General features: G+C 40.7%; 3 protein-coding genes across 10 annotated transcripts; 1 reads left to right on the plus strand and 2 right to left on the minus strand.

Annotated features, from left to right (window-relative positions):
• Positions 1 to 6,002: 6,002 nt before the first annotated feature.
• tubgcp3 (tubulin gamma complex component 3) lies at positions 6,003 to 22,361 on the minus strand. 2 transcript variants are annotated; one of them, XM_004573615.6, is made up of 23 exons: positions 22,165 to 22,361; positions 20,998 to 21,105; positions 20,097 to 20,164; positions 19,438 to 19,515; positions 18,810 to 19,018; positions 16,929 to 17,107; positions 16,262 to 16,374; positions 14,984 to 15,109; positions 14,785 to 14,853; positions 14,565 to 14,697; positions 14,303 to 14,469; positions 12,296 to 12,406; positions 12,071 to 12,179; positions 11,135 to 11,324; positions 10,915 to 11,050; positions 10,754 to 10,822; positions 10,516 to 10,651; positions 10,249 to 10,337; positions 10,022 to 10,153; positions 9,783 to 9,923; positions 9,566 to 9,682; positions 9,359 to 9,453; positions 6,003 to 8,114 (listed from the first exon to the last, which is right to left on the minus strand). In XM_004573615.6, the coding sequence occupies exons 1-23, from the start codon at positions 22,238 to 22,240 to the stop codon at positions 8,048 to 8,050; spliced, it is 2,718 nt and encodes a 905-aa protein (XP_004573672.1). In that variant the 5' UTR covers positions 22,241 to 22,361; the 3' UTR covers positions 6,003 to 8,047. The 2 variants fall into 2 exon arrangements, with proteins under 2 accessions (XP_004573672.1, XP_014267678.1); XM_014412192.4 differs by having other exon boundaries at positions 6,003 to 9,453.
• A 1,071-nt stretch (positions 22,362 to 23,432) lies between these two features.
• atp11a (ATPase phospholipid transporting 11A) lies at positions 23,433 to 76,106 on the plus strand. Of its 7 annotated transcripts, XM_014412195.4 has the most exons (33): positions 23,433 to 23,860; positions 49,044 to 49,166; positions 53,196 to 53,285; positions 53,910 to 53,990; positions 54,103 to 54,210; positions 54,682 to 54,810; positions 55,093 to 55,196; positions 55,346 to 55,393; positions 56,174 to 56,238; positions 56,363 to 56,444; positions 57,662 to 57,812; positions 57,895 to 58,092; positions 58,204 to 58,317; positions 59,462 to 59,521; positions 59,600 to 59,766; positions 59,911 to 59,982; positions 60,137 to 60,210; positions 60,323 to 60,426; positions 61,551 to 61,732; positions 62,305 to 62,556; positions 62,640 to 62,817; positions 62,903 to 63,005; positions 63,289 to 63,434; positions 63,691 to 63,750; positions 63,830 to 63,957; positions 64,608 to 64,743; positions 65,999 to 66,022; positions 67,408 to 67,473; positions 67,559 to 67,662; positions 67,787 to 67,952; positions 70,833 to 70,951; positions 71,707 to 71,785; positions 73,790 to 76,106. In XM_014412195.4, exons 1-32 carry the CDS (start codon positions 23,816 to 23,818, stop codon positions 71,756 to 71,758), a joined length of 3,531 nt encoding a protein of 1,176 aa, XP_014267681.1. In that variant the 5' UTR covers positions 23,433 to 23,815; the 3' UTR covers positions 71,759 to 71,785; positions 73,790 to 76,106. The 7 variants fall into 7 exon arrangements, with proteins under 7 accessions (XP_014267681.1, XP_024654441.1, XP_014267682.1 ...); XM_024798673.2 differs by having other exon boundaries at positions 71,707 to 76,106; XM_014412196.4 differs by lacking the exons at positions 71,707 to 71,785; positions 73,790 to 76,106 and adding an exon at positions 69,465 to 69,554 and having other exon boundaries at positions 70,833 to 70,910.
• Positions 76,107 to 135,570: 59,464 nt separating this feature from the next.
• On the minus strand, positions 135,571 to 137,837 carry sox1b (SRY-box transcription factor 1b). Its single transcript, XM_004573625.4, has one exon. It carries the CDS (start codon positions 137,494 to 137,496, stop codon positions 136,438 to 136,440), a length of 1,059 nt encoding a protein of 352 aa, XP_004573682.1. The 5' UTR covers positions 137,497 to 137,837; the 3' UTR covers positions 135,571 to 136,437.
• Between the last annotated feature and the right edge of the window lie 6,342 nt (positions 137,838 to 144,179).

The raw sequence follows: 144,179 nt of genomic DNA on the forward strand, positions 1-144,179 counted from the left end.
ATGACATTCACAGAGGAAATAATGAGGAGCACGGAGGGAAAAGAACGGCTGGCAGACTATTCTTCAGATCGCATTCATGCACTTGCAGCGAGCCTTGTGCATGATGGGACACGACAATATGCTTTGTTTCCGCAGGTCAAACTGAGTTTAATTCCTCTGCGGAAATGGAAGGGGCGTTACATGCTGTCCTCGTGTATCCGTTATTTAGTGAAAACTGGACCCCAGATTGAACTAACTGTCCCACTATTATCTATCAACTTTGAAGTTGTAGGTTGATGTTAAACAGAAACTGGAGCAAATATCTAAACACAACATTATAATTAGTAGAAATGTATCAGTCAGATCAAATAAGAAGAATGAAAAGCAACTTTCACTTTCAACTGCTTTCCAATACTATCTGTGCATGGCAGGCAATGCAAACTATCCATCCATAGAGCTGGAGCCTATCCCAGCTCTAACAGAGTGAAAGGTGAGGCACACACTGCTGATATTCTCCATGTGTATAATTCATTATACCAGCCATGTGCTTTACAAAGTCTCTGACATTTTTCCATGTAGACACAGGTTGACCTTGCACCATCATGTGCTCAGCTGTGATGCTACTCTCCTACACCTGCTGCAGACAGTGCTGAGAGCACTGTAAACATTAGTAACAATCCAGCTATGTTTTTTTTAACACACAATACAGCATCAATTCAAGTTGTTCATCAGTTTCAGCTGCTTTGGTGTTAATGAAGCTAAAAGCAGGTGCACTAGAAGGGAAAACCCCTACCCCTAGAACCCCTAGAACCCCTAAAACAGCAATGATTTTTACATCTGGAAGCTACTAAAATGTTTTCTCTCCTCATCTTTTCTGACTGTTTTTTTTTCAGTAGTTTTGCATTTGGCTAGTATCAGTGTCACTACTGGTAACCACCTACAGAGGTTGCACAGGTAGTCCAACTGGGATGGTGGATCAATATGTGCCATTGCCTGAAAGTTTGCTGTGTCTCCATGGAAGGGCTGTATAAGACCCTTAACCCATCAGCTGACTGGTATCTGCTTCTTTGTGCAAGGAGGAACATGATGAGAACTGCTAGAGCTACAAAATGACCTCCAGCAGGACGTGGATGTCTCTGACCAAACAATCAGTAGCAGACTTCATGAGGGTGGACTGAGGGCCTCTAGTTGTCCCTACGCTCACTGCCTGGCACTGTGGAGCCCGACTGGGATTCATCATAGAATACCAGAATTGGCAGGACCACCAGTGAAAATGGACTAGCCTGCTGCATGTTTTCACTCTGTTTTTCAGTGTGTTTTGATTCAGCCCTCTGTAGGTTGATCATTTTCATTTCTATCAAACAATGTGGCATCCTTTCATTCCCAGTTTATATCAGAATAGATATTCAGCATGACTTTTTTCCCACTGAGATGTTTCAAAGCGTTCCTTTATTTTATTTTATGTTATTTTCTGAGCAGTGTATTTGTGATAAAACAATGAAGTAGCAGCATGTCCAATATTTCAGTCAGGCCTAACCAGCATTGAAGAACATCATCATCATCAACAATGAAATTCAATCAGCCTTTAAAAGGCTGTTAAAAATGTGAAAGGAGAGATTCTACTAAACACACGACTTCAGTGCATCCGTGGAAGATCTGACCATCACGTCTGAGTGACTGTGAGCCCTGCGGCTGCTTAAAGTACAGACGTGACTGTTGGGCCAGCTGGATCTATGTGACAGGTATTAGAGAAGGTTCACTGCACATAGACAGATGTGAGGATACACAGGTTTGAAAAACACAGCATGCAAATAAACTCACAAATACAATTGTGAATTGGTCCTGTATTAGGTACCAACACTGAACAGTTTTTCTAAAACTGTGAAAGTGAAAATGTATTTGCTTTAAAAACACCAGTGCACAAAGAATGAACCAAAACCAGGCCAGTTTTTCAGGGAGGGCTTTCTCAATAAAAAGGTCAGCAATGAAAAGCTTTCTTTTCTGAGGAAAAAATGACATGAGGGGCCTTGGGAATACTGGGAGAAATGTTTGGAATGATCAGAAACCATTTCGATGTCATAGACCGGGGCTGACAAACACATCTGTGGGCTTAGTTATAACCAATACAGACATGTAGAGAGGAAGGAGCACAGAAAAGGAAAGAAGAGAAGAAAAAAAGAATGCAGATCTGTCTGTTCCAGCTCAGCAGTCAAGCCTCTCTGCCTCTCTGTGCTCCCGCTTCCCAAATTGACAATTTCTTCAAAGTGTTATCTGCAAATATGAGAGGCTGTTTTTATAAAGGGCTGACGAGAGAGCGCTCTGGACAAGAAAACAGGTATTGACACACAAGTATACAGAGCATTCCAGCAACTGTCTGAGCAAGTGACTCGTGGAAAGAATTGGTTTTTCAGAAGAAGAAAAAAAGGAAAGCAGACAAATAGAAAGAGGCCACATGGACACTGTGTGTAACAGGATCTCGGGAAGAGGGATCTTTTTTTTTTTTTTCAATCTGTCCCACAGAAAAGGTAGGACATTTAATTTCTTAATAAAGAGCAGCTGAAGTAATCAGATCTCGCACACGGGCACGCTCAGAGAAACTGAAGCCACACAGAGCTGGAAAAGAGAAGCTGTTCCTCCCTCTAGTGGTTCAGCTTTTGCATAGTTTGTTCTAAAACATAAAGTGAGCTTATTACATGGGTGAGACAACGAAAACCACTTCATTGTCCTTTTGGACTAAATTTCATCTGCAGGTAAAAGTCTCTTAGCTGTTCACAAATTTAGAACTAAACCTAATGGGGGAGCTCAGAGTTGCTGCCTCTGAAACATGCTGCCTGCTGAACTAAAAGCCATCTCAACTGAGGCCCTTTTCAAACACAAACCGCATTTGAATATATATATATATATATATATATATTAGGGGTGCAACGATACACAAAATTCACGGTTCGGTTCGGTTCGATACTTTGGTGTCACGGTTCGATATTTTTTCGATACAAAAAAAATGTTCATGCCTTTTTAATTTGTCATTTATTAAAATTATAAATATATATTTTAACTCAAAAGTACAGTTTTTAAATTTAACCCTAACCCTTGTGCGTGTTTTTTATTTTGACAGCGAATGCGCACCTGCGGACCACTTATGTGCAGCCCTGGTTATTTAGCTCGTCATTTTGCAGCCACAGAAATTCTTTTGTCCATAAAACCATAAAGCTGCACTTTCTTTTTGCCTTATAGTCTGATTTGTCATAACTTCTCCGTTTTGTGGTAAGCTTTTCTTTGGCTGTCACTTCTTCACCCTGACCTGTCTTATTTGGCTCAGCAGAACTAAAATATATATCTGTCTGTGAAGGTTCTCAGTCATCCAGGTCATCGTAGTCAAATATATATCCTGCTGCTTTTACACGCGCACTCACATAAGCTCAGCGATTCTCTGCGCGATCAACCTCTCACATGTGTAAGCTGCGGGAGATTTCACTTGTCATGTTTGCATAGTGAGCTAACAATTAATAAGACGATGTCAGAGGAATTGGTGCACAAATTATCATCACTCACAGATCAGTGCTGTCGCTCTCTATACACAGTTCACAGGATTGCAAAGTGAAAGCAAAAAAACAAGCGCAAATTCAAACACGACTTCAATATGTCACATATTGACAGTGGCTCACCGATGCCAATGACATAATTACCCAGCTACATTTCTGAAAGAATGCAAAAGCATTGACATATATTTTTCCTACAATAGCCCGACGGGCAGGGAAGAGATAGATTTTGGTAGCCCGACTGAAAAGATCGCTAGCCCCGGGACGTCGGGCTAGCGATATTGCGAGCCCTGTATCTGATTGAGGAATCACTCATCTTTGGAAAAGAGAGTTTATTACAGAGAAATGGCTCTTTCCAAAATAAAAGCTATACTATCCGCTTCTTCTGGGTTATATTCTCAGCAGCATATTAAACACATAAGGAGAATCATGTGCTAACAGCTGTCTAAATGACTCGGCTAAAGTTAGTAGCATGCTTGCTTGTTTTTTTTCTGCTTCCACTTGTCTTTGCACTAGGATGATGTCTGCATAAATGTGGAGTCATATTCGTTGTGTTCCCACTAGTGCTTTCAGGTTAATCTCGTTGAAATGACCTTAACGCCACAACACGGCAAATCTCCATTAACGAGCTACCGCCGATTGCCCCGTGCATGGGGCTAGATGGCCAACATGTTAACGAGCTAACTGCGCTAACACACTAGCTCCCACCCATGTAATTGAGCATTGCATGGCAAACATACTGTTTTACTTTAGTCCATGACTCGCTTACCTTCAGGGTCATACGTCACATGAAAACCAAAATAATTCCAAACGCCAGATCTGAATGAGGGTGGGGAGGTCCACTTCTGTCTCGCTAGCTTGCCCTGCGCTCTTCCTTCTGACCATGCTGTCTGTGTTGAGCGCTCAGTGAATCTGCGTTCGACTACTCCGCCTAGGCTGCACTGTCGAGCCTAGGCGGAGTAGTCGAACGCAGATTCACTGAGCGCTCAACACAGACAGCATCGTCAGAAGGAAAGTTGATAAAATAAATTAAAAATTTTGTATTGTTCGATACATATGCGTACCGAACCGAAAGCACTGTATCGAACGGTTCAATATCGATACGAATATCGTTGCACCCCTAATATATATATCTATACATATATATATATATACATAGATATATTCACAGATGGTGATTTCTGCAAGTGTTCCTGAGCCCATGCAGGGATTTCTGTGATAATGCTGCCTGAGGGCCTGAAGATCACAGTAACTGATACTGATCTTTGGCCTTGTTCCTTGCACACAGAGATTTCTCCAAGTCTTTGGACTCTTTGATATTATGCACTGTAGTTGATGAGATATTCAAAGCCTTCACTCTACACTGAGGATCATTATTCGGAATTCTTCTTTAATAAAGCATACGAGTTTATTTACATTCTAATAAACTGAATAAAAATTGCAGTTCTTATTTTTATTATTCGAGAAGTCTGAAAAAGGTCATGCTCAGTGGAGCTTTTACTGGAGTGCACTTTTCTCGCTGCGTCTCACTCCTTAAGACATCTTCTATTTATGGGCTTCTTTATCCAATATTGAAGATACTACAAGACCTCAGTGTGCTCCCTTATCCCACAGAATAAGAATAGAAACGGGTAGAAAAATAAAGCTGACGGTAATCGTTGCGACTTGGGGACTATACTTTTGGTTAGCAGGTTGCTTATTCTTTGTTCTCTTTGGCTTCAAGCTTAATCCAGGAGGCTTCTCGGTCTCCTGCATGAATTATCTGCAATGACAGTTCCATAACACACTTCTGGGTCATTTTAATAAACGTGTTGTTCCACTGTTTATATAGCAAGACTGTGTCGCTGTCCTTGGTACTGAACTTAAACACACTCGTGACAGAAACTCTTTGATGCCTGTGATTGGGCAATACCGTCACCTCTCGTCCTCCGATTGGTGGAAACGTTAACTGTGCTTACTATATGTGGAAACAAAAACCTTTATGTTTTAGTCAGTTATGTAAGCACTTTTTTATGCACACCTGTTGTCAGTAGCTATAATAGGTAAAACTATGGTTAGCCACTTTATTAGTTATACACCTGAGAAAAATGGCAATGCATCACAACACAATCACATAAACCCAAAATTAATTTTAAAAAAAAAATCAAAGGGTTTTTAGGGCTGGTCATGTCTTATTTGATGAAACAGAGCTCTGCAGTGATTTGGCTTCAAAGAGAAAAGCTGGTCTGGTGTTAGTACAACATGGCCTTTAAAATATTATTTTCTATACTTTAGAGAAGATTTTCCCAGGTAAAATGAAGGCGAGGCCTAGAGTAAGTAAGAAGGATGCCTAATCAGGCGAAGCATATTCTTCTGGAATGTTTACCTAGACAAGGTCGATCCTTTTTGACTCATCCCCAGAAGGTGGCAGCAAGTTCAAACAAATCCAGCCCAGACGCAAAGCTGCATAGCACCACGTCCACCAAAGTAGAAAGCCACCACACATTGATATAAAAGCAAATTTATTAAAGAAAAAGCGGGACAGTTTGTATCCCTTTTTTGTTTTTTTTTTTAACTATACATTATGTGCTATACAACATAGACAGAAACATACAGCCCATAACCGCTGACCAGGTTCAGCTTTAGAGTGATACTTCATCTTTTTATGTCTATTTGAAGGAATTCATTGTCCCAAAGCATTTAAGTGGTCTTCAGACCATAAGCAGCACCCATGTGTTTCACTGAAAATAAAAAAAAACAAACAAACCACACATCGAAAATCAAACTTGACTATCGCACACGTTCACACAGAGGGGCCAGAGCTTCTCAGAGGCTGTCACAAATACTGACAGTTTACCAAAATTGGAGTATAAATCAGCAGAAGTACATATTTTCCCTGTGAAATATTTTTCAGTCAGCAACACTGCTTCAAAACACAACTTAATATAAAAAAAACAAACAAACAACACAACCAAAAAACCCACTACTAACAGATGTTAAAGTACTTATTATTTGAATGTATAATTAAACGCTAATGAGGGCGGGGCTAATAAGGGATTTGACAGTGACTGTAATTTGGGCCGTTAGTGAGCCTTTATCTGCAAATGTCAAAACTTTCACCTCACTGCACAAATCTGACTGATAATTCACCGCTTTGGACTTAAATGTTTTTTCAAAGCTTTTCCTCCTTATTAACAAAAACTCAAAGGTTATGAACACGAGGAGGACTTTCTGAGATTTGAAAACTAATAACTGACACATTTCCAGCCTGAATCAATGCTACAATACTTTTTCTCATATGAGGCACACCTCACTTTAATAGACTATTAAACAGAACTCTTATCTTTATAAAATCAGAAAAGCCTCAGAAAATAAAACAGACCAAGCTGACATTTATAAACAAATTATTATTTACACTCTCTTCTTAAAGAAACTCAGAAATCAGAGCGTTTTATATTTCCTGTGGTTTTCTCAGTGAGGAGGAGTGAGGTTGTTGTGGTTGCTGCGAAGATTGTGTTCCTTAAGATGATGCATCTCTTTCGTACGGACACAAAAACACAAAACTAAGGAGAGAAATAAAGTGAAACCCACACTTGCATATGATCTAAATCAACCCTTAACAGTCTTTCCATCGGCTGATACTCAGGTAATCTGATTATTTACAGAAGAAACCGGGTAAAATGAAACTAATGTTGATCCTTAATAAATAAAGTAGTCTGTATGAACACATTCTGCCTGCAAGTGCAACAGTCTGTGTGTGATGTGTGGTCAAGCTGACACTTTAAAAAAACAAAACAAAAAAGAAACACCCTGCACTGTAAGTAGGAGAGATTGGAACACTAGGGTTAGGCCGATAAACGGGTGTGCCAACTCTGATCACACTTCTTTAATATTCGATTCGCCTGTCAGTTTTAATGCTCCGACGCCTGCAGAAACACTCTTGTTGAGAAGCAAAGAGCACAAAACTGACAGTGTTATGAATATCGGCTGTATCGGCTGAACCGTAGTGAGAGCTCGGAGAGCAACAGGTGTCGCTGTGTACAGATGCAGAAACAGGTACAGACATTTTTGCATAAACACTATGTACATACATTATGTGTGTTGGGACTAGATTTGGGAACCCTGCCAAGAGGAACAAAGGTTTGTTGTTGTTTTCTCATGAGTAAGGCATGCCATGGAAGGTGGCCCGCTGTGACCCGGTGTGGTGGGGAGCTCAGTCGGACAGCAGCGTTCGTTACCTCCTCCTCCAGTTTTCCCAAAGTTCATTTTAGAATTTGAAGAATTCTCACTGGAATTCGAGCGCTGGACTTGCTTCCTTTTTTGATCCCGCTCAGCTGATTTCATTGAAGCCGTCTGCTTTGATGTCATTACTTGGCAACTGCCGCTGGTCCAGCAATCCCAGAATGCTTTTTGCGTTTCCTGGATCGCTCCTCCAAGGCATGACATCATCACCTCGACATGAAGCGCCTGAAGTCAGCTGTTCAGCCCGTGTCAGTGATGTCATACCCTGCACTCCAATGTGGGAAGCATCCAATGCTGCTGTTGCAGGATCAGATATTTGACAGTCGTCGCCCTCTGGTGGCACCAATTGAGGCGCGCAGCCTTGGCTCTCTGGCCCTGAAGAGGAAAGGAGTTGATTACACACACACACACACACACACACACACACACACACACACACACACACACACACACACACACACACACAAAACCCCCCAGATGATCTAATATTTTCTCTGTAAACTATAGATATGTTAGCAGTGATATCATGAAAGAAACCATTTCCCTTAGCAAATAAATAAATCACTGTTAGAAAAAAAGAAATATAAAATGACCATCAATTGCACTCTTAAGCTCCACGCAAGATCTCGCCTCCTGAACTGAGGGTGATCATGAGAAAGGTGGTGGATCAAGCATAAACTACATGACAGGAGCCTGTTAGTGATCTGAAGGCAGGTGAGCCAACACTCAGCAAGAACACCACTGGTAACCCACCATGTGGTAATTTCAATGGAACGCTCAAGGTCCTCCCTGATCATAAAGGCACATGCACAGGCCCGTCTTAAGTTTGCCAGTGAACATCCAAAGGATTCAGAAAAGGTTTGAGAGAAAATTCTGTGGTCAGATGACACCAAAATAGACCTCTGATGCATGAACTCGACCGACTGTGTTTGGAGGAAGAGAAATGCTGAGTGTAACCCAAAGAACACCATCCCCACAGTCAACCACGGAGGTGGAAATATTATGCTGTGGGGCTGTTTTTCTGCTAAGGGTAAGAAGAACCCAATGAACCTCTGTACCAACTACACTGGTAGTTGACATTCAAATCAATGTATAACTTTAATGTAATGTGAGTAATGCCTCTACATTAAAATGAAACTACCATAAAAAGTAGAGATTGTTCACATCTTTGAAAAAAGATTATTATTATTGTTATTTCCAGATTATTTCCCCCACTGGCTACATACTGTGGATGCAGCCTCAGACGCATTAGGCCGATTAGGTCATATCCTGACATGCGATTCATATCCACTGAGACCTGGCTACTGTAAGTCACATCAGTTATTTCCATTTAGAGTCCATCTGCACACTCAAAATGCTAAAGCCTCGAACAAATTAACCACTTCTCGGAAAATGCAGGAGTCATCAAATATTTGCAACATCACATGATGCATGATTTTCTGCATTTTTATGCAAGAACAATGCGCATAATTTTAGATTACAGTCACAGATTTAAGTAAAATTTATAAATGGACCTACTAAGTATTAGAACGGTAATAATTACAGTTTCAAAGGACACCAACTTAATGGAATAAACTTTGATATAGGTCATTTTGGTTTTGGAGTCTTTAAAGTCAAACCTGTAGTGCTCATTGAAGTCCAGTCTGAAGCTGAGGAAGCGCAGGCTCTCATCGGAACTGGTCATCAGCAACACCAGGAACTGTTGGACGATGCTCTGAGAGGGAGAGATGAAGGGAAGGAAAAAAGTGAAATGAATTGCAATGGCTGATTCCACTGAATACAGTTCATGACGAGCAGCAGCTTTAGGTGGTGGCTCGAGCTGGTACCTGATAGAAGTGTGTTAGGATCCGGAGCTGTGAGCGCATCTTTGGTATGGTTTCCTGGAACTCTTGAATCCTCTTCTTTTCCTCTGCTTCCTGCTCGGCCGTCACTCCCCACTGACCCTGAAAGACGACGCAAGAAACAGATGACATAGCATCACTCACTATGCATCCATCTCCAGCCAAAACAACAAATATACCTCTCTTCCCTTTCATTACTTACCTCCTCCTCTCTCTGCCGCCTCTTCTCCTCATACTGCAACCTGAGGCTGAGTTCCTCCAGCGCTGAGCGGTAGAGGGAGTCCTGGGCGCTTTGAAATTCAATGATTTGGTCAAATATGGCCCTCAGCTGGTTCAAAAGAGACTGGAGATACAATAACAGAGTTTCATTAGGGGTATGCAAAACAGGGAAACAGAGGAATGACTAACAGAACACAGAAATCTTGTGTGTTTGTGTGTTACCCTGCTGTTATTGTCCAGCAGGCATCTTGAAATAATGGTGTCTAGGAAGACGTCGTGGGCAGCGATTATGTGGTCGAGGTCCTGAGCCTGACGCACTTTGCTCCACAGCTCGTCCCAGGAGCACTCCAACACCTGCGCACACATCACAGTTTACTACTGTAACTGATACGGTTTACTGAGGTTTTACAGCCTGCGATAGTAACAGCGCTGCTGCTAATGGACCTGACCTCAAAGGTGATGTAGTACTGCATTTGGTGGATGAAGTGGACCATCTCGGAGGCCAGGATGTGACACTGATGCAGCACGCCGGACAACTCTGCAGGGTAAAGAGCACAAGGGCGGGTCATGTTATACAACAGGAAGTAGGCATGCTATCAAAATATAAATATATTTTGCCATAATGCTGCAAAAGATTACGTACAAAAAACCTGAAAGAAGGATGAGAGTTAATTTCAAGTGAGTTCTCCACTAAGTATGTGTGTGCGTTTAAGTACCAGGCATGGTTTTTAGTAACTTGGCGTTACACATCTGTCCCTTCCAGATGTCAGTCAGCGTGTACTCCATCCTCTTGGCCCTCCACAGGAAATTGAACACCCGCAGGTAGTGGCCCATGCACTCCCTCGTAAACACCTGACAATATACACACAGACAAATGGTAATACTCACATCTTCAAGCTTCCACATGCAAAAAAATAAAATAAACAGAACATGTAGGAGGCTGTGTGTAGTCACCGTTGAAATCGGTCCATCAACATGGTAGTCCAGACTGAAAACATCCCAACCTGTATCACCAGGAGACACCTGGAGGCCACACAAGATGAGCCATAGTGAGAAAAAGGATCATTCTTCATTATTAATTCAATTACTTCCTAACAAGCAGGTGATGATGCTACCTCTAGCAGGCGTACGTCCAGCCTCTTGAGGATCTCAGCGTTATCATACTGAGCGTTGGTGGCCCTGACTGCCGTCTCCAAGATACCAGTCAGATTGTGTTGGTATAAAGTGGTGGCAGGACGGGCCAGCTCTGGTCTGAGATTAAAACATGTAGCATATGAGAAAATTAGGACTTGCAGCTTGATCATCAGTGTTATAGATCAGGAAGGAAAACCATACTTCAGTAGGTCCATAAGGTGTCTGATGAAGTCTCCCTGGCCCAGCAGCAGGTATCTCCTCATGGCCTGCAGGTGCTCCAGCAACAGGTAGTTACGGTTGAGGACATCCAGCAGGTACTTGCTGGTGTCGAAGTAGGCCGCGTCGATCTTCTCCTGGAACGCTCCCTCCAGGTCAGACAGCAGCTCTGCGGCTACGTGAGCAAGAAGGTATCAAATGGAGTTTCTCTGCTGGCTACATTTTACACATTAATGAATGGCGGTCTTTTATATAAGATGAAAAAAATTTATGAAACATTTTTAAAAGAATTTTTTTATATTAGAGTTCAAAACTGCTGATTCATGGACAAATATTAATATGGATTAAAAAAATGTACCTTATTTATCAAATTATTACAATTATTTATTCCTAAGCGTTTAGATTTTTGCTGTAATTTTGGACTAACCCTCCTATTTTCCTTTGGATTCAGGGTCAACCAAGTCTTTGAACTGTTCTACTAGACAATAAGAGAGAAAGAGAACGTCCTTCAGCTCATATTCTAAAAGCCACAGATCAAACTGGTTAGATGAAGTCCTACAGACAGAATCAATAGACTACAGCTGAGTATACCCAGTTCTTCTCTCCAGTCAAAAGGAGAGAAGGACAAGGCCCAAGAGCATCGACCAGTGTTCACTAAAAACAACAAACGTCAATACAGTGTAATGAAATCAATACGATGAAGACAGAACACACATATACACAAAAGGAGGCTCCAAGTTGGTTATGAGCGTATTTCATGAAAACACTAAAATTAAACCAACACAGCACTCTGAAAAAGCCAGCAAACCTCTATTCACAACTTCACCATACTGGTTTTTCTTCTTAATGTCCCATTATGGGCTGTCAGAAACAAAACAAATGGAAGTATTATCTATGAATTTGCTTTCCTGAGACGCTTACCATCTTTTGGAGTGTCTGCAGATTTCGACGCTGCCGTGATTTTGCCTGGCGGCGTTCTATCGTGGCAAACCTGATGCAGGAAGTTGATGGATTTGCCGATCAGCAGAACCTAAAGGGATAAGAGAAAGGGAGGAGATAGCAGCTCCTTTTCAGTCATTTCACAGTCTCGTCTACAAAAGCATGCTCTCTGGCATCCAGTGAAGACATCTGTGATGGCACGCGTACCTTGCGTGCCTGGTCCATGGTGATGAACGAAGGGATCATCGACTTCCTGAGGGAGTACTTGTCGTGCCACAGACGATCGGTCTTCACGTTGGGATCTGATGCTACAAAGAACTATGAACACACACATAGAAAAACACACACTTAACAGTTTTATTTTGCCTGCTGGGTTTAATATCCGGTGTAACAATCAGATAGGCGCTGGTACGCATGTTGACTTTGAAGGTATATTGACATACGCTACCCCACATTCCCAGTGATATTGATATAGCCTGAGGTTGCGTTACATAATCGTTTCTTTTAATTTCTCTATAGCCAGCACAGTGGTTGCATTTGACATTTTTTCCCATTACAACTAGCCCTCACTGTCCTCCATCAGCAAACAAGCCCTTTCCCATTCCCTCAGAAGTTCTACTAGATGTTGCCGACTTAGTCACCTAATATTGAGACACCTTCATCCACAAAACAAGCAACTTTTTAGACAAACTTCAGCTGCTTTTAGTTGAAGACCAGTACAGCCATATGAGCACAGTTTTCCCTGCATCTACTCCTTTCACTGAGTAGCAGCAGCACACTTAGCTGACTGCATGGCAGCTGATATGCACATGAACGACCAGTGGATGTGAACTAACTGTACTTATCCAGACAGGAAGAGGCGCTTGGCTGAACAGAGTCTAATGTAACATTTGTCACTGAACAAGTAAGTCTATAGTCAGTGTCCAGACCGTTGCAGAGGTTTCCATCCTTTGTCACATTCACTTAAATTATCCATTTACTTCAGTGTCAGTACAGCAGCCTCAACTGGCCGTCTAATGAGGGCGCTGAAGGCTGTGTACAAGGATACATTTTAAAAACTGATATCAACTGTCAGGCTCACTTTAAATTCATCGTTATGAAGCTGTGTGTGGCTGAAATAAGACTTTCACAAGCAGTGTCACTATGAAAACCACAAGGATGACATTTAAATGCCTGATCTACACGCAGAAGCAAACAGCCTTTTTGAATTCTAAAGCCTTAAGTTGGATTAAGTGTTTTTTAAGTAATTATTAAGTTATGAAGGTTTAAAAATGCTGCAAAAAATTGTATTAAAAAAAAGTGCCAAATTTTGATCTACCTGTTTGTGTGCATGCATTGGTAAGCTATGTGATGCTAATGATGTGTAGCTCCATGTCAGCTACACCAACTACACATTTACTTCATACCATGCTTGGTTAGTTAAGTTGATTCTTGATCGTTTGTTGTTTAATGACTCGTACTTGCCTGAAATAATGAAAAATGTCCTACTACGCTCCAACTTCAAAGTGACAAGTTTTCAGTGGTAATAAAAATGATATGTATTGTTCTGAAAACACAATGTGGCTGATGCAATAAAGTTGGGCCTAATTCTAGTTTGATTATTAATAACTGCACACTGTCAAATGTGCGCAGTTAAAAGGAGAAAACAGTGCGAATAAGCATTTACTGGCTCATTGCCTGAGAGTTCTGCAATGTTACAACCTACAGTGCCTTATTTATTTAAGCCTTTCAGCCATAATTACAGCTGTTGTTTAGAGTGCGTTTTCACAGGCTGTGTGAGATCTCCTGGGTAATTTCACTCCTGAAAGCTCCAGTAATTTCTAACTCTGTGTTCTTAAACACAGCACTTAAAACCAAAAGTCCAAGCGCTCGGTAATGGTCCGCGCTGGACACATAAATACTGTGTGCGCGAGAGCAATAGAAAGAGAGAAAGGGCGGGGAGAAATAAAGGAGACACATTCATCACTGTGGTCTCCATTACACTCCTCTCATCAGTTCTCATTTAAGGGGCCGTCCTGGCTCTCCTCTCTCTGTAATGTTCCCTCTCATTGGGGTCAAACATCAGAGCAGTCAGAGAGAACATGCGCTGTAATTCTCAGATTCTCTGTAAAGACATTCATCTTTCTCATTGAATTTTGATGCACTGCTCTGCATTTATTTTGATTACAAGAGGTTTTTATTACTGCGCAGAAAAGATCAGAGAGGCATGTGTACCTCGTGGTAGGTGTCTTCTAATTCCCCGTCGTATATCCACCTGTAGAGGAAGTTGAGAATGGGGTGTGACACCAGGCTGAGGATGTGTTGAACAAGCGCTCTCATCTGTGGGTCTCCCGTTTTCCCGTAGGCATGAACTGCTGAAGCCAGCTCGCCACCCTTACGACCTAATGACACACAATGCGGGGACACTTAGAATGCTATATTCAGTTTAGCATGTTCACCCACCTACATTAAAACCAACAAGCACACGTCCACACACCCTGGCAGAAGTCGACGAGGGCGGCGAGCGTTTTGAGCCTGACTTTAGGGTCGTACATCCAGACCAGCAGCCTCCTGAGGGTCAGACTGCTCTCTGTGCACACGGTCACACCCTGGTCATCCTCCACCTGCAGCTACAGCACAGAGAAATTACCTTAGATCAAGCGTCTGCTGATTTTTCCATTACACATTTCCTCATTGTCAGCACTAATTTTGTTTACCTGCGAGTGGAGGACAGAGAGCAGCCTGTAGTACTCCTTAAGCTCCTGGTGGAGTGAGGCACAGAAGCTCTGAGTGGAGAGGAGAGGTCGTGGGTGGAGAAACACAGAAACAGAAAGGTAAGCATTAGTTGAGGACTGTGTGATAAAACTGACGTGAACAATTAATTCACATGGCAAATGTGCACACGCACTCACATACCTGTCCAACCAATCCAAAGGCCCGGTCGAGGCTTCTGGCATCAGTGTACTTCCTGACTTTGTTGTGGAGCCAGCCAAGTTCAGCCAGTCTGCTGCTGGTGTCCCTGAGGGACTTGCACAGCACCACCTAGTGAGTCAGAGCACACATTACAACACATATAACAACATCTGCTTGTTTATTCTTCCACCAAGACCAGAGCGGAGGCAAAGCTATGTCCGTTTGCTAATTTATCAGCAGGACTTGGCAAAAACTCACGAGCTGTATTTCATTAAACTTGGTAGAAAAGTGGGCAAAAGTAGAACCCATTAAATTTTAGTGCAAATTCTGAGATGCAGCACTGGCTTTGGAAGACGACTGCATTATCATATTGTTCTTCTAGTTAAGCGTATGACAAAAAGGGCCAGCGTGATTTTTAATGCCATGTAGTAACTATTATGCATGCCATGATTTGACCCTGACAGTGATCCAAATACTGGAATATTTACTCTCAGCTTATTTTTAAACTATAGTATTAGTTTAATATTAGGCCTATGGAAAGGAATCTCTAGCACAGAGTTTATAGACATAATCAAGGTATAATTAAAATCTTAATCAGCCACTTTCATTAAATCGCTCACTATAATTTACGCAACACATCTATGACTAACAAGGCCGTCTTGCAGCAGACGACCTTGTTTCCGGGCTGAAAAGTTCGCATTAAATTTTCATCTGCTTAACAAAAACCTTTTATCACTGGAGCCTTACAGAGAGCTTAAGTGGCCAAAGCAGCCTCCAAAATATCTCCATCCTTGACTAATATATCTGTGCTCTCAGTGGCTCCGTCTCCATCAGGTGGACGGTGTCGGCAGATCGAACACAAGTCTAAGTTTAGCGTCACGGAGTGAGAATATGGGACAAGTTCCATCTATGGCCTTCCCATCGATAATGTGGCAAAAAGGGGAGGAGAGGGGGAATTAAATAAACTGACAGGACAGACAAAAAAAAAAAAATAGGAAAGAGAAAGTGGGAGAAGATCGATGTGACTCAGAGCCAAAAAGCTTTATATTGATCTGTTGAATCTTGGTTCTAAAGTTCAGTCAACAAAAACAGTCTTGATTTCATATCATCTATTATGCCTAATAAAGAAAAGTGATCTTTGAGCAGCTGGAGCTCCAGGACTTGGATCCGCTGCAAGTCACTGTGGGATGGTGATGATTATTACTCTATGAAATGTGTGTACCCTGCTGAGCTGATTGGTCTATTAAGAGCTTTTACAAAGCTAGACGCCAGTTTGGGTACCTTGCTGTCTATTTTGTAGCAGTTATCCTGCGCGCTCATCTTGATGAACTTGCCGTCAATTCCCTGGAAGACGTAAAGGATGTCCCGCACCAGCGCCGCCTCGTTCACCTCACCTGCGCACGCAGAATGTGGAGGATTATATTGTGTTAGAGGGGAAGTGAGAAATGAAAATGAAACTTTAAGATCTCATGGTACATGGATTTCTCAGATAAACTCAAATGTACAACAGGACAGACTGAATGAATAATGCAACACATGACACAACAATGGGAGACACAAGGGGACGTCTGGCTATGAGTGATAAATTGAGAGAGATCTGCTCAGAGCCTGCTCCAGGATACTTCCTCTGAATGCAACATGTTATGTATTTAGAATGTATGGAGGTCAAAAAGAGTTAACTTTTGTTATTAAATGGTAAATGGCCTGTATTTGTATAGCGCTTTTACTAGTCCCCCATAGGGACCCCAAAGCGCTTTACACACCCAGTCATCCACCCATTCACGCACACATTCACACACTGGTGGAGGCAAGCTACAGTTGTAGCCACAGCTGCCCTGGGGCAGACTGACATTCAGTGCATAGTAAATGCACTGAATGTCATGGAGGGTTTTATTTTTTTGGCATGGTCGTGCAGACCTGAAACCCACACTGTATACATGTCACTCACCGGCTGGGTCACCATCTCGGCGAGGACGCACTACTCTGGCAGCGGGGACCGGAGGCCCGAGGGGTGGCCGAGCGGCGGGCGGAACCATAGCGGAGCTGGGCGAGGAGCTTACAGGCAAAGTCCAGGCTAACCGTGAACCCAGAGGCTGACCGCCTCCAGCTGCAGGCTGAGGTGGCTGGCTGAAACACAACAGCACATTTACTTTAGTTATGGCTGAGCCGTTCTGGATTTTTGTATATACATTTACTATGCACTGAATGTCATAATAATTAGGGATGACGCCATGTTCATGTTTACAAAAGACTGATACTCTTTTCAATGAAACAGTTATACTGTTCTGATCGAGTGGCGCCTTCTAGGGCTGAAAAACTAAACCAGCATGGGCCACTGTAGTTCCTTTAGTGGCCACTTAAGGCTCACATTTGCCAAACTATTCCTCAAAGCCTCGTTAAACATGTTAAAACAACCAACTTAACAGCATCAAAACCCTTCTTCCAAAAACATTTTCAGTCTAACCAGTCATTAAGAAGGGTGTGGTTAGCTTAAAGTCTAGGGCGTTTCATCTGTTTTTGCTGACAGTTTTGGAACCACAGCCAGCTGTAAGCAGCTGCTGTCTGCTGGACCTCACCTTAGATAAGTGGAGTGACTGAACTGAAGCTCTTAACTGTGCTGTTGGTGCCTTTTAAAGAATTTTAAATGCAATTAACTGACCAAAATGTTTGTGCTTCAGTTTTGATGAGTGAAATTAAATTATTAGTCCATTACTAATTAGCAGGTCCTTGTGTCTATACGCTGGTTACAGCTCCCTAACTAAGCTTCCTAGTGTTAGCTATTAAATTACACTGATTCTAAAAAACACAACGTGGCAACAGCCAGGATGCAAATATTGACAAAATAAGAGGTCATGCGAGTGAATACAGGATTGCCTTAGATGGATGTACTGTGTTGAAGTGGTTAGCACTGCAGAGTAAGAAGGTCTTGGGTTCAAATCCACTGTAGGTGGGTGAACATGCTAAACTGAATATAGCATCCTCTGTGCAACCTCAAGCTGGTGTCGCCGCAACCGCAGCACGTGTGTGCAATCGGTCAGTTTTTTATGCAATCGTAATCTGCCAGACTCACAGATTATATAAAGGGAGATGTTGAAACGTTATAAACAGTATAAAGTGCGTATAAATGGTATGGAGCTCACTGTTTGCATAACGCATAAATGGGACCTCAGCCCTGCAATATACTGGTGACATGTCTAGGCTGTACTCTGCCTCTCATCCAATCACAACCGGGACAGTGTCCCACCTTCCCCAAGACCCTGAATTGGATGTGGAAGAAAATGGATGATGTGGCTGACAATCACAGCAAAGAACAGAAATCTCACAATCAAGATTTGAGTTCAAATTTGGAATTTCTTTGGGAATTCAGCAGTTACTTTTTGATCCCTTGGAAAGTACTGGAACAGTCATTAAATAAAGCAATCCCAGCACACATCTTTGTACTGTTACTTAATTATCACTGTGTGTTGTCCAGAGCCATGGGAAAACTTGATGTTTTCAAGAGGATAAATTGCCTTTTAAAGACGCAAAGGTGAACCCAGACAGCCCAATGATCATTGTTTACTAAAGGCCCACTGCATTATTAATAAGAAAAAAAATGGGACTAAATGGCCATTAAACTGTGTTATAAGGGGTCAAGCTGAGAGGAAAGAGGCAAGTTCACTTTCTGCTACTAAATGATACCTCTTGTATCTGACATAGGGCTTCTCACACAAACACATCAGAAAAACAACCCTTCACTGCAGAGCTTTTCGGGGCTGCCTAAAACCTCTGGTACGTGGCTTTGACATGGAAAGCTGAAGTTTTAACAAGCTGATATGAAGATGCTCACCCTGCAAGCAGTGGCTGTGGTGTTGGTGTAGGTCCGTTCAGTGTGTAAACTCCTAGACTTGAAATCCCACTGGTCCCGACACTAGCTGACAGGCCGGTGCTCCTCTCCCCATAGCTCAGGGCCAGGCTCTGCGGACGGGTGCAATAGAATGGGGTGGAGTGGGCGTCCCTGGGGAGGGCTTGGGCAAACAGTGCCCCGTAGTTTCCAACCTAGGAAGTACAATCAGACATTGAAGGTCTCCAGAATCAAGTATCAGTGCATATACACACGTAATCACTATGATCCAAAAGCTCGAGCTTTTAAACATTCAGTTTAATTTTCTTTCTACTCTTGGCTTTGTATGATATCACAGAGAGGGGATATCCTTATATATTCATCATGGCTCATAAGTTGCTATAAGCACTGAAGCTTCCACCATCTGCAGTTCAGATCATCTGTTTGTAAAGAGGTAGCCAGTCTGATGAAACCTCACCTGGGGTGTTGACCCAAGGCAAATGTAAGATATATAAGAATGACTTTTAACTCTGATTCATGTAAAGCTACTCTAATCTAAAAGATTTTGTGTTTGTGTGTGTGTGTGTGTGTGTGTGTGTGTGTGTGTGTGTGTGTGTGTGTGTGTGTTCCCCACCCTGCTGGATGGTTTGCGGGGGTCTTCAGAAAGGCTAAGCAACAAGTAGAGAACTGACCAGCGATGCTTTAGAACACCCTGCAAACAGGAAAACAACATTAAAAAAATACCACCTTCAAATCAGTTCAATTCGATCTCATTTACATAGCGCCCAATCACAACAACTGTCACCTCGAAGCGTTTTAAGGTAAAGACCCAAAATCAATACAGAGAAAACCCCAACATTAGACAACCCCTTATGGCCAAGCACTAGGTGAAAGTGGGAAGGAAAAACTCCCTTCTAACAGGAAGAAACCTCCAGCAGAACCAACCTCAGGGAGGGGCGACCATCTGCCATGATTGAGCAGGGGTGAGGAGAGTGAGACAGGACAAAAAGCACCCTTTGGAAGACTCTTTCATTTAATAAACAAAACAGTATTATTATCTGGAGGGGTGACTGTGGCGACTAGTGAGACTTATTAATAAACAAATAAATTAATATACAATTAATGACCAGTACTGTGTTATCAGCCCTTCAGAGGCTTACTCTGAACCAAATTAAACAGGTCTCTGTTTTATGCAAGCAGGCTGTATCATGCGTCAAGTGGGAAATTGTTCCATTAAAGCTTTAATACCTCTGTGGGTAATAATACCTTTCAGAGAGAAATCCAAATACCAACCTGTGTCTGAAGTTTCCTGTGCAGCTCCGAGAACAGAGCTGCATCCGCTTCTCTCCGCTGCTTCAGCACTGCAAGAGCATTAAGACCGACTGTGTTAGGTGGCGTTTCTCCTCCATGAATGGCTCATTTAACAGATGAACAAAGTTGGAAATGGTTCTGTGCCAAACAGGTTTTTAAATAACAAAAAGAAACTCTCCACAAATGGGATATTGTTAAAACTGCAGACCGAGACAAAGAAAAGTAGGAAATGTATTGTGGAGGTTCAAAGAGAAAGCCAGCAGACTGCAGCGCCCTTCTGAAAGCCCAAAGTTGCTCATCAAGATAAAGCATGCTGTGTTTGTATTTATAACTGCCCTCATATTGACAACCAACCCTCCAGCTCTGGTACACCCTGTCACTGCTGGCATTTAGAGCTGCAAGACAAATGCTATTTCTTTAGCAGTCACTGGAATACATTATTTCATATGCTCAAACTCACTCAAAATTAATTTCATTTAAATGTCTGACTGTTTCACATCATTAACCAATATAAAATATCCAGTTATCACTTTTGTGGCAATGTTGCAATTAAAATACACAAAGACTAAGCAAAAACTTCTCATAAGTCCACCTGGGATAAATAAATGCTGTACAGTAAGTGCTGTGCTATTTTGGTTTCACAGTCTGCAGCAAAGCTTGGATCAATGTTTTCCCACTAATGGTGTGACCTTGCTGCCATTTAATTCAAATAGGATTCTGTAGTATGGTGGAATAAAGATTTTCCAGCACATGTATTAAAGCTGGCATTCTGACATAAGGGGATCAGATGTCACAATGACTAAATGAAGTAATGTACAGTGGATTATAATGGATTTGCTTTCACAGAGGGAGGGAGGAAAGCATCAATCCAAATGCCACTCACGCTCTTTCTTTATCTTCTCTGACACCAGGAACTCGTCTCGTTCAATAGTAGGGGCATAGTTACTGCCAATGACTCGTACTGCGTACTGGAACTGGTGGGCAACTTCAGCTGAAAAAACAAAACAAAAAACAAATATCAAGACATGACTAACAGCTTGAAGGAATGTACAAATGACAGCGTGTTGACTGGGGGATTTTTTCCCCTGTTACATCATTACTTTACTTATTTTCCAAAAGCACAAACAGGATATAACAAAATGAACTTGCAGACCAGGAGAGTGCAGATTTGCCATTACTTTAATAAGGATAATGTATGATGGGACAGTGTTACTAACACTTTAGATACATATTTTAAAAGCTAATTCTCATTGCAGTTGCTAACTACAAAGGTTTTGGGCCTTTGATCAAAAGTGACTTAAAAAAACAAAAACAAAAAAAAACACTGCTTCTGCCTCTATCTACAACAGGGGCCTGCAGCTAGCCAGGCAACTGCATCCAATTTACCACACAGATTAGAAACAGAGCTAAGTGGCTAGCAATCTAAAAGATAACCGAGAAAGGCGAAGCACTTTATTTGAGCAAAAGTAACGGTGTAAGACAGCGACTCGTGGAAGTACCGTGAAGCTGTTCAGCTGGATGTGCAGCATCTGGCCAAGCCAATTGGCTGACAGATACGCGAACCGAGCCCCCGCTACGTCCCGTTTTTCCTCACAGCTAAAGCGATAGCCACATAAAAAGAAATCAATATATTTTCTTAATAATTTAAATGTGACATTGTAGTGACATGTTTACTCCCGAAGGCCTTAAGAAATTAATAAAATCCTATCTTCAATTCGGCAATTGTCCGAAAGACTGAGCAGCAGTTATTTAAGTAAAACTTCAACCGTTTTCTACAATATTCAGTCTGCAAAACAAACCTGGTGAGTCGGCGCCCGCTGCTTAAAACGTTTAATAAACAGAAAAATCAGAGCGGTCTAATGTGAAATATTAATGCCGAATTTGCCACTGGAAGTTAATCACTCACATACTGCTTCGTGTGAAGCATGTATGATTAATAACAGGACGCGAAACAACAAAAAATAGATTTTTTGAATGAGGTTAGGTTTGGCAGTTCCTGACTACTACAGTAGTGCAGTAGCGCGAAGCTTGCTAGCAGTAACGGATGTACCTTCGCTTTTCCCCGTGATTCTGCAGCAGAGGCTTTGGAGAAGGACGTTTGGCGATTTCTGATCCAGGGTTGCCATGCTCTCCGTGGCAAATGGGCAGTGTGTTCCCCAATAAATGAATAAATGTGAATGAATAATATGAACTAACTCAAATCCCCCACTACGAGCAACGCCATTTTGACAACTTCAGGCAAGCTAGGAAGAATTTGACAACGACCAGCGCCATTTGCCTTCAAAATAAAAGCATACATGTTCTTACCTATTTCTTTTAAAAACTTGCACAACACTAACGAAGGCTCAATAAATAATGTACACATTAAAACTAGAAGCACTGTTCCGCAAAAAAATAACAAGACGATAATACATACGACGCCAAGAAAGACGAGGAAGACAAGATAACCAGATAAATCAATATGTAAGGGGAACTTGTAATGTAAAAAAGAACCTTTTGACTGGTAAGACCAAAGGTGCAACATGTATGCCGGATGTTTAATTATCTACCAGTCCCATTAATAAATAAATAATGAACGGCAAAAATACCAAAACAACTAAAAGCCTATTTATGACATATCATTAATAAAGTTGTTACAGTTTAAACCAAAATCCATCACGTAGGTTTTATTTTGAAGGTTCAAACAAGAAACCGTGGTTATTATTTCTATTTTTACGGCGGACTTTCAACAGAACCCGCCGAAAAGCGTCTCCAGGAAACAGGGCGCGGACAAGTGGATGAAAATATTTCCCTCCTGAAACGTGGTGCCATGAATTATTTTGTTCTGACCCCGCTGACCTGCCTGTTACAAACCGATGCGTCACGACAGCAGTAATAACTTGTAATAATGAGTCTAAAATATTATGAAAATCTCTTCTCATTTTAAACCGAGCTTGAAAAAGTGGATGAGATTTGAGATGGAAAAGGAATATAAATTTTACCTTTCAAATTCCTTATTTGTTGTATCACAAAACTTTAGTTAACCTAAGTAATAAACAAACAAATGAATAAATAAATAAATGCGATTGTGTGTAAGTTATGTGTATTTCTGACATTTTCTGTAATGATTTCAGCACCATATCTATGGATAGCACCAGTCTGTTTTATTTTATTTTATTTTATTATTTTTTTAAGTTAAAAAAATACTAAATATCCCACAGTTAACTGAAACACCCAATCAATAATTACTCTTCACAAACACTAGAGCGCGCATGCGTTCACCCCCGGTGCCAGAGCCACCACCTGGCTCCACGTGACGTAGATGAAAGAAAATCTCTTTTGGCCGCGGCGCGAGACAAGAAGATTATTAGTACACGCGCAGAGGGGGGAGAGAGAGAGAAAGAGGGAGCGCGAGAGAGCTGGATATTAGTTTGGCTTCTAGTCTTTTAGGAGGAGCAGCTCGCTGCCCGTGTGAACTGTCTTCAAACTGTAGAAGACGCACAGACAGACACTCCCCCGTTTAAAGCCCGTTGCGGGGTCCGTAGGTGAGTTTGGAAGCGAGTCCTTTTTTTCCAATTCAGGAAGAAGAAGACGGGGGAGAAGAGAAAGTCATGGACAGAGGAGTAGAATTAAAAAGAAGCTAGCGCCCGCAGTAAAAATAACCTTTGGAGGAGAAAAAGACAGAGAGCAGAAGAAGTGTCCGGAGAGGGAAGAGGAACAGGATGGGGATGGATTTCAGCACTCTGCGTACTCTTATCAGCCGATATGTAAGTTTGTTTTTCCTTTTTTCTTTTTTTAAAAATTAAATACCCTTATGTTCACATTAACACATGCGACTAGTTGCCTACAAACCAAAGATATTTCCATTTTAAATCAAACCTGTGACCTTTTTTGTTATCACCGTTGGTTTAAAATTCCGACGAAGCGGCTCTCAGAGGATTAGGTTTCAATAAAGGGAGTGGAAAGCAACTCACTGAAGAGTGGTTGGGAAACTTCCCGACACTTAAAAATCGTGTGACTAATTAACCTTTATCAACTTATATATTTTTTAACTTTTTCCCCACGTCCCTTTATTTCAACTTCAACAATGACATTTCGGCAGTTTTAAGTTACTTTTTTAAAGTTCATTGCTCCACAAATGACACTAGATCCCCACTACTCTGATCTTGAAAGCACATGTAAAATGCATCTTTCACTGATATTCTTTAAATATATATCAGCTATTTATGTTGAAGCATGTGTTAAATAATAAGCTCCTCACATATCTGTTAGTGCTGAAAAACATTGTGTATCTATATATATATATATATATATATATATATATATATATATATATATATATATATATATATATGTCGAAATGTGAGAGAGATATTATTTGGTATGTACAAAATTGTTCCAAGTACTTTTGCAGATACTGTTCAGACATCTTTAAACAACAAACGCGGTGTGATTTGAATGAGTGAAAGGTTGAGTCACCTCACAGTATTGGTAAGTGGTGGGTGGGTGACTACCTATCTGCTCATGGCAGAACATGCCAAAAAATGCAGACAGGCAGCTATTATCATTCATGTCATCGTTGCCACTCAGTCTCATTTATTATGCTACCTCCCAGTAGAACAAAATGGAACATGAATTATGTAATCCACTTGTTTTCTCCCTGCTAGTCAAATCGATGGGCAGCATCTATATGGGTTACATTAGGCTCGGCAGTAATGTGCTTGACAATAATCCAGACAGTGCGAGCCCTGCTCACATGAGAGCCAGTGAGGTTTATACCCCAGCTCCGTACTCAGCTGAAGCTTAGGCACTGCTTCCCAACTGTTGCAACTAGCTGATTAAATACAATTCCCTGCTGTGTGGAGGGTGAAATGGAGCCATGTAGCTAGAAGCATGAAGAGAGAAGCCGGTGACTGGTGTAGGATGTGGGATGCTGATGAGGTCTGCTGCTGTAATTGGTCTGGATAAATGCTTTAGGTAAATGGGTTAGGGCTAAATTGATTGCATTGCTGCTGTGGTGGAAAGAGGCTGCTGAATACTTAAGATCAGGGTCAGGAACATCCATCTGTTTGTCAGATGAAGGATTCTCCCTGTGACCAAGTCTGTAAAGTGAAGCTAAATGTAAATTCAGGCTTTATACTATTTCTGCTATGATGTAAAGAGCCTGTGGTACGAACAGGCTGCTAAAAACATACTAATAACAAATGTTTGTAGAGTATTTAAATATGACAATTGGTTTAATTTTCAGGTGTTTATAATGACATGTAAACACAGTAATAATATGCCTAGTATCTTAGTCATGTTCTCATCTTCTGAGTTTTCTAAGTATTTCATGTATAGACTTGTTTGTGGCTGTAATTCAGAAACCAGTCTCCTTTGAGTCTCTGGGCTTTGGGCACGTTGAGATTTGTTTCACAAATAGACGTAACAACTGTGACAGATTTTACAGCCTGATAAAGGATCCCTGTGATTTCACAACAGCTCAACAATAAACTGAACTGAACTATGAGAGAATTTTCATCATTAAATGTTAGTGCGTGTTTCTGTTAACATGCCGACACGTGCAGTAAACATTTAAAAAGCAGCCAAAGATCAGAATTGAGGTTGTGTGAATTTGTTAATTATGATGCTTCACACAGAAACATTAAAAGGCCCGCTGTGCATGTACTGAAATTTTCGTTATTCACTCTATAAATACATCAATGTTTTCGTGCAAACAGAGTGCAACTGACAGTATTGGGTTACGTACAGTGCATCTTTGTTCTAAAAAAAGTAAATATTGTGTCAAGGCTCATTGTTTCTTTAAATGAGGTGGTGTGAGGAATGTTTAGAGTGGACGCATGATGAAAAATATATCTGTACTGTGGATAATCTACCGCCTTGTGTTTAAAAAGCTGTGCCATCCGTCTTGTGCGATGTCAGTAGAAGCCACAGTAAATTTTATTATTGCGATTGTGCCAAAACTTTCTCTGTTATGCTACAGGCTTGCAGAGGGAAAGTACAAATGAAATAAACAGGTTTAACTGGGGTTGCTTTGTACCTGTTTGTTACCTTTTGCTCTGCAACAGGGTGTGGATCGTGGTGGTGAAAGTCAGTCTCGTCAGTCGCTGCCGCCTCAAATTAGGTAAAAGCTAAATGATGTCATATAAGCCTACAGTATAGCTCTCTTTAAAAGTGTAACATGCAGAGTTGTTCATGTAGTGGCTGCCTGTCCTGTCTAGACCAGTTTAAAATCAAATGTGATGCTGGTAGCACCAAGAGCTCTGAGATACAGTGTAGTTATTCCAAAACAGGTGGCTCACCCTGTTTTGTTCTTTTCCTGAGTTAATTTTAGTCACTGAAATTCTTAGAAGTACTGTTTTATATATTTTCTAACCTGTCTTCAGTGCTCCTCCTCAAGTCTTTTTTTAGGAGATATCAGGAGAAGCACTGTTTAATTGGATTATATAACAGAATTATAAAAGAGTTAGGAAAAAGCACAACACTACGGTCAGCTTTCTGTCTCAGGAGTGGCACAAAATACAAAGTTAAGTTTTCTCCAGAATTAAATACTTAGATCCAGTGACTTTGTGTCTATCAACGCAAATCACCCATAATGCTGTATATTGGGTGTAACGTCCCAACAGCAGACACAGCTGCTGGTGCAAAGGGACAGAGACAGATATCAGCAGAGCAGCTGAACGTAAATGGTGTTAAGTTGTAATATTTGCCCTTTTTCTCCCCTTATAAATTTCTTGTGTTATAAAGAGTCAATGACAAGATAACGGTTGCAACAGTAGGTTAATAACACACATTAGTAATACACTGGAGCATATGCTGAAAATGTAATGGACAGGAGTTGCACAGCATCTCTTTACTTTCACTATCTGAAAATGATACCAAGCCAGCTGAAACTAGCTAATAACTGAACTTTAATGGTGGCAGAGAGTTCTCAGCTCCAACTGATTCATCCCACACAGCACGTTTGTATTGGTTTGACCTCTTGTGGACACAATACAAATATTATAATCATTTAACACTGTGCAGGTGATTTTCTTTCTTTTTCTTAAGGAACAATGAAATGTTATTTTGACAGCCTATGTTTGTTTGCTTAGCAAACAGAGTTCAGTGCATCTTAGCAGAACTGGACTGTTACTGTTACTGTTACAATGAAAAACAGCAGAGTTGCAAATACCAGGACACTGAAATGTAGAACTGGAGCAGAAATGAGATCTCACTAGTTTCCTGACAGTTGCCCACTAGCCACTTTATTGGTTCTTCTGAAGGATAAATACCTTGCTATATTTTAAAATAATATTAGTAGGCATTCAAAGCATTAACCATCCTTTTGAAGGTATTGTCCTAAATAATCAAACCATATAAGACTAGAAAAAAGACAAACTAAGATTATTTTGGCTTACAGGCTGAGTAAAGTCAGACGTCATATCGGGTTGACATCTTTGGAACTCGCAGTTTGGGAAAAGGGTTAAAAATCTTTTAAATGTGCTTTTCAGTGCTTTTAACAAAACCCATGCTTAGCCAAGTGATTTTTAGTGTAAAAGCATTGGGCTTGTGCAAAACCATACACTCACACATGGACCAATCCCATATGGAAAAGAAATAGTAAAAACTTATATGATTTACTCATGAAAGTGGCCACTTTCAAGTGAGTTTTCACACTTGTATGCTTTTCATACAAGTTTCACACAAGACAGATACAAACTTTATAATATTTATATATATCTTTTCCATATGGGATGGACCAAAATCAATATACAGCATTTGTATTATTTAGGACTACAATTATCATTTGGTCAGTTATTTTTTTGATTAAATAAGTAAGCTACTTTCAGCTGCCCTCTTGCCACAGGGGGTAACTCTGTGGGATTTGGTTTTACACTGGATGTCCTTACTGACACAACCTCAAAGGAGAGATCGGTGACTCCGGCTGGAATCTACGGTAACCAGTGATCTTTTTCCTTTCCAAGCAAATTATATCACCAGTTTTTATCATAATGTTAGAAAGTGGTTGTAAATCTTATTCAGAATAAATTTCATATTGCTACATTACACTACTACTAATACTACTTTGTAGACTGTAACTGTGAAAATCAAACAATATTGGACGAATCCAAAATGAAACAAACCGGAGATATCATGTTCGTGTATTAGGCGTGTTCAAGAAGCCACCCAGCATTCCTCTCCAGCTACCTAATGTGGCTCTCTGAAAGTCCCGCTGGTCTCTTTTTGGCTTCCTGCCTTCACATACTAGATTAAAGGGTTACTGCTGTTCACTATACCTTCACCCACTTAATCCAGTTTGCAGCTATACTTTCAGATCTAAGCTTATCACTAAACACCTTACTACTTATATTCAGCCTAGTTTTATTTTCTAATTAGCTCACTGATCAGCAGGCTGTATGTGAAGTATGCTAACTGATCCATGCATATGAGGCCATAATAAATGTTCACGTCAGTAGTGGCTGATGATCATGTTGCTGTCTCTATAGTGTCATTCATGCACATTAGTAAGAAGCAGGTAGATGGGATAGTTGTAGCCAGTTGACGCAGAGGGCATCAGATCATATGAACTCCTTGGCTCCAAATGCTTGTCAATAATTCATTAGTAGACTGGCTGACAATGAAGACTGATGTTTGTGTAACTTGTTTAGGAGTCTGCTCACTGTGGGGGCTCAGGGATGCCCCAGGTGGCTTGATGGGATTCCAGAGGGTCCCCATCTAACCACTGTGTTTTAATCACTGCAGGATATAATTTTACAACCGAGGTTTGGTGGAAACTGCAAAAAAGTCCTATGCTGGCTTTTCTAACTAATGCCCTCACAGAAGAGTAGAGATGGAAGACTTCATTGTGCAAATAAAGTCTAACTTGGCTTAACCATAAGGAAGTGCCTAAAGGTTAAACTAAGGTAATCAAGCCTGAAGAAAGGGTTACAGTCGTGAGTCCTACTTAATACTACTACTACTTAATAGTACACCAGTCCATTTAAGATAAGATAAGATAAGATAGAACTTTATTAATCCCTCGGGTGGGTTCCTCTGGGAAATTCGACTTCCAAAAAAAAAAGCACAGCAACGACCGAAGTTACAGTTACAGAATTGTTATATATATATATATATATATATATATATATATATATATATATATGCACACACACACACACACACACACACACACACATATAAATACAGAGACAATATAAATAAAATATACAAAGGGGATAAATAGAATAAATAGGAATAAAAAATAAAAATACAAGTGAATTCAAGTATTGAGTCTATTGCACTGTTGACTATTTACAAAAAGTATTGCACAAGGTATTGTACAGTGAGGTGAAGAGGCACTACAGCTTAGTTGTTCCCCCCTCCTTTGTCCTCCTGTTTCCTGTTTCCCCTCCCTCTCCCCTCCAGAGAGGAGTTAAACAGTTAAACATTTTTACGTGCTTGGGTTCAAACAGCAGAATTCACACTTCAGGAGTGCCACTGCTCTTCAGATTACAGCACTTGTGAATGAAACGACTTGTAATTTCCTTCTACATTGCATAGGCATGCCATGGTATGCCAGAAAAAGGCAATTTTTATGCTAAAGAAGAGTCAAGTTGTTGTGATGCTCAGTAGTGGCTTTTGAAGTTTACTCACGTGTAGCTCCTCCTGCATTGGCGGGTTTCCTCTTAGTGACCCCCATGCTAACAATTAAACAGCTGCTCAGCCATAATGTCGCAATCCACAAGGTTCACCTGGGTTAACCTCTTTAGGTGAAGGATTCACAGGCTCTCACTAAGCCATCTGGCCTCAAGATTTTGCTGCTTCACTAGTTGCTGCTTCTTTGTTTATCTGCATTAACTCCCAGGACTTACTAGAAAACCTAGGTGACAAGGAGTAGTTTGGAATTAAAAGTACTTTCTTAATATGTGTAGATTGCACAAATATGCCAGATTCAGAAGGCAGGGAAAATTTCCAATTTTATTTTAAACGGTTGATCATGTAAAACTATTATATGAGTCACATTATGTTTTTCAGTATTGAGCAGATAAACCTTCTGCAGCCATGTTGTATCTTTACAACAACATTCTACATGTACTTTAACAACATCTTTCTTTTCTATTGGATATGGCAACATTTCCTAAATTCCTTCATTTAAAATGAAGGAATTTCAGCTAGTAGTCCATCATCACCTGCTGCATATATCCATTGATATGTGACAAAGTGAAACAGAACATTACTTCTTTCCTTGTGCTATTTGGATACGTATTTGAAATCCATAGCCGTTCAGTTCTGAATTAATTCAAAGGAGTAAATAATTTTTGTTGCATTAATGTTTCTACACCAGCTTGTTAACATTTTTTCTTTATGTGCTGACACTTTTGAAAAACATTTTGGCTCCTCACGATACTGTCTAAGCAATACCTGCAGTGGAGTGCTATAGCTCCATTAAGAGCCTGTATCAGTGTCGTCGCAGTAACATTACCAGTATATTACAGCTCAATGAACAAGTAGACAGATGATAAATAGCCTTAGGTTAATGGTGCATAGAGACCTCTATCCAAAGAGAGAGACCGATAACAGATATGGAGGGCGAGAGATGTTGTTTGAACTTGGGTCATCATAATAACATTGCTCCAGGTTGCCAGTGAAAGTGCTGAGGGAGGCAGGTATGCACCTTAATGTTCCCCCTGTCTGAGGGAATGATAGCCGGTCGACTCTCTCCTGGAACACCATTCCCCACGGCCCGCGTGTCAGAGAGGAAGAGAAGTGAAGTGAGCCGCCTCCCCTCTTTCCAAAAAGCTGATGGTGCACTATAAATATCACCCCACCCCACTTCCATTTAACCATAATGCCTTACCCCCTTTCCCCACTTCTCCATTGCTTTGTTGGTTGGAGACATTAGCAGACAGTCATAAAAGGCTATTGATCATTTGGATTTTTGGCAGGTAGTACTTATCTATAAATGTGATGTCACAGGAAGTGAAGCAAAATTTTCTCTACTTCAAAAGTTTGGTTCCTTTTGTTGATGTTCTCCACTGGTCTAGGAATGAGCATCTATCTACAATGCAACGTTTAATAAAAGTCTAACTGAAACAATTAAATCTTAAAACTGTTACTTTACTTTTTTGTAACCTGTCCTTTGGGGCTGTACCAGAATATTTGATCTTTAAGCTTTAAATTGTTTGAAGGGGGCATGTATTTTTTCTAAACACTTTTTTACCTCATTGTTGCCAACTTAGTGACTTTGTTGCAATATTTATTGACTTTTCTATGACCTTTAGTAAGGGTTTATTATATATATATATATATATATATAAAAACACAAAAAAACAAAGAAAACTGCAAATTCGTCCTTGCTCATCCTGTGCAGCTCTCGCTGTCTCCTTTGTTTTATTCATTAAAGTCACAAAGCAGCAAACTGCAGCTCTCTGACCAAATTCTTCCATATGGCTCTACAAGTGGAGCCAGCTTAAATCACTGCATGGAACAACAATTAGAATATTTGCTGCTGACCACTGCTAAAAATATCATTTTTTTTGACGGCCTAATTCTGCTTTGAAATACACAAAGGGTATATCTCCAGCCTTCTACCACAGGTGCATGAAAACAGTAATTGTGGTATGATCTTTGGACAGTGATTAGGTATACATTTGCTGACATCCCAGCTAGTGCAGTAATGTTGTATTGGTACAGAATTGTAAGTATAATGATCAGTAGTTGAAGTCATCCTTGTTTGTATTCATCTTATCTTTCTTTTCATGAATAATAATAGTAATTATTGCATGGTACCAGCCTCCTGCACTTTCAGGGAAAGTTAAAAGCTTTTCAAAGACGTCTGAAGAGAGCACTCGTAAAGCTGTGTTTACAGTTCAAAGCCTTGCAGCATTCTTTTGTGCAACAACTTATCAAAGACACCAAAGCCCCCTCCTGAAGATGCATTTGTTGCTAGGCTACAAAATACAAACTAGCCAATATTACTATCTGGGAACCAGATGATACATACAAGTGAATCTCATGTTGGTGCTCAACATCAAGCTACAGCTACTGGTTTCTTAAGTGGTTTCCATAGTTGAGCAGCTGATGCACATTGAAACAACATGAATTATAATATTTTGAATGCACTTTAGCAGGAACCCATCAGTAGACGACTGTGATCTAACTGCTCAGACTGTCAGTCTGCCAGAAAACATTCAGCCCCAAGTGATATAATAGTTAGGACACACAAAGGACTGTGCAGATGTATTTTCAGTTTCCAGTGACGCCTTGATAATGCTTAATTATGAACTGTAATATATGTAGTGCTGCAAATGTCTTATATCTGACAGTGGAAAGGACTGGAAGAAGGATAGCACAGAATAACAATATAGATATAGCTCTGATTGCAGAATTACTGTGATAAAGTAAATCCCTGAAACACACCACATGCAGCATTTTAACATGAATAAATAATCACCACATGAATATTTGAGTACAAATACCACAAGCAAAAGAGGGCACCTATAAATCTGCAACCCAACAATATTTCTCATATTGTGGATCAAGATCAGGTATTAAATCTAAATATGCTTGATTGATTTGCAAGAATGGATAAAGTGCTGTTGTTCGATCAAGATTTGGAATTATAGTTAAGCAAAAACCGAAGACAAAACATATATTTAATAATAATATACAGGGCCTGTTGCTGGGTGTGTAATATCTCCATAGTACTGTTATTTTCAGCTGAATAATATATATTTAAGGAGGAGTAACTCTTATAGTTCACACAATGTATGTACAACTCAACTACAGCGGCATGATAAAAATAGCAGAGGCTACGCTGGCGGTGGAGTAGATGTGCTCCTGAGAGGACTGGGCTTGTTCCAGGATTTATGCATCAAACCAACACGATGTTCTTCCTACAGCAAAGGCGACGGTGCATTTTTTAATATTTTAACTGCTTTATGTTCAGGAAGTCATTCACTTTGTTTCATGGCTGGTTGGTTTGACCCGCAGCTGAAGCATCATCCTTCAGTGAACAGCCAGTAGAAAGGTGTTGAGAGCCACTTTATTCATATTATGTAATTGTGACTATGCATACAATATGAAAAGCTACTACACTGGGGCTCTTATTATCTGAAACCCACAGAGAATCCATGCAGAAGAAGCAGTTTAGGAATGTATTTCCACCATGCTGCTTGGCCGCTGTCAGGTGATTGATGTTATGGGAGCCACGTGATGTCATTAGCTTCCCTCCACCCACTGCCCTGCTATGCTGTGAATTTTTTGTTTGTTTGTTTTGGGGGGTGGGGTTGAGAAGCTGGGAATTGTTGCTAAAAAGTTTATAAAACATGTGTCGTCCTCTTTAATTGACCACAAAATTGACCCCACTGCTTTCAGTAGAAGACAGAAAAGAGGATTTTAGAGGATGGTGGATGACAGACAAAATGATGATTCAGACATTAAGATGCAGTAATAGAGTCAGTGGGTGCAGAGGATGAGAAACAGGAAGACGTAATCTCATGGTTGTCAAGGAGATGAAGAACAAACTGACCATATAGTAATTTTCTCCTTTATTCGGGTGCAGCTCACTCTCATCGAGTGTGTGTGTGTGTGAATTTGCCTTCTTAGGTGACATGGAAGGGCAGCAGGATTCATGGGGGTGCATGAGAGTGTAGCACCACGAGTAGCACAGAGCAATGAAGCTCAACTGAACTGAACAAAAGTGAAAAGAAATGTACCACATCAACACAAAGCATAGAACAAATACACAATACCCCTAAAGAGCAGAACAGCCATCTCCAAGGATTACCGAGACATCAGATGATGATCACAGTCCAGCAAAAGTTTGAAGAGTCTCAAGTTTTTGTGTCGCCCTGTTTTCGTTCACCGAACTGGAGCGAGCCACTCTTCTCTCAAAATGTAATTCAATGTAACAGACTATTAGATATCTGGACCTAAGAGAGCACCTCAGTGATTTAACACTGCACTGTCAGAATCACAACAGCTAGTTTAAAAATAAAATGCCTGAAGCGCTGGAGCAGAGGATGCTGCGTTTTCAGTTCCACTCATTCTTCTTACTTGTTTAACCAGGAAGACAAAGGAATGGAAGACAGGTGTCATTATTGTGGTAATTTACAGGATTTTACCGTATGGAAAAGGCTTTATGCAACTTTTTTGCACAAATTGTGATAATACTCCATAGCACATGCTCCACATGTTGCTGAAGGAAATTAGTGGGTTTCCACTTAAATGCGTAAGAATACTTATCAGGATATAACTTTGAACGATGTCCACTCAAACAGAAAAATTTATATTGTTAAAAGAGAACATGATTTCTGCATGATTTTAATTCAAAATCTTTAAATGTAAATACAGTAAAAACAGAAGACACAGCATTCATTCAGAAAAACTAATTTGACGATCTGTTAGGAAATACTGATACTTGTTTAACAGCTTTTCAAAAGTTTCATTAAACTTGAATGGAAACAAAAAGAGAGAGGCCTGGAGCAGGTTTTGACTCCAGTTTTTTATCAGTTGAACATCATGTGATCGATTTAAATTCCACTGAGCCTGGATCAGTTCAAACAACTGGAAAAATGGAGCAGTTAGAAATAAGTTCAACAGGGACACATACACACACTTACTCCTCATAGCACAACCTAAACTACAGCTTAGCTACAGTTTCTGTTTGCCAGAGAATGAGTGGAGTTTGAAGGCCAATAAGACTGAAGAGGATGATTCATGCTAGACTTTATTTCCCTGAATATGCTCCACTGTGGCACAGTTTTATTAAGACAGCAGTAACCCAGGGAGCTGATGACACGCTGTATGGGAAGCTCTCCTGAACCCAGATTTTGGAAAGTTTACAAAAATGCTGAAATATTTGAACAATGTTTTTTAAGTTGGGTTGAGTCACACCGTCAGCTTATTTAGCTTATGTTGCTGGGGAAGTAATGACGTGTTTAAAGATGTTGTAAGATGAGTCACTTTGTCTTTGTATAGACAGTGAAAACTGGAAATGATTTGTTTTGTTTTTTCTCAGTGATAATTCTGCAATTTTGAGGGTATTTTTAGTCGATAATATTAGTTTGTTTTTACTTCTTTTTATTTGGAGCAATTAAACACTTATTTCATAAAAGTGCTTTGGGCTGTCGGAGACCATAGTGGAAATTTTCACAGTTGTGCGATATTAATTAAGTTTAAAATAATGATCACTTGGAGCACTTATAATGGGATGTGAAGGTGCATTGGTAGACAGAGATTTCATATACTCCCTGTGTGTGCACGTGTGTGAGGATGATTGCTGCTAAGACAAACAGTATAATAAACACCATTAGGAAGAGGTGCCCCTAGGACAAACATTAGAGAAGGCTCCCATTAACGAAAGGGAAAGAGACGAGGAGAATGAAAAGTTGAGAAGTAAACATGTCGGAAGAAGAGATATAAAAGCATTTTGGTAGTTTTCTCTGATGTCCTCAGAGATTCGTAGAAGGTCTGATGTTACTGCAGGAAGTGAAACTGAGAGAGGTAAAATACGTGTACACTAATAGTGCTGTCAATTTTCTGCAATTTCTTTGCAGTTGGACGATTCACTCAGGATAATATAACACCTGTTTAAAAAAAACATGCAGTGGATGACACTTTTTTTTGTATATTTTGTTCAACCGAACTGCAGTCAGTCCTGGTGCTAAGTTAAGCTCATCTTCTAGATGTGGTTTCAATCATCTTATCTAACTCTTAGAGGAGAGAAAATGTTCATGATTCTCCCAGAAATGTGGATATATGGAGTACCTTTCTCCAGCTGGTTGATGCTTCATATTTAACCCTGTACCATACCATGAGCTCATGTGTTTACTCAGGCTGGGCTGCTGAGCCGTTATCCTGCTTACTGCACAAAGTATTCTGCATGTATTAACAAAATGCCAATGACGATACCCAGTGACACAAACATTTGTCAATGTATGCACTGCCAATTGTGTTTTTGAAGCTGTTGATTTCCATGCAGATATTTAAAGTGTATTATGTTAATTTATGAATTGTATTCTATGTTTTTATTTTGTCTCTATTCTAATAGCTTTTGCAAAATGATTCTTTTTTTCTAAGAGTTATGTTGGGCCTTGGTGCAGTCTCTCAGTTCACCATCTATCTGAAACAAGCTATTTTAACTCCGTCCTTCCTACATTTAGGTACACTTGACTCTGAGTTAGTAGCCGCTCACAAACAGAAGGTTTGATTGGAGGGTGAGTGTAGGTGACATAGTAGCGATATCTGTGACATCATACTCGGAAACAGTGCTAGGAGCATTTTGAAAAGCTTGAGCTCTCACATTTTTGTTCAGTATGAGCCTCCGTCATTGTAAGAGTGTATATTCATCCATTTTCTTAACTGCTTATCCAATTCAGGGTGGGCTGGAGTCTATCCCAACTGTCACTTGGTGAGGGGAGGAGTAAATCCTGGAAAGGTTGCCACTCACAAGTTCATTACAGAACACATGGAGACAGATGACAAACTCTCACATTTTCACATCTACCACTTATTTAAATACAGAGGTGTTTGTCTTTTTAGCTGGAGTGCTCAGAGAGAACACATGCCAGCATAGTGAAGCCCAGGAGCAACAGTTTCTTACCGCTATGGCGCCCATGCTGCCTGTGTGCGTAGGGCATAATATGTCCCCTTTAAAAGTCTGTTTTGACAAGATGTTTAGGCTTGATTGAGATATCCTTAAACCTCCTGCTAGCTTTAGTGCACCTCTTATTATAGCTCGCCCTTTTGCTCAGCGCTATCACTGCGAAAGCTGAGCAGCGCTACCAAGTCATAAGCACCCACTTCCTTTGAGTGAAAGTGCTGCAGTTATTTAAAGCCAACTGAATGTCCACAGATCAATGCAGGCACTTAGTGTGACCTGGGTACTCAACACAAACACAGACATGTTTAACTTGAGAGGAAGGAGATGGCAGATGTTGTGGTATAAATGCTTTTTCTTTTTGGTTTTAATGGTTCTCGCTGGATATATGAATTCACTGTTGTTGGTTGGATTCAGTGATATTTTGTGTTTCTGTTCTTGAACCTGTTGTGCCAAAAAAGGTTTCTGTATCGAGATTTGTTAACTGGTTTTGTTGATATTCATAGACTGCTTATCTATACAGTGATCTATACTGCATTCTTGTGTGAATAATATTGTATATTAGGATATTAGGCTTTATCAACCTCCTTTTAACCATTATAACATGTATTTATTCCCATGTCCTTTGATTTACAGCATTGGGTCAAGTCATGGGAGGGTCATGTGACACTTAGCAGTGCTTTCCTCCAGTCCCTTCCTTTCACACCCACACAGCAGACAATAAAGCAAGCTTGAGCACTGTGTATGTTTGCTCCCTTGCTATCCAAAGAATGACTGTGCTTATCTACAGGAAATCCACAACAATGGCCTTCTGTCCAGCTCTAAGGAGCAGCACAGTGGTTGGTCTATTAGCTCGTCTGCCTTCTGCCTTGTATCTCTCCCGCGTTATCCTCCATCCACTTCACTGAGGGCAATAACTGCCCAACAGCAGCAGCTATATATGTTGCCCCAGAGATTTCCCAAGTCTAACTCCAGGGGAAAGAAGGAATATTTGTAATTCTGGGTCATCAGAGGGGGTGAAAACAGAGACTGGAAGACAAGCGTACATTGTGGTAAAGCAGGTATATTATCTCAGTCCCCTACCGAGATGTGCTCTGTGAAAACCAGGCTAATGAATTTCTCTGTTTAGCTGCCAGAAGCTGGCTGAGGTTACCAGTTCTTCTCCTCTCTTCCTCTGCTGCTTTATCTTGTCCTTTTCCCACAGTCCTCAACAGTTTATCAAGGAGAGGAAATGATGATGGAGCAGGAAAGGTCGGCTACGTGGCAGTGGTTTGTGTGGCTGTAGAAAGAGAACATCTTCTACAGAATAATTTATTTTTTTTAATGTAATACATGAATGTAGATTTAATTAAGTTTGCTCAAGCTCATTTATGTGGATAAAATGATTATATAACACTTTTCACAAACCAAGTTACTCAGCTGTTTAAGCATTAACACCACCAAACAAACCATCACATAGCCTCTTTCTCACATCCACACACCCACCCACACAGCTGGTGAGTGGTCTTCTGACCTACATAAGGAATGGAGACAGGTGAATGTCTATTTCGGCTCATTTTATCTCAGTGATGGATGATCTCATGAGAGTTTTCAGCCCTGCTGTTTACGCTCACATACCTCCCCTTAGGATTCATTTATTAACACGAAACATAACATGTATTTTATTGAGAGTTTATTAAGCTGTAATTGATTTATAGTTCAATTTTAATTCTAGCTCAACCAATTATGTGTTATGTCTTAAGTCTTTTTATAAAAACAAGCTGTGGACTAAACGTGCACAAGACACTAAGACTTCTTTTTATATTATGCGTATTCATTAAAATCAGAAAACATTTAATTTTAGTGGATTTATAGGAGGTTTCAGTGAATATTGTCACCAGGAATCCAGTATAATTATGTTTTCCACTTAAATAGTAATAACTTCTTTTAGTTCAAGTATTTTTGTGGAGTGCTGTACTAAATCTAACTGAACCTCAGTCTTTTAAAAGTCATGCATTAAAGCCACACAGTATACTATACTGTTGTTCATCACTGCAGTAATACAAAATGTCAGATTTCATTACGTATCCAGACAATCAGTGAATGAATCAGACTAGATTTTGTACTGCAGAAATATGCATTGTGCCTCTTTATAAGCATTGCTTAATAATTTTGCATTGTGTTGATAAATAGTGCATGTCTTTGACAACTGACACTGTCTGTCACTTTGAGTGATGCGTTCAGTCAGTAATAGGCAAGAAGAGTTGAGTGAAGCCCTGGATGCTCAGTTTATTATTACTTTGTGGAGTTGCTGACTGAGACAGTTTACTGAAATTTTATTGCATGAATCTTGATGCGTAACCTGTAGATGCTGATAATAAATTTTGACTAAATAAGCATGCTGAAAGCGTTGGGATGAGAAGTAGTCCTTAGAACTGGTAACAAGAGCAGTTGTTGTTAAAAAAGAGGTGTTACTAAAAACACCTGGTCACAGCAGCCGTTGCAGTTAAACTATTAGTTGTAGCTTATGTAGCAGATTTAGAAACTGGGGCTACAACAAAATGATTATCTTCTGATTATTTATTTGGTCCATGCAAGATCAGAAGAATGATTTTTAGGCAAACATTACTTGACAACTTTTTTCTGGCAATTATTAAAACTTTGTATGTAGCTGTGTTAACAATTATGCAGCAAATGTGACAACTATAGTTACTGCAGTTGCATTAAAAATAGCAAGTAAGTAAGAAAAGCACTTAATATTTCCATTGTAGTGCAAAGGAGTTCATGCTGACCTGAAGAATACTGGAAACTGGCGCTCTTTGTCGCTACATCGTTCCTGTGTTTCCCTCCTTTTTGCTCCTGGTTTAACTCAGTTCTACAGATGCAAGAGTTTTTAAGGACATGCAGGTGCAGAGTTACTTTAAAAACAGTTCTCTCTCTCTCACACACACACACAAAGGTTGAACAACTGCTGAATTGTAAATTCCACTGACTCTGATTAATACAAGTAGTGCTCTCATGTGATCAGGCCATTGTGTGTGTGCGTTTGGTTGCGTGTGTGTGCATGTAGAAGGTTACAAAACACTGACGAGAGCAGTCAGATCACTAAATCCCCCGGAGACACACAGAGACACAGTTAGTTTGTGGGTAACTGATTATTTTTCTGTTGTCCGATCTCTATGATGCCATAGTGGCTTGGTATTTTACCTACACTCTCTCTCTCTCTCTCTCTCTCTCCCTCTCTCTCTCTCTCTCTCTCTCACACACACACACACACACACACACACAGTAGTGTTTTTTCAGAATTAAAGTGTTTCGCCATTATGCAGTTTTGCAAAGCTACAATGTTCCAGGTCTCTGGCAAAATTAATTCTTCTCTCACACCATAAAGCACTGCTGCTACAATGTTGACCTTTACTTTGTGAGTTCCCCTTGCCACCACAGCAGGGGGAGGCCAGAGCGATGTGTAATGCTGATGGACAAAATGAAATTGTGGAGACTGGGTGCAGATTGTGCTATAGATCAATTAATCAATTTTGTCACTGAGATGGAGCCACTTATACATTCCCTTTAACTTTTAAGAGCTCATTCTTAGAGCCTTTTTCTGGTCTCAAACATGGGAAAGAAATTTAGTGGTGGGTTACTTGATGGCAAGATCAGCTCTATCACACACTCTTAATTAACATAAAGTCCAAGCTGCTTTGTCATGTTTAAATGCATAAATTCCTATTATGGAAACAGTCAGCATTTTATTTCGAGTTTGTGTTAGGATAAAGTATTGTAATCTTAACTACAGGCTTCTGGATCACTTTTCCCAGACACTCAGCTCCAAATGCATGACTGCTAACTTCTCTCTGGGGTGAACACAGCATTCAATCACAGCGTTGATTGAAGGCATTTAAGGCTGGATGATGAGGATTTACCATTATCTCATTTGGCCTGGCCAGGGCGGCCTGGGTGAGGCTAGACAACATTGTGACAGATGGGGCGCACAGCTGGTCTTTAATCTGTAACTCAGGTAACACACATGCCAAGCTGATTGCACACACATATCTGTACCCTTATCAGAACATCACAAACACATAAAGATTAAACTACAGACAGCCGGGGTGAGTGAACCTCCATATCATCTGTGTGGTGTTTTATTTTATTTTTATTTTTCTGGACGTGCAACAGTCAATCGTTTTATTACCCTCCCCACGTAATTCTGAAACACATGATAGTACATGCTCACTGCTATTTCTGGCTTGCTCTTTTGCCTTTTCCTATCAAGTCCATTGAGAGAAGCCCCGCAGGGATGGTGTGAAAAATCTTCTTGTGTAGAAAATGGGAAAACATTCATGGGTTCAGAGTTAGTATGAGAATCTCCCCGCTTCTGCACGTTATCAGTTATTTACCTTTCTACTCATCTGACTCAAGTATATGAGTAATTGCTAATGCACACACACACTTTGCATTTATCGGCTAGTGATTTAGACAAGAAAGCTTGGTTTGCCTTATCGCTGTAGCGCAGTGGCAGCTGAGCGATAATAAACACTCATGACACACGTGAGGAATGTGTTTCCACATGCAAACATGATGTATAACACAGAACGTAGACCGGCTTTATAGCAGAAAGCTGTTGACTAATTTTTAGCGCTGCCTGTTGCAGTGGGAGATAAAACAATGTCGGGTTGGTCATCGGTGGAAACGATAAACTCAGCCTTTAAATCTGCAGAGGAACAATAGTTTGTGTGTTTTGTGGTGATTTCCTCTTTTGCTGCTCAGTGTCCTGTAAATGTTATCTTTACCTGCCAGGCTTCATACAGCACTGACTGAGTGCAGTGTGGAGGTTGGTTTCTGGATTGTGCAGTTAGTACAGTGAGTGAGTATGTGTTAATTTGACTACATTCAGCATGGTCATTATAAATTATTTCTTTTAAGTTGATTTTATTTATATAAACCAAAATCACAAACTGCGTTACACACCTTCTAGCCCTCTAACCTTACAACAATGGTTCAGATTAGGAAAATGAGTAAGAGAAGAGAGAAGTGGCTCCACTTCCTCATTTCTTGCGCAGCTCTTAATAAGCTCCAGGCTTTCTGGAACAGATATGTAGAGTGGATGTGCTCATTTTTCTCATGTGATCAAATGTGAAACACTCAGTCATGAGTTCAGTAGTGTGGAGATGGGTGGAAGTTTAACCAACTCACAGACACCAGAGTAACTGGTCAGTGCGCCCCAGGGTGGCTGTGGCTACAATGTAGCTTGCCATCACCAGTATGTGAATGTGTGTGAATGGGTGGATGACTGAATGTGTAAAGCGCTTTGGGGTCCTTAGGGACTAGTAAAGGGCTATACAAATACAGGCCATTTACCATTTTACTTAATCTAATGTAGTTGACACCAGATGAGGTTGTAGAGATTTAGTGGTTTTCCTACTGTAACAACCTTTGTGTCAGTCATTAAAGAGACCAAATTATGACCTTTGTTCACCTAAGGGTGCATTCGTCATAGATTTAATAAAGATTATAAGATAATTTTAACTGTCAGTTGAGTTACAGGTGACAATGTTGATGTGCGCTCTATTGTTGTCAATCTTAAAATCACGTCTCGGCCATGTGCTGCTGTGATTATGGATTTGTATGGATCTTTCTGTATTTACCAGCTGGGCACATACCAAAAGAGCCCGATAATGAAACAATCCACGTAATGAAAATCCTCTCAACAGGTACTCCAATGTCTCGTTGGAGAGCAAACACATAGGTATGTCTTATCTAATCAAAATAACATCTCTTTTGTTGGTATTGATGGAAGGAACCATATCAACTGTCTCTCTTCTCTGGGTCCTGCCTGTCGAGCATCGTCTCTCGTTCTCTTTCACACATGAATTTGTTGCTCCTCTGTGTCTTGGTTGGTGGGGTCAGGGGTGGGGTGTGTGTCTGCTGCAGGAAGCGTCTTGTGTGTGAGTGGGTGGGTCAATGTTTTCCTGTTTACAATATGGCCCTCTGTTACTTGTCACAGTGGGCCTTCAGTTTCTGCCTCTCAAATGCTGCGTTCAGTTCTCAAGGCATTTTAAAAGTGTGCGATTTATTAAAACTCTGACGTATTCACACATTTAAATGAGATCTAAGTCAGGATAATGTGAATAATGTGATGCACTGGATGACCTTTTCGTCTCCTTTTTTCACTTCATGTTTATCTTTTAACATTTTAAATCTAACAGAAATACAGATACGCAGGTACAGCTGATTAAAGGTATTATATGTATTCACTTTGTTTGTGATTATATTATGGTAATGTGGGTGCTCGTAGTCAGTGCCTGGAAACAATCCTGTTTTAATCAAGTAGTTTTTTTCACCCTTTTCTGCCTATATTTTGAGTATTCAGTCATATTTTCCATAGGGTGTAAGTGATTAACAGAAAATCAGAAGTTAACAGAAACAATGAAATGAATTTAATTTATTTACTTTTATATTACTTTATTTTTTTTTGCAATATCAAAAACCTTAAGTAATCATATCCAGAATACAGAACGAGAGCACAGAGGAATGGAACCTAGTATTATATTTGTTGCCCTTTACTAATAATAATATTACTAATACTAATAAAAACAATAGTGACAGCTGTGACGCTGTCACTTAAAAAGCTATAATACATAAAAGATAACATTCGAAGAGCTAATTTCACTTCCTAAAACTCTCAGAGACTTGTGCCGCTGATCTTTGCACCTGTGTGTACATTCAGGCGCTAAATCTAAATGTGAAATTCCTAAAATAAGCCCGGTGCCTGTTACGTTAATGTTGACACTGGGTGGGCTTACCTCATCATTCTTGTATTATGCAGACACACAGACACAGACACACAATGACAGCACAAGTTAGGCTTGTCTAAATATACCTTGTGTCTGCACAGGTAACGTTATATGCCATTGTTCATGTATGGCTTCTCAGTTGTCTTTTGATGTTGCAGGGATGTGTTAGTCCTCGTATGTGAGCCTGTCGCTTTCCACTAACATTCAGGAAAGTGAATATGGGTGCTGAGTGAGACAGACACGAACAAAGCCTCTGAGCTCTCTCCATCTTTCTCTCCTGACCACAAATGTTTCCCTTCCAACTATAAATACGCCCCTGAAACCTCCCACGTCCTGAAACGTGAACCTCTGCTAATAGTGATTATCAAGGTCCAGAATAGCCCGAAGTTTCCAGTTACATTCAAAGTCGAAAAGCCAGAGCTAATACGGCAGAGCTTTATTTTATAAGCCTCGCTTTTATTTTGTAAAGATGCTATTTTATTTGATTAAACGCAGACAGCCTTTGATGTAAAAAGCTCAAATCCGGATGAAAGCTAAACATAATCGATAGGAGAGAGAATGTGGACTTAGAGGCCGACCGGATTGTGGTGAGAGACAGAGAGGAAAGAGGTGAGAAAACCAATAAAGTTGCATTACCGGCAACATGGACAGCGAGAGAGAAGGCCCACTGATTCTTGTGGAGTGCCATCTGGTTAGACTAAAGAAAAACAACACTGATCAATACAGATTTCTGAAATGATCATAACATCCAAACAAATTCATTGTTCTGCGCAACTTTTCGCTCAGCTTTTAAACAATAGTCATGCAGCATTACTGCACTGGTAGTAATAGTGTATAGTTAGTATAGTTGTGCAGTTGCTGATCTGTATCACAGATAAGACGGCTGACTTTATCACTAAAAAAAAAGAACAATTATCCTGGGATTCATCCCTTTAATCCATTCAGTAGTTTGGATGAAACAAACTGAAGCAGCGCAGTAATTTAGTCTAATTAGACCAAACTCTTCTGGGACTCTTCTGGGGACTGTCTGAGGATAAGTACCCTCTGAGTAGGTCCCCTGGGAGCTATTTGCCGTCGAATCCTTATTTATTTTTAATTTTTGCTTGCATTTGCCCCACGAATAGAAACTCTGAAGTAACACAAAAGCTGGCCAGCAGCTAGTTTTCCAACATCGCCTCTTGTTTTGATCCCTTTTTTTCATTTATCCGTGTTTTTAATCCTGTTTCAGCTTCTTCAGTGTCGCTCTTTATTGCTTCTCCTTGTAGCAAGTTCAAGTGTATTGCTGGTAAATATTTTAATATTTAATAGGGTCAAAAAAGCCTAAACTTTTCAGCTTGTTCATTTCATTTAGGTTTAATTCTGATTTTTTTCAACAGTAACATTAAGAGCTGCTGATGTTTAGACGCACATCTGGAGCAACCATTTTACATCTACAACACTCAAACTTCCTGTTACACTAGGAATGGTACTATGAGCTAAAAACACACAAACAAAACAGCTCTTAGTACTGTGATGGTCCTCAAATCCATAGTGTTCACACAGAAGAAAGGGGGTACTGCCTCCTGTAGGTGCTACATTTGTGAACAAGATCCTAATATTAAGCTTAGGCGCTGCTACCAATTATGAGTTAATAATCGGAGCATCTCCTACTAACTGTTATTATGCAACATGTTTATATTGGGCCACATTACGCATTGATTGATTATAAAACCACAACAACATTAACTGCCCCCTTCCTTCTGTCTTTTTTCATTAGTAACTGTATGACAGAAATGAGAAATACTTTCTGCTGCATGCTAGATATTATATAGTTTACCAGCCAGAGTCTTGTATAGAAATATGGCTGTCTTCCATAAGCAGACAGCTAACAGGAAATATGTAAGAAATGTGTGAGGTGAAGCAGACGGAGCAGGCAGGTGGGAGAGAAGAGGAGGAACAGCAACACTGTGTGGGTGTCAGGATTGGCAAGCTGTCCGTGCTATCTGGTTTTCATCCCCGTCTTCACAGAGATATCAGAGTGTGGTGATTGTCAGATATGATGGATGATGTTGGTTTGGATTTATTATAGAACGGCTTCTGAGGCACATGATGTGAACCGATCTAAATGTCAACACAGAAATTAAACTCCGGTTTTAGCACCTTTGGTCTCAATAGGGCATCGACAATAGCTTTTAGCAAGGAAGAGAGGGAAGTAGGCAGATGGTTCAAGCTTTATATGCCAGTTTTCATCAGTTTCCATTTTGCTTTTAGTCTTCCTGTTCCTTCCATTTCCATTATTCCTTTACTGTGTCACATAGATAATTGGAGGTCACAGGATATAAATGGACCTTCATCCTAAACAAGGTAATCTTAGAGCTGCGAGTTAACTTGTTTCTCTGTGTGTGCGTGTGTGTGTGTGTGTGTGTGTGTGTGTGTGTGTGTGTGTGTGTGTGTGTGTGTGTGTGTGTGTGTGTGTGTGTAAAAGATAGATAGAGCAAAAGTAAAAAAAAAACTGGGCCATGCAGCCTCTTGACACACAATCTCATTCACTGGCCACAGATTACTGTCACCTCTCGTTAGCCTCTGTGTGTGTGTGTGTGTGTGTGTGTGTGTGTGTGTGTGTGTGTGTGTGTGTGTGTGTGTGTGCGTGCAGGCAGATGATTTGTGGACAAATTAAACGACTCGCTGTGTTTATTTGTTGTGATTGCTGACACTGACAGTCGTAATATGTGCAGGAAATGGCTAAAATGAGAGAGACAGACTTAGGTGCCCAGGCCTGCTTTTCATTCTGGTTACTTCAGGTCAAAATGGCCAGATGGCTGCTGCCTGCCATGACATGGCTGTCTAGATATAATTCAGACTGTTTGGTTGAAGCTTTGGATGACCCTCCTCATCTTAAAAGACTACAACCACGGTTATTAAGGACATTTTTCAAACAGTAATATGAAGGCTAAAATAGTATTTGTTCATTGTTTTTGACAAAGGAAATAAAGGTTGATGCAATGTTTGGCAATATCGCCTCAGAGCAGGAAGGCTCTGGGTTTGAGGCTGCTGGCCATCAGGGGCATTTCTGTGTACAGTCTGCATATGCAGGCTGGTTTCTCTCCTGTATGCCTCCTTCCTCTCATAGCCCAGAGACATGCGTGCTAGGTGAACTGGTGATTCTACATTAGAGTAGATGTGAGGGATTGTCTGTCTGTCTGTGTTAGCGCTGTGAGTGATTGGTTACTTGTTCAGGGTGCTCTCCAGCCCTCCTCTGACCCTGAAAACAGATAGATTGTTGCAGGTATTTCAGATGTAATTTCATGTCATGGAAGCTACCTGTACTTCATTGACTGTAAACAAAGTGTGTTATCTTCTAATCATTTTACACACCTGGACCTTTTTATACAGTAACTATACTGTGCATAAATCTTATGATTAGAGTACTTGTGGATAAGAAGTGAAGATTGAATCATTGAAATTTTAGAGAAAATACAAAGAGCTACGTGTGAGAGGACTGATGTTATATTGTGTAGAGCTCTGAGGTTGCTGATATTCAAGTTCAGAGGTGAAATATATACTTTATTTATGCTCAAACGTCACAGTAGCCAAAATCATGAAAAGGAAAATAAAATCCCAATAAAAACAAATACAACATCACAAAACAATAGCTCAGAAAATGTTTAAAATTGCACAAAAGCAGCTCAATAAAATATAAAATGGAAAGAAAGGAAGAGGTCAATAAATCAAAAGTGAAATATGATATAATATAAGCAGCTGTCCTTGTGGCAGCAGAGCTGAGATGTCAGACAAAATGCTCCACGCTGAGATGTTCAGGGTCACCCATTTGTTATCTAAAGCCATTAACCGGAGCCACAGTCATTTGTTGATGGAGGAATCCAAACAGCCTGTTTTGTATGTAAATGCTTGCTTTGTAAGTGCCTATAAATTTCACATAAATGCAGCAGAGCACAAAGCACAATGTTTGTTTGAATTGCGGCACTTCCGGGCCTCTTTAAATTGTGTCAAATGAAAATGTCAATGAGCACCAAAAGAGGATGAAAATAGTTGTAGAAAGGTGCTCTACCTGCATATTTGTGTTGGTGTGGATTTGAAAAAATATTAGGCAACTGATTTCTTTCTCAGGGTTAGTGGGAAAGATTGTGTTGACATCAGAGGTAGCAAGTGTGTTTCTCATGCAGGTCCAGACCTGCCTTAAATATTTTAAACCAGTTTGCCTGACATTTTGAGCGTTAGAACGACATGCTGAATGATTGAGTTTGTCCTCTGCATTCTCACCACTGCTAATCTACCACATGTTAACTTTGAGTATTCAAGTTTGTCTTTATCACATATAAACTGAATGGCTGAAAATTTTTTCTAGTTTTCATTCAAACAATTGTGCAAAGGAAATCTAGACTAAGTTGAGTGGTTTAGATTAATATGTTTTGTGTAAAAGACATCACTTTTTACAAAAAAATAAAAATAAAATATTAGCATTAGAGGCTTTAAAATAAAATACTACAAGGAAGGAGTTTATGTATTTAGGAACTATATGATTTAACACATGTTATGGTAATTGTGATGAAAATATTTAATTTTTCTACCCTGAAGACTGTTAAGAAATATACTCTAAAACACTTCTTCAGTAAAGACTCAGAGAAGAGAAACACACAGAACGTCTTGCTAGCAAGGGCAGCCTCCAGCACTGAGGCTCGCGCTGAGAAACTGCCCCGGTCTTTATTTATACTTCAGTGAGTGTTTGTTCCTTACATTGGAATGTGTGTGTGTGTGTGTGTGTGTGTGTGTGTGTGTGTGTGTGTGTGTGTGTGTGTGTGTGGGGTCAGAGTGTGGCCCCATAAACGACTTCCCTTAACCTGCTGGTCTGGAAAATCCAACAGTTCATCTATATGTAAAGAAGCACTTAAACTAAAACTGACATAGCTACGTTAATCCTACCGTAAAAAAATAAGACAAGGTACGACCTCTCCCATGCTCCTAGGGTGTGGGGGTGAACACCCTAGAATGTTACAGACCTCCTAGGATGAGACATTCTTTCAATATGCCACCAACTATATACTTCTACACACAAATGATTACATGCAGCATTCTACCATATGCAAACTTATATCATTAAAAGATTATACTGACTACTAAGTACAATTTTCCTGTTAACAAAGACCAAAAAGAAATAAAAACAACCAAACAAACAAACAAAGGGTTGTCAAAAATAACAAACTAGCAGCATCAGCGCAGAGAGACACAATCCTGCTGTTTCATCTGTGTTTGTGTGTGTGTGTGCGTGTGTGTGTGTGTGTGCGTGTGTGTGTGTGTGTGTGTGTGTGTGTGTAATGCATTCCAGTCTTAGTCACATGCAGGTCTGTGTATCTGTGGCAACAAAGGCTCTCATTGATTGAGAAGAAATAACTCATTCATTGTAATTCTCTCTCAATGTTTGTGAGTCTGTTTTTGTGTGTCCCGTACGGTACGTACACACTAGTCCTCACAGACGTCTGTCAGCATACCGCATACTGTCTAAACTAAAACAATGACAATATAAACTGATACTACATGAAACCATCATGTATGGTGCAGGGTAATCAAACTTGTTCTGTGTCTTTCCTCCCATAGTGTGTCGGGGAGGAGAACTGGGTCGATAGCCGGACAATTTACATTGGACATAAGGAGCCTCCTCCAGGAACTGAAGCTTTTATACAGCAAAGATTTCCTGACAACAGAATAGTCTCTTCAAAGGTCAGTGAAACACCCACCCACACAGATGCACACATATTCAAAGCAGGACTTGCTTCATCAGGATCTGCCTGCAATATCATGAGAGTTTAGAGGTGAAGAGGTGAAGCTTTAAAATCAATTATGATTTGAGCGCAGCATCAGTGTCTAAACAAAAGGACACAGCAGAACAGAGCTGTTAGTACTCCAGCACTATTCATGCTTTGTTTTTAAAGCGTGGGCGACCACTACTTGGTAATGGGACAAAGACCAGTGAATGAGCTGTTTTGGGAAAGAACACTCTGTGCTGTGTTTTAATTTCAGTGATCAGTTTAGACCCGCTCCAACTTTTTGAAAATGTCATATCTGTGGTTCGTAAAATATATATTGTATATTTACACTGGAATGCTTGATTATACCATTCCCCCCCCCCCCCCCCCCCCCCCGCTGTTAAAGCAAACAGCATCAGGGACTGGTAGAACCAGCTGGTATTTATGCTGGTTCCAACTGCTAAGCTGGTCTTGGAGTGGACTTTCTGTTGATTAATTCTGTCCCTCCAGTCTAAATGTCAGCTTGTTATAAACTGAGGCTATGCTGCATGAACATTAATTTTAGTTTTACAAGCTGTAAATGAAAGAAGCCTAGATTTCTGACCTGGATGTAATATTTGCATTGAGTCGTAGTATGAAGAAAGATTTTGCTGATATGGTCCAACTGGCATAACTATCTATAACTAAGTCTCACTTACTACAGCACGTTAACCAGGCCTCTCTCAACTGTTCATCACAGGTCCTTTGAGTGTTTGAGGTTTGAGTTTGTACCAATAAACATTATTTTACATGTTGCCAAGAAAAGCTTCCTCCTGCTGCCTGATTTAAAAAAACAAACAATAAAAGGAAAAAAGGAAAAAACATTTAGTAAACTCTACATTTCTCTGTTTTATAGCATATGTGTTCATGTGCAAAATTATGATTTCCTACCTATTACACGCAAAAACTACTGCAATTATTACTTTTAGGCTGGACTACTCTAATTCGTTATTATCAGGATGTCCTAAAAACTCCCTGGAAAGTGTTCAGTTAATCCAAAATGCTGCAGCAAGTGTACTGACAGGGACTAGAAAGAGAGAGCATATTTCTCCTATACTGGCCTATCTTCACTGGCTTCCTGTTAAATCCAGACTTAAAATTAAAATCCTGCTCCTCAAATACAAGATCTCACATCTTGAATAATCTGACCCCATCTTATCTTAATGACCTTATAGTACCATATCACCCCATTAGAGCACTTTGCTCTCACACTGCAGGCTTACTTGTTGTTCCTAGAGTATTTAAAAGTAAACTGGGAGGGAGAGCCTTCAGTTTTCAGGCCCCTCTTCTATGGAACCAGCTTCCAGTTTGGATTCGGGAGACAGACACTATCTCTACTTTTAAGATTAGGCTTAAAACATTCCTTTTTGTTAAAGCATATAGTTAGGGCTGGATCACGTGACCAATGTTCCCTCTAAGCTGAGCGCGTGAGCAATCGCGCACTGCTGACATGGTTTAACCACACAGAAAATCTCCGCTGCGCACAAAAAAAAAAAAATCCAGCCTGAATTGGAATTAAAGTAAATACATGTATTTATTTTATTTTGCTGATTTTCTGTGTCAGCAGTGCGCGATTGCTCACGTGCTCAGCTTAGAGGGAACAGTGCACGTGACCCTGAATCCTCCCTTAGTTATGCTGCAATAGGCTGCTGGGGGATTCCCATGATGCATTGAGCATTTTTTCTTCAGTCACCTTTCTCTTTTTTTTTTTTTTTTTTTGCCTGTCCGGTTTGGTTCTTTTGCCATCAGAATTATTGTCTAAAGGCGAAGAAAGATGCCCAACGGATTTACTTTACCAAATTGACCATCCCAGCCTTGCCGTAATGGTCTATTTGATTCACCTTTTATTGTTTATTTTATTTATTTTTTATTTTCACTTGCTAGATACGGGACAGACTTGAATGAGGAAAAGAAAAGGGAGAAAGGAAGAGGGGGGAAAAACAGCGGAGAAGAGGGACTGGGATAAAGGGCAAAAAACCAAAAACCAACTAAATAAGCAGACAAAAAAATACATATATCAATCACCTGGATCACCTGTTGAGAAAGAAAAAAGAAAACAAGCAGAAGAAAACGAGAGCAATATAGTAAACAACATCACGATGATATATGGGAATATAACAGCAAATACTAAATATTAAACATTATTGTGCAGCACGTAATATCGACAGCGCACAGTGTGCTTTGCCAAAAAGGGTGTAGTTTGTGTGTGTGAGCACCCGTGTGTACACCTGTTCCTTCATGTAATGATCTGCTAGAGGGTGTGGGGGGGCCACAGCCCCGTCCACCAGGGCATGAAGCAGGTATGGAGGAGATCAAGACTCCAGACTTACAGTGGCCCCCAGAACACAAGAGACCAAGGAAGACCAACAGAGGGGCAGCTGCGCCACTATCCCAGAAAGAGCTTCAGTCACCTTTCTCACTCACTATGTGTTAATAGACCTCTCTGCATTGAGTCACTGGTTATTATTAATCTCTGGCTCTCTTTCACGCCATGTCTTTTGTCCTGTCTTCCTCCACTTACCCCAACTGGTCACAGCAGATGACTGGCCCTCTCTGAGAAAGTTCTGCTGGAGGTTTCTTCCTTTTAAAAGGGAGTTTTTCCTTCCCACTGTCGCCAGCTGAACTCAGCTGAACTCTTCTACTGGCTCACCACAAGGTTGTTGTCTCTCTCCTCTACTGTATATTTTGTACACTAATGACTGTCGCAGTACACAGGCCAACAGGCATTTCATTAAATATGCAGATGACACAGTCATTGGAAGCCTCCTTCATGGTGAAGAGGATTCCCATGGGTCTGTTGTGGATGAGTTTGTTTCATGGTGTGATCAGTCCTTCTTAATGATTAACACCTTGAAAACCAAGGACATGGTTATTGACTTCAGGAAGACATCCCCCCATCCTGCGCTAACAGTGGTAAATGGTGCAGCCATTGAACTGGTGGACAGTTATAAGTATTTGGGGGTTGTTCTTGTCCTAGTCTCTGTCCTTTGAGTAACATCTTGCTGCTACAGTGAAAAAGGTTCAACAAAGACTGTACTTTTTAAGGAGGTTGAGAGGTTTTAATGTTTCATCTGAAATGATGACTCTTTTTTATAAAAGTTTTATTGAATCTGTTTTAACTTTCTGTATCATTGCTTGGTACGGTAATATGTCCCTGAATAATAAGACCAGACTTAACAACCTGGTTAAAGTGGCGGGCAAGATTTCAGGGAGGTCTCAGGTCCAGCTTGTGGACTTTTATAACAGGCAGGTGCTGAGGAAGGCAACCTCTGTCCTGTTGTGTTCAGATCATCCTCTCTTTAATGATTTTCAACTGCTTCCATCAGGTCGTTGTTATAAAGTGCCTGCAGTGAAGACAAAGAGACATAGATTGTCTTTTGTACCTACTGCTATTATCATAGTTAATAACACTAAACCATAAGTGTTGTTGCCATTGCACATTGCACTTTTTTGATGAAAAATCTAGGTTGTTTTCTCAGGCTTGTATTATATTATATTATTTTGGTGAGTGTATGTGATGTGTTGGTTGTCTGTTTGTTTGTTTGTTTGGACGGACATACTGCAAATCAATTTCCCGTTAGGGACAATAAAGTTACCATTGACCATTGACCAAAGCACTTGCTCATAGGGGGTTATATGATTGCTTGGGTTTTTTTCTGTTGTATTATTGTACGGTCTTTACCTTTCAATATAAAGTGCTTTAAGGTGACTGTTGTTGTGATTTGGCGCTGTATAAATAAAATTGAATTGAATTGAATCTTGTCACTGTGCTGTCTTTGTTATTAGCAGCAGTACTTTTTTTAATGCCAAAACCCAGTTAGTAATGGCACATTATGTTAGGGAATCTGGTCTTAAGCCTCTTTGCTTTTGTTTCCATTATCATGGATAGATGTTGATAACACTGTGGGATCTTTTTAAACTCTATATCTTTTTAATTAAACATAAGAAAATTTCTTGTTTCCAGTACACGTTTTGGAACTTCATCCCAAAGAATATGTTTGAGCAGTTCAGGAGAGTCGCCAACTTCTACTTTCTCATCATATTTCTGGTTCAGGTAAAACATTTTCTTGCTCACACTGACTGAACTTCACTACAAGGCTTCTGCAAAGCATGTTGTAAAGATAATTCATATTTTTCCTTAAGGGAGAGTTTTCCTTGTGTGCTGTTTATCTAAAGACGTCTGCTTTCTCTTGAATTTAATGGCACTTGCATCAGAAGCATACATTAGAAAAACTCAGCAGAAACATCTCTTTCTATGAATCATTATAGTCAATCAAAGAAATGTTTCACGTAGAAACATATTTTTCTTTATGCTTCATTATTGACATGTGCAGTTCAATATACAGAGAATGGTTTCTACCTTAAATTGCTCAAAGCTGGGAGACTCACACTAAAACTGTCGTGATAGACCAGAGGAAAAACGTGTATATGGGATTTCAGAGTGAGATGTCACTTTTACTATACTTATTCACCACTGTGAATAAGGGAACAGCTTAAAGTAGCTCCACTAATCATATTTATGTTATGTTTATATTTATGTTTAGTGCCATAAAGCTCAGACATGTTTTATTGCCTATTTACTGCTGTCTGTCATTTCTATATATTCTTCTTCCCCCGAAACCTTTTTTGCCGTTCATTTCTCTCTCTCGCTGTATGTTCATGTGTGCGGTCACTTCAGTTGATTATTGACACTCCCACCAGTCCGGTCACCAGTGGACTGCCACTGTTCTTTGTCATCACAGTCACCGCCATTAAACAGGTGAGTTCACCTAATGTGACTGTTGACAGTAAACACTACACCAGCAGCCACACCTGCAGGCACACATGTTCACTTTTACATCCTCCTCTCTGTCTTCTCCTCTCTCTCTTAGGGTTATGAGGACTGGTTGAGACACAAAGCAGACAACGCTGTCAACCAGTGTTCTGTCCACGTGGTGCATCATGGCAAAGTGGTCCGCAAACAAAGCCGCAAACTCAGGGTGTGTGTGTGTGAAACCAGATAACTCACTCACCCCATCTAACAGAGCTTTGGTGCATTTGTTTTAGTGGCTCACACTGAGGAATTTTCCTGCTACTAAGCTCTCTGTACGTGTGTGTGTGTGTGTGTGTGTGTGTGTGTTTGCCTGCATTTAAAAGCAATTTAGCTTTAAAAGAACTTAGATTGATGTTTGTTATGTAACGACATAAGACTGAAATGATATGAGCTTACTGCTGGTAAGTCATTAGGTGTGTTGCATTTGACTGCATTTTCCGTTCAGTGACTGTATTTCTCTACTAAAGTGCTGCTAGGACTCCTCACTGATATGCTCACTTAGGTGGTCAGAGCCAGGACGGTAGTGGCAAATTAGACCCCGGTGAATTAATTTAAATATGCAAAAAGCTCCAGCTTTTTGCATATTTAAATTGCATGTATTAGAAGTAAACATTTGTTGTCTCGGTCTGTGTGGCAGGTTGGAGATGTGGTCTTGGTGAAAGAAGATGAGACTTTTCCCTGTGATCTCATTCTCCTCTCCTCGTCTCGAGATGACGGGACCTGCTTTGTTACTACAGCCAGCCTGGATGGAGAGAGCAGTCACAAGGTGTGCTGGATAAACTTAATCCACTTAAATATGTACTAGATGCATTATGATTTGCTGTGATTTATGTTTTTCTCTGTCCATTTATCCATTCATTCATCTAACTCTTAATCCATTCCCTTATTGCTTTTCTTATTTCCCTTCATCTCCCTTCCGCCCTCTGTCACCATGTGTCTTTAATACTTCTCCTCCTGTGTTGCCTTATTACTTACACTCCCATTATCTTTCTCTCTTTTTTCATTTACCCAACCATTTCTTCTGTTTTCCTTCCCTCTTCCAACCTAGACATATTATGCAGTTCAGGAAACCAAAGCTTACAACACAGAGAAAGAGGTGGACACGATCCATGCCACAATAGAATGTGAACAACCGCAGCCAGACCTGTACAAGTCAGTAACACACACACACACACACACACACACACACACACACACACACACACACACACACACACACACACACACACACACACACACTTGAACAAAGTGTTCTTGCAAAATAAATGTGCCTTATCTCAATTCTTTTCCTACCCACACAGATTCGTGGGGCGTATCAACATCTACATGACCAATGAGCCAGTGGCAAGGTAAAATAACACAAAATATTACACTTTTATATTAAAGATCATTAAAGAAATCAGCATGTGTCTATTGTATTCACCCATCATTCAAAAATAAAATTCAAAACCATCCAGACATGTATTAAATTTCTTTGATGACAAAGTGTGATGCTGCTCAATCTTTCAAAGAAGATTTCGCATTTCTGCAGAATGACGACTTAGTGCGAAGCTTACTTGTTTATCTTAATTTGATTTAATTGAGCACAGCATTAGTTCACCTCAGCTGCAATGCCAGCAGATCAGCTGATAACAATCCAAGCCCCCATCAGCTGATGGCTCACCTGATACACCTCTGCATCCATTTGACAAATCTCTTATGGAGTACACTACTATTTTTCCTTTCCCTCAGTTGCTGCACTGCTGCAGGATGCTTTGAAACCCACTTTTACTCTGCAGCTGACTTTTTAAGTGCCATATCTGTTGTTCTTGAATTATGCTTTTCCTGTCTCTAGCTTTCTGTATATGTGCATGGAATGGTGGGGAATTCCCAGAACAGAGCCATGCTGCCAGATATAAAGTTCTTCAGATGGAACCTTATTTGCCTCTTACTAGATTCAAGATTCAAGATTCAAGATTCTTTATTTGTCACATGCATAGTTATACAAGTATAACATGCAGTGAAATATAATATAAAATAATAATAATAATAATAATAATAATAATAATAATAATAATAATAATAGTAATATTAGATCTTTTTGTTTGTGAAAGAAATACATGATTGTTTATCATCTGGACTATCTGCAGGCCGTTAGGATCAGAGAACCTGTTGCTCCGAGGAGCCACACTCAAGAACACTGAATATATCTATGGTAATTCTACACAATTAATGATAAATGTTAGAGATTACCTCAACTTTATACTTTTTAATATTCTTTTTTTTTTTAATGTACAGTGCAGCATTTTGAATGAGACTTTTCCTTTTCCCCCCTGTAGCTGTGGTCATCTACACTGGCATGGAAACCAAGATGGCTCTCAATTACCAGTCCAAGTCTCAGAAACGATCTGCAGTGGAAAAGTAAGCTCTTTTCGTTTCCTCCTCTTTCATTTTTATATTATATTATGAATTGTTTCTGAAAGGAGCCTATTAGCAACGATCAGTGCTCTCATGCAAGTTTCACAGTCTTTGGCTGTTTCTGTGCTAACCAGCTTAGATAATAACTGAAATTTTTCTTACCCGTCCTTAGAGCCATCTGTTCACTTCTCATGTCTTGGTTTATTCATTGAGACTTAAGCGTCTGTGTGTGTCTCTTTGGCTCGCTGCGCTGACTGGATCAATTTTCTTTCCATCTGGCGTAGACAGTGTCTTTGTATCCAGATGTATAAATGAGTGACTGTAGGTGGATTACATTCACACTTGCTCACTATGTGTGTCTCATTAACTCGTCGGCTCATTGACTCAGCTCAGAGTAAATGTCTTGTCTCAGCTGTTCCCCTTTTCAAGTTTGAAGATTCTGACGAGTATACTGAGTTGTTTTCCAAGTTACCTTTTACATGGTGGACTGGGTTGCAAGTTTTTTGGGGTTCTAGTGCTTTTATTTTTTTAGTTCCTGTTTGTTAAAATCGCCAAATAGCTGACCGGCAGTCAGAAATCTCTTATGGATTGTTTCTAACTCCCTTTCAAACTACTTTCATTTGCACCTGCACACACTTGTGCTTTTTACACTCTCAACCACAGTGGGAAATGGTACCAAAATAGTAGAAATAGTACCAGGGCCTCAAGCTCCGCCCCTTATTTTTTTGTGTTTGCACTCATGAGAACATGTGTTATCACCAAGAGAAAAGAGGGATGAAACACAAGAAACACAATCATAGCAGTTCAACATGTGATACAAGACACTTAAGCACATGCTACACAAAGTCTAAAGCTTAGAACCTGTATATGTGAATTATATAAACATGTGATCTGCCACAAACTGCCATGCTCCATCTCTCCACTTAGTCATATTAAATTCTACTCTGGAGGTTGTGCGTAATCTTTCAGGGAAAGAATAAAGCACACAAGTCATAAAGACAGATCAATGCAGGAAAAATGTAATGAAGTCAATGGAATGTTTTAAGGGAGGCACAGACTCCTCCATCCTTGGCAGATAGTTTCCATAATCCTTTTTTTTCAAATGGGGTTTTCAATCCAAATTTTTGTCCACATTGTTCAAAGCAGATTAATGAAAAACTCATCTATCTTTCACTATCATGAAGAAATATGTCACAGATCTTTAACTTCTCCCTCTCCAGGTCAATGAATGCCTACTTGGTGGTCTACCTGTGCATTCTCATCAGCAAAGCTCTCATCAACACGGCACTGAAATACGTGTGGCAGTCCGACCCCAACAAAGACGAGCCCTTTTACAACCAGAAGACGGAAGTTGAGAGACAGAGACACGTTGTGAGTCTCGAATCCTGGAAAATAAAAATATTTCGATCCCCTCTTTATTGTCTCACACGTTCTTCGTTCTCCTCCTCCTCAGCTAATCAGGGCGTTCACAGACTTTTTGGCCTTCATGGTTCTTTTCAACTACATCATTCCCGTGTCCATGTATGTCACTGTGGAGATGCAGAAGTTCCTGGGCTCCTACTTCATCATGTGGGACGATGAAATGTTTGATGAGGAGCTGGGGGAGAGAGCTGTGGTCAACACATCAGACTTGAATGAGGAACTGGGGCAGGTAGCAAAGTGTACTTCACTCCGGGCAGAATAATGAGCAAAGAAACATTACTGTATGGAAAAGTGAGTTAGAGATAAGAATAAAAAAACACTTACCCTGCTTTCTTTCCAGGTGGAGTATGTGTTTACAGACAAGACAGGAACGCTAACAGAGAACAACATGGAGTTTATAGAGTGCTGTGTGGATGGACACGTTTATGTACCTCACGCTATCTGTAATGGACAGGTAAAACGTTCAGTCCCACTAGATTGATCTGTTAAGATATTCAGCTTCAGCCATGAACTTTTCTTACTACAAGTCTCATTCATACACAGTCCTACAAGCACTTTCTTTTCTGTGCTTAAGCACTTTGAGCCTGACGTTCACATAATCACACTGCAGTGGATGCACCGGGGGAAACTCAGTTCAGGGTTCAGGTATTTTGTCCAAGGATACTTTGGCATGCAGACTAGAGGAGCAACGGATTGAACCACCAGCCTTCCAATTAGTAGATGTTGTGGGTGTTTCAGTGTATGCACGAAAGAACCACAGTTTGTATGGATGCAGCTTGCTAATAAGACTTGCTGGATAATGTTGTGCATTTCTAAAGATACAAATAAAGGCACTCTAAAGGAGATTCCAAGGGTGGTTCAAAACCATTTTAATGATGCCACACTACTTCCATCCTTTATATACAGTCTCTTTGGACAAGGTAAAGATGGATCAATGTTTGTGATTGATTCATTTATAGCCATTCATTTATTTACAAAGAGTTCATATTTTTATGTAACGGAGGTGTAAAAATCAAATGACAGAAAGGCAACAGTTTAGGCCTATTTTAGGGTTTTTTTGTTTGTGTGTTTTATCTAATAAAAATCTGTGAGAAGAATGTAACATTCATGCGTTTAGTCATTTCTGTGTTTTCAATGGATTATTACAGATTTCCTGACAATAAAACTCCTGGGCATTGTGCGTTTAGTGTAATCATCTGTGTTCAGTGCTTAATGGTCATATGAGGAAATCAAATTGTGCCTGCAAGTCTTGCTGCTGTTTATTGAGCCATATGTCTATTTATGTTTGCCAAGTAACTGATCATGAGCATTAATTGACAAGTCAGCAGCTCATACAACCTTAAAAGTGCTGAACAGACGGTCTGTTGTAATTTTAGGAGGGTTGTTGTGTTGTAATATTATTACAATTTACTCCTTTTAACATAGGACTTCAAACATCAGAGTAAAGGGGTTCCTGTCACATAAACATGGACATCGTGCTGTATATGTCAAGTCTTAGAATCAAGCTTTAATACTAAAATGCCATATGTACATATCATCGTAGGCTGTGTTTGATAACCAGTGACCCCCAGAGTGATCTGTGGTCTGTATGTCTGTAGGTGATGCCTGGAGCTGCCGGTATGGACATGATCGACTCATCCCCAGGTCCTGCAGCCAGGGTAAGTGCAGACTCGCTTTGAATGTGCGTTTGTGGTTCGTGCGAATGAGGGTAATCTAGTGTCGGCCGTTCACTGCAGGAGCACGAGGAGCTGTTTTTCCGGGCGTTGTGTTTGTGCCACACGGTGCAGGTGAAAGAGGAGGATACTGTAGATGGGATCAAACATGGCATTCACCAGGGCAAGTCCACTTCCTTCTACATCTCCTCTTCTCCTGACGAGGTTGCACTGGTGGAGGGCATGAAGAGGTGCAGCACACACACACTCACGTTGCACACAATGGCAGCAGTAATCGCTGCTGCATTCAGAAGAATTTAGTTTTCCCATTTTTCTATTTCTGTGTTTTGGACATTCATTTTATTCACTCCAATAATGGTTGTTCTGTGCTGCAGGCTCGGTTTCACCTATCTGAGGCTCAAGGACGGTCAGATGGAAATCTTAAATAGGGAGGATGAAGTTGAAAAGTGAGTGTGCCGCTTTAAGCAACGTTATTGTTCTCTGTGAACCTTGAAAATGAGATGACTATTGTTATTTTTATCTGTTTTTAACTTCTTTAATTGATAGTTGGCTATTATTTTTTCAGTAGCATTTGTGTGATTTTCTTCCTGTTTTTATCAGGTTTGAACTGCTAGAAGTTTTGACATTTGACTCAGTCCGACGGAGGATGAGCGTTATCGTCAAGGCCAGCACTGGTAATGCGCACAAAACTATATATGTATATTCTTTATATTGATTTCTATGTGTCTGTGTTTATGTTTTTCTTTAATCCGATCCTCTTTTTTTTCTGTGTATGCGTTTGAGCAGGTGAGGTTTATCTCTTCTGTAAAGGTGCAGACTCCTCTATCTTCCCAAGGGTCATCTCAGGCAAAGTGGATCAGGTCCGAGCACGAGTGGAGCAAAATGCAGTGGTGAGAGAGCACAAACACACACACACACATAAACGTGCAGGCTCACTCTCATCTTTCTCATATCGTTATAGGCTCATACAATATAACAGGAAGTTGTTTTTTCCTGAAAGATCGTGGCTCAAGAGTTTGGAGTTCGCCTTATAGTCGGAAGGTTGCCGGTTCGAGCCCCGGCTTGGACAGTCTCGGTCGTTGTGTCCTTGGGCAAGACACGTCACCTGTTGCCTACTAGTGGTGGTCAGAGGGCCCGGTGGCGCCAGTGTCCGGCAGCCTTGCCTCTGTCAGTGTGCCCCAGGGTGGCTGTGGATACAATGTAGCTTGCCAGCACCAGTGTGTGGATGACTGGATGTGTAAAGTGCTTTGGGGTCCTTAGGGACTACAGGCCAATTACCATTATCTAAGTTCTTTGCATGGTTACAGTTTACACAACCACATGAGAAGCATCATGTAGTTCCAGTAAACAGAACTTCTTTCTAGGTGGATCTGGTGTGGCCTTTAATTGACAAAAGCACAAGTCTATTTGTTTTTTTACATTTTTTATTAACATGTATTTAATAATTGTATCAGCACAGTCTTTCTATCTGTGGGACTGGCGTAGGATTTGGTCAGAAGATGGAAAGAAGAAGATTTCTTTAAATACTGAACAGAACCATAAACAGTGATGGACTCTGCATACTGTTTTCTTTATACACCCACAAAATCCTTGTGGGAAAAGTAGGAAATGCTAATAAGTAGACAGATAGTAAGAGAGTGCACCTAACTAAGCAGTCAACTGCAAAATCTCATAATGACTTCCAAAGTGCGAAAATAAATATCGCAGTCTGAATAAGACTATTTAAAGTTCAGTTTACACATGAAAATACCACGATAGCTTCAATTCGCATGCAGTAAAAAGCAGACGAGTGACACAAATGTTGCAGCTACAGATAAATCACAGGTTTCTTTGGAAACTGAAAAATATGTGGTGAGTGTTGTACTAGTGAGGCTGAATGGGTAGTTGGCATCCACCCACCATACACTCACATTCAGAGGCTGTATTCAAGAAACAGTGTTTTATGTAGATTCGTTTTTATTGAGTCTTAAATATATACCAGCCTGACCTTGTGTGAATCTCTGTTCTCCACCAGGAGGGTTTGAGGACACTTTGTGTTGCCTATCGCTCTCTGAGCCCAGAACAGTACGAGGAGGTTTTCCAACTGCTGAACAGAGCTAAGTTAGCATTACAAGACCGAGACAAACAGCTGGCAGAGGCTTACGACCTCATCGAGAAGGACCTGATACTGCTGGGAGCAACTGCTGTCGAGGACAGGTGCTGAATTTTTTTTGGTATTAAGGACACCTAAATGACAAATTATATCAACATCCTGCACTTTTTTTTTCATCAAAGGTTTTCCTGTACAGCTGGTAGCTTGGCAACATAACCACAATTTACATTGCATGCTGTTGTCATTTCAGTTATTTGTCCTTCTCAGTGCAAATTTTACGTGAAATGCCCTTTCAAAAATTACACTTATGCACCTTTTTTTCCTATAAATGTCTAAACCTCTTCAGCTCAAGTGACTCTTAACATTACAGTAATTCTGTGTCTGCTGCCATGGACAGTGCTGTCCTAGTTCTGAGTGAACCAAAGTGAGTGAGGGAAAGTGGCAGTTTAACCCTCCAATCACACACGTGCCACTAAGGCAATTATAGTGCAGGCTTAAAACTACTTGTCAGCCCAGAGGGCGTTTCACCCATCCAGCACAGAGAGGAAATAATCCACGTGCTGGAGTACTGCACAGTTGAGCTGTTGTTGAATAAAAGGCAAAGAGAAATAAAACAAACCTATTTATTTAATGCAGCTAAAAACATGCCACCTCTTGTTTCTTGGCTGCGTACCAGGCTACAGGAAAAAGCAGCAGACACCATTGAGTCTCTGCACAAAGCTGGTATAAAGGTGTGGGTGCTGACAGGAGACAAGATGGAGACTGCAGCTGCAACGTGCTATGCCAGCAAGCTGTTTCATCGCAACACCCAAATCCTGGAGCTGACCACCAAACGCACTGAGGAGCAGAGCCTTCACGACGTCCTGTTTGAATTGAGCAGGACGGTCCTTAGGCAGCATGGGGGCATGACCCGGGACACCTTCTCTGAGTGGGTATTATGTTCACAGCATGCTTCAGACAGTGTCATCCTGCAGTTACTCGTATTTGACAGGTTTTGTGTTTTTTTCCCAGGCTATCAGGTGATTGCACCGACTATGGTCTGATCATTGACGGAGCTACCCTCTCTGCTGTAATGAGGCCCGGCCAGGAGGGCTCAAACTCAGGGAATTACAAAGAGAAATTCTTGGAAATCTGCCGGAACTGCAGTGCCGTGCTCTGCTGTCGAATGGCGCCACTTCAGAAAGCACAGGTACGAAGGCCATCTGTAGAACAGATGTTCTCACTCATGTCATTAAGATTCAGATGGACGCTAAGCTGAAATCCACAACCTGCAGATTGTCAAGTTAATCAAAGCCTCGGAGGAGCACCCAATCACGCTGGCCATTGGAGACGGAGCTAATGATGTCAGCATGATCCTGGAGGCCCACGTTGGTATTGGTTAGTATTCTGTCTATTCCTATGCAACATGCCACACTCTGGTAAAGTTTGTTTCCTTCTTAATACAGTTTCAATTTGAAGAAACTAGAAATTCTTAAAAGCAGCCCCTTGTGTACAGAAGTCAGCAGTGTGTACAGCACCTGCATTCACACAAAATCCTTTTCCACACAAAAACTGTACTTTTGAATTTCCAAAACTACATTTATGCAGAAGTGTTAAAACTGTTAGAACCATACTATTATCATTGCAATAATACTTTGCCCTGTAAATGGTCACAACGCAGGCATTATGGGTAAGGAGGGTCGCCAGGCAGTGAGGAACAGCGACTACGCCATCCCGAAGTTCAAACACCTCAAGAAGATGCTGCTCGTCCACGGACACTATTACTACATACGCATCTCTGAACTTGTACAATATTTCTTCTACAAGGTAGTCGCCCTGAACATGTTTTGAGTTTACTTCTTTTTAAAACTTTATATAGTTTTTTAAATTTGTTTTAAGATGATTGTAATTGCGGAGTCTGTGGCTTTAGCCTAAGTGTGCAGGAATGCTTTGTGTGAGATTTAATTTATTAATTTGTTTAGTTCATTAATTTTCATATTTTTGATATTTATACTCTATAAAATTAGCGTTCAGCAACAAAAAGACCTGTACACATTTAAATTGTTGTTCTTTCTTTTCGCAGAATGTCTGTTTCATTTTCCCCCAGTTCCTCTACCAGTTCTTTTGTGGCTTCTCACAACAGGTGTGCACTCACAAAACCTAAATACCATAAAAACAACAAGAACAAAAATACTAACACGGCTCTCTTTCCCAAACCCCAGCCGCTGTATGACACGGCTTACCTGACTCTCTACAACATCAGCTTCACCTCGCTGCCCATTCTGCTCTACAGTCTCATCGAGCAGCACATAAATATGGACATCCTGAAGAAAGACCCTTGTCTCTACAGGTGGATTTCTGTTTAAGATTGTCATGTCAGAAATGTGTCGTTTAGTAAGACTGAAAATCGACCAGCTGGATCGACTCTAATATCACATGTTCTTCAGGAACTTGTTCTCATGACATGAAAATTAGAAAAAGAAATTATCTCCATGTTTCAGTAATCCAGTCTTCTGCAGCAGATAATGAACCATCTGTTTTATACAAAGCAGACTGCGTGGTAGTTGGATTCTTCCGGAGATGTACTGTAACAAGAACAGTGTTGAGTTAAAGTCGTCTAAGCAACAGAAAATATAAATATTTCAATAATTCTTTAGACACTTTATACACGGCCTCCAGGTGCAAAGTAATAGCAGATGATTTGGTGTTTTACTCTGATTAATTTATATTTACATTACAGTTTATTTTACATCCATCATATGGCAGATAACCGCCTTCTTGGATTTGGTTTTGCATGTGTTCAGAGTTTGAAAAGCTACGTTTTTAGCTTTACTCTTAAGTTGTATTCTTCCAAAAAAGAATCAACCTTTCCCACAAACAATGACGCTGTCTGTATCGATGTATGTATTATACTATTAGAGACTCATTGGCTGTGAGGCAGGCAGTGTACTGTGATATTAATCTATAAACATGTGATCTCTGTTCTGTATATCTACACAGAGATATTGCTAAGAACTCTTTGCTGCGGTGGCCCACCTTCATATACTGGACAGTCTTGGGCGTTTATGATGCCATTGTGATGTTCTTTGGTGCTTACTTCCTGTTTGACAACACCACCTTCACCAGCAATGGACAGGTAATAACCATGTGGCTTTGACAGGCTCTTTAATTGAAACAAGGAGAAAAAGGCCTGGAAAATATTTAAAGTAAAGTTCAAAGTAAAGGAAAAATAGTAACTGCCTATTTTATCTATAGGCTACTTCAGTTTTCCACAAGCTCCATCTGTTTTCTGTTTGTCATCTGACTTTTTAGTCTTCTTGTGGTGTTTGGGGTTAGTTAGGGAACATAGTGACAGTGTTTTAGGTCTCAGCTTGTTCCTCAACCACATTTTGCTCTGTAAGCAAAATGGATTTACTTTTAAATATACTGGCTGTACTGTGCTTTGCTGACAGGTTTTAATGGCCTGGCTAATGCCTGACACGTAGCTTATTGTATTGCTTGCAGAAACTGATCAAGTTGTAGCACAAACTAACATTAACCCTGTAGTGTAAATGGATCTGGTATTATAAATGTGTTTTCCTGACACTGCACATTATTGTGTTTGAAAAAGTAACTATCTGGTAGTTACATGTAGTTATGAGATAATTATGGTCAAGTAATTTCTCATAATAATGACCTTGTACTGGATGGTTATTTATGTCACTTGAAAATGCAGGTTGTTGGCTGATAAAGTTTGAAGACTATTTTGCCTTTTAGTAAATAATATTTAATGTCAGTTGGATAATTATATATATATAGATGTTTAAGTAAAATCTGATGACGTGTGGTTTATATCTAAGGCCTTATTTAGACTTCTGCGGGAAATCTTTTTAGAGCCCATAACAATGGGCTCTAAAAGCCGATGCTATTGGCAGGATTCACACTCGTGCTGGTGCATTATGTGGTAATTACCATGTGATCGTGTCCCAGATAAAATACTGGGATTTTTTTCCTTCCCACCGAGGTCCACGCCAGGTTACGCCATAGGCTTTAGCGGGGTTTGCGGTTACGCTGCAGGTAACAGCATAGATTTCCCGCTGAAGCATAAATCTCTAGTACGACACGACAGCATGGCGGGGTTCCCATCATCTTCCTCTCTGTTCTCTATTTGGTTTGTTTAATTTCTCAAGCTGCATTACTCTCCCAGAAACATGTTGAACTGTTTTTGAGTTGCTTGATTTCACTTGGGTTTTCTTCTTCTTTTTTTTGCATCCAATTCTTTTCAATTTTTTTCCTTTCAGCCATAAAACTGTTTATGTTATTATGATTTTCTTCTGGTCACATGCTCTTCTTCTTCCTATCCTCTTACCTTTGTGTTGCTTTTTCTTTTTGCTTCTCTTTCCTCCTCCCAGCTAATGACAACCAACACACAGATGGTAAGCCTGTCGCTGTCTCTCTGTCGTCTCTCCTTAGTTTCACTTCCCTGTTTCGCCACCGTCACACAGCCTGATACAAACTGCTGTTCATCTCATGTCCGGCCCTCAGTGCTTGCTGTAGATACGTCAGCTGTAGGCTTTTCTGTAGTGACTCTCTGTTTCCCAGACCCATGCTCATGTGTCCAGCTGTCAGTGACCAAACACCTTAGTTATACATCCTGTGTGCTTTGTTTGTGGCAGATGTTAGGCATAAGTGCTCCTGCTTCCATTATGTAACAGTTAGAGATCATTGCCTAAAGCATTACAACTTTTTATAGGATTACTTATAAACACATAAACAGGAAGCAAATCTGAAGCTTTTGAAATGTTAGAAAAAGAAAAGGTGAAAGAAAAACATTGAAATGCATCTGATCAATGATAAAAATCATTTTTCTGCCTCATGCGAGTGTTTCTGTAGCGCTACAATTTATGTTGTAATGTATCTGATAGTAGCTTGTACTATACTTGTACTAACAATGTAAAAATCAGAGCTGCACTTGGAAGCTGCCTCTGAAAAGCTTTTATTTTATCATTTCATGCTCATCATTTTTATTTTTTAACTTTATTTATCACGGTTCACCCAAGGTGCCTGTTTTTAGCAGAAGTATAGTGTAGCCCAAGCAGTTAGATGACCTTCAGTGTACCCATACTTTAAATTTTATGATACTAGTTCATTTTTGGTTTTGGGCTTCATCTTATTGCCACAGGCCTGTGAAAAAAGAAAATCATGCAACGGTCACTTCTCAGTTATGGTGTACTAGAATCACTATGTTCCCCATGTACCTCTTAATATAACACCTCCGAATAATTACAATAAAGGGAAAATATGCCAGTTTTAGTGCTGCACAAAATGCTGAAGGAGCTCATTGTGTAAGTTGTAGTGAAGAAGCTGCCCTGCATCGTGGTGGTCTTAAATGTGCACGATGACTTTTTTAGTGTTCATGTAAAAGGGTTTCACTCACAGAAGAGACTGATAGGAATATTCAGCTATACAATCACATCATCCTCCTGTTTTCCATCCATCAGTCATCTGATAACCAGCTCCTCACCTGAATGTTGCTACCTGAGCACACTGCCATCTGTTTGATTGATTGATTCCTTACTTGAATATGTCAACTTTTACCTCGTAGCCTAGTCATGTCATCTGAAAAGCATGTTAACACAGGTGTGCTGAGCATTTAAGTACTGAATAAGCACAAGTAAAATTATTTACTTTAACAGGTGCTTAGAATCTGTTCACATCAAACATACAATAAAATAAATAAAACAAAAAAACAAGAAGTTGAAAGTGTTTCATGCACAAATCTCCTGATCAATAACAGCAGCTGCTTTTTTACCTTCTGCAGATGTTTGGAAACTGGACATTTGGGACACTCGTCTTCACTGTCCTAGTCTTCACTGTTACATTCAAGGTAACCACACAGACACATCAGAACATCACAGAAACACCCAGGCAAGTCTGGTTCCAGTCTCACTTCCATCGTCTCTGTGTCGTAGCTGGCCCTAGATACTCATTACTGGACTTGGATCAATCATTTCGTTATCTGGGGCTCACTGATCTTCTTTGTGGTATTCTCCCTGCTGTGGGGTGGAATCATCTGGTATGATTAAAGAAATATTTTTGTATTTAAATGTTTACTTGATGTAAAACTGTGTCAGTCAGAGTGACGTTTTATTAGATGTTTTATTGCATTTGTTTTCATGCAGTCGTTTCCTCTCTTACAGGCCATTCCTCAACTACCAGAGAATGTACTATGTGTTCATGCAGATGTTGTCCAGTGGCCCAGCCTGGCTCAGTATAATCCTTTTGATAACAGCCAGTCTGTTGCCAGATGTGGTGAAGAAGGTCATATGGAGGACACTGTGGCCCACCACTACTGAGCGCATACAGGTGGGCACAAATGCTTGCAGAAATAGAGAGTAGTTGCATAAATAAAAAAAACAAATCTTTTTTAAAGTATTATGGATATTTTGGAATAATTGCAGTAATGCAAGAAGACTGATGACCACACATCCCGTAAATATTTTGCTTCCTGCCAAAGTAGGACGTGTTCGTTAACCATTACTTCATTTGTTCTTCAATAAAGGTCGCTGCTTCTTTTCTACATGAATATTAATAATGAAAAATTCAAGAAAGCTCAGTTTACACAGGTCAAACAGCGCCCCCTGCCTTTTGCAAGGCAGAAATCAATTTTGTGTATTTACCTGCAAGCTACCTGCGTTTACTGTTTATTATTCACTGGGATGTTTCAGTTCCTGACATGTCGAACTGACAATTGTGGGTCAGCAGAGGTATGCAGGGTGTGGCTACATCCCTGCTTTGGTAGTTAAGCCTCTGTGTCTGTGTGCAGCGCTCCTTTAATTTTTAAGAGGAATGCGCACAATAGTGTGTATTTTTTTTAGCGGTTAACACTCAGAGTTCTGTGTTTTATTAATGGAGAATAAGAACAGTGTCCTCTGCTGAACCAGGAGTGCCTCTAAAGGCATTAATTGTTAATGGGTTGCAGTGTGGAAATGTGCATTAGAGTTTCATAAACAGTGTATAAAAGAAGGAAAATTGCAATCGAAACTTTATTTCAGAGCAGTTTTGAAAATGAACATTAAATAATGCTGCACAGTAAGAAGAAAGAAGGAAAGATGGGATAAAAAAAACATCCTGCTTATGTAAAAAAGAGAATAAACTCAAAGCTATGGACTGATTTCAACTCTGAGGCGCTGAAAGAGCAGCGTTAACAGCAGTTATTTATCTGATGCATACTGATTCATCAGGACTGAAAGATTGGACCAGAAAAACACGATTAGGTGTATAAACACTGACATGTGGCTCAGAAATAATGAATGGCAGAAGGCATTCATTAGCAGCAAAATACTGAAATATTCAGTATTCCACTGAAAGTTGACAGAAGAAATTATGTCCATAAAAAAACAAGACGATATAATGATACATAATATATGAAGCACTGGGATCCAGTTACAGCGGAGTTACTGAAAAACACAACACAAATGATTTTGTATGAGTAGGTGCATTGCATGGATAGCACTAGATGAGTGATGTCAGCCTTTCTGGGAAGGCTGCAGTGCAGTCTGCTTCACTTCCTTTTCCTACAGATACTAATTATTTCTCCCTCTACATCCCAAACTCATTTTCCTATAACCTCCCTGATAACTGTGGTTGTGGAGAGCTAATAACCATCACCAAAGACTTTCCAGTATGATCCAGTCTCTCCTGAGAAGCCTAAGAAGAATGTTTACATGCTGCTGTCTATCTCATAAACTGATCATGTGGCATTTTGGAAGATCTGACATGTTTCTTTCCCAGCTGTAACTCTTCCCTGCCTTTGTTCACCCCTCCTGATCTCTTGCTTCCTCCTCCTTCTCCCTCTGTGGTTCTCCTCCCTGGCAGACTAAGCGTCGGTGCCTTGCCTCCGAGCCTTCCACCATCTTTATGCTGTCTCAGACCTCCAGCAGAATCAGTTTCTAACCCAGCCCTTCTGTAGGTGACCCTCAGCCTTTCCTACTGTCTCGTCTTTCTCTTTATTTTCCTTTCAGTCTGTATCCTGTTACTTTGTCATTTCCACTGTTTTGCATGAAGTTACAGTCTTATCTGACTGCATGCCTTTGCATCTACATCTTGATTCAGTGTGGCCTTAATCACCTTTTGTTTTAGAAACCACTCTTACTTTGATGCTTCAATTTTGAGTCCGTATGGTAGATGTGTTTGTCTTCAAATGTGTGTGTGTGTGTGTATATTTGCAGCAAGGGAGAGATAATAAAAGGTATGAGAGGGCCCTGGCCTACATGAGCTCTGATTCCTTGTTGATGGAGTAGCTGTCACAGAAGCCTACAGGGCTTCAGCACGGTAAAATGCACACGTTGCTGCTGTGTGATGGTGGGTTAACTGGTGTGGTTTGACTTTGGGTTGTTGTATTTGACTAACACAAGGGTTGGGGTGTGTGCTTTATTTGTATGAAGGTCCTAAAAGCTCAACCATTTTCTTCAGGTATTTCAACTGACTTTACTTCCAGCTGGGTGATTTCTCACATGGAGCTTTAGCACCATCTAGTGGTATAATGTGTTGCTACAGAGACAGAAAAGTAATATTTGCAGAGGAAATGAACGCATGTTTAGCTTTTTGTTGACATTTGCATGTTTTTGGTGTTTATGATTTATTATTTTTTTGTTGCTCTTAACATGCTTGCTTTTAAACCTGAACAGAATGGATGGAAAATTTAACCTCACAGCTGGCAAATTAAACTAAAGGAAATGAAATACTTTATTCATTTAAAAACAACTGAAGCTTGAGGATGTAGCATTGTGCCCAGGATCAGGTGCCTGCAGTATGCAGATGTATTCATATTTGTTAGTGTTAGGTAATAAATATATAATCTTAAATGCTTATATGCTGATTATATTGGTTTATATAAGAGAGGCCCAGACTTAGTTATAATGAGCATTAATAAGTTGCTCTAACAGCACATAATGCTCATTGCTCTCATTAAGCCTTGGGGGCATTGATGGGGTTGATGGCTATCAGGTGAAGAGTCCTGGTTTACAGGCAGTTTTGTAGTTCAGGACCTCACAGAGGCATTGTTACAGGATGGAGACTTGACTCCACCAAGTCACATGCTATCTGTTCAAACTATGGCCAGCTGCGACGTGTTACCACCTTCTTCTTTTGCATTACTCCACAAGTGCCATGTTTTATTCTTTACTTTCTCTGAACTTTCTCTTCCTCCTTGTCCCCTATTCCTCCCTTTGTACCCTCATACAGAATGCAGATAAACTCTACAAGGGCCAGCTGTCTGAGTTCACCCCCTTGGCTTCCCTCCACGCTCCGTCTAAGGGTAGCAGCCACCGGCGAGGCTCGGAAAACCAAAGGAACCCTCGAAGGTCTGAACCCTTTACCAAGAAAGTCATGTTCACACGCTGGCAAAAAGCGCCAGACTACTGCACCTTCACCCCCCTCCTCCGGTTTGCTGATAGCTCCCGCCATTCAAGGCAGGGGTACAATTACAGCGGGGCCGGGCCTGAGACCTCAGTCTAATTTATTTCTTTTTCTCCGGGGTATTTTTTTTAAATCTTATATTCTAATATCAGAAACAATGTCATCCACATGGAGTTACTCAGATAAATTGGTGGAAAGCAATTTTGGAGCTTACTTACTTGCTTCGACGTTACTGAGTTGGAGTAAAATAATAAACAGTTGAGGAGACTGCAATGCTAAGTGACCTTCATAATTTCTGTCAAGTTAGCAGCCAAGTGTGGCGCAAAGCACTGCTGGACGGCTCTGGAGTGGACCCCGTCGGCAGGGCCTGGTTCGCTGCCACAACGTGCAAAGGGCTCAGTGTAATGATGTCACAGCAAACAAACTGACTCGAGCTTGTGTTTCACATGAAAAATATGTGCACTGGCCCTTTACGCCTGCCTGCCTTTGATGGTAGCTGAAGTGTACTTTACTCTGATTATTAGGGTGTTTTAATGGCTATTGTGATAATCATGCTGATGTTCTATGACCGGAATGATGATAATGAGGACGACTGTAGACGTGCTCGAGCTAGCTTAAGCTTTCTGTGATCAAACATTTTCTTGTCTTCAGTCGCTGCCATCTGTCTTTATTCCCTTCTGTCTGTTTTGCCTCTTTTTAGGACTAACTGGTGTTGCCTGTGTGCAAACATGTTATCCAGAAACACTGCTTAGGACTCTGGGATCAGAAACTGCATCATTGTAAGGAGGGTTGTAGTAGAAGGAAGAATAAATGTTGAAAAATTAGTCTATGGAGCCCGGAAGTAGCCGTATAGGGGAATTAAATTATTTTATATCGGGATGAGATACAATTTTTGCTTAATTTCTGATTCATTTGTGCAAACGATACAGCAAGCTGATTGTCCTAACTTTGATTAGATGGCAAACGGTGGTCAAGTCAGTTAATAATGACAGAAAAGCGTAGCTCATGGTGCTTTCTGTGTCACAATATGTCTGGTTTAAAAACGTGTGGGAGCTTTGAAAGCTCTTAAACTAGCTCACCCTTAGCGACAAAACACAGAAAAGCCTCTTGGCTGTCATAAACATGAAGCAATAATTTAGAGCAAAATGATCTTGAAATAGAAAAAGAAAAACAGAGGTTCATTTATTTAAATAATTTGACATTAAGAAATATATGCTGGTGACAATTTAACAGTTTACTTAAATAACAAAAATACATGGAAAATGTACATGTAATCTGATTACTTAAAGTCAGTATTTTGAGCATGATTATGTTTTTTAAATGTAAGCTGAAATGCAACAAGTGCAAATATTGTAGGCAAATTACAATTTTTCACATTTTTTTTATCCTGTTTCCATGGTAATTTGTTACTTTGATAGTAAAATTGAAACACTTGATTAAATGTGTGTGTGTGTGTGTGTATATATATATATATATATATATATATATATATATATATATATATATATATATATATATATATATATATATAATAGTTACATTTTGTTTTATAAAGTGAACAAAAGCAGTGTTTAAGTCGATACCAAAGCCAACATGTATGCATTGAGATCATCATCATACTGTACAGCACATAGGGTGTAAATAGTAAATACAGAGAATGCAAACGGCACAAATAGACCAAAACATGGGAATGCGTCATATTGCACGTACGTATCTCATTGGCTACTCCTGGGCTCCAATAGCAGAGTCAGTAGGAGTTGGTCTTTGTGAACATGTCATACAGCCAACATTTAAACTTTCAGAGTCACATTTAGGTAGCTTAGAGCTTTGGTGTGTTAGAAGTTTGCGTGCGTATCTGTGTGTGCTGATAGAAGACTGTGTGTGTATCTGTTAATCTCCATCTGTCCTATCATCTTGAACATAGATTGTAAACTTACCTTATCTTTGGATGACTAAATGTCTTGTAGTAGAACACAGAGGAACTGCTTGTGTGTCCGCTACCTGGCTGTTTCTTATTGCCTTAATGTCGTCTTGTAAACTCTGCTGTATTTTTCACTGATATCATTTACCAAAGAAACAGCAGGTAACGCTTTATGATCACCTTTAGATAATAGCTGGTTGCTTGTATTTACTTTGATTGAAGCACTTTAAAATTATATATATTTCTCCTTTTAATATAATTCACTCAAAGTGCCCCAAATGGTTTGATGCCTTAAATAAATATCAAATCATTGATAATGTATTAAATTATGAAACAAACAGCCGGCACAACCAATTCAAAGAAAAAAAAGGAATCGAGATAGAAACACTTTTTTTTTATTGGCCGTGAGACGACCTTTAACTGACCAGTAACACAGCAAAGTGTCCTCTCATATTCTGTGTACAGTAGAAAATGGAAGAATAAGTATATATGGGGTTCTTAAGTGTAAAAAAAAAAATTGCATGTACAAAAAATGTGAAAAAAATCTATTTTAATAATGTGACAGAGAAGCGAGCGTCTTAATATCCTTTCATACTCATTTTCCACCTCATCTCAATAGAATAAGATGCTTTTTAGCTCTGCAGATCAGGTTGATTGTAGCATCTAACAGTTTAGTGCTCCCGCCCTTAAAAGCCTTATAACGGTGTTAGAGAAATCTAATGAGATTCTCCAGCTTAAAAAAAAAAGGGCCTTTACAGTGCGCTCTTTGAATTCTGTCTCACACTTTCCTGTTTCAACTCGTACCCTCTGTCTCTGTCTCTCTCTCTCTCTCTCTCTCCCTCACACCCTCCCTCTCTTGAAGCGATGTTGAAGCTGTTCCTACCTCTGTGACAGTTGTCTCCATCTGCCTCATCATCATCATTTCATCCATCCCCTTCTGCGTCTTCTCTGTCGTTCCTCCGTTCATACATCGACTCATCCATCGTGAGACAGTAGATCTGATGTTTTTAGTTCTATGAACCAAAGCCTTGTTGCTGCTAGAGATTCTTTAGCTGCTTTACATTAGGTGCCTTGTGCTAGTTTTCACAGCCTGTCTTTGCTTTGCTTTGTGGTCAATTTGATACTGTTAATAGGCGCTTCAATGGTACAAGGGCACAGCAGATGATGGATGTAACTGGAGGAATGAAATAACTACTGTAGGTGAAAAGGCGAATGTGAAATCGAGTTTTTATGCAGACTTCTGCTGAACAAGCAGAACTGACACACAGTCAATGAACAAATACCACTTATGTTTAGTATCTGTTTTTTTTATAGCTTGTATTAAATTTTTTTTAAATAAATGCCCATGAGGGCATTTGTCTCTGAAATGTTATTTTTTAATTGTTTTTGATTATGTACAATGTGGAAAATTCTCCCTTTTATGACCACAGACTTGAAGAGCTCCAGCTCTGCTTTTTCAAATCAGCTACAGGTGATCAATGGTAGTTTTTCTTTTCTTTTGTTTTTTTCCATCTCCAAGTTTCGGAGATTTAAAGTTGATGGTAAAGCAAAAGGGTTTCTTGTACTGTTGGAATTGTCTAAAATGAAGGGTTGGTTTGGCCAAATTCCAAAAAAAAAAAAAAGGTATTTTCTGTTGCTGCTTTACGCACCAAAAAAAGAAGAACATTCCAGATTGATCTGCTTAGTAGAGCAGATTTCGATATTTATCGAATGATATTAGCTATTTTCCGATGTATTGGCATCAGTATTTGTAACAGCCAATAAGACAACCTTCAGTTATGCTATGAGGACAGTGCATAGTTTGTCCATCAGAGGGCACTGTGCAACATCCCTTTTGGCAACAAACAAACATAATAAACAGGTAATCTGAGCCTAAATAAGCAAACTGATAACTACACGTGACAAATATTAGGGGAATGTGTTTTTGTACTTGAAATGGAGAAAAAAATCAGCACATATATCAGAAAATTGGATTTTTAAATCACCATATATCAGTTAAAAAAAATCATATATCCGTCGGGCTCTACGACTTAGAACAATTGAAGTAAGTTAGAAAATACTGGATTTTTGTTGTTGTTGTTTTTATTATCTGAATGAAGAAAACAAAGATCCTGTCTCTCCATTTATTGTTTGCCCTGAATTCTGATTGGCCTTTGGACTAGAAAGATGTTTTTCATTGTAAACAATGTACCAAGGCTTCAGTACCTTAACTGCTAAAGAATCACACAAATAACACAACAATTGTTAATGAAATGGGAGGGGGGAAAAACAAAAGTCTACAATATAATGCCATGTGAGAGCTGACAGACACTATGACCACAGGACTAAACTAGCTGGGAGAAGCAATAAGTATAATCAAACTGAAGCTGCTTGTAAATGTCTCTCTGCAACAAATGTGACCTCTTAGCACTAGCTAAGCGACAGAGAGTCACTTATATTCAAATGTCAACCATGACAGTGAAGAATCCATTATCCTGTCTGAGATCTCAGATCAGTACTTACACAGTGGTAACTAAGCATGGTCCTTGGAGGCATCTGGAAGTCTCAATAACTTACAAAAATGAAAAGTTACTGCACTGCTATTTTGGGGGAGGGGTATCTGAGAAACCCCTCTTTTTTTGTTTTACTTTTCAGAGACAGTATTTAATGTGTGTCTTCTTTATATCTCAGAATATTCCAACAAACAAACTGGATTGTGGCAAAAAAAGTGGACACTTGTATGTCTGTATGCATAGCTTTAAACAAAAGGACAAAGAGATTTGTGGTGTTAGTTGTTTCACGGAGGTACCCCTGCACTGAACCGTCATTCCTGAGGACCGACACCTCGCTGTAGAAACTTTGAAAGCCATCAACAGACCTTCTGTACCAGTCCACACTGAATCTTTGAACTGACGGCCTTTCAACTCAAATGTTATCTTTTTTTGGAAAATGTGTTATTGTATAGCGAGCTGCACTTCACATAACCGGCAGTATCTACGAACTGAGATACAGTACTGTATATACATGTATGAACAATATTTAAATGTAGTTATGTTACTGAATGTACAGTTTTTTGGGCTCTTTTTGTATACAGTTTTTAAACGGTCATATCTTGTGGATTTTTGCCAACCTTTCTGTGGCTGTAAATGGCGAACATCTGTACATTTGCTTGGAAATAAAAGCGAAAATGTGTTACAAAATTCTTCTTATGAAAAAAGCTGCACTACACGCTTCAGCCAGGAGGGTGCAGCCGAGTGCTTCTGATGTGCTTTTGATGTGTTGCTAAAGGCTGAAGGAGCTGACAAGTCAACATATGTGAAGCTGATGAAATTAATCAAAAGTTTCTTTAGTAGAGAGATCGTGTGTGTGTCTGTGTGTGTGTGTGCGCGCAACCCACCTGTGTGCACGCCAGTGTTGTCTCAAGCTCAAATACTGGCTGTGTTTAAAAACAACACAGGAAATGGTTAAAAAAGTCATTTTTAAAAATTTATTTTTGTTTTGGATTTAATATGTTCCCCAAAGTTGCTCCAGGGCTCCTGTCTGCACCATCTGAGGACGTCAACAAGATTAGGATGGAGGTTTATGGATCGATTGGTTTCCCTTCATCCTTTTCACTTCTCATCTGCGCTGATCTCCACGTCCTCTCCTCCACAGCTGGCAGCCGATGAGACCTGCAAGTGTGTCTGACAGGGATAGAGAAATATCTAGGGCAAGACTGTCAGAGGTGAAATCTGGGGAAGAAGAAGAAGAAGGGGGGAGGGGGGGGGGGGTTGCACAGAAAAAGAAAAGTAGATATGAAATGCTGCATCGCGTTTATATTGTATAAGGTTGTTTTTTTTTTAAATAATGTTTTTTATCACGAGTTAAAGTGCAGTGACTCATGCAGTCACCTTTCAGATGGAAAAACCAAAAGTCTTCTGAAAAACTTCAACCATGAATACGCAGTGTGAAGACCTTTTTAAACGAATCTTTACGGTGTCTTACTTAGTAGAGACTCCAAAATTATATAGAATGGTGGGCGGTGTAATTTAAGGTGTAACAGAGTCCTTTACAACCTCCTCATCACCTGTTTCCTTCTCGCGCTGCTTGAGGTTGGATTGCTCGGAGCACTTTGGTGTGTGCTTGCGAAGGTTTCGTGACAAAGACGGGAGATGAATTCACACCCCCAAGTAATGAAACGGTGGAGACAAAAATGGGACTGGCAGAGGAAAAATCTGGATGTGGCTCCCAATCGGAGACGGCGTATCTGTCACATATATAAGGGCCACACTTATCTCCCCGAAGCTGCAACTCTGGAAGCAACAGGTGACTGTTTTAAAAATACAAGCTTTCAATAGGCGCTAATCCTGTAAGTCCTCTTTTTGAAATAAGTGTTGAAGTTTGACATGTTTTTTTTTTTTTGTTGGGAAAAGCACTTTAGCCCAGAGTTAAAACTAGACTGCTAACTCAACTGAGCACAAAGAGGTGGAAATAGGCGGAAATGGCAAGCGGTCCAAGGGTAACAAAATCCACCTACTAGTGCCCCTAATGCTCATTATTCAGCAAGTTGTATCTCATTTGCTTAATCCTCACAAAAGCCTCCATGTGGAACCGCTTCCCCCACCCAAACAGGAGACTCTGGGATGTTCATGGTCCCCAGTCAGGAAACACTTCAACCTCCAGTAAAATTTGGATTCGTCTTTGTTTTCCACTTTGGTTTTTGTACGGATTAAGCAAATGAGATATAGCATGTTAATTAGTGAACTTTACAGGTGCTGGTAAGCTTTTGTTTTTTTTTAACCTGTCTTGGTGTCAAGTTAAAGTAACCAACAGACATTTTTTTTCATTGAGATGAAAGTGAATGTGTGTGTGTGTGTTTGTGTCTGTGTGTTTTCTCATCCTATTTATCTGTGGATGGAGGGCTCTTTTTCTCTTTCGGCTGTGATGGCCCTCTTTTACAGTCCCAGTGCCACTACACACTGCCACATTCTCCTCTCCACCCTTAGATGGGTTAAATGTCTCGGGCTCTTCACACGGACAGTTTTAACTCAACTAGTTGCTCCCAACAGATGGCACAGAAAGGCTTCACTTCTACACACACCCAGGATGTCCCAGGACTCAAACACACATGCAATGTTTTTTGGGGGGGAAGCACAACCTGTTCTCTCTATAGAGGCCCTTTTAAATATTAAAGTAGACTTACTGTGATGATTTTAGTCTCTGTATTTAATTAGATTTGTATTATTCAGAGTTGTATTTAGGTTATACGTGACCTTACTGCAGCCTCTCTCTTCTCTCTCTTTTAGACCACCCTACTTTCATCTCATTGGCTGCTCCTCACAAAAAGAAGGTTTGAACAACAGGTGGGAGGGGCTCCTGTGTCTTTCTTTCCCTCACAGTGATCACTTGCACACAAGCCGAACTCGTTGTTTGAAACTTTGGCCATGTTTAATGCGAGGATTCGCCATTATAACAGTAACAGAAAATAATGCAGGAAGTGATTGTGTGTCCATTTGCATGGATTTTATTGGCTGACCTGTTGCCAGCCAGCTTTTAGCTAGGTAAAACTGGCAAGTGCAGTAACGGGGAACAAGCGTGTTTTGCTGCACCCTGCAGTTCATACACTCAAGCTAGCCTTAAATTATTAGTATAGACCTTCCACCTCCACCTCCCCCCCCCCCCCCCCCCCCCCACACACACACACACACACACACCCTGAGTTTGATCTCATGGTTATAATGTCAGCATGTATCTATTCACAGCATTAAATGGAGGGAGGTGATGCAGCCATCCACACGTGAAATCTACGAATTAGCTGTGAAATTGCTGTTATTTGCCACTGATTGTTTATGACTCGGTACACAGGGTTTTTTCTTTTCTTTTCTGGCCTTCTCTTTTATCCGCACAAAGGGTTTTCTTATCATTATTATGGTTTTCAAAAGGAGATGTTTTCAGGATGGATGCACACACTCATAAATGGGAGGAACACCAAGGAAGGTTTTAACATTTTACCTATATGTTGTGCTTCAGATTTAGCTTATTCTTTCTCCATCTTATCGCCATCTCTAATGTTTTCAATCACCTTCTGCCTGTGCATCTTGTCTAAACGAGGTAAATTGTGCAGAAAGCCCCCCCCCCCCTCCATCTGTCCTCTCATCTCATCACGTCTTTGTCACTCTTGTCAATGTCCTGACACGCAATACAATGAAATACAATAGAATACAATCTAAGCTGTAAAGACTTCTAGTTAGCTGAAGGCTGAGGGGGCTGTAAGCTTCATTTAAAGTGCACGCAACCAATTTATGTATGCACACACATGTTTCTCCCAAGGTTACTGCTAAATTCTGTGTCTCACATCTGAACTGCAAATGATTTCATAGCCTATATTTTATGAGAACTGCTATAACAAAGGCATGCAGTTTAAAGCAGTGATTAATGATTGTCTGGAAATAAAACACACACACACACACACACTTGGGTTAATATATATTATGAATTGTACATATCAGGAGTGCCAAACAAAAGGCCCGGGTGCCTGAATTGGCCCAGCAAGGACTCCAATCCGGCCCACTGAATTGTTTCATAAAATGTGAAGGAGGGGTTGATTTGTGGACTTTTAACTGTATGTTCATAAGTTTTATAGCATTTCCTGCTGATAAAGACCTTCCCCATTCCCGTTCATAAACACAAATGTTATTATGTAAAATATAAACAATTAAACGACAGAAACGTTTTTTTCACTATCTGCTATAGAAATATCAGTTTTGTACAGTGGGTGCAAAGTAAGAAAAATAGAGTATTTTATTTGTCTAAAAAGACAAAAACCTAAGGAGATAGTGTGGAGGCATGGTACAGACGACACAGGAGCTGTAACTTTCCATTCCGACTTTATTCATCTCCAAACTACAACTGGGCCATTTATATGGATACACCGTAATAAAATGGGAATGGTTGGTGATATTAAAGTCCTGTTTGTGGCACATTAGTATATGTGAGGGGGCAAACTCCTCAAGATGGGTGGTCATTTAGAAGTCGGCCATCTTGGATACAACTTTTTTCAATAGGAAGAGGGCCATGTGACACATCAAACTTATTGGTAATGTCACAAGAAAAACAATGGTGTGCTTGGTTTCAACGTAACTTTATTCTTTCATGAGTTATTTACAAGTTTCTGACCACTTATAAAATGTGTTCAATGTGCTGCCCATTGTGTTGGATTGTCAATGCAACCCTCTTCTCCCACTCTTCACACACTGATAGCAACACCGCAGGAGAAATGCCAGCACAGGCATCCAGTATTTGTAGTTTCAGGTGCTGCACATCTCGTATCTTCACACCATAGACAATTGCCTTCAGATGACCCCAAAGATAAAAGACTAAGGGGGGCAGATCGGGAGACCTTGGGGCCATTCAACTGGCCCACGATGACCAATCCACTTTCCAGGAAACTGTTCATCTAGGAATGCTCGGACCTGGCACCCATAATGTGGTGGTGCACCATATTGCTGGAAAAACTCAGGGAACGTGCCAGCTTTAGTGCATAAAGAGGCAATCACATCATCATGTAGCAATTTCAAATATCCAGTGGCCTTGAGGTCTCCATTGATGAAGAATGGACCCACTATCGTTGTAGCCCATATACCACACCAAACCATCACGTTTGTTGTTCCAACAGTCTTGGAGGGATCCATCCAATGTGGGTTAGTGTCAGACCAATAGCGGTGGTTTTGTTTGTTAACTTCACCATTCACATAAAAGTTTGCCTCATCACTGAACAAAATCTTCTGCGTGAACTGAGGAGAACCGTCCACTAGTCCAAAGCACGGGGCTTAAGCAAACGGCCAGAATGGCTGAACCGGGGAGGTGAGAACTGGCTGTGGGCCCACTAGCTCAGGCCGAACCTGCCATAGGTTCCATGATGATGATCACCATCCAACAGTCCGGCTGTAGATGGGCGGCCGCAGTGAGGGGCCTGGGCCCGCACCAATGGATCATCCTGCAGATGTTTAAGCCGGTCAACTGAAACTACCTTCTGCCAACCCCCGAAGTCCAAAACGAAGTGCTTGTGGCTTGGCTTAATAACTCTATATGGGCCATCATCAGAAATGGGCAGTAACGCGTTACTGTAATCCGATTACTTTTTTCAAGTAACGAGTAAAGTAAGGGATTACTATTGCAAAAAAGGTAATTTGATTACTGTTACTTTCCCGTAAGTACGCTGCGTTACTGCGTTACTAAAACCGTGATTTGTTTGCAAGAGTGTCTCATGACAATGATATAAGCGAGTGCGACGTTCGTGGCAACAGCTGTGTGCAGATCAACAATGGATAATATATCGAGTGTGGGAGAGCATATGACAGTGCAGCGTTTAAAGAGTGGAAGTACTGACCTTACTTTGAGTTTGATTCCGTAAAAAGTGACAAAAATATTAGCATCTGCTGTTCAATGAGTGGGAAGAAAACTTCTTTTTTTCAGCAAAAAGAACCCCTAAACTTCAGAGCAAGCACCGACAGTACGCTGCCACGGGAATGTGAAATTCACAGAGAAACTCTCAGATCCTTCCACTGACCGCTACGACACACCTGCACCAGGGTAAACCTCTGCCTGCCCCACTCCTGCTATACAGGTGAAAATAGAGCAACAGGACTGCTAAGTCTTTGATTTAATTTATTTTCTGCTGTGTTTTACGTGCATCTATTTGAAAGACTGAGTGTAAACACAAAAAACTATTTTATTTTATATGCTGGAATATGCAGAAAATAGGTTTAAATGTTAAACAAATTTCTTCCAGTCAGAGAATGTTGCATATAATTTAATGTTTGCTTGATGCATAAAGTTACAAGATTAAAACTAATAAAACAAGTTTTAAAAAGAGACTTTTTCATTTGATTACATTTTATATGATGGATTATGTAGAAAATGTAGACTTGGGCTGAAAGAGCTATCGCTTTATCACCTATTCAGGTTGTAAATCATTTTTTAAAAATAGTAACTAAGTAACTAATTACGTTTGAAAATAAGTAATCAGTAAAGAAACGGGATTACTTTTTTGGGGAAGTAATCAGTAATTAGTTACTGATTACTTTTTTCAAGTAACTTGACCAACACTGGCCGTCATAAAGCGGACGCAAAGGGGGTTGATGAGCATCGTGCCTGACAAAAACAAACTGAGAGGAGTCCAATGATTTTGGAACAAAAACGTCAGGCAGGCAGTAGTGCACGGGGCCCGGAACAGAAAAGGGCGCTGCGCAATCCCAATAAAACCCAGGGAAGATGGTCAACCCAGTTGCCACCCATCAAGGAAGCCCGGAGCGCGGCCTTGAATGACCAGTGAAATCGCTTGCACATGCCGTTAGCCGGTGGGTGGTACGCCGTGGTGTGGTGGACCTCGACCCTCAGGCCATCAGCCATGGCAGACCAAAGCTCCGAAACTAACTGAGGGCCCCTGTCCGAGGTAATGTCAGCGGGGGGACCAAAACATGAAACCCACGTCGACACGAAAGCCCTGGCCACCGCCCCTCGCCGTCGTGGAGGCCAGGGGGTTCGCCTCCGGCCACCTGGTTGTGCAATCCACCACAGTCAAAAGGTGTGTTAAACCCTGAGACTGCGGAAGAGGGCCAACCAGTATGACATGCACATGGTCGAGACGCCGACCAGGGACGCGGAGGGGTTTGAGGGGCAGAACTTTGTGGAACACACGCTGCAGCCCAGTCCTTCACCAATTTCCGCAGCCCTGGCCAAATGAACCTGGCGCTGACCAGCTTGACTGAAGCACGTACGCCCGGATGAGAGAGGGCATGGACGGAGTCAAAAACGCGACGGCGCCACGAAAGGGGAACAACCGGTCACGGGCGAGGACAACATGCTCTCCATCAGTTCGCCCCCACCCAGGCCCGAGAGGGAGAAAATCTGCTCGGCTCGCTCCGCATCGGAGAGGGTGTATCGCAACAGCAGCTCCTTCAGAGCGACATATTTCCCGTGTGTGGGAGGGTCCTGGAGGATGGTCATTGCACAGCGGGTGGCTAGCGGGTCGACTGAATCGCCACGGCGAGTGTAGCCGCTGCGGGAGGCAGAGGGCTCGCTGGTGCATCCACGGTGAGGCCAGCGTCATTCATGGCCTTCGACATGTCCAAATCTAGGGGCACCAATGTGGAGGTATGGTACAGACGACACAGGAGCTGTAACTTTCCATTCCGACTTTATTCATCTCGAAACTACAACTGGGCACATTGCGCCAAAAAACAGCAGAACCCCTCCTCCCGACCTGGGTGTGAGAGGAGCCCTCTGGTGGGCCACCACAATAGCATGATATTGCTATTAAAATCTCTTTGTACTAACATGATATAACACTAGTTACCTTAATAACAATAAAAAAAAACAGTCTTGCTTATTTTTCTTCTCTTTTATTTATAGTTTATTACCAATTTCCCACCAAAAGAGTGAAACAGTGCCTCTCTGGGTTGTAAAGGCTGCATATGGTAACCCAATCTTAGTGGTCAAAGTGGGTACTGCAGCCTTGACTGACGGGACGGAGGGTCAAAGTTGACATGCTTGACTTAAAAAAAAAAAAAGTAAAACAGTTGCACTATGAAAAATTATCAAAAGTAAACACCGGCATCATAGCGTGAATTGACAGGCCACTGGAAAAGAAACTCGGAGGTGAAATATTCAGCGTAAAGTGAAAAGAAAGTAACAGAAAGTCAACAACATCATTTAAATGAAGCTGCCGCTAACATTAAATCAGCCATGGCGCCTTTGAAAGCAAGCGGCACTAGCAAGGAGAGGATAGGAGGAGGTCTGTCAACAAACAAACTGCACATGAATACTGCATTCATGACCTGAAGGAGAGTGTTCTTGAACATCAAATGTGAGTCAAATACAGGCTCTGTTCGCCTTTTTCCTGTATCTGCGTGTCTCTTCGCTGCTGCTCCTCCTACCATAGCGGGCTTTCTTTGGTGATTCAGTTCCTTGCTGGGTACTTTTTTTTTTTTTTATACCAGCTGCAGGTCTTTTATGCTGATTGCTGTTTGTCTGAGGCTGTAGTCTTCTTGCTGTTGTCAACACAGAGAGAAGGAGCCTGCCGAGGCTTTGAAAGTATGTGATTTCTCCCAGTTTTGTTGTTTGCTGGTTATTTTGTCACCTGTTGTGTTGACTGCGAGATTGGTCGGTGCAGAAGGAGAAGGCCTCAATTTCTTGTTTTGTTATGCTATGTAATGTAACTAACGTGTTGTAAGGCTTGCAGGTCCTGGAGCTCAGTTTTTTTTAAAATCCCAGTAATATAAATGCAAACCATGTATTTTAGGCAGCTACACTGCTGGCTGAAAGTTGGCTTTACTTTAAAGTAAATACTAGCTTGTTCATTTTAAGTTTGCAGAGCTGTATAATGCTCAAAGAATGTCTTCTACAGTGACTTGGATTATTTGATTTATTTTTAGCAAGTAAAAAGTAGGTAATTATAAAATTTCCACAAAGAAAAGGAATTGCTATGAGTGTACTAATAGTAAAATTTATGTCATTGTAAGCCTACACAGGTTTTTAAGTTGTGTATATAATTAAATGTGCTGTAAAAATAAAATAGCAGTTTTTGAGCCATTTGAAGCCAATAGCAAAAAAACAAACATCCCATTTTAACGCCTATAGTTTCAGACTCTGCTGTCCCCAGCCTGGCCTCCGTAGTTTAAATGGGATGCAAGCACCAGTAAACAGAAAAGAGGTGATAGCCTGTTTCATGTTGGCGGTGGCTAAATATGGGACACCATCTGCATCACTCTGCTGACTGTCTCCTTTTACAAGTGCTGAAACAAACTAATCTGATTATCGTGCATCACCCTCTTCAATGCTGAATGGAGTCCAAGCACTCGAGGCAAAAACCTGACATTTCTCTGCTAACTCACTGCGATTCCCTTTCACAGCAATAGCTTAATCGCTGCTCTGAACGTGAATTATGTTTTGAGGTTTTGAAAACACCCATTCCTCTCCTTTTCTTCCCTCAATCCTCCTTTATTTCTTATAGTCACTCCTCTATTTCAGCACCACCGTTCCTCTCCAGCCTTCTTGGCGCTCTCCTTTCCTCCCTCCCTTGCTTCATGTTGTCTACCAATCAGGTTGATTGATTTTATGCCTCGTCTTATCAAGCGGAGCAGCCGTTGTCAATAAATATCGTCTGTCATCTGTCTGTGCTCAGACCTGTGCACGGCAGGGAGAGCTGAGAAATTCAGTTTAGCTGCTTTTTTGAAGTTCATGCCGAGTCCACATGGTGCGCTTTTCATGAAACTGTCTTTAATCATGACCTTTGTAGTCCAGTCAATCACATCTGAGCAGTGATTATGTGTCTCTGTCAATCAGGAGATCAATCAAATCTCCGAACAAATGTTTGGCAGGAGACGACAAGAACCACCCCATTGTTGTTATCCAATGAAAACCGTGTTTGCCAAATCAGATGTACCTACATAAGCTCCACACTACTTCTAAAGCTAAAGAATAATTTGGAGCAGCCAAAAAGTTACTTACGGTGGACATACGTTTGGCTTGAAGAACATTTTAAAGTGTCATAAACTGGTAGAAGGAACTCAAGAGCAGAGTGGTTTGATGTCTCCAAAACAGTTTATTTACAGCACCAGTGCACGATATATACAGTGAAAGGAAAATCCAAACTCCAGGGAATCACGGGGAAGCTCTCTCACACTTGCTCACGTCTTCTTGCCCAATATCACACACGCTCACACGGCAGGGAGGTCACAGATTCGGGGAGGAATGTCTGTAGCAGAGGAAAGGGAAGTCACTCACAAATCACGAATCACAAGAATACTAAAGCACAAGTTCACAGGAGCTGGGCGAATCACTAACGTCTGTAGTACAATCATCCAGCGATGAGAGGATCTGTGTTCCAGCCTCAAATAGTGCTCCAGGTGATGACAGCTGATTGTTGTCAGGTGTGTGGGGCAAGGGCGGGAGCCCACAGTGAGCTCCACCCAGGCAGAGAGGGAGAGAAAACCAAACACCACATGTAGCCTTGTGGGGCCGGCCGGGCAGGCACAGAGACCATGACATAAAGTGTTTGAGTACCCGGAGTGAACAGGGGGTTAGGTTAGCCCAAAGGTGTGAATGTGAGTGATTAACTCCATTACCGTTTGTGTTAGAATCCAAATTCAGACTTTTTTGGAAAGAAGAGAAGACTGGCTTTATGGTGATATTTGGTGTATCACAGTAGCACAAAGCATTCACAATGTACTGCTGTCTGAACACAGACTGATCACAGACAGAAATATCAGCTCCCCCTAGCTTTTTCCACGTGCACTTCACATTACTGTAACTCTGCAAACATTTTAATCTAGAGAGAATATTCAAATGGTTCCTGAAAGATTTTTTTTTTGTGATTTCACAGCCAAAATTACTAAATAATTCCAGGCAACTTGTATGGTACTTTGGTGATAAAGGGTTAAGGCCAGGATTGTATTGCTGTGGTCTGCTTGATGTCCCACAGGAGGAAGCACATGCAGTTTGTGCCCATGTGGCCCCATAACGTAGTGCTTTACACATTCTACTAATAGGGGAAAGTGAAAGTAGCTTTTAATATTCAGTATAATGTACACATGCATGCAGTCAGTTCAATTAATAGGTATATAGCGTTTCATTAATCAACTGATAACTCTCTTCACTTGCTGCTTTGTGACTTTGTGTTATTTTGGTTATAATGTTAATCCATTAAAGTTGAAGCTATATTATCGTACTAGTGATTTGATGCTGTATGATCAATTTTTTAAATGTTTGTGTTTAAAATTTGGGCTCTTCTTAAATATACACATAAGGAAATGTATTGGGCCTCTTGAATACTTTGGCGTTGGTGGTATAACTCAAAATGAAGTCATATTAACTCATTAGCTTGCTTGATGAGCAGTTCTGCACAACACATCAGTCCTCCTGTGTCCTGTGTGACCTACAACACAAGTGGGGCTTTGCTATCCAGTACAAGCACTCACTAACTATTGCAATATAAACAATTAGACTTAAATCTAGTCCTACTGTGTAAAGTGTGCATTCCTTATTTGATGCTGACCATTATCTCACCTCTGCTGTTTGACTACATTTCTTGTAAAAGAGCAAATATGAATAAATGATCACGCTCTAATTCTAATCTGGAAGTGGGAATGATTCAGAAACCCTATGTAGGCCTTTAGCAGCCTGTGTCAGTGGTTTTTGAGCATTAACTCCAGTTTTATGTGCAGGTAATGCTGTTAAAGCTATTTATAAACCTAAACATAGCCAAACGATGACACTTTAACCAGCCAAATAAATCCTGGTGCACTTCAGCACCCGCACATCTTTAGAAAACCAGATATGACCATTTTTTCTTCTTCCTCTGTTTCTGCTTAACTGTCATTTAAATGGGTTCAGACATTTTATCATTTGAAAAGGTGCCAAACCTGCCAGTGTCTTTTCCTCAATTTCACACAGCCACAGAAAGAGAATGGGGGAGGGATCATTCAGTTTTTGTGGATTTCCTTTCAGGTGGTAGCTTTTCAAAACATTTCACAAAGAAAGACAGTAATATCCCGAGAGAAACTGCCAAGGTGCGGAAAAATAAACAAAGAACTCCTCTGTTTATGAAATGCCTCTTTTTTTAAAGGTTATATATACAAATACACACACACACACACACACACACACATATATATATATTTATATGTATGTATATATATATGTATATATATATATATATATATATATATATATATATATATATATATATATATATATATATATATATGTATATGTATGTATATATATATATATATATAAAAAACACCCAGCACGCCCCTGCGGGCGGTTTATCCTTCAAGCTCGGGTCCTCTACCAGAGGCCTGGGAGCTTGAGGGTCCTGCGCAGTATCTTAGCTGTTCCCAGGACTGCGCTCTTCTGGACAGAGATCTCCGATGTTGTTCCCGGGATCTGCTGGAGCCACTCGCCTAGCTTGGGAGTCACCGCACCTAGTGCTCCGATTACCACGGGGACCACCGTTACCTTCACCCTCCACATCCTCTCGAGCTCTTCTCTGAGCCCTTGGTATTTCTCCAGCTTCTCGTGTTCCTTCTTCCTGATATTGCTGTCATTCGGAACCGCTACATCGATCACTACGGCCATCTTCTTCTGTTTGTCTACCACCACTATGTCCGGTTGGTTAGCCACCACCATTTTGTCCGTCTGTATCTGGAAGTCCCACAGGATCTTAGCTCGGTCATTCTCCACCACCCTTGGGGGCATCTCCCATTTTGACCTCGGGACTTCCAGGTTATACTCGGCACAGATGTTCCTGTACACTATGCCGGCCACTTGGTTATGGCGTTCCATGTATGCCTTGCCTGCTAGCATCTTGCACCCTGCTGTTATGTGCTGGATTGTCTCTGGGGCATCTTTACACAGCCTGCACCTGGGGTCTTGCCTGGTGTGATAGACCCCAGCCTCTATGGATCTTGTGCTCAGAGCTTGTTCTTGTGCTGCCATGATTAGTGCCTCTGTGCTGTCTTTCAGTCCAGCTTTGTCCAGCCACTGGTAGGATTTCTGTATATCAGCCACCTCCTCTATCTGTCGGTGGTACATACCGTGCAGGGGCCTGTCCTTCCATGATGGTTCCTCGTCTCCCTCCTCTTTCTTGGGTTTCTGCTGCCTGAGGTATTCACTGAGCACTCGGTCAGTTGGGGCCATCTTCCCAATGTATTCTTGGATGTTCGTTGTCTCATCCTGGACTGTGGTGCTGACACTCACCAGTCCCCGGCCCCCTTCCTTCCGCTTAGCGTACAGCCTCAGGGTGCTGGATTTGGGGTGAAACCCTCCATGCATGGTAAGGAGCTTTCTTGTCTTTATGTCAGTGGCTTCTATCTCCTCCTTTGGCCAGCCTATTACCCCAGCAGGGTACCTGATCACGGGCAGGGCGTACGTGTTGATGGCCCGGATCTTGTTCTTACCATTCAGCTGACTCCTCAGGACTTGCCTGACCCTCTGCAGGTACTTGGTGGTTGCAGCTTTTCTAGCGGCCTCTTCATGGTTCCCATTCGCCTGTGGGATCCCCAAGTACTTGTAACTGTCCTCTATGTCTGCAATGTTGCCTTCTGGTAGTTCAATCCCCTCAGTTCTGACTACCTTCCCTCTCTTTGTTACCATCCGACTACACTTCTCCAGTCCGAACGACATTCCAATGTCATTGCTGTATAGCCTGGTAGTGTGGATCAGTGAATCGATGTCTCGTTCACTCTTGGCATACAGCTTGATGTCATCCATGTACAGGAGGTGGCTGACAACTGCTCCGTTCCGTAGTCGGTATCCGTAGCCAGTCTTGTTAATGATCTCACTGAGGGGGTTCAGGCCTATGCAGAACAGCAGTGGGGACAGAGCATCTCCTTGGTAGATCCCGCACTTGATGGTGACTTGTGCTATGGGCTTGGAGTTGGCCTGTGTTGTACGCCACATCCCCATTGAGTTCCTGATGAAGGCTCTTAGGGTCCCATTGATCTTGTACAATTCTAGGCATTCCAGTATCCAGCTGTGGGGCATTGAGTCATAGGCCTTCTTGTAATCAATCCAGGCAGTGCACAGGTTGGTCAGTCTGGTCTTGCAGTCTCGGCTGATTGTTCTGTCTACCAGTAGCTGGTGTTTTGCGCCTCTGGTATTCTTGCCAATTCCTTTCTGTGTCCCGCTCATGTATTGACCCATGTGCCTGTTCATCTTAGCCGATATGATGCCTGACAGGAGTTTCCATGTAGTACTGAGGCAGGTTATTGGTCGGTAGTTGGAGGGGACCGGTCCCTTCTTGGGGTCCTTGGGGATCAGGACCGTCCGGCCTTCAGTTAGCCATTCCGGGTGTCTCTCATTAACTAGCAGCTGGTTCATTTGTGCTGCCAGACGCTCATGGAGTGCAGTCAGCTTCTTCAGCCAGTAGGCGTGAACCATGTCGGGCCCTGGTGCTGTCCAACTCTTCATACTGGAGACCCTTTCTTGGATATCTGCCACTGTGATGGTTACTGGACCCTGTTCAGGGAGGTCGCTGTGGTCAGCCCTCAGATCCTCTAGCCACTGAGCATTGCCGTTATGGGTTGCATCCTTCTCCCATATGCTCTTCCAGTATTGCTCCGTCTCCAGCCTTGGTGGTGCTGTTCTCTTATTGTTCCCTTGCCACTGAGAGTACACCTTTGCTGGTTCTGTGGAGAACAGCTGGTTTATTCTCCTGCCTTCTATCTCTCTGGTGTACCTCCTCAAGCGGCTGGCCAAGGCTGTGAGTCTTTGCTTGGCAGTTTCCAAGGCCTCAGGTATGGACAGCTTGCTGTATTTCTTAGGCACCTTATTTGTCGCACCTTTCTGCAACTCCGTTAGTTGGCTAACCTCCCTCCGTGCTACTTTGATCTTGCCCTCTAGCCTCCTTCTCCATGGAGGGTACTGCCCCTTGTCGCTGTTCAACTTGTAGCCAAGCATCTCACTGATCACTGTTGCCGTATTGTAGATCAGCTTGTTAGTGTCGGTAATCGTGGTTGTAGGTATTAACCGTAGTGCTGCATTAACATCATCTAGCAGACCTTCTGAGGGAACTTCACGTAATCTTGGTAACCGGCTACGCGGGATCCAGGTTTCAAGCTTGGCCATGATCCTATTTTTCAGGTCAGTTCCTCTCGCACTCAACGATCCTTCTCCTATCGCACTTGGGGCTATGTACCCAATCTCGGGTGGGGGTGATGATATCTCCCCCCTTACCTGGCGTCCTGACTCCTCCTTGCCGTAGCATTTGTGTTGTACCTCGTCAATCTCTAGCTGTGAGAGCAGTCCCTTCTTTCGAATGTTGGAACACTGAGCTACTAGTTGTTTCGCCGTCATTGTGGATGTTGGGTATCGAAGAATCCATAGGTCCGTCATCCTATTCATGTAGCCCCTTCCGCCGGGGTTACTTGCATAGTAGCATTCCAACAACGCCCTGTTTTCGTCTCTTGCCCACCGATGCCTTCTTGTTCCAGTAGCCCACTTTTCGTCAGGGTGCCCTGGTTCCTCAACACCTGACGCGGACCTTGTTGATCCGGGCGACGTCCGAGCCGGCATGCCTTCATATTTATCTGTTTCGCTCATGTCTGCGGTAGGCTTGCTTAGCATAGGGGGTCTAGCCTTAGGACCCTTACTGGATACAGACGCCCCAGGCAGGAATCGAACTTGCGAGCCTCTGTTCCAAAGGCGTGTAGTCTAACCACTACGCTATCCAGCTGCTTTAATATATATATGTATATATATATATGTGTGTGTGTATATATATATATATATATATATGTGTATATACACATATATATATATATATGTGTGTATATATATATACATACATACATATATATACCATCGGTGGGCAAGGGACGAAAACAGGGCGTTGTTGGAATGCTACTACACAAGTAACCCCGGCGGAAGGGGCTACATGAATAGGATGAGGGACCTATGGATTCTTCGATACCCAACATCCACAATGACGGCGAAACAACTAGTAGCTCAGTGTTCCAACATTCGAAAGAAGGGACTGCTCTCACAGCTAGAGATTGACGAGGTACAACACAAATGCTACGGCAAGGAGGAGTCAGGACGCCAGGTCAGGGGGGAGATATCATCACCCCCACCCGAGATTGGGTACATAGCCCCAAGTGTGATAGGAGAAGGATCGTTGAGTGCGAGAGGAACTGACCTGAAAAATAGGATCATGGCCAAGCTTGAAACCTGGATCCCCCGTAGCCGGTTACCAAGATTACGTGAAGTTCCCTCAGAAGGTCTGCTAGATGATGTTAATGCAGCACTACGGGCAATACCTACAACCACGATTACCGACACTAACAAGCTGATCTACAATACGGCAACAGTGATCAGTGAGATGCTTGGCTACAAGTTGAACAGCGACAAGGGGCAGTACCCTCCATGGAGAAGGAGGCTAGAGGGCAAGATCAAAGTAGCACGGAGGGAGGTTAGCCAACTAACGGAGTTGCAGAAAGGTGAGACAAATAAGGTGCATAAGAAATACAGCAAGCTGTCCATACCTGAGGCCTTGGAAACTGCCAAGCAAAGACTCACAGCCTTGGCCAGCCGCTTGAGGAGGTACACCAGAGAGATAGAAGGCAGGAGAATAAACCAGCTGTTCTCCACAGAACCAGCAAAGGTGTACTCTCAGTGGCAAGGGAACAATAAGAGAACAGCACCACCAAGGCTGGAGATGGAGCAATACTGGAAGAGCATATGGGAGAAGGATGCAACCCATAACGGCAATGCTCAGTGGCTAGAGGATCTGAGGGCAGACCACAGCGACCTCCCTGAACAGGGTCCAGTAACCATCACAGTGGCAGATATCCAAGAAAGGGTCTCCAGTATGAAGAGTTGGACAGCACCAGGGCCCGACATGGTTCACGCCTACTGGCTGAAGAAGCTGACTGCACTCCACGAGCGTCTGGCAGCACAAATGAACCAGCTGCTAGTTAACGAGAGACACCCGGAATGGCTAACTGAAGGCCGGACGGTCCTGATCCCCAAGGACCCCAAGAAGGGACCGGTCCCCTCCAACTACCGACCAATAACCTGCCTCAGTACTACATGGAAGCTCCTGTCAGGCATCATATCGGCTAAGATGAACAGGCACATGGGTCAATACATGAGCGGGACACAGAAAGGAATTGGCAAGAATACCAGAGGCGCAAAACACCAGCTACTGGTAGACAGAACAATCAGCCGAGACTGCAAGACCAGACTGACCAACCTGTGCACTGCCTGGATTGATTACAAGAAGGCCTATGACTCAATGCCCCACAGCTGGATACTGGAATGCCTAGAATTGTACAAGATCAATGGGACCCTAAGAGCCTTCATCAGGAACTCAATGGGGATGTGGCGTACAACACTAGAGGCCAACTCCAAGCCCATAGCACAAGTCACCATCAAGTGCGGGATCTACCAAGGAGATGCTCTGTCCCCACTGCTGTTCTGCATAGGCCTGAACCCCCTCAGTGAGATCATTAACAAGACTGGCTACGGATACCGACTACGGAACGGAGCAGTTGTCAGCCACCTCCTGTACATGGATGACATCAAGCTGTATGCCAAGAGTGAACGAGACATCGATTCACTGATCCACACTACCAGGCTATACAGCAATGACATTGGAATGTCGTTCGGACTGGAGAAGTGTAGTCGGATGGTAACAAAGAGAGGGAAGGTAGTCAGAACTGAGGGGATTGAACTACCAGAAGGCAACATTGCAGACATAGAGGACAGTTACAAGTACTTGGGGATCCCGCAGGCGAATGGGAACCATGAAGAGGCCGCTAGAAAAGCTGCAGCCACCAAGTACCTGCAGAGGGTCAGGCAAGTCCTGAGGAGTCAGCTGAATGGTAAGAACAAGATCCGGGCCATCAACACGTACGCCCTGCCCGTGATCAGGTACCCTGCTGGGGTAATAGGCTGGCCAAAGGAGGAGATAGAAGCCACTGACATAAAGACAAGAAAGCTCCTTACCATGCATGGAGGGTTTCACCCCAAGTCCAGCACCCTGAGGCTGTACGCTAAGCGGAAGGAAGGGGGCCGGGGACTGGTGAGTGTCAGCACCACAGTCCAGGATGAGACAACGAACATCCAAGAATACATTGGGAAGATGGCCCCAACTGACCGAGTGCTCAGTGAATACCTCAGGCAGCAGAAACCCAAGAAAGAGGAGGGAGACGAGGAACCATCATGGAAGGACAGGCCCCTGCACGGTATGTACCACCGGCAGATAGAGGAGGTGGCTGATATCCAGAAATCCTACCAGTGGCTGGACAAAGCTGGACTGAAAGACAGCACAGAGGCACTAATCATGGCAGCACAAGAACAAGCTCTGAGCACAAGATCCATAGAGGCTGGGGTCTATCACACCAGGCAAGACCCCAGGTGCAGGCTGTGTAAAGATGCCCCAGAGACAATCCAGCACATAACAGCAGGGTGCAAGATGCTAGCAGGCAAGGCATACATGGAACGCCATAACCAAGTGGCCGGCATAGTGTACAGGAACATCTGTGCCGAGTATAACCTGGAAGTCCCGAGGTCAAAATGGGAGATGCCCCCAAGGGTGGTGGAGAATGACCGAGCTAAGATCCTGTGGGACTTCCAGATACAGACGGACAAAATGGTGGTGGCTAACCAACCGGACATAGTGGTGGTAGACAAACAGAAGAAGACGGCCGTAGTGATCGATGTAGCGGTTCCGAATGACAGCAATATCAGGAAGAAGGAACACGAGAAGCTGGAGAAATACCAAGGGCTCAGAGAAGAGCTCGAGAGGATGTGGAGGGTGAAGGTAACGGTGGTCCCCGTGGTAATCGGAGCACTAGGTGCGGTGACTCCCAAGCTAGGCGAGTGGCTCCAGCAGATCCCGGGAATAACATCGGAGATCTCTGTCCAGAAGAGCGCAGTCCTGGGAACAGCTAAGATACTGCGCAGGACCCTCAAGCTCCCAGGCCTCTGGTAGAGGACCCGAGCTTGAAGGATAAACCGCCCGCAGGGGCGTGCTGGGTGTGTGCATATATATATATATATATATATATATATATATATATATATATATATATATATATATATATATATATATATATATATTAGGGGTGCAACGATATTCGTATCGATATTGAACCGTTCGATACAGTGCTTTCGGTTCGGTACGCATATGTATCGAACAATACAATTTTTTTCAAAATTTTTTTTTTCAATTTTTTTTTTCTTTTTTTTTTTTTTTTGTGTCCCGTTTGGATCTATAGCCATCAGAATTGTTGTCTTGAGGCCAAGAAAGATGCCAAGAGGATTTATTTTAAGTGGATCATCATATTGGTCCATTTGATTGACCTTTATTATAATTATGAATTTATTTTATTTTCAGTTGCAAATGGGACAGACATGACTGTGGGATAGGACAGGGGGAAAGAATGAAAGAAAGAGGGGGAGAGAAAGAAAGAAAACCAAAGGGGAGAAAAAAAAAGAACAATACAAAATTTGTAATTTATTTTATCAACTTTCCTTCTGACGATGCTGTCTGTGTTGAGCGCTCAGTGAATCTGCATTTGACTATTCCGCCTAGGCTCGAGAGTGCAGCCTAGGCGGAGTAGTCGAACGCAGATTCACTGAGCACTCAACACAGACAGCATGGTCAGAAGGAAGAGCGCAGGGCAAGCTAGCGAGACAGAAGTGGACCTCCCCACCCTCATTCAGATCTGGCGTTTGGAATTATTTTGGTTTTCATGTGACGTATGACCCTGAAGGTAAGCGAGTCATGGACTAAAGTAAAACAGTATGTTGGATGTGCCATGCAATGCTCAATTACATGGGTGGGAGCTAGTGTGTTAGCGCAGTTAGCTCGTCAACATGTTGGCCGTCTAGCCCCTCTGTATAGGGTAGCTCGTTAACGGAGATTTGCCGTGTTGTGGCGTTAAGGTTATTTCAACGAGATTAACCTGAAAGCACTAGTGGGAACACAACGAATATGACTGCACATTTACACCGACATCATCCTAGTGCAAAGACAAAAACAACAAGCATGCATGCTACAAACTTTAGCCGAGTCATTTAGACAGCTGTTAGCACAGGATTCTCCTTATGGAGACCTGATATGTTTAATATGCTGCTGAGAATATAGCCCAGAAGAAGCGGATAGTATAGCTTTTATTTTGGAAAGAGACATTTCTCTGTAATAAACTCTCTTTTCCAAAGATGAGTGATTCCTCAATCAGATACAGGGCTCGCAATATCGCTAGCCCGACGTCCCGGGGCTATCTCTGCCCTGCCTGTCGGGCTATTGTAGGAAGGACAAATATATGTCAATGCTTTTGCATTCTTTCAGAAATGTAGCTGGGTAATTATGTCATTGGGTGAGCCACTGTCAATATGTGACATATTGAAATCGTGTTTGAATTTGCGCTTGTTTTTTTGCTTTCACTTTGCAATCGTGCGAACTGTGTATAGAGAGCGACAGCACTGATCTGTGAGTGATGATAATTTGTGCACCAATTCCTCTGACATCGTCTTATTAATTGTTAGCTTACTATGCAAACATGACAAGTGAAATCTCCCGCAGCTTAAACATGTGAGAGGTTGATCGCGCAGAGAATCGCTGAGCTTATGTGAGTGCGGCAGGATATATATTTCACTACGATGACCTGGATGATTGAGAACCTTCACAGACAGATATATATTTTAGTTCTGCTGAGCCAAATAAGACAGGTCAGGGTGAAGAAGTGACAGCCAAAGAAAAGCTTACCACAAAACGGAGAAGTTATGACAAATCAGACTATAAGGCAAAAAGAAAGTGCAGCTTTATGGTTTCATGGACAAAAGAATTTCTGTGGCTGCAATATGACGAGCTAAAAAACAACACGCACAAGGGTTAGGGTTAAATTTAAAAACTGTACTTTTGTGTTAAAATATATATTTATAATTTTAATAAATGACAAATTAAAAAGGCATGAACATTTTTTTTTGTATCGAAAAAATATCGAACCGTGACACCAAAGTATCGAACCGAACCGAACCGTGAATTTTGTGTATCGTTGCACCCCTAATATATATATATGTGTGTGTATATATATATATATATATATATATGTGTGTATATATATATATATATATATATATATATATATATATATATATATATATATATATACTAAAAATCTTGGACAAGATTGAAGTTTTCTGAAAATCTTTTGAATGCAATAACTTGAGAACGATAATACTTAAAAGATTAACACATTATATTTTATGAAATCTTTAAACTTGAATGACATTTATGACCGCAGTCATATATTTTCATGTGTGTTTGATATATTTTTAATCCAAAATATACTTCCTAACATGAATCTGCTCTTCAGCTTCTACAGATTTTCATACGCTGCCCAATGGTGTGACAAGTATAATGTGTGTGTGTGCTTTGATTTTCCACTTCTAATCACAACATTTTAATCATTTCCAATAAGCCATAGACAAACCTGAAAGCCTTCATTACACTTTCTACATCCACAGGTCGGCTTGGATACATACATTTGTCACATAAATTTTTTTAGTTGGCGATGAGAATCTGTGTAAATGTCCGTATTTTGTACATAAAAATGAATGAAAATTATTACCAAGAACATTAGAACATTTTAAAATATCTTTCAGCGATGAAGATAAGATTTAAGACTACTGGAACTGTTTTAAAAAAGTACTCCTGTATGAAATGTACAGGAAGAGGCTTTCAGGTCTTCTCTGGGAATTTGGGATAGGGCTGTGCACAGGTGTGTGTGTGTGTCTATATGTGCGTATGTGCGGCAGATGGAGGCAGATCCCCTTTCCCCCCAAGGGTTATATCATTACACGGATAATTAGGCCAAGCCTAAGGGAAGGGAAGCATCAAGACTGCAATTCCAGTATATTCAGAAGGATCTTTGGCTGAATCATAGAGGTTGTGAAATATGTTTTTCTTGTCTTTTTTTTTTTGTGAGGTTGTGAAATGTTAAATACACTCACACACACGCACGCACGCACGCACGCACGCACGCGCACACACACACACACACACACACACACACACACACACACACACACACCTGTTTTAATAAAGTTTTTTGTTTTTAGATTAACTTTGACTTGTTAATTTTTAAGCTTCAGTAAACCAGAAAGCTGGGGTATAGAATCGTTTACTTTATAACCTTTATACAGTGTGTATTAAAGTCATGGTGACTGACAGGACTCTAAATAGTCTCCTGACATTCAAATTAATTTCTGTTCTTTTATTTTTCCAACAGCCAAGATCAGAATTGACATTACCTCATGTGCAACACACCTTTTAAACAATTTAAGTAAGGAAAAGTTGTCCAGTTAAAGGAAAAAACTGTTCCACTTGGATCTCTAGTTAAATGGCAAACAGTGTTGGAGTCAAGGTTGGACATTCAAAAGAGACATTTAGCTAAGAAATGCTTAACAGCTCAGAGGAAAATAAAAACTTGATAATTAAAGGGTTACGATGCTGACCTCTGATTATGAAGATGAAATCGTGCTTCACTGCCAGATATTTTTCCTCTCTAAAGAAATTGCAGGAAGTTTAGCTCTTGCAGTACTAATGCTGTATTGAAGGAGTTAAGCCATGAAGGGTGGACCTTGGCACTCATTCAGTGATTAAGATGAATGGTCACAAAAAGGGATTTCTGGCTTTTTATATGAACCTTTCCTGGGCTGCAAGACCACCGTGTTTCTTTCCCACATTTAGAACAGTCTAGAGATAGACACTGCAAGTTGTGTGTGGCCTTCACACCTGGACTTCAAAGCACAAGTTCCACACATAAGACATACTTTTCCTACTTATCTTACTCAGAAAGTCACGAACATTATGTGGAAGGAACTTCAAGCCGAGGTGTACGCTGTGCTGGTTTTCACTGCAATCTTCTCTTGGTTGTTTTTGTCTGTGTGTGTAATTGTCTTTATTTGGCTGTACTGTTGTGTGTTTGTTTTTAAGCGCCAGAAAAAAATGTAGTCGAATTGTTTTACTGTTTTGTATTGAAATAAAGCTTTTAACTGATCAATAAAACAGGGCTTACGAATTCTTTTTAAGGGACTTCAAAGGAGAAGAGGCTTCAGTGAAGAACACTTTAATTTCGTTTTATTCACCATTATGGAGAAATAAATGAAAATAACCATGCTAGAGATGGAGAAAACTCAAAGGAGCAAGGACACCGAGAATAGAAGATCTTGATATCATTGTTTGTCTCGTCTGTCCATTGCGCTGGCTGTCTTGGTTAATATTTCTCTGTTACAGCGGCTAACCTTGCAGGCAATCAATTGGTTTGGACCGAGGATTCATATTTCTCATCACCCCTCCATTTAACTGGATTCACTTGAAGACAAAGACCTCCCCGACTGAATTCAAACTCCTACACTCACAGCTAAACTCAGTCACACACACACACCTTCTAATATGTTTACCTCTCTTCACAGTTCTCACTCGCTTCTGAATTGATCCCATCTGAGCAGCCTTGGAAAACAGCATTGAGCTCTGCTAGCATTCATCTCCTCTTTCGTCTTCATCTCACTCTTTCTCTCTACTTTGCCTCTCTACCTCTCTGTTTTTTTTCTTTCCCTCCAACCTTGGATGCTTCTGAGAGCTGCTATTCTCAAGGGGGAGCTGTTGAATAGAACTTGCCTGGGAAGCTGCGGCACTTTGTGAAGTTTTTTAACCTTCTGGGAGTTTTCAAGGATTGTGGAGCTGAATGCAGTGCAGACACAGGTTGGGCTGATGCTCGGAGCCATTTGGTGTCATCCACTTCTTTAATGCGGTGCTTCTTTCCTGACCACAGCATTAAAACAAATGTTCAACAGTAAAGCACGACAAGTTTGTCAACCAACAGCCCGAGCCCACTTCTATCCCTCTGTTAAGGCTTATATTGTCGCACTTTAAAAATGGACCTTTACTGCTCTGCATGCAGTATTGGAGTGACATGTGTCTACTAGATGTGGGAATTACCAGACACGAGCAATACAATATCATTGTAATTTATGTCCCCAAAGTTAAACTTGTGAATATATCTATTTCTGATAATTTAGCAATACAACCAGCTGGCAACCAGCTGGCAGCCAGCTGAGTCGAGTTCCCTCGAGTTATGCTCATTGACAAAGACAAAGGAAATCTGTCTGCATTTATAAATTAGACAACAGTTATTTGCAAACCTTGACCAATCTCTCTGAGGGAGCTGCAGTCAGTTGCACATTGGACAAGGTGTGTGATGCCAGTATCTTCAGTTGAAAGAGTATTTGATGCATCAGGTTGAGAACACGTTGTTCATACACATAACAAGCTGCCATTTATACTCAGCTTCTGGCTGTTCACCTAATGTGAAGTCTGTGCAAACTGACAGAATTACTTTGACCTCTATGACGTCAGAGAACAGATTTACTCACAAAAATACTTCTTTGTCTGCAGTACTTTTCTTTTTTTTAACAACTCACTTGCCATCTGCGTTACTTACACAGAAAGTCCATGTGAAAAATACTCTTTTCCTCCACCTTCACTCTCTCTCCTCCTCCTCCTCTCCCCCAGCTGATATCTGATAGGAGTTCAAAGTTGCCTGTTTGATTCAGCACTGTCAGGATCTGATGGATGGCCCAGTATGGGGACAATAAAGGAGAATAATTACTGTTAAACACGGGAAATTAATACCCACCCACACACACACCCACACACACGCACACATGCAGGTTTAGAGGTTAAGAGCCATCCTTAAACCTGTCTTGATCTTACTCATGGCATCATTCTTATTTTCTATGAAAATTCTTATTAAAAACACTCCACCTCTCACCCTATTAACAGCTGGGATTGGCTCCAGGCCCCCCAACAACCCTGATAAGGATAATCGGAAGAGATGGATGGATGGATCTAAAAAAGTTCGGTTAGAATATAAACCTGAATATAACTTATTATATCTTCCTGTTCCAACATTTAACTCGCTATATATTTTCACAACTAACTTTAATAATTACATAAAAGCTGTTTCTCTTATTGTATAGTAAAACACTTATAACTTTCAGATCGTGGGTGTAATTTAATTATAAGGTAGGGGAACTGGGTGTTACAATTGCTTTGTAAACACACAGTGTGAAAGACCTGTTTAAGACAGACTGTATTCATAGCAGAAGTGGTGTTTGGAAAATATACTTACTTAACGTTTGAACACATAAAATGAGATTAATAATCAGAGCGTTTTCTTTATTCTCAGCTTTATGTTGGATAATGTGAGCTACTTAAAATATAAAGATGTCCAAATCTGTACACCTGACTGTCTGTGACAAACTAAATCTCCCAAGTGTGTTAGGACTAAAGCGGGAACACATTTGCTGAAATTAATCTCTACTTAATTATATTTCATCAGGCAATAACAAAGTTCAGAAGCAGAAGTCTTGACCTTGTCCCCATAAATGTCCAATAACAAACACGTATGCATGTGTCTGTAGTTTTGCCCCACCAGATACAGTCTGAATCAAAATCTATTTAAATTTAAAAAAATCTTATTTTGCATGGTTGGATCTTCACAAAGTTCCAAGTAGAGCTTCAACATCCAACAAGAAGAAATGGGAGTGAGACAAAACATTTATTTGAGGATGCAATTTACTGAAAAGAATGCTTAAACTGAAAGAGGCAGTTTTTAAGTTTAGGACCACATGCCTTTAAAAGGCCAAATCTGTGGAAAAATTTATTGTCATTTTCTGTCAGGTATTCACACTGTCATGATGTTCTGGTGGCAAAGGATTAGGGAACTTTCCGTTTTTAAACGTGGTCGAGTTGTTGAACTGCATAAGCAGGGTCTCTCGCAGCGCGCCATTGCACATCACATCTCATTGTGATGCAGGGTAATTTAACCAAATACCAGTGGGCCATATGTATATATCTGAGCCTATATATATAATTTTGACTCTGTGTAAATTCCAAAGTTAAAAAAATAAAATAAAATGTGCATCCAGTCGACTTTTTTAAGTCATTAAAGATGAGACCTGGTAAAAGAACAGTTCAAATAAATCATTAAAAGCCCCAAATTACCATGACATATCCCATGATGGTTGTAAACTTCTCACTCAAGCTGTATGTATGTGGATTTAAATGATCGGTTATTTTTGTATTTTCCCTACTTTACTCCTGTCCTGTATAACATCTCTTTTTCTTCCCCAGATTCAGGGTCTGAATTTAGTGACAGTGTATGGTGTAGACAGTCTATTGCATGGCCTTCTGCCAATTTACCAGTTAACCAAACCCTAACTTTGGAAGTGGGTAAAGTTGTGCTAGAAACTTTGTTTGTACACCAGAAACACCAAAATAGTGCTTGTTGTCCCTTTAAGTAGTCATACAATAGTTGTTTTCCAGGTTGCCCCAAGCTTAATCTTTGTGTAGAAATGTCATAGTTTTATTATCTGTAATGAAAACTGTTTGTTTGTAGCTTTTACAAAGTTCATAATTAAATCATTAGGCTAAACCATTGGTTAATGTTATTGCCCAGTCTAACAAAATACATGCATGCGTGCTTTTATATGCTGATTTCTGTCAGTGGGAGCTGAAGGATGAGCAGTGTCCATGTGTTCCCATGGTTTCTGTCTTGAGACAACAAGGCTGACACCACACACTTTGCAGTTTATCAGCCCATCGATTTCTAGTCAACATGAGCTGCTTGAAGTCAGAGCTTAGTAGTGTTGTTGCTTGATTCCGCACATACACACACACAGATCCCAGAGAGACCGAACTTGATCCCTGGCTCTACTGGCTTGTCAATCGTTTGTGGGATTGGCTTACAGATAATTGACAGTTGTTGGAGCTGATCCCAGTGCCAGGTAAAGAATGCTGGAAGAGCACAACAGGTGAGAGCTTGAGTGGGTGTGTAGTGTGAGTGTAAGTGAGGTCTTGGTACACTGCAGGGCTGTGTTATCTGATAAGAATCAATCGTAGAGGTTAAGAGTGTTTCCATGAATGAGTAAGAAGCACTCTTTAATCTATAGCATCGCCTTTTTGCTTGAAGAGCATCTGCACTGTTTGCCAAGAGCTTAAAGGAAGCATTTATACATTTCGGGAGTCATGCTGTTCCATGTTGTCATTAAGAATTAGACAAGAAAGGACTATCCTCCCCTAGGTTATCTGTGTAAACTGGATTTATAAAATATGTGTTGAGTTTAAGAGACCTATCAGCTGTTTTATGTATATGTGGTGTATTCAGCACTTTGAAAACTTGACTAAATGTCAACAAAATCTGAGTAAAAATCAGTAGCAGTTAGTGGCAAGCAAAGCAAACGAATTACTTAAAGGTTCCTGGGCAAAGATCAGATATATTTTTACCATTTCCACCTCCACTCTTTTGTGGATTTTCTCTCCTTTTAAGTGGAGGAATACATACAGTATACTTTGTTTGAGTATTTCAGAACAAATGAGAGATGTAGTCCTTTTGTTGAAGAGAATGTTCATGAGAACAATTTCATATTTGTACTCAGCAATACACTGGTGGCAATTCTGAATTAGGTATTTAGGATCATTTAGTTTGACATCCAGGACCCAAAGATTTATTTATTAAATTTTTTATTCTATTTACTTTGTGCATCTTAAATAAAATGGATGGTAATATCACATCTCACACATTGGCTGCTGTTTTTTCTAGAGATGGACCGATCCGATATTACGTATCGGTCCGATACTGACCTAAATTACTGGATTGGATATCGGAGAGAAATAAAAAATTTAATCCGATCCGAAGTATCACAAAATCGCCTCACAAAATGCGCTACTTGGCGTAACCCAGCTCAGCACATTGGAGCAGTATGTGTCACGTGATAGAGCGGCTGTTGTCTGCGAGACATGTCGGTGGTCTGGTGGAGCATTTGGAGCCTCGCTACATGCTTCCAAACCGCGGTATTTCATCTTGGCGAAAACTATCCCAGAGAAGTAAAGTGTGTAAGTGCATTTCTGAATTTTTGCATACTATTCCCACGTTAAGCTTAACAACTGATATATGGAGCCACAGCTGGACTGGCCCTTGGAGTTCCATACTGAGGCGAAAAGGAAGCGATTTGTCCCGTACTTCAGCTAGAATGAAAAAAAGGCACAAAAAAAGGCAGGAGTTATCCTATCTTTGACGGACAGCTGCCTCTTTTTCTCTCATTCTCTCCCCCTCCCTCCCCTGTTGCAATCATGAAACTGATCAATGATCAGCTGATCGGCTTTTCTGTTGCAAGTCCCGTCTTACTTGTTTGTTTATCGCCCACTTTGCGCCAGAAAGAGGAGACCAGCAGATAAACAACAGCTGCACATTTAAGCTTGATAAGCTGTTAGAATGTATTTAATATTACTTTCTAGTATCAGCTGATGTTTGCTGGAGCCACAGCTGTAAAGGTGCTGGTCATGATATTGGTTTGGTTATGTGGTGAGAGGGAAACATGAAGATGAAACCAGAAGATGTCCTTACTGAATCATCAGAGCTGAACAGGTGATGGAGAAACAGGTTTACCTTTTAGGTGACAGGAATGAGTTGAAGTTATGAACTGTTTCTGAGAGACAAATAACACCAGGATCCTTTTCTATGTAGCTGACAGCTGGTAACTGTGCAGGGGCGGGTCTAGCAAAGTTTTGACAGGGGGCCAGGTTGGGCATTAACAGGGAAAAGGGGGGCACAAGGAAATACTTTTCTTTGTTACTTCATTTAAAATGACTAACTTTTGATAAATAATTATCTGAATCTTACAACCAAAGTGGTCATCTGATTAAATGTATAGAAATCCATTATTGTATATAGTAACTATTAAGTCTAATATACATCCTAGTAAGCTATAGTACTTTTTCCTTTGGGAAGGTACCATCTGTGCAGTCTGCAATTCTGTTGAAGAAAGATGTTGAATCTATTTAATTATTGTAGAAAAATAATTGATTTCTGTGCATTTGCTTTACACGTGCATTAAATTAAAGTTGATTATGTCGATTAAGCATTGTGAGGTGGAGGGTGGGGGGTGGTTTCCTAATATTTTTGCTGGGAGTTGGCAACCCTATTAGTTAGGTTGTTTAATATTTCCGCTAAGTGCTTTTTAAGATACTAGAATAGGGAGGCTGGTGCAGCTTTAAGTTTATTAGATTGATCAGTATTGCTGAACTATGACATATTTTGGGTGCAGTGTATTTTTTGCATGCAAGTATAACAGAATAGCTTTAGTGTTTTGTTTTTTAACTTGAGTATGACATTATACAAAATCCAGCAACATATTTATAAAAAACTGTTTTATTGATCAAAGAATACACTATATCGGATTCATATTGGTATCGGCAGATATCCAAATTTATGATATCGGTATCGGACATAAAAAGCGGTATCGTGCAATCTCTAGTTTTTTCCCTCCACTCATGTTCAGGTTGTGTTGTAGAATAAAGGCACTCATGCCAAATATTGGAATTTAAGCTCATTAGAATTGTAAAAACTCTGTTTTTGCCATATATACAGTATGTTAATGTATGTTTGCAAGTTTCAGTAAGTTGTGGCACCTATTTCTAATTTTTATGTGAAAATATAAAGAAACAAGAAGCACTCCAAGAGCTCAAACCTCAGCTTGACCTCTGGTCAGTATTTAATTTGAAGGAAATAGTATTGGATTTTCTATATATTCTGTTTGTTTTTTTCTTTTTTGTGCCATGAAACACTTTGTGGCAGGCAGGGTTAGGACCAAGAACGCACGTGAGACAGGGCTGGGCCTGGGAATACAAGACTAGACTCTAGGGAGGACACAAGAAAGAACAGAGAGAGAGAAACAGACAATAAATACACAGAAGGTAATGAGGGAAAAGGAAACGGGTGGAAGCACAGTTGGGACTAATCACTGAAGATGAGACAAAGGAAGAAGGACTAAATACAATGCACAAGAGACAAGAGACTATCCATCCATCCATCCATCCATCCATCCATCCATTCCCTTCCGCTTATCCTAGTCAGGAGTGACCTGTCACAGGACGCGCAAGACTGGGACAGGCTGGACTCGAAAGAGAACTAACATCATCATCTAAAAAGGAACCAAGGACTAGAAGCAAAGATCACAAACTCAGAGGCACTAGGAAATAATATCACACTCAAAGAACTGGACATGAATAACCTAAGCTGCTTATATGATATTAAACTACAATATATTTCTAACAGGGTAGCTTATTTTTCATTATTATACTTGAAAGATATAACACATTATGGGGTCAACTTGACAGAAAAGCATACGTGAAAGTGAGGTCAGAGGTCAAATATGACATGATATTTAAAATTCCCATATATAATTCCCTAAATGTTGTCAGTATAAACAATGGCAATAAGAAAAATAGGTTTAAGTATATCTATGGCATCATTATCACATTATTATCACTTTGACCTTCAGATCAAGCCATTGACCTTGACGTAGAGGTCAAATGTGACATATTTCTATATGTTCACAACACACACCACAAGTTTTTTTTATTTTTATCAATTTTCTGCCAATAAAGGATTGATGTGACATTGAAAATGGAAGCCAGATTTTAATGACTCATTAACATGGCCTCTCTCTTACAAAGTTTTATCAGAATTCTCAAGCTGTTGTGTTTAGAGACAGACCGGCAGGCATGCACACACGCAAACGCTACCAAAAACACATTTCCGTGGCAGAAGTAAGACAGTACTGTTCATTGCAACGGTGAAATTAAATGTTCTTTCAGTCTGTTTGCAGCTGATTCATATCAAAGCTGCTTCTAACCTTGTTGCTAAAACTAAAGCAATGCGTGTTGTCTTGAGCAGTTTCTTGGAAATCGACGTCCAAAGTTCGAAAAGTAGCTTGACAGCACCGTGCTAAACATGTTAGGAACCACTCATGCTACTTTTGGAAGCCTTTTTGTTATTGATTGCTAGAAACTGTGCTTTCTAGCAATCCCTTACCAATTTCTTTCCTTCCTCCTACCCCATTGCTCAGCTATCTTCAAAGCAGCAGCATACATTAGTGTCGGTGTGTGAATGTTTCCTACTGCACTGGGACCTAACATTGTGTCTGTGCATGTTCGTCTCTGCGTGTATGTGTGTGCAACAAGTCTACAAGCACGCATGAATTTGTTTGTTTGTTTGTTTTAATAGTGTTTTAATACTCACAAAGAAATATAATAACTGTACTTACGGGAAGAACAAAACCTCCAATAACATCCTGGACGGTCTTTACGTCTACCTGTATGGAACATCCACCATCACTTCTTTAACTGTAATGACTTGTCATTATAAACTGGTCAGTATATTTCAAAGTTTATCAGATCCAGCCAGGACTTGGTGGTTGGAGGAAAAGGTGGCAGGTATTCACTGCAGTTCAGTCAAACCTGAAAACACCAAAACATGATTACAGTAAGCCAGGCTTTATACCATTCCTATCATGTCTAACACATTGGCGCCTTGCCCGCCAGATGGCTTCTGGCCATGTCTCTTCATAGTGTGGAATACGTGTGTGTATCTCTATGTAATGGAAATTTGACAGTATATGTCAGAGCAGTGGCTCTCAAAGACCGACCTTTGATTGTGGTTAGTCATGCTTCTTTGCAGAACCCTCACAGAGTCTTTTGCTATCCTATTTTCAACTAGCCAGGTGCCAGTTCATGTACAAAATCATGAAGAGTGCAGAGCAAAGCATCCATCGGTGGCTGGCAGCTGCTACCTTGAATGGTCTCTGCTGTGAAACCAGAGGTGATGTGAGGGAGAGGAGTGAAAGAGTTAGGGGAGGGCTGTAAAGCAGTAGTACATCAAGGTTAAGTTGTGGGCGAAGCAATTCCTAAACTTCACATTACAAAGGGAGTCTTGATCTGCTACTTAAAAGTAGCAGTTAAAAGGTTTTTCAAAAGAATTCTCATTAATGCATTTAATGCAACAGTCTGTAGAAGCAGATGTAATGTTTTAGCTCCGATTAAGCCGAGCTGTGGCAAATTTCATGTAGTGGTTTCAACTAACCCGGTGTCGGAGCTGGTGCTGGTGGGAAACCAGTTCTACTGGGGTGTCTTTTGATTGCCAAAGGTCAACATGTTAGCCAAGCATGATCTCTTGTTAAACAGAGACAGTTAAAGATACTTTTCATGGGAATAAAATCCTGATGGTCATAATCTTCATGGTGTCTCTGCAAGTGAGAGCGTCTTTCATGCTGATGGAATCAGTAGTTCTTGAGCTTTCAGATCAGTAGTTGTGTGGTTGTGAGTGGGCTGTTGTCTGCTGCTTGGTGCCAGGAATCTTTGTTTTTTGTGTGTGGAAGTGTGACAGTCCACATTGTTGGAAAAGAGGGTTCATTATGACTGTTCTGGATTTTATCCACAGTGTAGTTGTTTTTGATATATTAGTAGCTCAAGGTAATACATGTGGACTTATTCTGATCCTGAATTGAATAATCCTATCCTCGTATTCCACTTGAACCAGAGTAGGTGTATTTAAATAGTTTAGAGGTCAAGAGAGATTCACAGGGAAGTTATGTATCATGCCTGGCCAAAAAAGAGATGGATTCTGAGAAGAAGCTATTAAAGCTGTTTTACTTAGGCTGTTCCTATCAAGGGAAAATGCATTAATCTAAATATTGCAAAAGAATTGCCAGTGAAAACAAATTTAAATAAATGAGACTCTAATGAGTGTTTTTAGTATCACAGTTTGAGTAAATTGGGCGACATAACCAGCTCTTGAAGGTCTGATCTTGTTTTTGTGCCATTCTTGTCTGTAAACAGTCATAGTTTAACTCACAAAAGACTCCAGTGAAAGCACGAGCTGCTAACGATGTGGACGTATTTCTCTATATGTACCTCCTGAACAGCTTCTAAATGAATGAAGTGTTATCTTCAAGCATGATATATTGCAGTCTTTATACAGGGAGGTCATTGAATACAGAAAATTTTGTTAAAATTTTGACTGTTGATTTTAAGTCAGACAAGGTCATTTCCAGGTCAAAGATTTCTCAAAATCCTTAACATTTCTTAGAATATAGTGGCGCTGGAGCAGATGATTTCAGAAAGTTGGACAAAGGTTCTTTGTTACTGTACGGTGGTATGGTAGAAGACTGTGATGGTACAAGCCTTATGAAACGTTTTCTGTCACTGTATAGAACCTGTGCTGTCTGTCTTTTCCCCCTGAACATTACCCTCATCTATTCATCTTCCTCTAATCTTCCCTCTTTCCCTCTCATTGTTCATCTCCCTCCGTCTCACCCCCCCATCTCTCTTTTCTTCTTTCTCCTCCTTCAGTGACAGTAAACAGCCCCCCTGCTGCGTGTCTCCTATTACAGCCTCCATCCTGATTCCCCGCTTTCTTCCGTCCCTCCTCTTTTTTTCTGTCCCCTTTTCTCTCTAACCATCAGGCGCTCAGCCTAAAAGCTAAAGGCCCATTCTAGACTCTGGATAAAAAGATACAAGAGGTCCAGAACAATCAAAGAGCCTAAAGAGGAAAGTGATGACAACAGCAGTGATGATGATGAGGGTGAAAATAAAGGTGCTCGTGACAATGGCAGACACAATAACGGCAGATAGAAACCTATGATGACGATCTTTAACATGACAAATACGGGAATAATGTAAAGATTAGAGGTGATGATGACAGATTTAAGTAGTCTAGTTAAACTAAAGATAAGTATAGTCTTAGACTGAACGATGGGAGTAGTGTAACATGACCACAAGAAAAAATAAATTTTGACCTTGGGGATTATTCCTGAACCCTCAGTTAATATTGAGCAAGCTATAGTAAAGAGCTGACAGTATGGATTCCCATGAATTACCCCTACAAGGACTAGCCAGTTTAAAAAATGCATCCACAAACCATCTGTGGAGAAAAGTGGAAACCAGCTTTGGATGTGTCTGTCTTTGTGGCATCAATTTAAGCAGCTACCCTGCTTCTCTGTGCAGTTCAATTTGGTTGCCTCGTCATCTGGCTGTAACATTTAGATTAGGTGGCAGTAACTGTCTGCAAAGCCAGCCCTGCATCATTCTTCATGACGTCTAAATTGCTCTTCTGTAAACCAGCTCACCTAAAGTTATGTCACCATCATCAAAGTCTAGAAAAATTATTTATGCACTGCCTGTTAATTTTGCACTGACTCAGGCTCTATATTGGAAAATAAACTTAAATTCTCTGGCACAAAATAGCAGTTTACCTGAACCGAACCAACAATAATGTCATGCGGTTGAATCTTTACATGCTTTTTCTGCTGCTGCTTGAACTTGAACCGTAACACTACAGGATGAAGATAGCATTAAAACAATACCCCCCAAAAAAGTGCAGTTAAAAAACATTGTCCTGAGGATGATCTGACAGGCATCTTTGGAGCAAATTCACTTGCCTTATTTTGCCAACACATCACAAATGTGGCGCTTAGAGTGACACTTCTGGGCACTGAAGCTGCATGCTTGTTTTTCTATTTATTTTTAAAATGAGTGACAAATAAAAGAAACATTTTTGAAAGGTATTGTCGCATCAACACCTTCTATGATGTATTAAATTGCTTGGAAAATTATACTGTGTATAACTCTGCTTGTATCTATGGCTGTGGAAAGCCTGTATATTTGTACTCTGAATGAAACGGGTTTAACTTCAAATATATTTCTCAACGAGGCCTTTAACTCTCAACAAGAGAGTTGATTTTAGTTTTAACAAATAATTATTTCAGATTTGAGGACTGCTACTTTTTTTTTTTTTTTACAAATGAAGGACACTGGCATAGGTACAGCAACTGCTCCAGTACAGCGACTGGGAGGAGGAGGTAATTTCTGAATAACGAAAATGTGAATGCAAGTTGTGGAAAAGATTTTTGGATGAAATCCTAATGTTTAGGAATGGCACAATAGAAGAACTTGGAATGTTTCAAGTATATAAGCATATAAACATAAATATAACTTCAAGTTTGTTTCTGAATGTGATTTACAGTGAAATGTGATTAAAACACCACTTTTGATCTAGCCATCTCTAAATTTCAAGATTGATGCATCTATGCTGCGATTTATATGAAACCCATGAATTGCAATACTCTTCTTCACTATAACAGTAACGATTCATAATAAAAAACATAGCTAAGGGAAGAAATCCCCTAAGAAATTTCCTATTAAGCGGTTCATAGACTACAATACGGTGGTTAGCACTGTTGTCTCACAGCAAGAAGGTCCTGAGTTCAATTCCACCATCAGGCCCGGTGGAGTTTGCATGCTCTCCCCGTGTTTGCGGGGGTTCTCCCCGGGTACTCCAGCTTCCTCCCACAGTCCAAATACATGCTCTTAGTGGGGATAGGTTAATTGGAAACTCTAAATTGCCCATAGGTGTGAATGTGAACACGAATGGATGTCTCTGTCTATGTGTTGGCCCTGCGACAGACTGGTGACCTGTCCAGGGTGTACCCCGCCTCTCTCCCTAAGACAGCTGGGATAGGCTCCAAGCCCCCCCGCGACTATGAAAAGGATAAGCAGAAGCGAATGGATGGACAGACTACAATATGACATCATTTGTCTACATGCTCAACAGCGCCTGTAGTCAAGCTCTTATTGGACAAACAGTGTATTTCAGATAATAATAGCCATTCATACTAAAAGCATGGCGTATGCCATAGATAAACACTATCATGGCTGTAAACATGGCTCTCCTGCCACCCAGCATTTCATTGGTCTTGAACATATAACTCTTCCAACCAGAGGGGACAATTTGTCTAACCTGTTTTCTCAGAGAGGGATATATTGGATTTCAGTGCTCAACATAACCTGCTGGTCTGAAAGATGATTCTACTTTCTTGAGGAAAATGCCGATCGGGCATAAAATTGTGACTACCTGCCTAATTTTGTGTTGTTCTCCCTTTTGCTGCCAAAAAGCCCTGACCCGTCGAGGTATGGACTCAGATGTGGTATCTGGCACCAAGATGTTAGCAACAGATCCTTAAAGTCCGTAGGCTGTGAGGTGGGGCCTCCGTGGATTGAACTTGTTTGTCCAGCACATCCCACAGATGCTCGATTGGATTAAGATGTGGAGACCCGTTGTTGTGCTCCTCAAACCACTCATGACTGGGGGTCTGGGGAGGGAGATGGGAAAAAAGACATACTTTGGAAGAGGGGCAGAAATTCATGTGATTATAAACACATGGAGAGTGAAAGGAGGTGAGGGAAGAAGAAAGGCTCAGTGCATCATGGGAAGCCCCCAACTTCCAAACCAGCATTTACGATAGGATTCATTAGTAAACATGGTTTCTGTAACTTGCACAACTGTGAAGGCAACCTTAATGCTGAACAGAAGGCTTTTAGAGCAGAACAAACACATCCAAGTAATGTGTTTGTCATTGAAGTGCCTTCTTGATTTAAGCTAGATGACATCAAACCATATAATGCATGCATTTCCACTAATAACACCAGAAAATACACCAAAGGAGGCCCTGAACTGGTGAGCACCTGGAATCTCATGTAAAGCAAGGATAGGAAAATAGTTTCCCTTCAAATTTACAGCTTAATCTCCTCAGTTCCCAAATTAATAATTTTTTTTCATAAAATGGGGTATTTCTGTCCCAATGTTTTTAATATGTTGCAAATGTAAAAAGAGCATATCTTTAAAAAAATAAAATAAAATCACAACTTCTTTTAATTTAATTTTATTTTTTTACATCTTTTGAACATTTTCTTAACTATTTTTTTGAAAATAGGATTGTAATTGCTCTGTAATTCAAGATGATAACAGCAGCTGTCCTCTACATCGGTAAGGAAGTGTAGTTTGATATATATATAAAAAAATCCCCACTGAAACGGCAGGAAATGGTAATAAGTGTTAAGGGTGCTGAATAATAATATAAAAAAACCACCCACTCTTTACTCTACATAAATGCTGACCAGTATGATGTTGATTAACAATTCATTTTGACGCATAATTATTTCAAAATAAAACAAGAAAACGCTCTCTGTGGGTGACAGTTTTTCATGTTTATAATAAGTTTGTTTGAGCCAAGTCATTAGCTCTAACAGCGTAGATTTGGATTTCAGCTTTTCAATATTACCTACTTTAAATTTACCCCATGCTACGTGTGTGCATGTGTGTGTGTACATCAAAATGTATCCAGTAGAAATGTAAAATGTGTGGCGTAGCTCCTCAGCAGGAAAAAAAGTCAGGAAAAATGACTCTTAATTCTCCTCATCTCACACTTTGTGGGGCTGGAGGACGTCCTGCGGGGCTTATGTGTGCGCATGCACTCACACACACACGGCCAGGTCAAAGCCCCGAAGCTTCTGTGGCAACTTGGAGGGCCAGAATAATGACTTCCATAATGTCTCCCTACAGCGAAGCAGAGTGAGAGAGAGTTGCTGAGGAAGAAAGTGAGAGAGAGCACTTTCCTTTCCATGGCTGTAGGAGTCCTATTGTCACTCGCCCTGCGGGAGCTTTTAGTCCTCAGCTCCAACTTATCGGCTGTCCAGCCACGTGGGGTTGGTGGCTAAGAGGGTGTGGGAGTGGGAGGGGGGGGGATTGCTACAGTAAAATGCCCTGGCCGTGCAGGGCTCAGAGGCTTTTTTTTTTTTTCTTTTTTGGTTGGTTTGAGTGTTGTGTGAGCAGAGAGGTCAGAACTACAGTCGATCAGCCTCCCTCCCTTTCTTTTCATCACCACCCGATTGATCTATTTTTCAGTTCTCTTGCTGTTGTGACTTTACTGCAGTTCAATATGTGATTTTTAATATCATAGACACCTGCCAATTGAGCATTGGGAAAGAGCATCGGTGGACACAAACACTGCTAGAAATGAAAGTATGTGAATTATGTGTTTTTTATGCCTTGGAAATAACAAGAGAGAGGAGACTTCCAGCACAAGGCCTATGCACAGCTGAGACACATCTTTATATGAGTAATTATATTACTGTGTCATATTGTTGGGATGTAATACTGCTCTCACTGTCTTGATATTTATATCTCTTAACTATACAGTTTTGCGTTAAATCATAGTTTTAGGTTAATGTAACACCTGCTGTTATTGCCATAAAAAGATAAAGATCCAGATTGTGCTCATCTCGCTTTTTAACCTAACCATATGTACAGAGGCTTAATAATTGATTCTGGGTACTGCATAGTGACTTTACTAAACTTTAACAGGCATAAATGGAGTGCAGAATTAAAACTAGAGAATGCTGAGACCTCCCAAAGCTACAACGTTTTTTGTGTCGGTGTTCTTTGTGGGCAGAGGTGAACTGAAGGGTGTATTATGGAGGTGACATTAATGGATTAGCGAGCTATGTTGAGCTTAAAGTCAGAGTTTTCTGTCATGAAAGCGTCTCTCTTTTTACCAGCTGAAAGTGCTGCGTTTTCACGGATTCTTTGATTTACAGTATGTTTTAAGTATAATATAGATCAGGGGTGTCAAACTCAATTGCACAGGGGGCCAAACCTCATGGTACACTTTAGGTTGCGGGTCAAACAAGATAAACGTTTATTGAACACACTAAAACAATGTTTTTGTAAACATAAATATGAATAAAAAGAGACAGGAATATAAATCCAGAATAAATAAACTTAAAAAAATAAACTTTAACTTTAAATATTTTGCTCTCCATAAAAATATATCCTGTCAAAATTATGCAAGTTAGAAATATGAACATGCTGCCAAAACCCCAGAAAAAATAAATGAAAGCATACACAAGGTTGGAGCTGTAGACGGAGCTGGGTTGTTGCTTTAGGAATGGAACTAATACACTCTGCGGGCCATTCAGTGTCGTACTTTGCCTTGCGTGTCCCATTACAATGCAGCTCCATCTGAATCAGTTTCCACGTCGACTGTAAATGGGTTGTGAAGCAGCTCGAAATTCTCATTTTGTGCTTCAAAGTCACCAACTCAGTGCGCTCAGTTTATCAGCAAAGTGCGCGTTTGGGAACACTGTTGCACTGACTTGGTTCAACATTACTTGGCAACAGGGAAAGCGAGGCAAGTTGCACTGGTGCATTTGTGACAGCTTCACTTGAAATGACTTCACCGCATCGTCCATGAACTGACAGATTTCCTTGCTGAGCTCAAAAACTCTATTGAGCACTTTTCCCCAACTCAGCCAACGGACCTCTGTATGATAAGGAATGTCGGCAAACTCTGAATCTATTTCCCACATAAAAGACTGAAATTGACAGTGATTTAAACCTTTAGCTCAGATAAAATGTACGGTTTACGTCACGGTGATCATTACATGCTCACTTTTAAGGACTTTACCACACAACCTTTCCTGGTGTGTGATGCATGCTGTTAACTCACCGGTACAGTTCTCTTGCATCTTTACTCGCATCCTGCCGACTAGTCCACTTTTTTCACCACACAACAGCGCTCCATCTGTTGTAAGTCCAACAAGTTTGTCCCAGGGCAGTTTCATGTCGATTGCACTTTGACATACGTTTCTCCTCAGGCTCACATTTGCCAAAATCTGCGTTTTGTCTGGACACAAGACATCGCACAGCTTCATCATGCGGCTCTTCAGAGCGGTACTGGGCTGATTTGGCTCCTCTGCTACAATAAAACTTGCTTTCACAACAGCTTCACTTTGTGATTTTGCTCTGGTGAAAAACATCTGCTGAAATGTCAGATTTTTCTTTAGCTCTTCTACTTTTTGTATGTTCTGCTCTGCATTTAGGTTTTTCAGCTTATCGTGATGTTTGTCTGGTAATGCGGTCTTAAATAAAATTCCTTAATCACAGCCACATTAGTTCCACTAATAAGACACACGGTTTACCGGCAATGTTTGTAAACATATATTCAGCCTCCCACCGGAGCTGAAAGGCTCTGTTTTCAGAATCAACTTTTCTCTTGGCCATTGTGGGGGCTAGCTTCGCAATAACAGAAGTTTGACTTGATTGACCGGTGTTGTGCCAAAAAGTGATTGTCTGCCAAAAACTGATTTCCGGTATTTGCCAAAAACTGATTGCTCGTATTTAAACTGCTATAAGTAACTTGTTGGGCTATAATATGTGAAACATATGTCAAATGCATCCCTCATGGATGACATAAAGTCATCTTGAGCCACAAACAACATTCGTGTAACAAGGTAGAAGCCGCGATCAGTTTTTGGCAGCGACTTTTATATAACCTTTATTTAAACAGTTAAAAAAAATCTCATTAACATTAAAAATGTCTTTTGTAAGAGTAAGTTGGCCAAGAGGACAGCAGAAATGGCAGCAAATATTACAATATTTCTGTAAAAATATTTTAAGTGGGGATAAAGGACCAGATTGGTTATAATGTAAGTACAATAGCAGAGAGTTGTAAAGATACTTGAAAAACAGATATTGTTTTAATTCTCTATATAACCCCTTTGTAAACCCTGTTCACCGAAGTCTATTTACGAACATACGTAAAGATATTACACATAAAAAATACACAGAAACATTGGAAATCAATTTTTGGCAGACAATCACTTTTTGGCACAACACCGGGAATGTTCCCAGCTAGCCTAGCGTTTGGCAAGGAGGCGCTGCATTATGGGATCTGTAGTTTGTGTGTTACTAGCGCCTCATATCGCATAACAATAATAATAAATCTATATAAAATGATCTCGCGGGCCAGATATAAATGTCGGCCGGTCCAGATGTGGCCCGCGGGCCTTGAATTTGACACATGTGTTATAGATAAACTGTCAATAGATGATAAACTAATAAGAACATATCAGCATTGCTCCTTTTAGTTTATTGTTCTTAACCACATTATTGGTTTGATAAAGATTTCATATAAAGCAAGACTTTAAAACCTTTCCTGAAATTAAATGCACAGAACCAGAGCTTTTACAACAATTGATCTTATTTGACAGAGACTTTTGTTTTGTCCTGCTATTTCTGAAAATTTAGTAGGAAACGTGTTCTTCTTCATCTTTTTATCATCATTAATGATTTTGGTGGTTTTTCTCTGACTAGAACTTGTTTTTATGGGAAAAAAATCCTCTATTTAAAAAAAAGCGTCAAAATTTGCAAAACCTGGAGTTTATATAAACCCAAAATAAACACACTATTCCCCTAGTATTTGTGTTCATAATGAAAGTATATGACAACTTAGTAATATTTCGCTTACTGATACCTATTACAGTGCCTCAACAACAAACAAGCTCCTCTTTTCAGTACCAGCAGTTCCCCTTTAAGGTAGTTTACAGAGAAGGGCTGTAAGTAAACACTGTTCTCATTGGTTGGGTGTAAGCATTCAGCTGTGCAAGCATGAGAAGCTTTCATGCAGTGTGTGTGTGTGTGTGCATCTGATTAGATGATTATTTCTCGACAAGATAAGCGGGTGAAATGGAGACTCTGTTGACCGCCATTCAGGTAATCAAAACACACACACACACACACACACACACACACACACACACACACACACACACACACACACACACACACACACATAATTCATGCCACGTCATGCCAGATTGCATTACCTGTCCCTTTTCATAGACACATAATGAGATCATGGAAACCTTAAACGGTTGGTTCGGACAAGAAAGAAAGATGGAAATTAAAAAATATATTAAAAGAAAAAGAAGAGAGGTCAAATCACAGAGCATAGATGAAAAGTTTAAGATATCTAAAGTTTCAAGATTTAAAAAAAAAAAAAAGAATGAATAAAATGCTCTTAAATTGCTGAATTATCCTAATGAGATAATTTTGAAATATCTAACACTTCATTAATGTTAAAAATTCACTAACTTTGTTGTTAATCTGTTTGCAGTTCTGTTTATTTAATAGGATGGAGAGAAAGTGATAAGTAAATATGAATAGAGTGAGATGGAGATAAACAGAGAGGGAAATCTGGCTGCCTGTCGGCTCAGTTCACTGTATCAATTTGTCCAAACAGAGGAAACTCAGGTTGCATTGCAGGGCCAGGTAACATGAGCTCTGACAGACCACACCTATGCAACATTGATCCCGCTGCTTTACAAGCAAACGCTTGCAAATACAGTAAATGTATAGTGTGGCTGGTTTTCATGCCAGTCTAAAGATGATAGATTTCAAAGAAATCACTAAAATCTATAACTGGTATTGACTTTAAAGAAAAGAAGAAGAGAAGGTCAGATGTTTGAAAATATTAAACTTTATTAGACAGCTGGAAAAAAGCCTTTGGACTTCAAAAAACAGGAAAACATCAACATTATTATTATTTTACTGCTTTTAACTCCCCCCCCCCATGCACTTGTCATAATTGGTTGGTCCATTAGTTGGCTTGCCACAGTGCTGCTAAGTGCGACAACAACAAAGTTTAAAAAAAGACTTTGAATAGCAGGATATGTAGCTCCTGATGTAGAAGTACAGTAGGGTTAAATGTGGGTACAAATTGGGCAGCCTGTTCTACCTCAGCCTCTTACCTAAGAAACTTTACGGCACTGGAGAGATGCTGTATTTCTCTGTCTGTGTGGAAATTTGATGTTTTCATATCACAGGTGGTGATCAGAGGGACTGAAATGTGAGTCTTACAGGTAAAACATGAGACCTGACATGTACATTAGGCTATTATAGGAGTTTAGTGGGTGGCAGCTGTTCTGCTTAATGTGCAGGACTTACTGTAGAGCGAGTGGTTCAGGGACCATGACTTCTTATTCTCAGTAGGGATGCACTGACTCAACTTTTTTCCAGCTCACAGTTGTTATTTATTAGTAAAATAATAAATGACAAACAGCCCTAAAATGAATAAAATACATAATCTCAGCAATTTTTAAACATGTGCAAACATACATGGAAATACAGAATATAAAGGCAAAACAATTCTGACAAGCTTGAAAGTCAATATCTGCCAAGACCACCTTTATTCTTCAGCACAGTCTGAACTCTCTTAGGCAGCTTTCTTGTCATGTCTTTAAGTAGTCTTAAAGGAATAGTTCTCCAGGGTTCTTGAAGGACATTCAAAGCTCTTCTTTGGATGTTTTGTTCTGTTCTCTGTCAACATGATCCCACACTGCTTTCAATAATGTTGAAGTCCGGGCTGTGGGGAGGCCAATCCATGACTGATAATGTTTCATTGTCTGTTTTTTCTATCCAGGTTTGCTTTTGATCATCGTCATGCTGAAGATGCGTTTCCAGATGATATTGCATAAAACCTGATGTTACTTTTCTGAATTTTAACCAAAAATGTCAAATTTTAATTCCTCACTGCATAACACCTGCTGTCATTTTATACAATTTGGGATGACTTGCCTTTTATCCCTTTTCCCTTCTTTATGAATGGAGTGTGCAGGATACACCGATATCTGCTCCTGTGTGCAAGGAGGAACAGGATGAGAGAGCATCCTGGCGGGAAACATCTTAACCTGGTTCGGAAACAGCACCATGCAGGACAGACGAGCTCTACAGAGGGTTGTGCGATCAGCTGAGCGCACCATCCGCTCCGAGCTCCCTGACCTGCACTCAATCTACAGCAGGCGGTGCTGGACCAAGGCCAGGAAGATCGTGAAGGACCTCAGCCATCCCAACAACAGACTGTTCTCTCTGTTGAGGTCAGGAAAGCGATTCCGCTCCCTGAAGACCAACACAGAGAGACTGAGGAGGAGCTTCTTCCCGCAGGCGATACGGTCTCTCAATCACACCACCACACAGTACTGACCCACACATATGGTTCTTACACACACACTGGACATTCTGGACATTGTTTCACTTCATCACTTAATCACTTTAAGCATATTTGCACTGCAGAAGACATAATGTGGATTGCACAACACTGGACATTATATTCTTCATTTCCAGTTAATACTTGTACAGCTGCTGTTATTGTGTATATAATATTTATATTTCTTCATACATTCTTATATAGTTCTATATTGTGTATTTTGTTGTACAGTTATTTTATTTTCAACTTTAATTTATGTATTTTATCTTATTCTTTCCCAGTTAAATTTACCCTTCATTCTAATTTGTGTTGTACAGTTATTTCCTTTTTAACCTTAATTTATATTTTATTCCTTCCTAGTTAAATTTACCCTTTTTAATTTTTCATATTTATTTCCTATCTTATTCATAGCCTTTTCCTTTTTTTGTTTTCTTTAGGTCACGAGCAGTTGTCCAAGCATTTCACTGCATATCGTACTGTGTATGACTGTGTACGTGACAAATAAAATTTGAATTTGATTTGAATTTGATTTGAGCATCGCCAGAGCTACAACATGACTACCAGCAGGACACTGGTGTGAATGTCTCTGACCAAACAATCAGAAACACTTTATGAGGGGGGTCTGAGAGCCCGGTGTCTTCTAGTGGGCCCTGTGCTCACTGCCTGGCATTGGCATTTGGCATCAAATACCAGAATTGGCACGTCACATTCTGGCACCCTGTGTTTTTCACAGATGAGAGCAGGTTCACCCTTAGCACATGTGACATAAAGAATAATTTGCTGCCTGTAACATCAGTGAGCATGACTAGTTTGGTGGTGATGATCTGGGGAAGCACATCCATAGAGTGATGGACAGACCTCTATAGCCTAGGCAATAGCACCATGGCTGCCATCAAACATCAGGATGAAATCTTTGGACAGTTGTCACACGCAACGCTGGTGCAGTGGGTCCTGGGTTCCTTCTGGTATACAGCAATGCCTGGACACATGTTGTGGTATGTGGACAGTTCATGGAGGGTGAAAAAACTGATACCACTTACTGGCCACCACGCTCACCTGACCTAAATCCAACAGAACACTTCTGGGACATTACGTTTTCATTCATCTGATGCCACAAGGTTGCACCTCAGCCTGTCCAGGATCTCAGTGATGCCCAGCTCCAGATCTGGGGGCAGATCCTCCGGGACACCATCCATCATCTCATTAGGAACACCATTTGGACTAGCCAGCCACATCATTTTAAGTCTTTGAATTCAGCCCTCTGTAGGTTGATCATTTTCATTTCATTTATGTTTCAGCATGATATTTTTTCCCATTGAGATCTGAGTATTCCATTCATTTTTTTTTTTACATTGTATTCCTTGCTGTCCTTAGATAGCAGCATCAGATCAGAAAACACTTTACGGTAACAAACATTTTGTCGTGTCATTTGGAGCCGTTTTTTTCGTTGTTGTTTTATTAAAATTGGTACAGGCAGTAACAGCTATCGCAGCAAAAAACGTGATTGAGCGGAGATCTTGGAAGTGCAGTGCATAAGCACCTCACCAAAAATAACCCACGATCTTGAAGATTAGCGGTTTCATCTGCCTGCGTGTCTTTAATCTCAGTGTCGTGTTAAACCGGGATGCCAAACCTGGCAGACGGCTCCTTTGATGGATTTCAGACATCACAGCAGTGGAGACAAGGTGGCTTCCTGGACACATTTCTGCAGCTGCCTGCACGCTTCATTATGCGGCTTATTCTCCTCATATTGCCCTCGGTTAACATGCTGATGCAACAGTCAGCAAGCTCACTCTTTCACTCCTCTTCCCTCCTCTCTCTACTCTGTCCTTTCTTCTTTCTCAGTGACCTCCTTCCATGTTGCCTCCTTTCTTTCATCTCTCCTTCCTCCTTTTTACATTCTCACCATTTGTTATTTCTTTTCCTTACTCCAAATTTTTGTTATTTTTTCACCATTAAAAATCATGGCGTTTCTACAACTATTCAGTAGCTCTATATTTTTTCATCTTTCCATCTTTTTGCTCTCGTCTGCTTTCCTTTCTTGTCTGTTATCCATGTGTAACTTCATTTTCTTATCACATTGCCCCTCCCTCTTTATTTCCTGTCTTTAACGTCTTCCCTTCTTTAAAAAAAGTTTTTCTAGTCTTTTAAATTTGTTTATTTTATCACAGTCCTTCCTTCCTTCTCTTCTCCGTATTCTTCCTTTAATTCTTCCCCTCATTTCTGACTCTCTCTCTCTTTTCCTTCATACTTTTTTTTCCTGTTGGAATGTGTGATGAGCCTCCAGCTAATCCCATCCCTAAAGCACCTTAGCAACGCTCGCTAAGGGAATTTGAAAGGAGCTACACAAAAAAAAAAAAAAAAAAAAATCACATATATACACACAGACATGCACAAAGCCCAGTGAGCAGCCCCCTATTGGCAGCAAGTGGATCCGGGGATGCACTAATACATCTTCAAATGTGCTTTTTAAAGCGTTTGGAAAAGCTCTGTCGTTAGGCGATAACTCCCCACCGGTTAAAGGATGGATGCTCCCGTTGTGTTTCAGCACTGCTTTTCCCTCCCTCTGTTTTTTCTCATCCTTCCACATCCCTCACCATCACCCCCCCTCCCCCAATTCTTCTTCTCATCTCCACCGACCAAGTTGTCTACTTTAAAGACAAAAAAAAAACAAGAAAAAGTTTGTGTCTAAACAAGAGCCACGTTGTCTAAAGTTTCTTCATGAGGATGTTTGACACGACTGTAGAGTCGGCGGGCCGTTTGATGTCTTGCTTTTGTTCTTCCTATTAGTTTATTCTTGCGTTTTAAATATTCAAAAGATGTACCAGCTGTCATAAGGTGCAGGTTAAATGATTACGTGAAACTGGTCGCCGGTAATGACAAACCCACAAAAAACCAACTCCCCTCAGCTCTGTGGAGCAGCAGTTGGTTTATTCATCTGCAATCAGCAGATGTGGAGTCACAGTCAACATTTCTAAGCATTTAGAAGCTAAAGTGCCAAATGAATGAATAATAGATTAGCCTGAAATATCACTTTAACTCCATCAGCTTTCACTGTTGTGTGCACAACTTGTTCTACCGGCCCTGTGTTGCTTCGAAATATTTATTCCACGAAAACGGTGTGATATAATGAGGTTATGCAAGAAGCTTCCTGCGCCTTCCCTTTATGTACAAGGTGTTCTTTGGTGTCGGCGCCCTGACACACCAGATGTGGCAATAACAGAATCAGTCACAAGTTTAACAGCTTCCCAATTTTTTGCGTGTTGGTTAGATTTAAGAGTTTGGTCTGGGGTAAAGTGCACAACATGAAGAATGCTGCAGTGTTCACATACTTTGTGTGTATCCACAAAGTTTAGATCAAGGTTGAATAATCCCTCATCAGCACTGCAGTATTTTCTTGCCGGTTTTTGTATTTTGCTCATTCACATCTTAATAAACATGATTTATTTTTACTGATCAGACATGATATAAATAGGGAGTAGGTTAAGATATTTTTAAAATCAACATAGAACTTTTCTCCATTGTTATCACGGTTTGTTTCGAGTCTGCCAATTTACATCATGTCAGCTCTATAAATATTCTGAAGGTGCTGTTTTCCAAGATGGACTTGGACAGTAGATGTACAGGTATAATTTCTGTTTACTGTACTGTGCAAAACTCTTGAGCTGTTGAACTCTTTCGTGTGATTTCTTCAGGAATAGTTCTCCAGGTTTGTTGAAGGACATTCAAAGCTCTGCTTTGGATGTTTCTGCCTTTTGTTCTGTTCTTTCTCAACATGATCCCACACTGCTTCAATAATGTTGAGGTCCAGCTCTGGGGAGGCCAATCCATGACTGATAGTGCTCCACTGTGTATTTTTCTATCCAGATTTTACTGCACTGGCAGTGTGTTTGGGATCATTGTCATGCTGAATGAAAATGAAACTGTTGTCAGTCAGCTGCTTCCCACATGGTATTGCATGATGGATTCCTTTACTTTTGACAAGCTCCCCGACACCACTGGCTGAAATTCTGCCCCATACTGTAAGAGAGCCTCCACATTTTACAGAGGCCTGCAGACACTCTCTCCTGACATCCTTTGCACATATTGATAATTGATTTGATTTAATTTGATTTGAATCAGAAACTTCACATTTGGATGAATCTTTCCGGTTGCCACTAATTTTCAGTCCAGCACTTGTGTAACTTGGCATTCCTCAGCCTTTTCTGCCTGTTTCTCCTTTCTGATCTGGAGGGCCAACAAAGTTCCTTGTGATACAAAATAAAGTGGCTTCTTTGCTTTCAGTTTTCTGTTATTTGTACACACATCACTGGTTCATTCTTTACCTTAGGTGCCTTTTTTATACCTGACATAGGTCAGTGTTAAATGGCTTAACAAACAAAAACATTCCTCTGAAAATGATCAGATACAAGGACTGGACTTGCAATCCTTGCACCTCTCTGCATTGAAGCATACTTGTTATTAATCTCTGGCTCTCTTCCACAGCTTGTCTTTTGTCCTGCCTTCCTTCTCTCACCCCCAGCTGGTCGCGGCAGATGGCCGCCCCTCCCTGAGCCTGGTTCTGCCAGAGGTTTCTTCCTGTTAAAAGTGTGTTTTTCCTTCCCACTGTCGCCAAAGTGCTTGCTCATAGGGGGTCATATGATTGTTGGGTTTTTCTCTGTATATTATTTGTATTCATACTGTGCATACTTCCCAGACTTACCTCAGTTCATAGGTCAGTTCAAGTGTACACGTCATAAAGAAACATCATGTATAGTAGAAACTGAGGAATCAGCTTTTCTTGTTTAGCACAGGGCTGGACAGAGGTAGGCACTGCGCTATAAATATGGTTTTACCTTCTAAATTCAGTGTATTTTCATGTACATTCAAACCTGAAGCAAAGAAGCCAGGTTAAACTGAAAATATGCTATGTTCAAATTTGGTCTAATCACAGTAAACAGATTAAGCTATATAGGTGATACGATTAGAGTGTGTGTGTGTGTGTGTGAGTGTGTGTGTGTGTGTGTGTGTGTGTGTGTGTGTGTGTGTGTGTGTGTGTGTGTGTGTTTGCACACGCTCGGATTCTGAGGCTATAATGAGAATCTGTAAATACCCTCAAACTGAATCCCTCTCCATGTTTAATCTGAGTCCATAACTACTGGCTGCCAACACAGATCATCCCCATGCACTCACACAAACATACATATAAACACACACCTACACACACACACACACATGCACGCTCACAATCGCAGCAAAGACAACAATATCAATATTCAATATGCAACATCCACAAATGACACAAACAGGAAAACCATGTATAGATGACACCACATATTCTGACAGATTATTCTCTCACTCACACACACACACACACACACACACACACACACACACACACACACACACACACACTAGAAGGCCTACATAAGTGGATCAGGGAGGTGGGTGTGTGTAGGAAACTTCAGGCAGGCTATCGCTAACAAGCATGCTCCCCTCTCTTTCCCTGTCTCTCTCTCACTCTTTATACAGCAAATCCCTCCACTCCACGCCAGAGATTAGCATATTGTTTTACCCTAATGCACACACACACACACACACACACACACACACACACACACACACACACACACACACACACACACACACACACACACACACACATGCACGCACTCTCTGCTACTGATTATGAACATGTAGCGTTGCATTGCCCCAGATGCATGGACACTGGAGGGAAATGTTCACTCACATTATCACGAATTAAAAGTTAGAATTAAAAAAGTCGTTCCTCAACCATAACAGAAGGGGACCGTAACATTTTTCCCCTCTTTGGAGACTTTTTAGTAAGCGACATCACACACTGCTGGGTAGATAAACAGTAGGGTGTTTTTTACTTAATCTTTCTGAGCAGAGACACTCTCTAATGGCACTAAGAACTGCAAAGTAAACAGCTTTAATAAAACAGCTAATATTAAAAACAAACAAACAAAAAATGCATTATATCCTTTAATTTGGCAATAATGATCATTTTACAGTTTGGGTCTTATTTTGATTGTGTTAGTAAGCATCCCTGTCACCTATAATAAGGTTGTAATTACAAAGTTGAAGTTGCAGATACGTGAGAAACATGTGAAATATTACTCTGTAGATTTCATTCACCTGTGAGTTTGACCTTCAGAGTAATTGGTTTTGATGACCCAGGCTCCACTGTTTCTTTAGACTTCTTTCATCCCTGTTGTGTTAACATAACTGTTGGTCTGAACTATGAGCTGAGCTGTAATAAACTGGAACATTGTTTAAAGTGACCGTGAATCAGATGTTAGCGTTAGTTGAGATTGGAAATGCGACAAACTGCAAACTAATGGTAAAGTGCGTCTTCTCATCATTAGCCAGGTTGGCTACTTAATATATAGGTTCACGGGCTGGTGTCTTCCAAAATATTTCACAGAACAAGCCTTTATTCTGTCTGATGGCCACCAGATGGTGATAGCTGTGGTTGTAAAAGTACTTCCGGTCCTATGGAAGTCTACAGGAAAACAGCTTTGTGACTGGATAAACACTTTCCTGCTGAGTTTAAGGACTCAGTCACTCGCTTTAGATCATATTGAATTAAATAAGTTTATTTTGTAAATGTTCGTGATACCACGTTGGAAAATGGAGCACTTTCTGTCAGAGGTGGGACCAAGTCATTGTTTTGCAAGTCTCAAGTAAGTCTCAAGTCTTTATCCTCAAGTCTCAAGTCAAGTCTCAAGTAATGTCAGGCAAGTCAGAGTCGAGTCTCAAGTCACTGGTGTAAAAGTCCGAGTCAAGTCACAAGTCTGAAATTTTGAATTTCAAGTCCTTTCGAGTCTTTAAAAAAAAAACGAAAAAAAGCATGTTGCAGTTATGCTAAATGTAAATATTAGACCATGTAATTTTTAAATCTGTGTTTTTCTCAACACATGACAAAATAGTGAACTTAGAAAATATACACAAATTGTGAAATTGCACCTCTTTAAAATGCAGCTCAATTAAACCTAGCTCCAAGAATAATTTTCACCGACAGTTCTGAGATAAGCTGCATGTTATTCTTGGATGCGGTTGTAGGACTGGCTTTAAAATCGCATGACAAAAATATCATACATAAATAAATGATATTTTTTTTAAAATATCATTTAAAAAATGCTTGGAGCAGATTAACCTGTGAGCTGGAGTGTTCTGGGACGTTATATTTGGTCTTTGAATGGCTGCAATCCAGTCGCGTCTTTGTTACTTTGGAAACATGGCTCGAACAATTTCTCTTCAACGACGTAATCCGATAACAACCGATCTCTTTACTCGTCGGCTTCCCGTGGCTGTCATTCGACCGGCTATTGCAGTTAATAATACAACAGCTTCTTGACATTTTTGTGTTTCTTTTTATCGCTGTGTGACTAATTTTAATTGAAAGCCTGCGTGCGCTAGTACCGCTTGCCACGAGTTCCCAGAATCCTTTGCGGTTCTACCCGTGAATGATGTCACATTTTCAATCTCTATATAATATGCATGTTAAATTTTATATTTGGGGTAAAATATCAAGTCTTTTCAAGTAAACCGGTTCAAGTCCAATTCAAGTCCCAGGTCATTGGTGTAAAAGTCCAAGTCAAGTCACAAGTCTTAGAACATTTTTTCAAGTCAAGTCTAAAGTCATAAAATTAATGACTCGAGTCTGACTCGAGTCCAAGTCATGTGACTCAAGTCCACACCTCTGCTTTCTGTGGAATAAAATCACACGCTCATTGGCTAACAAGCCATTCTTTTTTTCCCATCAACCTTTTTTTGAAAGATGGGGATGGTGGAAACTTATGTTGAGGCTTCAAAACAAGACTTCAAAAACCAACAGATGACATCATGGTAGCTAACGTGTTGTGTACTGTTTATCCCACAGTTGTGCCATTTCAACTGTATAAGAAAAACACAGTTGGCAATGAAAGTACTGTATTTGAGATGGATGAGTCATAATTGAGTTGCAAAAGTCAAAATGCAAATAATGCTATCGCTCTTTTCAGACCAAAGAAGGAAATCCTTCAAATTGAACAAAGCACCTGAAAGACTTGAGCTGTTCAAAGACAGTCAATGAGTCATAATTCAATATTCAACAACATCCAAAGTGTTATCCTTCTGAAATGCACGTAGCCATTATATTTGGGAGACCTTTGTTCCTCTGGTTAAATGCTTCCAGTGGGTAATCTTCTAACAATCTGTGTCCCATCACTAAAATAGAACGTTAACATTTTAAATAAATGGTCTGCTGTCAGCAGTGATATAAAAACACTTTTTCATAAGGAATTTCATAAGGAATTAGGATTACGTTTGAGTACATGGGACAATCAATTTTCAAAAATCGTGTCATTCTGCTGGTACTGATGACTAGATTTTTGAGATTGTGACATCCCTAATGTCACTACTGATCTAAAGTCCACTAAAAAGTCAAAGTCTTTAGGATGTTTCAGCTGTACACATGCTGAAAAAAAGATCAAATCATTCATAGCATGTGCAGAGTGGCAGCATTTAACTGAAGAACTAATGCAGTTTGGATGCAGTGAGTCTTGGTGCTCTGCCTCTTTTCCCTCTCTTTAGTGCACACACACACACACACACACACACACACACACACACACACACACACACACACACACTGCTCTGATAGACAGCCTAAGTAGTGTGACTAATGGCTCTCTGCCCTGTGTCTTACCTTGGCTACTGTGGGTCACCATGTTATAATGAGTGCATGAACTGCCTGTAGAGGCTGCACAATCACTTACACACATATGTACGCACACTCCTTCTATTCACAGTCCAGTTTGGGGAGGTGACTTATTTAGGCCTTTTTAGGGGAAAAAAGAGCATTGTGCTCTGGTGTGTTAGTCTATAAATCACACGTTTTATATTACTTTAAAGTGTTCACAACACTGATAAAATATGTGCATTTTGTTAATTTCAGGTAGATAATGGTTCCCGTTTTTTCCCCCAATAAGGTTGTGTTTGGCCATCCTCTGTACTGTTGTAGTTCCTGTAACTGCATCACCGTGCATTGTAACAGTTAGGGTTTCTAGCACAACTCCACTTACTTGGAAGGATATGTGACATTATGATTGATTTGTACATAACTGGGCATGAATAACTTATTATATTATATTATGCTACAGCATATTTCTAATTAGGTAGCTCACTCTTTTTCTCTTGATCATACTTTCTTTAACGATATAACACAAGATGTTTACAGACAGAATGACATGCACACAGTCAAATGCTACCCAAATCATAACCCCTCAGTGGACGAAACTAGAGCTGAATACACGACACATTCAGACATATGGTGACACTTGCCAGGTAATGTAAGATAATCATTACTAGCACGCAGTACTCTTGAGTCAGAACCACGCCCATCTTCAAAGTAACCTTCATTTTGATCCTTTACCTGTAAAGTTTTGCAGCTTCTTGCGTGGATACACCTGTCCATCAGCAGTGACTCTGTTGGTATTCTGTAAACCACTGTGTTTAATGAGAGATGTACGTGACAGCATGTCTTGTCTATAAAGGGATAGCTGTCATACAAGTTTACCAAAATAGTTTGCATTATGTTTGTAGGGTCTGTTGTTTGCAGACATGAGACTCAGTTATTTTATTCAATAAAAGGAAAGCTGGTAGTTAGGATAAAGCAAAAATTAGAGCTAAGCCTTGTCCAACATGAGTGGAACACAGTCAGCACTGAAGGCTCCTGCTTAGACAGTAAATAGTTTTTTTCATTTTTAAAGGTCTGACTCTTAAATACAAAAAAATAAAAATCCAGCCTGAATATGTTAAAAATGCAGAGTAATAAGATATAAACACACACATGCACACAGAATTCTCCCCATGTCATACTACACCAGATAATTATGGAACCGCTGCTGATGAATGGCGCTAATTCACCAGTGTGTTTGGCACCCGGTTTGGTGGAAGTGAGGCGAGATTTGAACCAGATCTCACCTGCAATCTGCAAATGACAGAGTTCCCCTCTGCAGAGGTGAAAGGAAGAGAGAGTGTTTCATTGGCTTCTGGGCTGGCAGGAGACCTTTTAACTCCAGTGATTACCTGAGCCTGAGCTACAGTTGTAATCATGTTAGCGTTTTCCTGCTCTCTTCCATTCCTTCCTCTTCTCTCACCTGCGTTTTTCTTTCCGCACTAAAGTGCTTTAACCCTCCAGGAAAAGCACCTTGGTGTTTGAGGTAATTGGCTTGAAGAGACCTCACTTTTGCTCCTGCATTTATAATTGGTTAAAAGTAGATAGCCTGAAGCTTTTCTTTGCCTTCTTTCGACCAGTGTTTTGTTTTTCTCAAAGAACACTTGTTGCTTCATTTAAGGCCTTTAAACAGCCACTTGCAAACATTTTGCGTTGTTGTTCAGTGGCTCAAAATTGTGACATTTCCCTCGGAAGAAGACCACAACAGGTTTAAAACTGTGTGCAAGTAAATTGCCGGTGTTTTGAAACATAGACTAGGCCATCGCGGGACAGTAACAATCTTTATTTTGTTAGCAAACATGAGTCTGGTTTAGCAAACTTTAAAAGGACCAATAAAAAGAAATGTAGTAGTTGTGGTAAGCAATCTGACTACTGGCTCAATTCAGCACTGGACAGCTCACAGTTTAATGCATTTTACTGTATGTTCAATAAGGGCATCTAATAATGATTGATGATGTAATAAACAGTCTATTTCACTCCATCATTGCCCGATAGGTGAGAATTAGGAAGTGGAGACGACCAAAATATATCTACAATGATGGGATTTTTATAATATATTGTTACCAATACCAGTGTCTTTGAATAATCATCTACATAGTTACATACTCGAGCAGTTCTGGAGCAATTTCCCCATCAAAGTAATGAAAATATGAGAGAAAAGCATCCAGATTAAAATGCCCTCAGAAAGACATCTCTGCTGTAGAGAAAAACATCTAACTAATCCTGAACAGACAGACATTTATGGGATGTGTGTGTGTTTGTTTGACTCAAAAACCTGTGATCATGTGAATTATAAGTGTGTGTGTGTGTGTGTATGTGTGTTATAGTGAAAAATATAGGTACAATATTTATCTCTGAGTGCATCACAGAGGAGAAGTATAAGAGAGCAGAGGATATAGCAGAGTAGAAAATTATATTTAGCTACAGCAAGAGCATATGGTTTTGGGTGGAAAACTCAAGACTTCATTAGTCATCTAATTACTCCATTATGAAGCAAGGTAAGACCCGCAGCGGAGAATTTTGCCATCATTAAGTACTTCATGGTTTCTGTTTTAAGAACAGCGTTTCAGGAAGCTGTGATTTAACCTTTTGGCTATGAGTGAAAGCTGGAAGAACTATTAAAACAAACAAAAAAAGACAAGAAGTATAAAAAGACAGGCAGTAAAGCCTTCCTAGTAAACCCGTAATATGCTGGAAAATGGCGCAGGCGGGTAAAACTTACAGGGGGAAAATCTACATTTAACACACACAGCCAGTGAGAAAGGGGAAAAAAACAAACACAGGATAATATGAAGTAAAATACCCTGAAATAAACCGCAGACTGTCTCCTCGCAGTTCCCAGTGGCCCTGTTACTTTATACTGAAGCGTCCAGGCGACGAGTGATGATTATAGGTCCCCAGGGAGATCTAGGGGGTACTCCCTAATTGATTGTCATGAAAGGCTCTAATTGAATTGAGAAGCGGTGGGGAACGAGACACCACACAGTCTGTTTGATGCCTGGTGACTTGTTTAAAATGCCTCCAGGCAGCTGCTCCACTATAAAGAGTGCAGGGAGATTTATAATGGAATTCTTTTTATTTTTCACATTAACTTTAACTGAGGTCATCTTCATATTAGCCAAAATGCTACTTTTACACCATAGATGCCAGGACTTGTGCTTTAAAATCTATTATTTGTGTCACTTGCTTTGCCCTCAGGTGTTTTTTCTTTTGTTTTTTTTAATGCAAAAACCTTACCGCAGACAGACACCTTCTTGTTTTGTGTCATATATATATATATATATATATATATATATATATATATATATATATATATATATATATATATAAATATATATATATATATATATATATATATATATATATATATATATATATATATATATATATATATATATACATATATATTTTTTTTTTTTTTAAATTAAAGTTTGCCTGTGAGACACTGGCTTTATATTGACCTTTACCTCGGACCATGTTTGCTTGGAATAAACAGAAGGGATGTAAAGAAAACAGCTCAATTCAATCATATCATGGAAATGGTCTGTGGGTGAATCTACAAACATTCAGACGCAACTAAATCAGGTTAATAAAAAGCTGATCAGTGTGTGTGTGAGAAGCCAGTTTTAATGCACATTTAAAAGCTTTAAACATCTTACATATATTCCAAATAACAGAAAAAAGGTAAGGGTGAGCAGTGGGAGAAATATTGAAATATCTAACTTTCCCAACCAGCTTAACATGGACATGCACTCTAAATTAGACAGCATGCAAGAATCTGGTGTTTTTTATGTGGAATTTAAGCTAATATGTTCAGTATTACTAAAATCACCACAGTCCAGTTCGTGCTCCATCCTTGGGTACAGTTAGATCCTCACATTGTGAATCAGTCTCAGAAAAACCAAAACAAGAGCAATTATCCAGAGCAGAGCATCAAATAATTTTTAAAAACAAATGTGAACATAGACAGAAAAACTGTTCATACTCATTGGGACTTTTGATTCTCGCCTCCAGGCTGACTGAATTTTGCCACAAAATGATCCTTTTTCTGTTCAGTTTCGATCTTAGATGTTACTGATCTTTTTATATCTCTTCCAAAGGAGTTAACTTTTTGGGGCATCTAATTTATCTTAAAAGTCTTTTTTCCAATTGAGAAAAAAAGATAACGCTGTGTTCATCCGTATTTTTTCCCCTCTTTTTTGAAAGATTTTGGAACGTCGACAGAAGCTGATAAAGAGAGCAAATGAGGCAGACTTTTTAGACGGCAGCAGAGACTGATGGAGAGAGTCAGACAGAGAGCAGTGAGACTCCCTCAGCACCAATAGGTCTGCTTTTGGAAAAGAGGAGGGGGAGGAAGGGGGGGGGCGGGGGGTTGCTCGGATTAAGAGGCTGAAAAATGGTTAAAACGTGTCAACGTGTAATTGCACGATAAGGCCCCCTCGCGAGGAATCTGTTGGCCCCGTTGCTATTTTCTATGGCGTCCCCGGCTAATCTCCTCGCGCCACATTCAGTCTTGTGCAATCGGTCCCCCGTAATCTCCCATGACAGAACCGGGTCCAACGACAGAGGTGAGGGTTTTTATAGGAGGAGAGGGAGGGAAATATGCGGAGGCGTGATAAACTGACGCTGATTATCCACGTTCAGGACACCAGGAGCACATGGAATGGATTGGGGAAGGGGAGGGGAAGCGGGTGCACGGGGTTATGGAGTGGGACGTACCAAAGCAGTGGTGTCCAAACATGTGCCAAGCTGAACATGAGGAGAGGAGGAAGACCTGCAGACACATGACTGTGGATGTGCGGATGCACAGGTCCAGCCCTCAGCCTCTCCTGATGATAGAAGCTGCTGCGTATAGCACAGTGTGGACCAGACCGAGCTGCACTTCTGACTGATGCATGCGCTGATTGATGTCTTTTTGCGTGGCGTATCTAGACAAGTGTCACTCGGGTATAATTTCATCTTACCTGGGTTTCGCGTCACATCAGGACCCGAGGATAAGCCTGATCATTTGAGTCCCACTTCTCTGATAATAGTAATTACTGACTCCCTTTCTCTTACACTTTGCGGAGGAAACGCTCCCATCATACCTCGAGGTTTAGCGAATCAATCAGAATAGCTGCGGCAGAATCCTCCACTTTCCCCTCTGCCATTTCCCTATCATCATATTAAGACATTTGCGATCAAAAAGTCCAATCAGAGCGGTATTCAGAGGCAATCATCTCACCTTTTATCACAATGAACAAATAATAATATCCTGCAGAAACAAGTTTTTGATGAGTGATAATTAAATAGTCAAATATCTCTTCACTTTTTTTTTGTTTAAATTATCTTTATTTTTTAATCCCCATTCTTCCACAGGAAGCCACGCTTTAGAAATGCGTCGAGGAGCTGAGAAGGAAGTGAAGTTAACTTCCTGCTCAAACTTGGCGTTTTTGCAAAGACTGCACGACGCTCTTTTTTTTAGTAGCGCTTCATTTCATGCAGCACGAAACCTGATTTGCAAGTCTTTTACAGCCTCAACATCTGGCCGATAATGTTGTAAACTCCATGAACAAGAACACGAATAATGGGGAATGGGGTTTATAAATGTAACAGGAAGTATTCTAAAGTAACGAAGAAAAAGTTCATCTGTACCTGACGTCAGTTGGGTTGTGTCAAAACTCAGAAAAATCTCTCTAATGTACATCATTGCATTTAGAAATGATTTTGTTCTTATAGATTCTAGTTTGCTGTTTTGTATTTTAGCTTCTATATTTACAGTATGTATTTAAAAAGAACTTACCTTACAGTGAGATACTTTGAGCTGTCCGTGTTAGAACACATGACCTTTAACCTCTGATCCTGGGCTCAGTCAGAATCTGGAGTCTTGCGTTTAGCCGTGGACGCTTGCATGGAGTTCCACAAAGTGTCACCTGTGTGATGTCCGAAGAGCATTTTTTATTCTGCTGTCTGTTTTTAACACGGTCTTAGTTTTAAACTTTTCCCAGCCTGCTTGGATCAGAGTCCACGTTGAAACATCCACTGACCTGTTAAAGCTTTCTGCTAACTAGTTCATTTTGTTTTTTCTTGTTTTAACCTTTTGTTGAAAATAATCCAAGTAGTGTCTTGTGAGCTCCTAAATGACCCCCTCTTTGATTGATGGGCTGTTTTCCCACGTTAAAAATAAATCCTGATGATAAAAGTCTGTCATAGTGTATCGAAATGTTAGCAGCTTTTTTAATATCAGAGAGCAAAGACAGAGCCAAACAAACCTGGCATTTTATGTAGGGAAAGAAAGAAATTATATAAGACCAACTGTGTGCATATTAAATACCTGCTGGAATCATCTTTACTAGATGTAACTCGCATCCACGCTGCCCTCTCGCTTTTGAGTTCAGACCCGAGTGGGAATTAGTCTGATAAAACCACGGGTGTTGTTTGCCGGGCTTTTTGTTGGGGGTGACCTCCGGGTTGCCCCGGCTTACACCAGGACTAATCCCCCATTCTCCTCCAACACAAAAACCTCCTCTCCTCTCCTCGCCTTCTCCCTTCCTACCTCCTCCTGCCCTCATTCATTGCTCGCTCCCAACCCGGGGGCCTCAACAGATTCAGCCATCAAATTTAAAAAAGGAAATAATGTAACAACCGTGACAATTGCACATACAGATGGAGGCATTTGATGCTGGAGGTCATGGGATGGGGTAAGATTTGAGGGCCGGCAGTAGAGTAAAAGCACCCAGGTGAAAGCGAGCGTTGAAGTGGGCCTGAGTGAGGGCACTGGGTGAATTGACTATCGGATACTTGCGTTATTGGATTTTCTTCAGATTGCTGAGGTCATGACCCTGCAGTAAATAAGACTGAAGAGGAAAACCAAAAACAAACAAACAATTAAAAATTATTATAATAATAATATTTTGTCTTGGCCTATAAGTACAATCATTAAAGAAGCCAGGTGCACATTATAAAGTAAGTTTTAAATGATCAAGTAGGATCGGGTAGGTCAAACTGATGATGGAGACAAAAATGTCCTCTCATCCTAAAGAAGGGTATATTTTAGCCATGACTTCCACAAACGCACACACTGAGGCTATTTTATGAGTAATTTTTTCAAATACATATCCTACGTGTGTTTTTAGAATTTGGATGTAAGAGATACTGAAAAATAAACAACAACAACATGAAACAATTTCTCAAAATGGAAATAAAATAAAGCTTTGTATCTATCTATGGATGCGAATCACATGAGGGACAGTATTAAACATAGATATTAAAGAATAAAGGCACAGTTTATATTATATTTAAGAAAAAATAAAAAAAATCTTGAGTATTAGGACAGTGTTTGGCTAAAAATGTAGTCAATTTTTGTCTATATTTTAACCATCGACTGCACTCGTACAGATAAATTATCAGATTACAAAATATAGGATCCTATGTTGTCAGCACCTGAGTGTTTATTATTTTGAAATGCTTTTTTAAAAAAATTCTAGTGCAGAAAACCCCAAATATAAACAAACAAACAACAAAGACGATTAAAAAAAATCTGCATTTACACCAATGAATCTGAATCTGTTCTCAGATGTCTGTTATCATCTTAATAATGATGATGAAAAGAGTAATGATGTAATCATGTAATGTAAAGAGTGATGTTAAGATCTTAATGGCGGGTAAATACCGTTTTTTAACTGTATCAATAAAACATAAATAAATTTAAAAAAAGGCTCGATCAGAATGAAGAGCAAAACCTGATCATGTTTTTATCAGAGGAGAAATCATCTATTAAAAACGCCGAGACTAATTCAAGGCATGCTATTATCAAAGTCACCTCTGTGGTTAGGAAACAGGCGTGCGTGCAACGTATTAATTATTATTTATTTCTTGTTTTGTGCATTTTTTGACCAGATTTGTTTTTCCCCGTCTACTTTAACGTTAATCCAGCCATACAAGGACGATCATGTGTCGTTATATCCTAACAATACAGCCGATGTAGATAACCAGGAATTCTCAGAGCAGTTTAAATATGCAGACATTAAACACACCACGAGCTTTCTCCAAGACAGAAGAAATTCTTTAAAATTTATTAAACTCGGCGCATATTCGTTTCCTCTTTAACCCCGCCCCTCCCTCAAAAGAAAAAGAAATTGCGCATTTTTATAAATTATGTACAATTGCATAAAAGCGTTTTCAGTAGGCCTATTTATTCACAATTTACAAGATTTTACAACAACAAAAACAAAATTCAAATTACACCGACTGACTCACATGTTTACAAGCATTAAAACTGGAAATCATTTTTAAAAACTGCAGCCTAGAAACTTTTTTTCTCTCCTTAGTCTTCTTCTCCAACACATCTTCCATTCCCGCCCTCCGCTCATTTTTCGGACAGCTTTTATGGATCCCTTAAACACACCGCTGGTGCCTTTAATTCCACAGAAAAGTCGGGAAAAAAATAACCTTCAAATCGCACCAGCACTTCACGGATTATAATTTAAATCGTGTGAAAAAAATAAAAAACAAAACAAAAAAAACCACTTGGCATGCTCTGTTCCAGAGAGCGATAGTGAACCGTGTGCGCTTTCCTTTAAACTCGGACAGACAGAAGAATCCATCACTGAAAGAAAAAAATATAATAACGATAAAAAAAAGTTTGTTCAAAGTGATTGCATTTTTATGGCTATAACCGCCTATAATTTACAATTCATCAGCAGCTCGTGCCCACATCTAGAGTGTAAATATTTGGTTGTGGTTTGTGGTGCTTGCAGGACATGTGGGGGAGTTTAAATGTGGGTCAGAGGAACCGTCCCGTTTACCGGAGTGGAGCCGCTGCTCTGGTAGTGCTGCGGGTGGAGCACGTGCAGTCTGCTCTGAACGGAGGAGTCCCCCGCCACCTCACCGGTCGGCAGATACATGCTGATCATGTCCCGCAGGTCCCCCGTGGGGCACGGCGGCGGTGCGCGCGCGGTGGACACCGGCGGGCTCACGCTCGGCTCAGATTTCACGAGAGACCCCAAAGTGCCGCCGATGGCCCCGGACACCGGAGACACGCCGGAGCTTTGGTGCTGGTGGGTGTAGCCGGTGATGCCACCGTAGCCCGGCGGAGACGCGCTCATGTAGCTCTGAGAGTTTGAGATGGGGCTGTAAGATAAGGCGCTCATGTCGTACCTGTGCACGGGCTGCGGGTTGTGCGGGTGGTGGTGCGGGTGATGGTGCGGGTGGTGCGGGTGAGCCCCGGTGCCCGGGTGTTGCGTGTACGCCAGCTGCGCCTCCTGCATCATGGCGTGAGCCGCCGCCGCTGCCGCCGCCACCTGGCCCGAGTACGCGCCGTTGGCCCAGCCGTTCACGTGCGTGGCGTAGCCTGCGTTTGGCCCCGCGTGCCCCCCTCCGGGGCTCTCCAGCCGCTGCCCGCCGCCCATCCCCACAGCCGCTGAGGAGCCGAGGAGCCCGCCGGCCAGCGAGTATTTGTCCTTCTTCAGCAGCGTCTTGGTCTTTCTCCGCGGCCGGTACTTGTAGTCCGGGTGTTCCTTCATGTGCATGGCCCGGAGCCGCTTCGCCTCGTCGATGAACGGCCTCTTCTCCGCCTCCGTCATCACTTTCCACTCGGCGCCGAGCCGCTTGCTGATCTCCGAGTTGTGCATCTTGGGGTTCTCCTGTGCCATTTTCCTTCGCTGACCCCGGGACCACACCATGAAGGCGTTCATGGGTCTCTTGATCCTCTCCTGTGGGACTTTGCCTCCGGCCCCCCCGCCTCCGCCTCCCGCGTGTCCCCCCGGGTTGGACGGGTTGGTCTGGGGCACCACGGGGGAATGTAAGTCCGTTTCCATCATGATGCTGTACATTCACCTCGTCTTTGTGGGACACCAGTCAAACACGAAGAAACATTCAGGCTGGCCCGCGCGCGCAGCAGCTAAACCTCCGAGGGAGAGATGGATGAAGAGTGAAAGAAGCAGAGAGAGGGGATGAAATCCGCTCAGAGGTAAACCTGCTCCCGCACTTCCTCCGTTTTCACCTCTTTTTTTCTTCCTCTTTTTTCTCCCCCCTCTGTCATCCACGAGCGCAGACAAGAATGGAAACCGCTTGTTTGAGCTTACTTTGGTTGAAGCTGTAGTGGGGAAAAGTTACCGGAGCGTGCCCGGGCCGCGCGCTTTGACAGCAGCTAAATGAGCGCGAGACGGCCAATGGAGAGGCTCGAGCGCAGACGTGATTTGCATGCAGGGAGGGGGGGCTCGAGGTTCTGGTGACGTCGGAGCGCGAGACCTAAAAATTACTCCCTCTGTCATCTGTTTTTTTATGTGTGTGTGTGTGTGTGAAAGAGAGAGAGAAAACACACAACATACAAACAGTTTAATTCCGGTAATTTTTGCGCACGTGCTCTTGCTTCAAACAGGCTGATTTAATCAGTGTTTACGATAAAAACAAGACGCCGTCAGGGCAAATTCACGCCACAAGCAAGTACGAATATAATACTAATATTAATAATTAATAACAACAGATTCACAGGCATCATATAAGCGTGTTAGCCCGCTGCTTACGGCCAGTGAAAACTACAAAGCAGAGCGCCTTCAGCTGCGTGTTTAGCTTTCCCGTTTAGCCGCAGCGCTATGAGATTTAATCCTTTGCTAAGTATTATACATTTAACCTAAATGGTCCCTAAAAAGCTCACCCCCACCATTTTTTTTGCCTCTCATTCAGAGCCACAGGTGCTTTTCTGTTGTGCCCGTTGCTAGGTAACAGGTGAGTGACGCCCGGAGCACGTGCCATACAAAGCAGCATCTTTTGTTTGTTTCACCGGCGCTCCCGTGGCGAGCACGCACGAGAGGAAAAAGAGGAGGAGGAGGGAGGCCAGAAAACAAAAACTACAGTAATCCCATAATAAACGTTGGAAATGTTAGAGGCTCTTAATGAAAGCATTTCAATAAACTAATGAGGTCTAATAATAATAATACTAATAATAATGACGACGCTGTCAAGCAGCGGCAGGCCTGCTGCATTAGGCCCCAGATCTTCTTCCATGCTTCTGCTTTTGCAGAGATCATTATTATACATTATATATATATATATATATATATATATATATATATATATATATATATATATATATATATTTATATATTTTCCCCTCTGAATAACTGTTCATAAATTCCTACAAATGCACAAGTCACGTTTTATTAGGGCTTCCACAAATAATCATAATCTGCACATTACTGCGTCTATTAATTGTTTGGTCAGAAAAATGTAATAAAAAAAGCCCATCACAGTTTTCCTGAGCTGACTACTCACAGACCAAAAGGGAAAGATATTCAGCTTAAATGTAAGCATCTGAAACCCAATAGAGAAATAATTCAAATAATTAATCAACAGGAGCTAAAAGGAGTGCAATTTATTTGCATTTGAATCTGTTTTTGGGCCCATGTGGTAGCTCCGAAGCCCTAAAATAGAAAAAAGAAAGAACACATAACAGACAGATAACATTAACATTTCAATTTGCTGTTAGGTATTCCGGTCTCCTCCTGCTTCCCTGGCTTCCCATCATGTGCAGGATCTTTTCATCCCTCTGGGATTATGCTCCCAAGTGGCATCTGTCAGGTGCTGCCCGCCTCTCAGCGAGCTGCTAAACTATATTGGCATGTTGGCACGGCTGGATTTTCCTGTCTCGCTCCCTTGTACCAGTTGGGTATAGTGCTGTTAAGTGGCTTGTGTGATCTGTTTAGCGCTCACTGTGAAATCTCTCTGCTTTTTCTCTTTCTTTTTTTCATGCTTCCAGCACACACACACACACACACACACACACACACACACACACACACACACACACACACACACACGCACACACACACACACGCGCGCGCGCACGGATGAGCACATTTAAATCCAGCAGAGGAACTCTTTGAGAAATCACATCAAAAGAATTGACAGAAATATTTCCCATTGAACAAATAATAATATCCTGTCAGTGAATGCACTTTGTGCTATTTTCTGATCTATTCATTTATTGATTTTGCGGCAGTGAGGGAGAGGGACTTTGTCACATACTGAGGGCTCACCTGACAGCTGATAGAGATTAAAACTCTTTGAAAGATTCTTTGTTGGGGGACATTTGGATGGTTTCATTTACACGAAAAAGGCCGCAAGGACACTGCTCCCACCCTGTCTGTTACTCCATCATCAGTTAATTGGTCCCGTGTGGTGTCTTACTGCAGGTGAATTACCTGCTCCAGGTAAAAGCAGCCCCTTGGATATCCCCGAAGGAAATCTGGTCTGCTTCTGATTGTCAACGAGCACCATGTTTAGTAGCAAACATTATTGCTGCTGTTTTTTGTTTTTTTTCCATCTGTGACATAATTAAAGCTTGTTTGCATGCACATCAAAAGTGCAATTAGAGAATGATTAAGGCTATTTTTTTTTAACAAGTTGCACATGCTCAGAGGAATATTTGAGGGCCTGGTGAAGTGTGTCGCTGTTATAGAGATCCACTTTTCTTCATTGTAGTGAAAATTTGATCTACTGGAGTCACTCTGTATTATTTGGAGAACTATTTATATGTGACCTTGAACCATATGAAGTTAGAAAAGCCAGTGCAGGTGCCTTCACAATACTAATCCAATGTATCTTTATTTTTCCGTCCCTGACTGAGCCTGATTTCCAAACCTAATCAGGTATTCTCTTCACATTAATCTTCATTATCAGGTTATTCTGAAAAACAATTTGTGTTATATATTCAAAAAGCACAGAACTGGAAGTGGAAACAAATGAACAGTTCATCCATCTTTTTTCTTAAGCCATGTCAGTTTTTTTCTTTGGTAATTTTCTTTAACTTTATTATTATTATTAAAAAAGATAAGGGTAGCTTGCTGGAGTTTGTGTTCCCTGCTGTGCCATGGAAACAGGGGTAAATGGTGACTAAGTAAATAGCTGCTGTGTTTTGCATGCATGTTTAATTGTTATTAAGGAGCCAGTGGACAAAAATAATGTGATGAAATAAAGAACTGACTCATATCAGGTTATCCAAGTGAAGCTTTATAGTATTTACAGAAGGTTAACAACATGTTAAGATTCCAGGTGGTGTAGATGTAACTGAGGGAGTGTATTGACATATGTATTGCCCTAATAACTCCTGTCAATGCAACAACTTGTGTATTATAAGTGAGGCTTTGTGCTGGCTGTGTTAAAGCTCACCAGCTCCTCAACTGTTTATTGTGCCGCTGAATAGGAAGAGAATGTTAACAAATTAAAGATGTGAGAGTGACAGAGAAAGCATGGATAATGTAGCTTGAATCATGCAGTTTCATTTTTGATAAGGCAGCGTGTGACATCCACAATCATACATTATCTGCAGAAACCCGGAAGGATACAAGTAGTTTGTTCAGTGTCTCAGTGGAAGAGTTAGCAGTTAGTGAAACAGTTTAAAGGAACCTGAGCAACATTTATGTGGTTTTTAGCCATCAAAACTCCTGAGTTTGTGTGTTCAGTAATCCTGTTGTCTTGAGGTGGCAGATGATGTTGATGAGATGCAGTTCTTCATTTTCAAGCTTCACTTCAGATCAGTGAAAGTCTGCAACAGACAGAGCAGTTTAGCAAACTTGATAGAAGGGGGGTGGGGAACAAAGCACTTTAAAAGAGGAAGCACAAAAACAACAGCTTCATTCAGACAGTTTCCCTCATTTTATACTATTATTACTGCTCTTGATATGAGCGCTGCTGTCCTGACAAGCTCAGCTAATCTAAATAAATAAATAGCCTTTCCTCAAAATCACATTCAAAAGTCATGGCCAAAGTTACAGCTTGGTTGGGTTTATTCCCCCCCCCCCCCTAGTTTTGTGAATAAAAAAAAAAGATGAGTGTTTTCCCTGGAACATTTATCTCTTCAGTGGTTTAAAATTAGACTAGATGCTTTCCCATCATCAAAATCCTTCACATTTCTAACAAATTGAATGCTTAAACATACTAAACACTAAAATAGCAAAAGTCCTCTGTATAAGCGAAATGACATTATTAAAATAGTTTGCACTGGTTCAATTACCTGAAAGTTGGTGCACATGAATATTTTTTATTTTTGTACTTAAAATTAAAAATTGCATATGCATGTATCCAGCAGCTGCTGGATTTTAAGCAGACAGCAGCACTGAGTGAGCCTGGACAGGCTGGAAATATCCAGACTGCTCTGACGGATATTGTTTGTGTCAGGGCAGCCAGCGGGCCGATAGCACAGTGCAGGAAGCTCTGCTGTAGGTTGACTCTGGATTTTTGGAAAGTGAGACTTTCAGATGTGGGATTAAAACAATTATTCAGTTTTTCAAGTTTATAAAAGCCAAAAAGGAATAATGAAACACTGGATGACTTCTTGTGTTATCAGACATGTTTTTTTTCTTTCAATAAGCGCATTCACTGCTGTATTTTGTTATGTTTTTTTTTCTGTTTCATGGTCTATATATTAAAAATCTATGTGTATGCACTTTCAGACAGAGGTAATTCATGTAAAAGATGTTTTTTGTGCTGTCAGAAACCCTCATTTCGTCAGATGATGATCACTCTGTAGTCAATACAATATGTTCACAACTACGAAGGAAGTTCAACATAGTCAGATTTGCTTTGTGTTAGCTATCTTAACAAAGCTTAAACCCCAGTCAATCAACACAGCTTTCTTTGTTAACCCAGCTTTCTGCTTCAGCCTATGTTAAAAGAATTGACATAACTACTGTGACGCCATCCACTAGTTTCTGAAGTCCTGTTTTGAAGGCTCAAGATCAGCTTCCACTGCCGGCATGCCAAACACAGCATAACCAAGATTTACAAAATAGGAAGTTTTTTTTAATTCAGCAGAAGCTGAACGAGTGACTGAGATCATGAAATTCGTGAGCAAAATGTTTAGCAGAGATATTGTCATTAGAATGGGTGATAGAGATTTTACAAGATTATTAAAATATAACAGCAAAATGCAACACTGGTGCACTGGTGATGATAATCACAACCACGCATCAGTCGCAATCACAAAGAAGATTGTCTCAAGTTCTCTTTATTTTGCTGCTCCCAGTGTTTTTTATTTGCTGCTCTCAGCTGCACATTAAAGCTCTGAAAGTTGATTTAGCCCAGTAAAATCAGACTTTATGCTCCACATAGGTCGCTAACCTATCATTCTCACTTCATAGTACAACAGACTGGAACCTTAGTTAGACTTTACCTTTCGATGCTCCTCAGCAACGTTTTTAGAACTTTAAGTTACTAATTGTATCAAAGACACTTTCCATTATCCTCATCTTTTTATAAAACATACAATAATATTGCAAAAAGGGAATTTAAAAGATATCCCAATCTGTTTAGCTCTACTTAATACATCATATCGATCTCACTCCTGCGCAGAGCACATGATCAGATATTTTTTAGATAAAACAAGGTGTTAAGGATATTATTTCTATCTGCTTTTAGGCCTGAAGTCTCTAACCTATAAGTCCAAGAACACACACACACACACACACACACACACACACACACACACACACACACACACACACACACACACACACACACACACATTCTAACAGAATCAAAGGCATTTCTTCTGTGCAGCAGCCGACCTGGTGGGTTTGTTTAAGGCTCACTGTCACAGCAAACTGTCAGCTCTACTGGAGCTCAGCAGCTCTGACTGAACAGACAGTACACAAATACACACATGCATGCTTGCATACAGTATGAATACACAGCTGGAAGGTATGACATATGTTAAGTGTTTAGAAAAATTGTTAAGAAAAAACCTCCTGGCATAGTCGAATTAAGCTTTTCTTTAAAGAAAATGCTAGCGCCGCTTCAGATATGTTATCTAATCATGGGCTGGCTCGTCATATAAAAGGAGCTACAGTATCACATCAGATGTTGCTTTGTTTTCTGAAAGCTTCATTTTTTCTTCATTTATTAAGAGGCAATATTTACATATATATTTTGAATACTTTTAGAGCATTTTTTTTCTGCTCATGTGAAAAAACACACACATGGGGGGAGGGGGTGTTATTTTAGCTGAAAAGGTACTCGTAGTAACAATGCGTACAGGTGCAGAGACACCTGCTGCAGTCGGGGGCTGTGTTCTGTATGGTTGGACTATTGTAAATTATGGTGAACATTCAACAGTTGCTTTAATTTAGATAATTCCTTATCATCCTGATAAGTTATTACAGAATGCTTTTATTTTGAAAACCTTAATACCAATCAAGAATGTAAATGACAAAATATAGTGGGATTTTTGATTGGATCGGTTGTTAGTGTTTTGTGTACTGATTCTTAGCAAAATACAAACGATTTAGATAATCTGTAAAGACTCATACATGCAAGCTGAATGATTGGAAGATGGAACATTCTGACTTGTCTACAAGAATTTGCCAACTACTCGCTGAGCAGCAGTGAAACTTGAAATATATGAGGCAAAAGGAAACAGAGACCATTTGTCTTACTGCTGGAACATACACATTAAAAATGGGACAACTTTTACTTTGAAAGCGAGTGGTCTCAGTTTCCTCTGTGCCTCACCTTTTTT

Source organism: Maylandia zebra, linkage group LG23 (genome assembly GCF_041146795.1).
Source record: "Maylandia zebra isolate NMK-2024a linkage group LG23, Mzebra_GT3a, whole genome shotgun sequence".
Taxonomy (NCBI): domain Eukaryota; kingdom Metazoa; phylum Chordata; class Actinopteri; order Cichliformes; family Cichlidae; genus Maylandia; species Maylandia zebra.

Coding starts and splice junctions, on each gene's coding strand:
- tubgcp3 (XM_014412192.4), bottom strand. CDS start 22,240: ATGGCAACCCTGGATCAGAAATCGCCAAACGTCCTTCTCCAAAGCCTC. Junction 19,516..20,096: donor ACAGGAAACTTCAGACACAG/GTTGGTATTTGG, acceptor TCCTGTTTGCAG/GGTGTTCTAAAGCATCGCTG. Junction 11,325..12,070: donor TGCAGACACTCCAAAAGATG/GTAAGCGTCTCA, acceptor TTGCTCACGTAG/CCGCAGAGCTGCTGTCTGAC.
- atp11a (XM_014412193.4), top strand. CDS start 23,816: ATGGGGATGGATTTCAGCACTCTGCGTACTCTTATCAGCCGATAT. Junction 53,286..53,909: donor TCATCATATTTCTGGTTCAG/GTAAAACATTTT, acceptor CGGTCACTTCAG/TTGATTATTGACACTCCCAC. Junction 54,811..55,092: donor ATGGAGAGAGCAGTCACAAG/GTGTGCTGGATA, acceptor CTTCCAACCTAG/ACATATTATGCAGTTCAGGA.
- sox1b (XM_004573625.4), bottom strand. CDS start 137,496: ATGTACAGCATCATGATGGAAACGGACTTACATTCCCCCGTGGTGCCC.